This window comes from Ceratotherium simum, chromosome 15, assembly GCF_057802395.1.
Source record: "Ceratotherium simum simum isolate JZ-2026a chromosome 15, ASM5780239v1, whole genome shotgun sequence".
Taxonomy (NCBI): Eukaryota; Metazoa; Chordata; class Mammalia; order Perissodactyla; family Rhinocerotidae; genus Ceratotherium; species Ceratotherium simum.
In genome coordinates, this window is record NC_141914.1 from 37,011,129 (window position 1) to 37,148,152 (window position 137,024).

Consider the following 137,024-nt stretch of genomic DNA (forward strand, 5'->3'; position numbering starts at 1 on the left):
CCCATGCAAGATCCCTGACATCCTGTCCCGAAAATACCCATTCTAGCCCCTCTCAGTCATGTCTCCTCCCAGCACTAACATCCTACAGTTCAGCCGCACATGAGCAATTGCCAGTCCCTGGATGTGCCAGTTATTGCCAAGCCTCCATGTTTGTGAGAGCTGTCCCCTCTGCCTAGAAGGCTCTTCCCTTCTTGCTCCGCCCAGCAAAGTTCTAGTAAGTAATCATTCAAGGCATGGCCCATATGTCAACGTGCCTTCCTTGACCCTAACAGGAAGTACTCACTGCTCCTTCATTTGTACTCCCAGAACCCATTTACAGGCCTCTATTGTGACACCTGCAAACATTGTACAATAGCTACTTGTTCCTGTGCCTTTCACCCACCTGCCACCAGACTGGGAGCTCTTCTCAGACAAGCCCCAGACCGAGGACACCAGCCACTCAACAAATGTTTATGGAAGTGGAAATGAAGTTTACTGCTGTGTAAACTCTCGTGTGTCTTACCTTAATAAGGGCCTATTAAAAGTGATAGCCCATGAGGCCGGCCTGGTGGCGGAGTGGTTAAGTGCGCGCGCTCTGCCACAGCGGCCCAGGTTCGGATCCCGGGTTTGCACCGACGCACCGCTTGTCAAGCCATGCTGTGGCAAAGTCCCGTACAAAGTAGAGGAAGATGGGCACAGATGTTAGCCCAGGGTCAGTCTTCTTCAGCAAAAAGAGGAGGATTAGGGACAGATGTTAGCTCAGGGCTGACCTTCCTCACCAAAAAAAAAAAAAAAAAGTGATAGCCCAGCCTCATCTGACAGGAGGGAAAGGCCATCCATCTTCCATGACCCTTCATCTACTTGTTGCTGGGACTCTGGGGGGGAGGGGAAGGAGGCAGAAATATAGTGTAGTAAAATCCAATCTGTGTTTTTTTAAAAGCTATAATGCATATACTTAAGTATGATTGTCCAGACAATAAAAAAGATCTATAATGATACATGAGAAACTGTTAATAGTGCATGATTCTGGGGAATGGGTACAGGCTAGGAGGTGATGTGGGGGCTTTTATTTTCTATTCTATACCTTTCCGTGATGTTGAGATTTTTGTAACGGGTCTCTTTTCAAAGAAATAAGACACTAAAATGAATCCTGTGACTACATCTTAAATGAACCAATTCAAATTAGGTTGATGTTTACCAAAAGACAAATAAATACTAGAGTCTCACTACAATGTTCATAGCAGTGTCCTTAGTAACAGCAAAAACTGGAAACTGCCCAAATGTCCATTAACAGTAAAATAGATAAATCAGTGGTAAGATATCCATACAATGGGATACTATGCAGCAAAGAGAATGGACTAACACAACTAAACACTACAAAATGGATGACTCTTCCAGACATAATGCTGAAGAAAAGAAGCCAGGCACAAAAGAGTATAATACTGCATGATTCCATCCATACAAAGTACAAAAACAGGCAAAATTGATCTACGACGTTAGATGGTGTCTACCCTCGCAGGGAGGGGAAAGGGGGAGTTAGTGACTAGAAGGGAGCCTAAGGGGGTCTTTTGGGAGGGGTGAGCTGATAATGTTCTGTTTTGTAATCTGGGTGCCAGATGCACAGAGGTGTTGCTTTGCGAAAATTCATCAAGTGCCACACTCACGATTTGTGTACTTTCCTGTATGTGTGTTATACTTCAATAACAAGTAAACAAACACACAAAATAGGCCACCATTGAGATGCCTGAGCAGTCCTTGACATCAAGCTGATAATCCCTCTTAAGAGTCAGATGCTGACCTTCCAGACTTCAAGATATCCAGCGATGGGACAGCAGCTAAACCGGGGTCCCTGATAGTTTTCTGAGCACCTGTGTCCTGCCCCAGGGCAGAGCCTGAGTGCAGGGAGGAAGAGACAGAGGACCTGGGCACCCCCACGGTGCAGAGAAGTCAGAGCTTTCCTGGGATGGGAAGCTATACTTAGATTTTGCATTTTTAGCCAGGTAGCTTGGCTTTGTAATGGGAGAGAATGCAGAGACAGGAGAGGAATAGGGATGAGGAGAGGTTTCTATATGGGTTCTGGTTTAAGTGGTCGCTGCTTTACCCCCTGGAGATAAGGGGCAGGTGACAGACTATTAGCAAGAATCATGGTAGGGAGGGGCAGAAGAGGACATCTACTTGTTTTTAAACACTCTGTTTGGCTTCAAGTGGCATTGGGTGGGAAGACTGCCTCTGGTTGAAAGGGCAGCCTAGACACCCCAATTGAAGCCAAGGGATAGAATCCACTGATGGAGCATTTTACCTGGGGCTCTATTACCAGGTGGCCAAGGTTGATCTTCCCTTTGTCCAACTCAAAATCAGTACAGCCCCCTCCACAGGCCCGACAGAGCTAAAGCAGGGCAGGGGTGTGCGCTTACAAACCAAGCCAAGAGCTGAAAGAACCGCCCTCCTTACCACCCACTCTCCAGCTGCCACGTTGAAGCAGGCCCATGAGAGAATCACCTTCCAGCCCCGCAGCCCCGCAGCCTGCTCTTCCAGTGGGGCTGTGGGGCGATGCCAACGCAAGGCCTTTCGCAGCTCAAGGCAGGCAACTTTGAGTTACCCTGTTACTCAGACTTTGGGAGCTAAAGTCTGAGCATGTCATAGCAAGGGTTAACCCCTGGCCATATGAAACTTTCCACTAAGGGCATAAAAGGAAGCAAAAAGAGGACTCTGAGCGGTCAAAATAGATTTTGCCAAGTCTACACATTCAAGTTCATCTACTTCCTCATTGGAGGGGGCACTTTAGCTCTCACTCAGAACCCATGGACTCCTTCTTTATGCCCATTTCCAACGCAGCTGGTTTGCTGGTTTCCAAGCTCATGGTGGATCAAAGGCAGAAAATTACAGTGGACATGAGGAGCTGCTGGAGAAGCATATTTCTTAATGTATTGAGAAGTTCTGATTGACAATCTAACGTGGAGAAGGAACAAGAAAACTTTAAAGATCAGACACAAGATCCCCAAAAAGCCCAGCAGTCTGAGGCTTCTCCATGTGGGGACAGGCAGTCTTTCATGGGCCTCAGAGGTAGAGCGGGTGGCCGGCATGTGACTGGCTCCAGGAACAGGCAGCTCTGCCCTGTATGACCAGACTGAAGGGCCCAAGAGGCTCGGGAGAGACTGCAGGATCTCCAAGGCACAGTGAAGACCCTGCTGTGGAGCTGGGCTCCTTTCTGAAGGCAATGGGAAGCCATAGGAAGTTTCCAAAGATGTTCACCCTATTGTTTTTTTAAAGTTTTGGGCTTAAATAAGAAATATCTCAGCCATCAGAAATCAATGACATGTGCCTCCAGGTTTTCTTGATTGTGGATGTTTTATACAATCTAAGAATTGAGAGTAAGGAGAAGGAGGAGGAGAGACAATGTCCTCAAGCTCAGGAAAAGAGCCAGGAAAGGAATAAGTCCCACTAGGCCAGTGGGTCAAAGGATCAAGAACATGCCTGGCTTGCTCCTTGCTAGCTTTGAAACCTCAGACATGTTTTTAACCTCTCACTTTGACCCTCAGTTTTCACATCTGCAAATCGAGTATTATTACTACGTCCAAGAAGGATTGGGAGCATTAAATAAGACAATGTATGCGAAATATCTAGCACAGGGCATGGCATATAGGGGATGCTCAGTAAAGATAATTTCCTTTCTCTTTCTAAAGTGGCTTTAATAAAGACATATTCTAGCTGGCCCAGGCAATAATTCAGAAGTCTGGCTGGAGTTGCTGGAACCCAGGGAAGCACAGCAGCTCTCATGGGAGTGGCAAACAAGCAGCCAGAGCCCCAAAGGCAAGAGGAGGGAAATCGACAGAGTGCGAGACTACAGGAACCAAGACTGCATAGTAAAGTTATTCAGAGCAGGAATCTGATCAAGATCTGCGTTGGGCTCCTGACTCCAACTCTCACTCAGTCTGTGATCTTGGGCAAGTCACCTAACCCCTCTGTGCCTCAGTTTCCTCGTCTATAAAATAGGGGTAACAATGGTATCTACCTCACAGGGTTGTTAGGAGGATTAACTGGGTTAATATAAGCAAAGTCCCTAAACAGCCTGGTATGGTAAAGTGCTCTTTCAGTGTTGGCTGCTGTCATTAAGCACAGACACCTTCCCCCCTCAGCCCAGCAGAGGGGTCAATGGCCAGCTTCTGGAGGGGGCCCCTTGGGTACACTCTCCCTCCTACTGTGTGCTAGCTATGTGACCCGGAGCCATTTAGGTAACCTTCCTGTACCTAAACTTCCTCATCCATGAAAAGTGGAGGGGATCATAACAGTACCTCTCTCAGAGGGCTGCTGTTGGGACTTAATGTGCTGATACATGTGAGGTGTTTAGACAAGTGTCTGGCTCATATTAAGCACTCAGTAAATGTCAGCTATTATTATTCCCTGGCTATAAGGAACCCTGAAGACAATATGGGCCATATTTGTTTGAAGAGACATTAAATTGAAAAGATTTTCTTTTCTCTCCTCAGTTTTTTGGGGACTTATTTCTGAATTTTAGAAAGGAAGGTGTGCTAGCCGGATAGAATCTTTTATCCCTTAAAGACAAGAAAAACATTTCCTACATTTTTGACGCTGCCTCAAGTCTCTTCCTCCACACCAAACGAGATTGGGAAAGGAGCCCGGGTGCCACACCCCAGCCTCCAGAAAGGGCTGCATACACCATGGCATTTCTTTCTTTTTTTTTTTTTTTATAATTTTATTTATTTATTTTTTTCCCCCAAAGCCCCAGTAGATAGTTGTATGTCATAGTTGCACATCCTTCTAGTTGCTGTATGTGGGACGCAGCCTCAGCATGGCCGGAGAAGCGGTGTGTCGGTGCGCGCCCGGGATCTGAACCCGAGCCGCCAGCAGCAGAGCGCTGCGCACTTAACCGCTAAGCCACGGGGCCGGCCCTACCATGGCATTTCTAACAGAGGAACAGAAGGCATTTTCCCAGCGTGAGGGACCAAGATCACGGTGCTGCCACATTTCCCACTGCCATCTTGCTGATCAGCTCAACACAGGGTTGCCTGCCTTACACTTTAACTTGTTTTGAGGGAAAAACTTTAAAAGCGGTCCTCTAAAGGAAAATAGAAGCTTTCAGTCTTGGGACTTGTTTTTCTATCCTTCCACGTGTTCCTCTGAAGACGCACTGCAAATTGAAGAAAAACGGGCTAGTTATCCTACTGTGACTATGTGACTACGTGAGTTTTGCTACTGCCAGAGGACAAGGGCTAGATCGACACTCCATGAATGTTCCAGAGGGCTGGTCTCTCTTTTTGTTATCTTTTCCAGTCCTGTTTCTCTCCTAGAGGAGAGGGAACGGTACATTAGAACACATGCTGGATGAAACCTCCAATGTAAGTGATGTTCTCAGGAGGAACGATGCAATGTACTAGACAAAGATCTTCTCATTAATGCCCTTTAACTCTTACATAGGCAAAGACAACAACAGAAGATGGAGAGTGGGGTGGGGATGGAAGTGGGGGAGGTAAGTCACTAAGAAGGAGAAACAGAAGAAAAGACGGAAGAGGCATGGAGAGAAGTCATCATAAACATTTAACCATAAGAAACCAACTCAGGAGTCAGTCTGGCAAAGTAAGTCACCACGAGTTGCACCCTCACATTTCAAGGCAGAGCCAAGGTGCCTGGGCACAGGGTCTGAACTCCTTGTCCAACACAAGCTCCAAATTCTCAGAATTATAGACTCTTATAGCTGGAGCAATCCTCTGAGTTCATCTATCCCACCCAGCACAGTAGTCCCTCTGCATTATCCATAAATCTGTCTGTGTAAATGCCTCTTGTGATGGGAGACTCATGACCAGCAGCAGTATTCCTTCGTTGGCCCACTCCAAACATTCCAAAGTCCTGCCTAACACCACACTGAGCTAAAAATCTGCCTCCCTGTGACTTCAACCAGTTCTCTCCTCCACCATTCGAGGTTCAGATGATATTTCCTGGCAGTTTTCTGAACAACAGAGGCACATGCTAGGTGTCCCACATATGGGCTCTGGAGCCTGCCTGCCTTAGTGCTCATCGATGTTCAGCAACCTACAAGCTGTGTGACCGTTGGCAAGTTACTTAATCTATCTGTGCCTCAGTTTCTTGTTTATAAAATGCAGATATTCATAGTGGAGACTACTTCAGTACTATTATTATGAGGATTAAATGAGAAAATCTGCAGAGAATTGTACACGGCATGAACAGGTCATATATTAAGTGCTCAGAAAACTTCAGCTGCTAAATTGTGCAACAGATTGTGGGCTCCTCCAATATAGAAACTGGATTTTATTCATCTCTGTAACTTTTTTCCTAGCATGAGGTCTGGCTGAGTATTTGGTACAAAATAAATGTGTACTAAATGACTAAACAATTAATTGGCAAGAGCTCTATTCTGGTGTAAATCCCTACATATGATCTGGTGTCTGTGACAAACTTCTTATAAAAACTCATCCCCCAGGGGCTGGCCTGGAGGTGTAGTCATTAAGTTCTGTACTCTGCTTTGATGGCCCGGGTTCATGGGTTCGGATCCCAGGTGCGGACATACACCACTTATTAGCCATGCTGTGGTGACAACCCACATACAAAATAGAGGACGACTGGCCACAGATGTTCATTCAGGGCGAATTTTCCTCAGCAAAAAAAAAAAAAATCCCCATCCCCCAAATCCTCCCTTGCCCACAACTTAGCCACTATTTATTACTGCTTAATCCAGAAATACCCAACTTCTCTTCCCAAGGTGGGATGGAGGGCCTTGGCTTGAGGCGAAGGTCATGAGTCACACTCCAGGCATCAAGTCCAGCCCAGTGGAGGAAGTGGCTGTGAGGTGTCCTGCACTGTTTCCCTGTCGCCAGAGTTATGAAGTGTGATTGATGTGTTATGGCTTATACGGTAAGGACACATGGCCCCATAGGCTGCAGGACTTGTGGAGGGCTGGGGCCTGAGAGACAGATTTAAGTGAAGAGAAAGATGAAAGCTCCTCGGGAGAAATTAGATCAGAGAGGAGGATGAAATGGGGCAGGATGGGGGCAGACAAGCTGGGGAGGAAGAGGATGGGAGAGCTACCCCGGGCCTGGAGTCTAGCTGGGGAGATGGAGCCCTCGGGGATATCAGCAACATGCTGGCTAGGGTAAAAACCTGCAGCCACCAAACAGAAATGGTACTACTTAGGGGGTAACGAAAGGCACCAAGGGAAAGCATTACTGGAGCTGGGGTCAGTAGAAAAATGCTCCGCTAGGAAATACATAGAGCTTCTCATTAAAAGTTCGGAGGGCCAGCCCCAGTGGCCTGGTGGTTAAGTTCTGCATGGTCCACTTTGGGGGCTGCATTCAGTTCCCGGGTGCAGACCTACACCACTCGTCTGTCAGTGGCCATGCTGTGGCAGTGGCTCACATACAAAAAGAGGAAGATTGGCACAGATGTTAGCTCAGGGTGAATCTTCCTCAGCAAAAAAAAAAAAAAAAAAAAAAAGTTCAGAGCACTTTCCCACCCATCAACTCTGGCCCACCTCAGTCTCTCCCAAAGTCAATAGCTCATGCCAGGTCAGTGCTGGGCCCAGGACCCAATCAGGATACTCCAGTTTCCTTAGATGAACTCCAACATTTCTTAGGTTATAAACAACAGACCAAGCACCTGCTCTATTTAAGATATGCAGAAAAGAAGGTGGGCAAATTTTGACTTAAAGAAAATATTTTTTTTTCTAAAAATCCACACTGCATTTCTGGTGGGGGGGTGGGGGGCAGCTCCAGAGTTGGCTACCCTGGAGACCCCTTTACTAGGGGCTCTCTCCGAACATGTGGCTATTTCCTCCCCACCGCTGGCACACGGGGTGAATGGCAGGGCACACCAACAGAAGGAGAACAGAAAAGCTCCCTCACTAGCCCCAGCGTCCTGGGGGGTCGCAGAGAGCCGCCCCACGGCCTTCACAGGAGGGGGTAGAGGGGGCGGAGAGGGGAGAGGATTGCTTATTTATTTGTTTCCTAGAACACCCTGTTAAGAATCTCAGCAATTGCAGTTAGTGCCCGATCGTCTGGCAAGCAGAGCATCTTCTCTTCGCTCCCAGCTGCACGAGATCTAATTCGCAAATGCACCATCTTGGCATTCAACACTTAAATGGAAAACAAGCCGCCCCGGAGGCAGGCAGGCGGTCTAACTCTGCAAGCCCGTTTCGGAGCGATTTATGTTTCTAGGGCGGTTGACTGGTTGGTGCGGTCCCCAGAGAGGATTTCTTGGAGGGCCCATCCTCTCTCATATCGGGTCCAAAACCCACCCTGGAGGAGGTTATCAACTGCAATTAAACATGCGGAGAAGACGAGATTTGGCCGGGCCTTAGGCCTTGCGGGTATAAAATAGTTTCTGTTTGAAAGCTCAGATTTTAAAGGGAGATACTGCTTATTCTTCCCCACTGGAAACCTGGTTAAAGGAAATTAAGGCCTCTCTTAAAGGTAACTAAGATTAGAGGGCTCGGTTTCCGTTTTCTGTGTTTCTGTGGGCCGAACGCCCAGGTCGGTCAGCGAGTTTCTCTCTGGATGGAATGACGAATTCCTCTCGCATGAATTCTAAAATGATAACTTTGCTTCGTTCTGCAGCTGTGAACGTCTGGCGCCCAGCGGACCGATCCTGGAGGTGGTGTTGCTCCTGGAGGTGGTGTTGCTCGGGGGAGAAGTGGGGGTGAATGGGGAAGGGGGAAGAGCCGTACCTCGGTGAAAACTTGGGAAAGCTGCGAGGAGAGAAGTAACGGCGGCTCCTCGCGGCCTCGGCCCCTTTAAGTGCTTCACTGACTCAGCTAAGCTTCCCCCTCAGGTCGCGTTTTTTATGAATGAAAAACGTCCTTACATTCATTATATAAACAAGCCTGTGCTGATTGGCCAATGGCCCCCGGTGCATAAATTATGTAAAACAGACCCCTAAGGGGGGTGGGGAGGGACGCGCCGTTGACCAATGGAGGCCGGAGTTGATGGGGCGGCTTGGCTGGATTTGCCCGCAGACAGGGTAAACAAGAGGTGATGGACAGCCGCGGGAGCGACCTCGGGCCAATGGGAACGCGGCTGGGCTACGACTGCGGGCCAATGGCGGCGGGCGGAGCAGCAAGCCGCGGGGGGCCGGGCCACAGATCCAGCCTGGTTGGCAGCTGCGGCGCAGAGTCCAGCCGCTGGTGCGCGGAGCGGTTCAGCGTCCCTGTAGCGGTTCGGCCCAGCGATTCGCTTAGACGCCCAGGCCCGGTGCGCGCGTGCGTGAGCGCGCCTGCGCCCCGGGGCCGCTGCAAGGGGAGGAGAGCCGCCGCCTCAGGTGAGGGGGCGTCGAGGGGGCAGGGGGGCATCGGAGGGGGGATCCGGGAACGGGTCTGCAGGGCCCAGCTGGCGAAAGTTCACGGGCTGATTCAGAATCCTCAAAGTCGGGGTGCACTTTCTATCTGGGCTGAGCACCCCCGGGGCTGACTGCTCCCTCCTCCCGCGGCCCGGTCCGGTTCGGTTCCTGGGAGGCGTCAGGCGGGGGCGGCTAACGGTTCCGGAGCGCGCGGAGAGCGGGTTTCCGCACGTCGCGGGGGAGGCGCACGGGAGCGCGAGGTGTGGGGGCTCCAGGGTGGGGATGGGGGGCGCGGAGTTGCTGGGCTTTACAGTCTCTGGAGATCTGAGAGCCCTGAGGCGACTTGGAGGCTCGCGAGAAGAGACGCTCGGCGGAGCTTTGCAGTGGGGAGGAGGGGGCGGAAAGCAGCTTAGAGGGAATATTTGAGAGGTGATGGCCCCCCCCAGCACCCGGAGGGGTTAAGTGACATAGGCATGTGCAGCCTGCGGTGTTGGGGTCGGCCAGGAACTTATGCAGGCCTTGCAAGTTTCAGGTTGTGGAAAGTGGACACCCAATCCCCTCGCTCCCACCCCCAGCAGACTGAGGGCGTCAGGCTGCACGGCGATTCTCGAGAAATCGGGGAGCATCAGTACAGCGGCCTGAGGATGGTGGAAAAAAAAAAAAAAACGGGTGCGGAGGGGGGGATGGAGAGATGCTGGAGCCTCGCTCTGGATTAGGGATCTGACCGCATTTTCAGAGGGCAGGGGGCCTCTGGGGGGACCCGAACTCCTGGTTAAGGAGGAATGCCAAGGAGAAATGTTTGGAGGTTGTTTTTGGAGGAGGGAGGAATTGGGGGCGGTTGGTAGCGCCCAGAGCCGAAGCTCGTTTTTATGAATGTGGGTGACTTTATGAATGAAGTGGGTTTCTTTCGTTGGCTTGCTGCTCCCTGCGGCTTTTTTTCTTTCCATTTTTGTGAATGAAGCATTGAGCTTTCTTCCTAAAACGCTGGGGTGAGGGGCCTGCGTCGGAGGCTGGGCGTGCGCTGGGTGTGGGGGCGGGGGCGCATCTGAAGGAGTTTTCATGAATGGGGAAGGCTGGGAATTGGGTGGAAGTGTGTCTTGTTTTGTGAATGGGGCCCAGCGCGAGGGATCCAGTTACAGCCTTTACCTGATGTGGCGGCCGCCGCTCGCTCTCCCATTCATAAAGCCAGGCCCGCTGCGCGCCGCGGGGGAGGGGCCTCGATCGCGCCGCTGCGCCGTGTTAAAGTTTTCCTGGGGGCACCGGGAAGCGGGGGCCACAAAGGAAGTGGTTGAAACTCCTGGATGAACTCGAGCCTTCCCTTCAGGCTTAAAAAAAATTATACTTTGAACATGATTTTTCTAGCCCTGGAACTCTGAGGGCTGCTTTAAAGATCCTCGATCCTCTTTTGGGTTCGCTCATGGCAGTTTCTCTCTTTTATTTAATTTTTTAAGAGATATTTTTGCTCTTCGGGGTGAAGTATTTTGCAACGTGTTTCATCACAAGACTGAAAAATCCCCCCCTTCGATCTCCTACCCATTGTCCCCTTCGCCTAATAGACATTTACAGAATTTCTAAGGCCATGATTTAATCTGACAGATTTTTGAAGGCTACAGAGGACTCGTTTTCATGCCCCTCAACTCACTGCTGTTTCTCAGATTTTGTATACGAGTTGGTGACATTTGAGAAAGAGGCTTTATTCCGAACGTTATTTAGCGCTGTATGGAAGGCATGCAGGCAGGCTAGCGGGAGTGTTTTTCTAGAAAGTTATGAACTGTGTGCAGTTTTGCTCCTCTCGCTCTTTCTCTTTGACTTTGAAAATATCTGATTACTTGGGCCGAAGTGCTGAGACGAGGCTGGCCTTAAAGGGTTTCCTCGTATCCTGCTCACTTACGAAAATTTGATATGCTCCACGCAGTGTGAGAAACAAATTGGATGGAATTGCCCGCTGAGAAAAAAACTCCCTGTTTAAAATTTGTATGCAAGTTAAACAAAAGAATTATCCTTAAGCATTTTGCATTGCTTAGAGCTTGGGTGAGTGAAATTAATGTTTTCCCCATTTTGTTGACTTAACTGCATTTTTATTTGGAGAACAAAACAAAGTGTTCAGGAAGATGGTACCTTCCTAAAATTGTTACTTTATTCCTCCCAAATTAGAAAAAGCTCCCTCCTCTCCATTTTGACCCCCAACCTGTCTTCCCAGCCCCAAGGCTTGACAGTGTGGAAACAAGTTTAATTTTATTTTTTTCGGCATGTTTGGGAAAAATTTACTTCACTATAAGAAACAAACTGAATTTTGTTTCCATGGATCTTTTGCTTTTAATGCTTTTTTAAGATCTCTGGTACAGATACACTTAACATATGTGCAGTGGACTTTAGTTTCCTTTATCCATTACTTTTCATAGCTATTTTATTCTTTTGGAAGTTGGAGATATCACAGATATCTTTGTAAGTTGCCGTGGAGATATTTGTGACATTACAGACGCTACACCTGTTTGGACCAAAGGTTTAGGTTTTAATAAAGAGTTGTATGACAGTAAGTCTACCTCTGATCAGTATATTCCTGAAACTATGTATAGTGTTTTACCACTGACCTACAAAATACTTTTAGAAACGCTATGTATGTCAGGTTCTTAATTGCCAATAATTTGGAATGCTTAAACCCAGTTTCTCTACTTCCTGTCATTGTACTGTCAAAAATTAAATTATTTCTAAAAAAAACCCTAACACTACAAATGCCCTGGAGAATCTTCTGTTAGAGAGAATCTTGAAATCACCCTTTCATAATGAAAATAAGGTTTTTTGGAGTTTGTTTTTGTTTTTTGTTTTGTAGGGGACAGATAGTAGCAAACCTATAATCTTAATGATAAAAAGAGAGAGGAAGAAAAGGATGACTAGGTAAATGGATTTGGCACTGAATACACTATGAACCTTTGATGCCCTCAATCAAGCCCAAGGTTAGTCTGTAAAGCTTGCACCTTGAGTGGGCTTTAAGTACCTCAGAGAAAGGTAGTGATTTTGCACAGGCCCTAAAGAAAGAGCAGTATAAAATCACTTTATTTCTCTTTTTTTTTCCCCTCCTCAGTTAAAATCTCCCAAATTCATATTACAGGAGGACCCCTTTCCCCCCAGAAATTACTCAATGCTGAAACCTTTCAAAGTGATATTAGAGACGTTGGAAGCACCATGGATGGGTTTTATGATCAGCAAGTCCCTTTTATGGTCCCAGGGGTAAGTTTATGTGGCTTTTGGTTTGTTTTGTCCTCCCTTGTCGAATATGTGTCTTCTCCCTATTGGTTTAGTGGTACGACCCCCTTTGGACCCCTTTATTACACTTGAGTCTTCACTGTCTGGCCTCTTTCAGAAATCGCGATCAGAGGACTGTAGAGGGCGGCCTGTGATTGACAGAAAGAGGAAGTTTTTGGACACAGATCTGGCTCATGATTCGGAAGGTAGTGAAGCTTTCCCCTGTGTTTTGGCTTCCTCAAATGGCTCCTAATGAAAGCAGCCGTAGACTTTTCTCCCTAGCTGAGGAATTCTCCTCATTCTGGTATCTTCTGTTTTCAATTCCAGAGTTGTTTCAGGATCTCAGTCAACTTCAAGAGGCTTGGTTAGCTGAAGGCAAGTTTCTTGGCTGTCCTATTTTCCATATAAAACATTTTGCTATGCTTTTTAATAAAACTTAAAGGTCTAAAATAAAAATCTCTTTTCCAGCACAAGTTCCTGATGATGAACAGTTTGTCCCCGATTTTCAGTCTGATAACTGTAAGTACCTTTCTAGTGGTGGCCATTTGTTCTGAAATTGTTTGGTCTTGGATCATCCATGTCTAGAATACTCTTTTCAGCTGTAGCCAGCATATTTGGACAGTGGGATGTATTTTGTTTCTTTTAATAATTCAAAGTTAACCCCCAAAACTTGTGTTTCGTTCCTTATTGAAATTATTTCTAAAGTGCTTTTTATTCTATTGTGGGTAAGAGTCACTGAACATAATTTCATCCTAAATTTCTTTTTGGCTAAGAATATTTCAAGGCTTCAAGCTCAATTATCAATTAATTGACATTATAGATAAGATGTTGGACCAAACATCCATTAATCAGACATTATCTTACAATGTTTTTGTTTGTTTTATAAATTAAGTCCTTGATGCCAATTATGAGCCTGATATTTTTTTTTCTTTTAAAGGTGCAGAAAATAGTTAATGGAAGATTCCAGTTAATTGTGGTTTCACCCAACATGTTGTCAATTTTGTTTCTACCCCTAAGTTGACAAAGGGTAGTCAAAGAGTGACCACCTTTATTTTTTCATGTAGTTGTTGGGACTTTTAGCTATCACTGAAGAGTAAAAACTTTTTCTTAAAATGGTCATTAAGTGCTCATATCATTGAGATAACAAATGCAGTGGGGAACTCGAAAGATGGGTCTCAGTGCTGCCAGGGTCATGGTTAGCTTTGCACTGATCTTTCCAGGCTGTCGTCAACAGGTTTGGGAGCTTTTATGGTCCAGGCAGAGCTATCAAGGACAAAGCTGGCTGATGAAATTTGAGCGGCACAAGGCAGTTCTAGAGAGCATTAGTCACTGGCGAATGAGCAGGTTTAAGAGAGGCCCGGAGAAAATTCTGCGTCTCCTGAGAGTTGCATCATAGAGAAATTCATGTCTCTTAGTCATAGTTTATAATAGCAAGCACCTGAGCCAGGCAAGGATTCGATTTCGCATTTTGCACCAACAAATTCTTCCCAGCTTGTTTTTCTCTTGTGTGTATGTTTGTATAAAAATGCCACAGGAAGAGAGAGGGTATCTGTGGGTCTAAGTTAAAGCTGGGTGTTCTAAATCATTAAATGAAAGAACAGAGGTATCAGCTAAACATTCTTTAATGATAGGCCTCATATCCAAGTCGCAATGCCATCAAACTTTCAAAGGGAGTAAACTGTAACCCACAGATGCATGGTTACCTTAGCTTTGTCACAGCTTGCTGTGGATGTTTTCTATAGGAAAGTAAATGCATGTTAATTATTGCCCTTTGATTGCTTTAAAGTGATTGGGAAGCTTGCCACTGAAAGGCTAAATAAAGATAACCCAAATTGTGTGTGTGTGCGTTTGCAAGATAAAAGACAGGATTTGTAATCCCACTTTGTTCTGTGTTGACAATTTGGCCCAGCCTTTCCAGTTCTTGCTCAGAGCAGCATAAACTGCAGTCTGTCTGGGAGGTGGCTTTCTTGGCAGAGGTTCTTTGAAATGCTTTTGCGACACTTTTGTTTGTTTCTCTGTAACCCAAGAGTTAAAAGGAGGTGAGATGACTGCATTCAGATTGATTTCATGTACCGAAGCAAAGGTATGTTCTTTAGAGAAAGATATCAGCAGACAGGATTTATATTTGGAGAGATATTTATCTGCAGGAATAGGCTAACGTGAAGGAATCAATAAATGTGTTTTGGCTCCTGAGAAATAATTCCCGCTCAGCGAATAGAATGTGCGAAGTTCTTTAATTAAAATGCCATCCCTAAAATGGAGGTGCTTGGGGAGATGTTTCTGCTTACCAAGTGGGATGTGTTTTTTACTTTGTTTGCTTTTTGCTTTAACTTCTTAAGGTTGAGCTTTTCTGTCTTTTAAGGATAAAGCAGATGGTTGAGTAGCCTTGAAAAATCTTTTAATAATTCATTCCCCATCTCTGACTCTTATTTCTGGAGATGGAGCTTCAAGAAGGATAGATTCAAATAGATCACCTTACCTTAGAGCTTAGAGTAACACAAATGGGGGGAGGTTGTCCTTGAGCCATTCGTCTTTGCTGTTGTGTGTGACTGTTACGTGCAGTTGAGACTGACAGTGTAGACACGATTGCTGGCAGAGCCATTCCATTCCAGTCACTTTCTGGAAGAGCCCATGATTATTCCAGGGGAGGGGGAGAAACTCATTCAAATTTAATGAAGCCTTATTAGTTGGTTTGAGTCACTCAATCAATGAACTATAAACCAAACTTGCACTTACACGGTAAAGTAAAACCTTTTCCTTACATGTAGTAGCAGAAACATTTGGAACAAATATTCTTCTGTGGCCTGCCACTGGTAATAGTCTACCTTTCCTGTTAATGATTTGATTAATTTTCCATTGTGTGTGTGTGTGTGAGAGAGAAAGAGAAATACTAAGTAATGTGGGTAATAGTTTTTATTTTAGAATGTCAGTTTTAAAGATTATGGCTTGGTTTTTTTGGTAAACACTATAAGCTCAACTTCTAAAGAGATTATATTTGGTAAGTTATCCAGATTTGGGTTCCTACCCGTAGGCATCCATCCATAAGTGTGTTTTGAATAAATGAAACTGTTGTTCTTAGAAGTCTTATAGAAATGCCCAGCTTACTCCTAGCTATACAGATTTCACCTTACCTCACAAATACAGACACTAGTAAAAGTATCTCCCACCTGGAATCTTAAAGGTCAAATTCAAGGGAATAGAAAGTGCAACCTATAGACTAGAGGGGTTCTGCTGGTGCCCCACATTGTCCCTTGGTCCTGAGAAGTAACCCTGAAGATCCCAGATTGTTCAAGCTGGAAGTCCCTTGTAGAGATAGTCTTGCCCACCCCCTTCATTTTACAGAGGGGATAATAGAAGGTCGAGATAGTTGGAGAGACTAACTAGTGATTTGGGGGCAAATGGGAGGAGTAGGTCAGACGAGAAAAGAATTTATAAAATCACCTTAAAGAAGCTCTCACAAAGCTGCAGAGCCAGCGGGTACTGGCACATTCAGGTGTGCTCAAGGCTCTGCCGCATTATATCAGGTACCTAGAGGTGGCCCTCAGGAAAGCCTTAGGGAGGCTGCTGGCAGCCCAGTCCAACCCTGCAGTTCTCTTCATTCTGTGATCCTGAGAATCTTATTAAATATCTTGGTGCTTTGAGTTTTTCCATCTAGGATTTGGAAGAGAGAGACAAATTATAAAACTGACATGTTTCCTAGAAGACATATTAGTGTGTACAGTTAAAACTTTGTGTATATTATATATATATGTCATGTATATTATAAATAAGTGTGTGTATGTGTATATATTTATATAAATGTGTGTGTAGCTAAATATGTGTACTAACACATACAGCTACCAAACCAGGGAACCTGGGTCAGTGGATAGCTGTGTACACATCTTTACTACACATTTTCACAGAATTAACTACAAATCAAAACCATGGATAAGATTAGAACTCAAGTGCTTATATTTGGGGGGTGCTGACATTCATTTTTCTGAACTGACTGGGTACTTGAGGGTATTACTAGATTTTAGCGTATATAATAGTTTTTTAAAATGCAGATTTTAGTTCTGCTTTTTTTAAATATGATTTGTTTCCATTGTGATATTGTGCATGTTTACCTGTCAGCATCTTGAATGACTAAAATATTTTATGCTGGGGAGAAGGCATGATAAAATCTGATTGTAAAACCATGGCCTGCATAACCAAATATCATTTAGAGAATTGTTTTAAAATCCAAATGACCTTATTTTCCCCCTGAAGTGTTCGTTTTAGATCTGTGTTTCAAAAAGAATGGACTGACTGGAGGAAGTACAAGTAATTTCCTAAGGACTGGCTAATTAACTGATAAAATCAACTTTTCATAAATACATAGCAATAGATGGCTGGGGAAATAGGATTACTGTTCTGACAGCCCTTGAGCCTAAAACACGTTGATCTTAATCCTGTTTCGATATAAGCTTATTCAACTGGATTTTTTTTTTTAACTACAAATGAGCCTGATATAGTAAAGACCGAGCCTTCCTTTTGGAGAGGGCACATCACTTTGGACCCAGATGTGTTGTAGCAAAACTCTAGGTTTACTTACTCTGTGGTCTCAGGCCCTTTCTATTTGAAAGGATCATCCTAAAGTCTTTTTGTTATGGAAGGTAAGAAAGAAAACAGGAGGCATTTTAAAAATAAGAGGTTCAAGGGAGTCAAGGCTATCAGTTTACCCTTCCCAAGAGCCGGTAGTTCTGAAGGTAGGCAGAAGAGCGGGGAAGAAAGCAGGAGGTTGGTGTGGAGGGGAGAGGCTATATTATTCCAGGTTTACAATGCTCCTTTCAAAGTCTTTGTTAGCTAGCCCACTCCTCACACTGAGAAGGTGCTGAATGATTTGAAATCCTTCCTGTTTTGATAGCCTCCAAGATCCTTAGACCCAACACTCTTAAGGCCCCAAGACCTAGAGTTCCCATTTATCTCAAAGAGCCATATGTTTATACAAAATCTGTTTTCATCTAACTTTAATTCAATTAGGCTTATTAAAAACAATGGATTTTCTCTTCCTCTTCCATGTCTCTCTGGTCTTAGTCCTCTAATAAAACCCAGTAACCTTTCCAGTCCTTTGTGTTTGGCAAGAAAGACTTGGGATGGGGAATTACATCTATGTCTGCCACGCAGATCCCTTATGTAGATTCCAAAGGTAATAAAATCCTGGCATCACTCAAGAAATTACTGTCTTTCCCCTGTTTTGCAGCATTCCTCACTTTTACAAGATTAAGACATGGGTAGCATGAGAAAGCTGAGAATTTGTACTGTCTGTCATTCTACCATCTAGTAGTATCATTGTTTTAATTTCAGTCCCAGAAAAAAATGTTACTGGTGTGGAGTTGGGTGAGCTGTGTGATTCTCTCCGAAGAGACTGTTCCCTCCACATGTTTCTCAGGTTTTAATGGTGGTAAAGTACATCCAGGCTCCAAGGCTGACAGCCCCCTCTCGGGCACATGGCTGCCCTTGAGGCAGCTTGGGCCCCATCTGTGCCCTGGCACACAGTGCTTCTCCACTCAGAATCCAAGGAGCTCAGAGTCTTGTCATGTTGCAGCTTCCAGCTCTTGGACAAGTGCCAGGCATGCTGATGCCAGTACCGGATTAGGTTGCTTTTTTAAAAATTCATTTTGTGAACTCATCAAGCTCATTTAACAGAGGCTTTGGTCGTCAGTTTCTATCATTGTCCCATCCCTCTAAGAGGCTCAGCTTAAAGGAGGGGCAAAATACTAGGCCCTAGAGTGTATGTGGGTGGGCACGCACGCGCTCGTGTGTGTGTGTGTGTGTGTGTGTGTGTGTAACCATAATGGAAGTATACCCTTGAGCTTGGCAGGTAGATGACAGTAGACTAGCAACTGTTCTCAGGGAGAAGAGCCCCTCCATAAAAGGACCCTGCATAGCAATGAAAGGAGGCTCCTCTGCCTAGCAGGAGGAAGCAGCCAGGGGAAAGTTGCAGCAGAGGGTACAAGATTCCAGGGAGCAGGATAAGATCTAGCTATTAAAAGGCCAGGAGTTTCAGACCTATCTGCAGAGCAGCGATGGCATTGAATGGGGATCCTGTGGTCAGAAAGACTTCAGAGAAATGCCTTCCATGTCACCATCTGAGTTCACTGGGGGTGGGGGTGGGGGCAGGCAGTGAGAGGAGGTAAACATAAGACATTTGAAAATAGCCAAATATATTATGAAAAAGAGGAAACAACCCCAGAGCTAAAGTTTATCTCCTGGATTTGATTTTCAAAAAGTAGTATGCTTTTCCTTGAAATAAAGTCTGGTTGTCAGACTGGCTTCATCAGATCTCCCTCAGGGCGATTAGTGAAGGTTTGGAAAAAATCTCTAAGAAACCAAACCAGTTTTTAGCCTTGTACTTTGCATTGTCCTTGGAGTAGATTTCATCCTCCAACCCCAGATCTCCACGCTCTTCCCTTTTGATGTCTCATGGGCATTCAGGGGGGTATTATAAACCTTTCAGGCCGGATGCAAAGCCAGGAAAAGGAACTGTGAAACTGTTCATAATAGGTAGCTCGCCCCCTCCCCCCTGCGGCCAGAGAATCTAGTAGTGTCTCCAGAGACCGGCTCCCTTGGGGAGGAAGCCAGGTGGCTCCCGATGTAGCTCTTGGCAATGAATGGAAAACAAGGAATCTGGAAAGGCTGCCTTCCAGAGAGAGCTGTCCTCTAATGCAAACCAGCTCACCCTGGGGCAGGAGAAATACCATTGCTACAGTCAGATCTGAACAGGGCAGCACAAGATAGTTTTCTTTTGCCTTTCTCCTTTTGCCAGAGGGCACTTGCAGACCTCACTTGGAACTGACTTGCACACCCTTGCAGATTTCAGCCCAGGTCTTGGCCATCTGAATCTTACGGAGGGTGTAAAACAGGCAGGCGCCTGCAGTGTCTGAGTTTCTTACATAAACACAGCACACTGGGCGAGCAAGCGTCCCTGCGGCGACAGCTGGGCCCTGCTCCGTCTGCCCCAGTGAGCTGAGCTGCGGAGTCCCCCTCTTGCCTGAATGGAGCATTCCAAATTGGTTGTGAATGGAGGGCGGGGCTCCCTTGCAGACTTTTTCAATGAATAACCAGACCCCATTGTGCAGCCTGTGGAAAAACAACCAACTCAAACAACACTGGGACTGTTAGAAATATGCTTGTGATTGGCAGCTTGGAGAACCTCCAAAATTAGTTTCCTTTGGCTTCCCTGCTGCTCCTTGTTCTCCCACCCTGGGCTTAATGGGGTTTGAGTTTTCTTTTAAGTGCTGACTTTAACCCTCCAACTGCCAGGCTGGTGGTCTGGGCTTATGGGGAAGGGCTGCTACTGACCAATGAGTCTGCCCCCCCTTTCTTTGTCTCCCGTTTTAGACTGTAGCTGTCTAAAGGGAGTGATAATAGGAGAGGGTGGTGTAGCTTCCCTGGAGAGAGAGGTGTTGAGACTTGATCTGAGGATATTGCCCTTTTATCTCCTGCTTCCCATGGGGCTGTGGCTTTAGCTCCCAGTGAAGATTCCTGCCTGCTCTTCTGCTCCAAGCTCCAGGCCTGACTCCAGGCCTCAAGAACGGGTGTTTGCCTGCCGCAACGCAGGTATTTCTTGCGTAGGCTTACATTTTAACATGGGACACACGAGGCTGTAATTTCTCTACTCCTCGGCCCTTTCTCTCCTGTTTAATTTCCCACTGTGGTCGGATAGGTGTCATTTTAAAATGACACTTCCCAGACTGGTACGCAGCTATGGGGGACCTCACTATGGCTACAGGCCTTCCACTGGGCACTCATCAAATGCCTTGGCTCCTCAGTGAACATCCCAGAAAGAACCCAGCCTCTGAGCAACTCCAAAACCAGAATGGCCTCCTGACCCCAGAACGAGGCCAGGTTCTAGGGGCACACTTACCTAAGTAGTACCCACCCTAAACATCCTCCAGCGTCTTGGCTAACAGTTCGCAGACATACCCGAAGGGCTGTATGGGCTAGACCAGGGCTGTATGATAGGCATAAAAAGGACAATCAGTTAAAAAGCAATACGAAACTTAATAGTAACAATCCAGCGTAATTTCCTCAGGGTTTTAAAGAGCACTTCTTAGTTCCTACTCCTCATCCTCATGACCGAAATGAGGCTGTTTGGATTTGTGTTTGGCTGTAAGGATTCTTTTTCTGAAATATTTCCCTTGCTATAAGTTGGTCCTGTAAGAATGTTTTCTCTTCCCTATTAAAAAAAGAGCAGGCCTGGGCAGATTGTCCTTTTGTGAGAGAGTTTGAAACCTCTCAGGAGGTAACCCTAGATATCGGCTGTGTAAAAGGATGCTGATATTTGTGCTTTTCCAGAGGGGCTGAGGAGGACTTCAGCTTACATAAACACTTTTCAGCTGAGTGCCTGGAAATGCTTTGTAATTGCCTGAAAGGGCACTTAATGAGGGTCTTTTATACTTTTCCCATTGAAAAGGTAGAATAGAAGAAGGGGGATGTCTCTTCCACATGGCCGCCCACAGTAAAGACCAGATCCTGGAATGCCTACCGCAAGTTTCCTATAGAGAATAATTCAGTGGTGATAACTTCAGTGTGCTGAGGGATACCTTGAGTCAGAACATTTCTGCTTCTCCTCAACTCCCTTTTCGTAACTTTTCTTTGCCACCAGCCGTGGAATCTTATTTATTGAGGAATAAGGAGAAAGCAGCATAGGGCTTTAATGTATTCTGTATTTTGACAAATATTAAACTTAGTCCCTGCTTCCCAATTTCCATTCTTGTTGAAGCAGAAAACAATTTCTCTTAAGCTATAAGTGTCTCCAAAAGCAGAGAACCCCCGTCTTATGTTTCTTGATATCTGCCTCAGCTGTAGCACCCTGCTCTGCACACAGCCATTACTTGGTGAATGTGTTTTGCACACCACCGCATGCTCTATGTTCCCCTCCCACCCCATCTTTTGACAGCCCCCAAAACCAGCCTCTAGTTAGGGAAGTAACTCTGTAGAGGGTCTCGAAACCTGAGTTCTGAGAGTCATTGGAATGACCTTAGAAATAGAAAAAAAACTAGTTAGGGCTAGCTCTCGTTTTCTGATTCCTCACACACAGCCAAGTCTTCTTAGCTGCATTTAGACGCTGTGCAGCTAATGCTCTGTTTCCCAGTACAACTGCATGTACTGGAGAACAAGTCATGGTTGAGGCACCCTTGAGGCACTTGCTGAGTTTCTGCTTTTAGGAGAAGGAGGGCTATAGATAGAAGGAATGGTTCTCAGGGGAGAAGTCGATTTCTCGCAAGTTTGGATTTTCTCCTGTCAGATTTTAAAGATGAATTTTAAATTCGAACTCCAAGATAAAATTTTCCACAGTTCTTAAATCCTATTTCTAGTATTGTTAACGCTTTTCTTTAATGCCAGTTTAGATGAGAATTATAAATTGGGAATAAATTATAAAAGGGATGTTAAAGAAGGCTTAGTTTTACATTTCACTTTTTCCCCATTGAAGAAAAATGCCCTGTTTCTTCATTTCCTGATGGTGTGTTCCACTGTGAGCAGCACTTCTGGTAAAATCTACTGTGGTTGACGTAAGGCTCACAGTAGAGGAAGCCATCGTGTCATCTCTAACAAATCTCGAGTTGAGAGGACACGTTCTCTTTAGACCTCTTTCTGAACCATGAAAGTAAAACAAATAGTTGTCTATCATATTGGTAAAGGTTGAATATTAAAATTCTTTGAACAGCTGCCCCAGCAAAGGAGTTGGTACAAATAATACTCAAATCCTCCTTTTGGTGTAATCAGGCCAGTCAATCACCTTTTTATCCCACCGGTCTCTTAAACTTGAAAGTAACCAAAGACCCCAAGTGGAAGCCAGCTCCACAGGCTGTAAGTCTAAAAAGACCCAGCCCTTGGTAGTCAAGGGAGTGGTGCGTTCAAAGCCAGAGGAACCACTTATTTTTATCTTGACTCGCCTCCGAGTCAGCTCTATACACTCGGACAAGCCTTTTACTTGACTGTCAGAGGCTTTGGTTTCTTTGTGGCCCACAAGTGTTAGGATGGACACTCTTATACAATTGGAAATATTAATTCTGTACAAAATATTTTTATGGAAGAGCCCCATATCTATTAATACATAAGCCCTACCTCAGTCAGGGTTGGGCTAGTTCTTTTCCAAGCTCCTTCTCCTCCCTTTAATTTCTAACTCTTATATTCAAGGCCTCTGAATTTCCATTTTCAGAATTCTAAAGTAACAATTCTAAATTGTCAGGATAGATGAGGCTTTTGAAGAAAAGGAACTGCATAAATCCAAGCTGTTTCAAAAATAATACTGAAGTGTCGAGAGTGTGAACTTAAAGGAAGTAAATTTGAAACTGGTTCATCTGGGTCAAAAAAAACCTCTCTACTACCATTGGCATTAAATTATCTTCCTTATTTGATAACAGAGGTTTTCTATTTAGAAATGAGTATTTGAAAGATGTGCAATTTTGTACTGAGAACAAGATGCAGCTGTTCCGTGATAGACACTCATTCTTACCCATGGTTTCCCATCTGTGAGTCAGGACGTTCCTGTTTTAGTACGTACGTCCAAGGTGGGCTCCTCTTACTAACAGTACCACTTCTCTTGGGAGGAGGAGAGAAGGAGCATTAACACAAAGAATCTCTTTCCTTCTATTTTAGCCAGACTTAGAATAGAAACCTTTAACAGTCACCTGTGTCATTATTGTTAGTATTGATAGAGATGAAGAAAGGACAAGGCCAGTATCCCAGATTCCAGTTAGCAAGTAGTCCTCTTAGTTGATGACGAAGGACATGACCAGCCAACTTCTTTACCCTGGCAAACTTGCCACAGGATGATAGTCAGCCTTGAGGACTCTTTTGCTCCTAAGGCCTACAGCAGGCCAGTCTGTGCCTCCCTGTGCATAAGCTCATTATTACCCTGAGCTCTTCCCAGGGCCCTCTCAGCCTTTGGAGGGTGGGAGCAGCTTCCAGCACCTGTAGCGGAAGAGGCAAATAGCCTTGAGGACCACTTTTGCTCTTCCTAGCCAAAGCTATCCCCCTACTGTCTGCCGTTTAGGACCTGGGTGGCATCCTTGCTTTGGATCACATTTTCTCCTTTCTGGAGGAGGAGTAAAGAGGTAGGGGAAGCATTGAGCCCCCCCAGAGGCTAGGGTGCCCCCCACATTTTGAGTGGTCAGCCTGAATGGTACTATCCCACCTTTTGGGTTGTAGTTGTACTTATACAGTGACCTCCCAAACTGACTTTCATGGGCAAAATTTAGCTTTTCATCTTCTGACCAATAGTATTTCAGTTGGTGATTTGATTTTGAGATACCATGTACTGGTTCTGCTGGCCAGCTGCTACCATTGCTGGAAGAGGGGGGAGGGGAGAGAGGAAATTTTTTGTGGGATGTTGTAATCATTGAGCTGGGCCTAGCAGAAGCAAACCTCCAGATCACCCCCTCCCCTCCTCATTATATGAAGCATTCTAGTTCAAATAGTATGATCTCAACAGTGTAATAATGCCCCCAATAAAGCCCTTCCCCATAAAGTATAGCCCCCTTTTCAAGTCAATCCCCCTTTCCCACAGAGAAATCAAAATCTCTTTATAAGTGTAAAGCCACCATTTTCATCTTTTCCTGCTTTTACCCTAGCCAGAAAGGCTTTGTTTTGGGGTCTAAAGGAAGCTACAACCCTGGGGCCCCTTAAACTGGAACTGCCGATGTGCTTTGGCATATTGATAGCTGGATTTCTCCATTGTTGAATCTATCTTGTATCATATTTTCCACATTCCAGGGAGCAATAAGGGCATAAAATATCATAACACTGGCCCTATACAAACAAAATTTAGAAACACTTCACTCTCCAGACCCAATGTAGGCACTGCCGCATCTTGTCATCAAAGCACCAATCCTACATACAGCCAGCATTTCCCCAGAGAAAGCAACGTTATGCAAGCCCAATACGTTATCCGTGGCACAACCTAGACCCATGTTGCTGTTGTCAGCTTGAGACCGTAGCAGAGATTTAGGGTTATCCGAGGTAAACAGAAAATGGAAGAGAGGCTTACTGAGCATGGCCTCACGGTTTTAACTTCTTCATGGTATCAATTCTGTTGTCTCATTTAAAACCTAGGTGGGAGAAATTCTATCAATAACTCTAATTCCTGTATCCTGGGAGAAATTCCACTGCCTTCGCAGGTGGCCTTTAGAGATATTTCAGATACCACTCTCACTACTGCTATTTATACATTTTCAAAGTAAGGCCAGTTCTTTTCTAGGCTCCTTTTCCTCCCTTTAATTTCTAACTCTTGTATTCAAGGCCTCTGGGTTTCCATTTTCAGAATTCTGAAGGAATCTTCTGATGTCCCCGCTAACCCTGTTTTTCTGCCACCACATTTGTGAATTGAGAGTGGGCTCTCTGGAGACACAGTCTCCACGGAATCTCAAGTGAGCGCCTGTCATTTTCCATAGGCGCTCACCAACAGAAGATTTCTGGGCTTGCATCCCCAAAAAGGTTCCAGCTCTTGAATTTCCAGATACTTGGTATAACCTCATCCACTCTTATGGGCAAGAAAGGAGTCTTCTTCCCTCTCCTCTCTTCCCACTGTAGCAAGACCTGGCTCTAGTTTTGTTGGTTGTTGTTTGACTTGGGTATTCCCTAGCCATTTTCATGCAGGGTCATCAAGACTTGAATCTCACTTTTGGGTTGGTCCTGTACCTCTACCAATGTAACCCTAACCCTGTTTGTTGGATCTGACTGTCTTTTCCCATAGTCTGTGTCATGATAATAAGTTCAAGGGCTTTTTTCTTGAGCTGGTTATATCACTCCAAGTTTCTAGCTCTAAATCATGAAAAATAGAGTGGAGTTTTTTTCCACACACCAATTCCTGAAGCCTCTCTTCTGCTGACTGTAGGTTTTTCCCACTGCATAGGAGAAATCTGATTCCTGGAGCCAGATGTTCCAGGAACTAGCTTTATCAGTTCCTAATTTGGTTCTTGCGCTATTTATTGTACAGAAGATAATATTGGCAATATAGGAAGGGCTTCTATAATTGTTAATTGATGAATTCTGCTAACTCATGGTTGGTCTAATACCCTGGGGCCCTGAAATATGCCACTAGGATGATATTCAGTCCTTTGGTCCTTGCTGAGAAACAGCACAAGTAGGAAAAAATAACCTAGAGTAATCAATACTCTAACCCCACCACTACCACCACCAGGATTAATCATCAATTTAAAATCCTGAATGCTGCTGCTGTGCCAATCCTATACCTACTGATAACAAATTCTATCCCAGAGCAGAAGCCTTGCTTTTTTCATGTGGGACTTTGCCCAGGACAAATGCAGTTTGAGATTGCAGAATAAGCCTACCCTGAAATCTCAGCCCCTGTATGTAGTATGCTCACCTAGGTGTTGGCTGCCCCAAATATTTGTCATATTTGCCAGGAATTGTGTGGAGAGCCTTAATTCCACACCAAAGTCCTACTGTCATCCTTGATTCCCAAGATATAAATGCTCAGGGGATTCTCCAAGCCAACATACTTTCTTAAACACAATTTAGGTCTTCAGCTCCATATTCCTTTTGGATCACCTAGCCTGGTAAGCTAGGTTGGACCAGCTGGAGCCCCCAGAAACTCTAGTGCCTTTTTTCCCTAAGGATGAGAACACCAGAAGCCCAGGCCACCTATTTCAAGCTTCCTCTCCTGGCCCTGGCCCTGCTCAGCCTTTATGGGCAGAAGGAGCCAAACCAGCTGCTTGGGAGGGAAGAGAATGAAGGAGAACCTCAAGGAAGAGAACTTTAATTCTTTTTAATTTTGCCAGCCTACACAGATTGGTGATGGCTGCATTGTGCCCTCTTGAGGACTCTGGGGATGAAATCTAATGAGTCGTCTAGCTGTTCTGCTAATGTTCCAAACCTGTTGTGCATATATTCATTCTCCATTTTTTTCCAAGAATGCTTTGTGGTCTTTTGTTGGGTATATGTTTTAGGTCCTGTTATATGTGTATTAATATGTGTATGGAATTACTGATAGATTTTACTATTGTTAATATTTTATACTTACGTAATTGCTGTCTTTTTACCCAGGCAGTAGTAGAGGTGGCAATGGGCAATAGTCATGGTGACAGCAGTCGCAATTTTCATTTTGCCCTCTCTTGGGTGTTCCCTTCTCATTTCTAAGTGGGCCAGGGCCAAAAAAATATTTGAGAACCATTGGCTTAGACGATAGAGTATGACCAACATTTGTCCTTGTGTAATTTTAGATTCCCGGGGCTATATTATCCAAACATGGTCAAAGTTAAGGATAAACAGGACAGTATCCTTCCGATTTGGTAATAGGCCAGGGGTGGCTTTCATCATATGTGAATGCTTGGTTTTGAAGTTCTTAGCACATCTACTTTTGACTTTTTAGTCAACCATAAGATAAAGGGATTTTTTTCCTCCAAGTATCTCGGAGGAGATGGGATATAATGTGTTTTATTGATTCATTTTTTAAAAAGATTGCTATATTTGCTTCATTTTTCTGTGTATAGATATTTTTTTCTTTCTGAACCATTCCAAAACAAGTTGCAGACATTATCACAGTTCACCCCCAAATATTTTAGTGTGCATCTCCAAAGATAAAGGACTTTCTTCTACATAGCCTAAGAAAATTAACTTTTATTCAGTAATATTCAGAATTCCACAATTGTCCCCCAAGTGTCTTTTATAGCTGATATTGATACTGTTTTTGATCTAGGATTTAATTAAGAATCACACATGGCATTTATTGTTATGCTTCTTTTTTCTTCAATTTACAACAATCTGCCTACCTTTTTTTCTTTTTTTCATAACATTGACTTTTTTTGAAGAGTCCTGGCCAGTTGCTTTGTAGTTGTTGAGTTTTTTAGGGTACTTTTTTTGTGTGTGTGTGAGGAAGATCAGCCCTGTGCTAACATCTGCCAATCCTTCTCTTTTTTTCCTGAGGAAGACAGGCCCTGGGCTAACATCCGTGCCCATCTTCCTCCACTTTATATGGGATGCCACCACAGCATGGCTTGCCAAGCAGTGCGTCGGTGCGCGCCCGGGATCCGAACCGGCAAGCCCCAGGCCACCACAGCGGAGCGCACACACTTAACCACTTGCGGCACCAGGCCGGCCCCATTTAGGGTACATTTTTAAAGGATGTGCAGAAATGCAAACAACACACAGAAATGCTGGCCTTAGGCCTGGAAATCTCCTGTGTTGTCGAATCTCTCACCTCCGATGTCCATGATATTGTGTTGACCTTAAAACACTGGTAAAAGAATGAAGTGAGTCAGATGGAGACACTTGGGTTAGAGATATTTTGTGCATGTTCGAGGACAGGGCTTTTGAGGGACTCGTTAAAATTTTTTAGCACAGCTTACTAAATAGTTGATTTTACTATTAATGGATGATTTTTCACTATATTCAATTTTTGAATTTATGCTTACAAAGGTTAGCTGTGTCAATTATTAAAGAAAACACCACATTCCCCCATACCTCCTCCAATTCTGCTTTTAGAACTTGTACCCCCTAACTAAATTTGATAGCATTGCAAATTTTTATTTTTGGAAACTGTTGCCAGGCAGAATCAATGTTAACCATTCAAATGGGTTTGAGCATGTCTCTTACTTTGTTTGGAAATCCAAAAGGCATCTCCCTTTCCAGATCCTCTCTTTCAAGTGCCAGAACCTATCCACTTACTTCATCTCCCTTGAACCTCCTTGGTTCCCAGAACAGAGTATTATCTCTGGTCCTTGTCATTCACTGGTGCTGCTGTAACAATTAAAAAGAATATTGAGATATTAGGAATATATTTTATGCTTGAAATGAATTTCTAATCTACTCAGCCCTAAAATAAAGACAGATTTCTGACCTTTTCTGGTAATATGGTGGAATTTAAAAAACAAGGCTCATCCTATCTACCTCTTTTTTCTTACTAACTAGCTGTTTGAGCTTTGTCTCAAAATTTGTCCAAAAAAGGCCAGAGCTAAGGAAAGGCAGCACTATGTTGGAAAGCAGGCCTTTTGGCTTTGTTGTACTTTTCAAACCACAGAACGCAAGGAGCACTGCATCTGGTGACTTAAAGCCTTCTCTCTGGTCTTTGCCAAGGGGATACTCTGACAAGTGAAGGGTAAATCAGGGGAGAAGAGGCCACACCCACTCTTTCTAGTGGCTTCTTCAGTTCTGTTTTGCCAGTGTCTTTTTTTTTTTTTTTTTTTTTGGTGAGGAAGAGTGGCCCTGAGCTAACATCTGTTGCCAATCTTCCTCTATTTTGTATGTGGGACGCCACCACAGCATGGCTTGATGAGCAGTGTGTAGGTCCATGCCCAGGATTTGAACCACAAACCCCGGGCCGCCAAAGCGGAGTGCACGAACTTCACCACCACACCACTGGGCCAGCCCTGCCCGTGTCGTTTTTACATTCACATGTCCCTCTGCTTGATAGTCTTTCCCTCTGTCTTCTTTCCTCCTGTTCCACTCACCACCACAACCAAAGACCAATATGGGCAGCTGTCTTGGGCTCCATGGTAGTGGTCTAAGAGAGGAGCAGTAACCTAAAGCTGGTGGCAAAGAGAGTAGTGAGCTTAGGAATAGACTTTCACTTTAGGATGAGGGCTCCAGAATCCTGAGAAGTCTCTGACCATGACCATGTACATTCCACATCATATTTGTTGAGAGGTGCTGTGAGAGGCTCTAGAGACGTAGTCTGGCCACCTGAGACATAGCCTCATGGACATGCCATTTGGAGGCAGGTATTGGTGTTCTGGTCAGCGTCCATCATGAGCCACAACTTTCCATGTAAAGTAGGAAGATCGTGGCTGTTGATTGACCGAATAAGTTCCTCCCCCGAGGTCAGACCTGCACAGCTGATTTGGGAAAGATGAGTCTGCCCCAGATGAAGGTAATGAAACTGAAGAAGGGAGAAGGAAAACCCCAAAACAAAACCTCAACGACAACAACCAGTGGAAGACAGGCAAAGCCCGTGTGTGAAGCAGAAGAAATAAGGATGGGCTTCTTCTGTCTCCTGTTCAGGCCGCAATATAACTGGTTGGCAGTTTCTTTAACACTCAGCCACTACATAAATGTTGTATGTATTTACAACAAAGTCTGTGGCAAATTGAAACTTTGATGATTATGAAACACCAAAGGAAAGGCTTATTGGACAAGGTAGTTTTTGTCTTTCTAAAATAAAATAATTCCTTTTGAATCAAACTGTTGTTCATCATAACATTCAACAAAAGTGTTTTCTTTTGTTTTGATCCTCAGTGCTGTAATAGTGAAGTTCACTGCCAGCACTGGCATGGGGAGGCTGCCTTGGACAGAGTCCACAGGCCTGTACTTGTGGGCAGGAAACAGATTTTGTCAGCAGAGGGAATTATTATTTCTCTTCAATGGGCCAGTTTGTCTGTTTTTTCTGTGTTAAAACAATTGGGTTATTTCTTTGGGAGACTGCTTCTAAACCATCACAGAAGAAAGATTTTCTAAAATTTGAGAAATCTTTGTAAATGTTAACTCAGTGATGCTATTTGACCAGGACAGAGCTGTTTTTTTTTTAAAAAAAACACTTAATTGAAATAATGTATAGCAAGAATATAGCTTGATAAGTTTTCACAAACTGTACAAGCATTTAGATCAAGACCCAGAAGTTATCAGAATACAAGAAGACGACTTGTGCCCCTTGAACAGACAACACCCCCGACTCGAGTAACCTCCATCCCGACTTTAAACACCATAGATTAGTTTTGTCTTCTTTTGAACATTATACCAATGGACTCGTACAGTACATAACCTTTTGTGTCTGCCTTCTTTTGCTCAATATATTTATGAGATTCCGTGCTAAATGTAATTGTAATTTCTTCATTCTTATTTCTGTGTAGTGCTGAGATTTTGTTTGGGGTTACACTGTGTCTATAGATAAATTTGGGAAGAATTAATATTTTTACAGTATCAAGCTTTCCAACCCATGAACATGATGTATCCTTCCATTTATTGAGAGTTCTTGAATTTTCCTCAGTGTTTTGTAGTTTTTAGTTCAAGCATCTTACATGTCTTTTATTAGATATGTTCCTAGGTATTTGGTGTTATTTGTTGCTATTGTAAATGTATTTTTTAAATGTTACCTTGTTTTAGTAACCATATAGAGAAGTAGTTCTTTTTACGTATTGGCCTTATAGCCAGTGATCTTGGTAAATTAGAAAAATTAATATTTTCTATCTACCCAACCAGGCCATCTGTGAATAATGACAGTTACATTTTTTCCTTTCTAATCCTTTTGCCTTTTATTTATTTTTCTTGACTTATTGCATTGACTAGGATGAGGCCTGATTTTTGATCACTGTGTCGGATAGAAAAATCTTTCAGGGAGTTCTCTAGTAAGAACAGCAATCATGAAGTTAAGTTGGTTGATTTGTGAACATCATATCTAGATTTAAAATGGAGTTATGGTGGTCTGCAAAGCAATACATTGTACTTTGTAGTGCATACCCACAGATAGGGACTTAAATCTTGACAGCCAGCTACCCTTATCTTTCCTACCTCTGACAAGCAGAGACTCTCATATATATTTGTGCATGGATCCTTAACAGAGCTCTTGAAGTTAAATAGGGATTCAGACAGCTCACTCAAAGTATTCTTGCCTCAGAGGTGGCATTAAGAGGCAATTGTCAAGAAGCAATTTCAGGAGGGGCAGGGCATTTGGGGAAAGAGATGGTATCCATGGCAACAATGTGGTGTCTGGTTAGTCAGTAACTGGCTGTAGCAGATTTCAGGTCTTCCCAAGTGCCTGCAGCTGTCTAAAAGGGCAGAAGATTTGGGTCAGCTGGAATATAGAAGGGAGCATGAGATCTTTTAGATGGAACACTAGAACAGGGGGCAAGGATTATAAAAAGTAAAAGCTACTAGAGTCAAGAGATGTTAGTTGCCAGTAGGAGTGAGGGAGGGATCCTGGGCATTTTGGTGGCCTAGAAATAGGGGAAGATGTAAGTCCTTGAGTGGATTCATATGTGTGTGCCTCCAGCTGGAGAGTACAGAGTAAACATGAGGATACAGACCCTGAGAGCTGGCAAAAGTATTCTTCCACTCTCTTCTCTGGTGGTGTCTTTCTTCTCCACCTCTTTCCCTATTTCTTTCAATCTCTTTTTGATTTAGTCTTTTTCTCTCAGATTCTCTCTGGGAGGCAATGTGATGGAAAGACTAAGAACTGTTTAGATAGGAATCCTGACCACTTACAGCTATGAGACCGTGGCAGATTACTTACCTTTTTTGTGTGTGTGAGGAAGATCAGCCCTGAGCTAACATCCATTGCCAATCCTCCTCCTTTTTTTTTTCCCCAAAGCCCCCCAGTAGATAGTTGTACGTCATAGTTGCACATCCTTCTAGTTGCTCTATGTGGGACACGGCCTCAGGATGGCCAGAGAAGCAGTGCGTCAGTGGGCGCCCGGGATCCGAACCTGGGCCGCCAGTATCAGAGCTCGCGCACTTAACCGCCAAGCCACGGGGCCGGCCCCGGATTACTTACCTTTTTGAACCTTGGTTTTCTCATCTATAAAATGAGACAGTGGAAGTAGCTTTCTCGTTGGGGTGGAAGATCGAATAAAATAATGTATGTAAGAGCATCTTGGCACAAAGTAAATGCTAAGGGGTCTGTCTGGCTGCCTCTTTATTGGTCCATCTACCTTGTTCTTTTCCAGAGGTATATTAGTTTTTATCCATTTTTCCTTTGTCCTAGAGCACCTTCTCTCAACCAGGTATAACGTGGTATTTTTGTTGTTTTAGTTGAAAAAAAGGTTTATGTCGTCTGTTTTTAATGTACAAAGTGGGTGAGTAAAATATCTCCCATTTCTGTCAGTGTGGTAGATTACTGAACTGACAGTGGGGAGCTCTTGCCTCCTCTCCACTCTAATAGCAGCAGCCCCAAGACCTTGAGCAATTCCTTTAACTCCTCTGGGCTTCAGGGTCCTTATGTATAAATGTAAGGGCCTGAATTCAGTGGACTTTGAGGCCCTGGTCTTACTAATTGCATCTATGAGAAGATGCTAAAAGTCAGATCCCTCTCTAAATTGTGCATGTTGTGAAGAAAGGACCGTGTCTGCTTTACTTACCGTGATATCCCCAGCACCTCCAGGATGCCTGACCCATAGAAGATGCTCAGTGAATGGATGAATGAATGAATAAATGAATGAAATCTTTACAACAAGGAAGGTGGTCCATATTCCCCTGGAATTGTTATCAGGGCACCCTTGGCTTTATGGGCCGTCTTCCATAACTCTGAGCTTGAACTCAAAATTTCTAATTGTAGAAAATGTTGTTATCAACTCTGTCAACTTTTTTAGCATTTCTTTGAAAACTTCCTCAGGAGTTTGTGATCCTTTTACAATTCCAATTCATTGCCATGCTTTATAGTCCTAGGTCTCTGTCATTATTTAGTAAGTCGCCTATGTGAAGGTAAATATTCTATTTTTGAAAGCGCAGTGTATAATTACACAACATCATAGCACCATCTGCAAGGTGCTGTGCCATTTACTTTATTTCTCAAAGCAGCATCACATATCTCATTTTACAAAGGAGGGAACAGACTGAAAGCAAGGAACATTCCTTGGGCTTCTAAGTTCCTGCTTTAAATACACCACTATCTCTGACTAATGCATGCCATAATCGGGCTCCTTCACACCTCCTCTGGCCCAGCAGTCCCTTTGGAGAGCTGAGTCTTCTTTACCACTCACAGGGCCCCTAATGGATTTCCTGTCAGTGATCTGTAAAACTTTCCATTCTCGTTCTTGCCATGTTCTACCTTCTTCTCTCTCCTTTGAATGGTTGATTCCTGGGGAAAAGATATTTATGACTAACATTGTGCCTAGCCTTGTAGGGTAGATGTGGTCCCTGCCTTCAAAGTTAAGAGTTAATTGGAAATATCCATTCAATAACTCATTGTCTTAGTCCACTCAGGCTGCTATAACAGAATACCACAGACTGGGTAGCTTATAAACAACAGAAATTTATTTCTCATAGTTCTACAGACTGAGAGTCTGAGATCAGGGTGCCAGCATGGTCAGGTGAGGGCTGTCGTTCAGGTCACAGACTTGTTGTGTCCTCACTTGGCTCTGCCCTCATGACCTAATCACCTCCCAAAGGCCCTACCTCCTAATACCATCACACTGGGCATCAGGATTTCAACATATGAATTTTGTGGGGACATATATACATACTGTAGCACTCATCAGATATTTCTTGAGCTCCTTCTTTCCAGGTATAAGACAATTTGGGGGTAGTAGAAGATATCATATAATTTTAAGCCAAAACGGTGTGGTATACACTGAGAGTACACACTGTGTAGATTTAAAGAAATAAAGACATAAGGATTATCTGGCAGTTTAGAGTCTCTTTCAAAACGGGTATATGCTGTTTCTGAAGCCATTATAGAATTTTTTCTTTCTAAGCAACTTTGGTTTACCTCTGGTGTTAGTCTTGTTGGCAGAACTAGTAACTTTTATAGTATGAAAATGTCAAGACATTTCTATTTGGTGTGGGTGTGTGTGAGGAAGATTGGCCCTGAGCTAACATCTGTTGACAATCTTCCTCTTTTTCTTGAGGAAGATTGTCACTGAGCTAACATCTGTGCCAATCTTCCTCTTTTTTGTATGTGGGCTGCTGCCACAGCATGCCCTGACTAGCAGTGCATAGGTCGGCTCCCAGGCAGCGCCTGGGATCCGAACCTGTGAATCCTGGGCCGCCAAAGCAGAGCACACGATCTTAACCACTGTGCCACCCAGCCAGCCCCTCAAGACATTTCTAAAACCTGAAATGAGAAAATTGAATAACACCATAATTGTTTACTTTCTAAACTCAGGTAAAACAGTGATTATAAATGACTTTCTTTAGATAAAGGAAGAAAAGTAGACTTCGAGGACATATAACGTTTGTTTACATTGGGGTGTCATCACCTTTCCTCATTATTTTGCCAAAACTTTTATGGCAGAAGACTGATGAGAAGGGAGGCAATGACAAAGCGGCCGTACTGAGAACCACTAGAATATCCACTGCATTGGAGAAATGGTTTTTTGTGTCAAGTTTTCTGACTCTCCCTTCTCGTTTACTAACAACTTTCTAACAACAACAAGCTTTAGTCATTTTCTGTGTCTAAATGTCTGAAAACGTTTGATAACAATTGAGGGTTGGCTGCCATGATGTCACCGTCAAAAAATTACGAGAGAGGCTCTAATGACTTCTAAATATAATCTGCCAGTTCTGAACTTATTTCATGTACTCAAGAAAAGCAGTTGGCATTATATAGGAAAGGAATTATGAAAACCTGCCCTTTCCAGTCAGTCACTGGCAGGACTTTGCTTTATAAACTTGTCATCTGTGATAGAGTCGTCCATCTCATTTGTTCACTTCTGAGACCAGAATTCGGGGTTGGAGGAGGCACCTGAGAAACCAGTTGGCCAGAAGATTGTTCAGTCTTATCAGACAGAAAAGGGATGATCGTTGAACTAATTCTACTAATCACTAAGAATTAATCAAGCTCCTAAAAGTGTTTTAGGAATAAACATTGAGTCAAACAGAAAATTTCAGTGGGTCACCAGGACATTAACTGTGGTTAGCTATTTAATGAGACTTTTGATACAGTGGAAAGTGGCTGGCACAAAAGCTCAAGTCGCTGTCCTCCCCCAGCCTCCAAGATGGCTAGACAGAGAGTAGCAGTTCTGACCCATAACAAAGAAGACAGCCCTCATAGTGCAGTATCTTTAGAGTGTGTCCTTCTACTGTGGGTCCTTCTCTAAAATGAATTAGCTACTGGATAAGACAGAAAAGGCAAACTGGTTTGGTTTGGTTTAGTTTTGCCACTGTATGTGAGTCCCCTTGATTTGAAAAACTTATTACTTTGCCCTCTAGAATCACATACAGAATATGCAAGTGACTTCCAATCATAAAGCAACATCTCTGTGTACTGTTTCATGAATTTAGGAAAAGTAATTGGCACCACGCATGAAAGGATTGGCTGTGAAAACCTGCCCTTCCTGGTCAGTCGCTAGGAAAGGCACAGAGCAGACATAGCATGAAGGTTTCCAGGACTTTCTCTGTACACAGTTATCCTTTCCTAGGTTGTGGTTTGGTCCCTTGTTGTATTCCTTTGCTTTTAAAATTTGTGAAATGCCCTTAAGGTTGAGTGTTTCTTAGAGCTGATATTTAGAGTTGCTTGAGGAAGAACTTTTAAAAAGTCGTATGTCTGTGACGATTGGATTAAGAAAATGTGGTATATATATACAATGGAATACTACTCAGCCATAAAAAAAGACAAAATCGTCCCATTTGCAACAACATGGATGGGCCTGGAGCGTATTATGTTAAGTGAAATAAGCCAGAAAGAGAAAGACAAACACTGTATGATCTCACTCATATGTGGAATATAACCAACACATGGACAGAGAAAACTGGACTGTGGTTACCCGGGCAGTGGGGGTGGGGGGTGGGCACAAGGGGTGAAGGGAGTCATATATGGGGTGATGGACAAACAAAAATGTACAACCCAAAATTTCACAATGTTAGAAACCATTAAAACATCAATAAAAAAAAAATTAAAATTAGAAATACCATACCAAAAAAAAAAAAAAAGTCGTATGTCTGTGAATACGTCTCTGAATAAGAAATGTATTGGCCAGAGCAGTTTCAAGCCTTTGATAAGCTAATGTGTAATGTCTACCAATATATTTTTAGCTGTTTTGTCCTTTTCCGAAACAAAATTCTTCATGTCTGCAATCCTTGGTAATCTATCACACCTGCGTTTTTCTTGAAGCACCATCACCTGTAGAAGTTTTAAGGGTTTCAGAGCCTCTGGGAAGCAGACCCAACACCAAAGAAATTTGGAAAAAAGACTTGGCTAATTAAAAGTGTCAGATGATGATTTCTGACTTTAAAGAACTTTTCATTGGTTTTAGATGGAAGGCTCTGTGTTTGGCTTTCTCTGGCATGTGATTTGACATGAGTTCCAAGAACAATCAGCTAGTTACAGGGCTTGCAGAAGGAAGCATTGTGCTCCCTGTTAATGGCTGTCCTCTCTCTGTTCCTGCCTCATCCCTCTTCTGATTTCAGTGGTGCTTCATGCCCCACCTCCAACCAAGATCAAACGGGAGCTGCACAGCCCCTCCTCTGAGCTGTCGTCCTGTAGCCATGAGCAGGCTCTCGGTGCTAACTACGGAGAAAAGTGCCTCTACAACTATTGGTAAGTGGAGCAGAGAAAGGCTGGCCAGAAAGGAGCCGTCAAGCTGACTGTTTCAAGTGTCCTTCAGCAGACACTCAGGGTAGCACACCCCGTCTTTCGTGTCAATGTAATCCTCTAGGTGAGGGCCAATGCAAATGGGGCCTTTGTGCTGCACAGGAAACGCAAAACTGTTAAACCGGCTCTGCGTGGGGCCTGAGTTCACAGGGTTCTGAGCCCTCCTGAGGAAAAGAACCTTGAATACTGGGATATTTGATCTGTGGCTTCGAGGGAAGAAATATATACTTCTTCATGTCTATCATATGTTAATGTGAACTTTAAGCACCAAAGAAGTAATCTTCAAATCAGAATATATGAAAAAGTCCCCCTGCCTGTGCCCTTTACTTAAGAATATCCAGGCCCCAGGAATGAAGCTTTAATTTTAAATCATTCTTTGCTCTAAAAGACAAACATAGATCTGCCTGAAAGGGGGAGGAGGAGTTGTTAATTCAAGTGATGTTACAGCAGAAATTTATCTTCAACAAAGATTCTGGCTAATTTCTGGGAACCCTGGAATACTTGGGAGAGAGGGGCCAGAAAACCACCGCCCAGGCCGTAAATTCTCCCCTCTTCCATCCATCCCTACACACGCATGTGTGGAGAATTCTTTTAGAAGGGGGGAAAAAGGAAACCGGAAGCGGAGGCTAAAATTATCTTTGAGAAGAATCACTAGAAGTGTTAAACAAGTCCCTGTGACGCAGTGTGTTTGTCACTTTTTAGAGGTACAAATATTCCCTCGGGGCTGCCAGCAATTTAACTATGTTAATGCTGTCATTTCCTGGCAACCGTGGGCTGCAACCTAGTGTTCTGCTGGACCTAGTGACCACACTAATGGCTTCATTGCAGCTTAATGGTTCCTTCTCTTTTTCTGTTTACAGTGCCTATGATAGGAAGCCTCCCTCTGGGTTCAAGCCATTAACCCCTCCTACCACCCCCCTGTCACCCACCCATCAGAATTCCCTATTTCCCCCACCTCAGGCAACTCTGCCCACCTCGGCACACACCCCTGCAGCTGGCCCAGTACAAGGTGTGGGCCCCACCCCCACCCCTCATTCACTTCCAGAACCTGGACCACAGCAGCAAACCTTTGCGGTCCCCCGGCCACCACATCAGCCCCTGCAGATGCCAAAGATGATGCCTGAAAACCAGTATCCATCAGACCAGAGGTGGGTGCTGATCTGGGCTTCCTTCACTGCCTCCTTAACCTCCCCAGGAGAGGGGAAGCAGTTAGTCATATTTACCAGGTACCTATAAAGTTCTCATTCCATTGAGGCATCTTGTGAGGTAAGACTAATAATCATATAAATATGACCTGTTTATGTATCACCCTGTTCCTGAGGTACTCCAAATGCTTTATAGGTATTACAACACTCTTATGAAGTAGGAAAGGGAGAGATAATTAGTACTATCTCCCCAGTGTAGTCGTAGAAGAAGAGCAACTTGTCCAGGATACACAGTGTGTTGACCCTCGCTGAGGGCACGTGTCCCGGCTCCTCGTTGGATACTGCCTGCTAGAACTGAACCTCGGTTTATGCTACCCATAAACACGTTATTCCCATTTTACTTACGTGTTAGGGAAGATTGCTGAGTTACAGGAGGTATTATTATTCATCTGATTTTAACACATCTTCACAGTAAGGGATTAGCTAAGAACCGTATTTAGAATTATCTACTTTTGAGATAGAAATCCCCTGGTTTCACTCCAGGTAGTTCTATGTTCCTCATGAGGAAATGGAGGCGTCAGGAGTAACTTGTCCAGAGTCGTTCATTCATCAGACAAACTAAGGGTAAAGGGAACCCACTCTGCGAACACCAAACTTAGCTTCTCAGGTCCCAGCCTTCCAAGTCCATTATCTGCAATATTTAAGAATTTTGGATGCTTGTGGCCTTCCTTTATACTGGGTGTTCTGGGAGCCTGTCTTTTTTGTTTCAAGTCTCTGGGATGAGGAGATGACGTAGGCAGGTAGTTGTCAGTGATGTTACCCAGGGCTGCAAGATGGCGACCTTTAGAAGTCCTTTCCGTCTGTCTTGCTCTGCATGGGGTGGGTGTGGGGGTGAAGGGCAGGAGAGGAGGATGCCTGAGTGTACCTTCCCCAGGCCTGGTCCAACCCAGATGCCTCCCGGCATTTAACTGGAGGTTACTTTCTTTATGTCTAGGTAAAATGCAGAAAAAAGTAAGCGCTCTTGCTTGGTTCCGATTGCCTCTCCCCTTGCTGTGAAAGTCACCATAAAGAGCTGCATAATTTGGCTGGTTCGTGTTCATTCCTCTGGTGAGGCCAAGGGCTCCAAACACCAGTGACACGCGGGGCCCACGGAGCGCACGTTGACTGGGGCTGGCGCAGCAGGGGCCTTGGTTTTGACAGGGGGCTCATTGAAGGAGACAGCTGCCACCAAGCTTTTGCCAATTAATACCTTGTATTAACAGCCTTGCACTTTTTCAAGAGAATTTGGAATGGGTTTTTATGTAAAAAATTCCAGGTTTTGTTGGGTTTTTTTTTTTTTTCAAGTTGGCAACTAATTCAAATTAAAAACAACAATAACACTTTACAGACAAAACAAAACCTCTCTGTGGGCAAAACCACTCTGCAAGCCTGCTGGTTTGTGCACTCAGGCCTGGATACCACTTTTATTTCAATAGTTTTCTTGGTTTCCTGATTTTAAACAGTATCTTCCTGATTTTCTGCAGGGATTATTAATTGGGGAGGAGGGGTGGGGTGAGGCATATGTTTGGTATTTGAAATACTTTGCAAACTTTATATTTGTTATACCATGTGTAAAGGAAAATTACTTCATGTTAAATCTCTTTTATTCATATTTCCCCCTCAATCCCTGTTTCTTATCCAGGGGGCTGGTGTAAACAGATTGTGTCAACAGTTAACTGAACTGGGGGAGAAATACCCTCATTCTGCTGGTGGTTATTGTCCTCCTGCAGCCCCTGCTGACAGGGAGCCTTAGTCTCAGATAAACCTGAAGTAGGTTTATCTCCAGGTTACCCGCCTCCTCCCAAAAGGAGGAGGTTTGGTCCCCGAGATTTATGAGTGTCTGCCCTCAGGTGTCCAAAGGGAGAGAGGCAGGAATCAGAAAGCAAGGATGTCTTTTCTGGGATGATTCCTCCCTGAAATCTGCCTGTCCATCTTGGACTCACTTCCCCTTACACTCTGCCTTTGGAAGACGAGTCTGAAATAAAAAGACCTCACACACACTGGGGTGACACAGAGATCCTTGAGAGAATTGGAGTGAAGGGCAAAGTATTCTGTAGGCGCCTGAATGGATAAAATGAAAAGAAGAAGCTCCTAAGCTTCTACACGCGAGCTCTGGAGTCTCAAAATTGAGAGTGCACAGGAGTCCCCAGGAGGTTATTAAAAATGCAGATTTCTTGCTCCACCCCAGAGACTGAGTTGGTGGGTCTAGGGCAGGACCTGGATGTATTCTTGTCACACTTTGAGAAGTCATGATCCAGCTCTCTCTTCTATCCTCATCCCAATTCCAACCCACCTTTGTTTTTTAAGCATCAGGTACACAGTACTCTGAATTTTGTTCTCATTGCCCTTGTCTATTATTAGTGAGATAATGTGATATCTGTGTGATGCAAAATACACCAAAAACATGACAAATGATTTTACTAGATACTGGATAGCATACAGAAAATAAGACGAACTAAAATCCCTGGTCTGATTTTATAAAAGTAATAGTGATTGTAGTCATGTATGGTAGTAAGATTAATGATCACACATTTAATAATTTTTAGGCCTGCCCAAAAGTAGGGCAGATTACTTTTGTTAGTAACTGTAGTTTGTTCTTTGCTAATTTGTTATTTAAATCAGAGGGTCTATTACTTCAAAATTAACCTCCTAACAAAAATATATGGTATTTTGCAGGATAGAAGGAAATAGTCTTATTTGAACCTTTTAACAGCTCTGTCACCAAGGCAGAGTAAAAAACCCTGTTTTGTAGATAAGAAAATCAGGTCTCAGAGCAGCTAAAGGACTTCCTAAATACAGGACTTTCAAACACAGGGTCCTCCGTTTAGAAACCAAAACATTAACTTATAACCACACCATTGGTTTTGGTTATGATTTTGGGGGGCATTGCTAACATTCATTAATGTCTACTAAAAGCTAAGTGACCTTGAGAAATCCATTTCGACCTTGAACTTTATCCATCTCTTTCTCTCTTAAACTACCAGAACTTTATCCATCTCTTAAACTACAAAATCCTACTAAATTCTTGCATCACTTAATCTAAACCCATGTTGTAACACATCTTTTTTGTTTTGCTTACAGTGTGCCTTATCTCTTCAGTTGAATAAACTCTGAGATTTAAAAACCATGATTTAGACCCCGTTCTGTAGACCATATTTAGCCCAATATCTTACTTGTCTTCAATATACGTTTAGTGATAGTGATAGTACTATAGTTGGTTAGATTATACTTTAAACAACTAAAATATAATCTAGTCAAAAGTACATTCTTAATGTTTTATACAATCTCAGTATATAATTCTTCACAACTCAACATTTATTTTTAGAAGATAAATACTGTTTGAAAGCCGTGATTTATATTTGTGATTTCCTCCCCCCAAGGAGGGAAAAAAACATGTAATTTGGCATGTTCAGACATGTTCCATTTATCCTTAAAGACCAGCTGCTCCTTGAAGAGGAGGAGTCCTTTTCATTCAGCTATCCCAATCTCTCAAGCTTTTTTATCCTGCTATTTACGATGTTTACATGTGCTGGGTGGAGGAACTCAGAAAATATTCCTGTGTTATTATGCCCACAGCACTGCCCAGATAATGCTTTTGTCTTTGCCTATACCATTTCTCATTACAGCTTGAGTTGAGGATCCACTAAGAAATTTATAATCTAAGAATTTTAGAATATACTGCTCTCTCACTCGACATCAAGAAGCAAAAACTCAAGAAAGAACAAAATTTAAGAGAATATTCCTAAGGGTGGAAAAATCCTTTGCTTCTTGATTTTCCCTAAAGGCATCAGTATTGTAATAGGCTATCATGCTGAAATTGATAGTCAGAACAGAGTGCCCTGGAGTCATCAAGAAAGGGTCAGATATGTGTGGCCTGTTCTAAAAGAGCAAATGTTCTAACCTGTTTGAGAAAGTTCTCTCCCTCAGTGGTTGTGATCAAAACTTCAAAGCTTAAAAGGATGAGCTTAAGTTTTCTGGAATTGTGATTTAATAGAAAATTACTCGTTCCCTAAAGATGCAAGATAAAGAGATTTATTCCAGTACTCAAGTTTTTCTTTTGTTTCTGCTTCCTCTCTTAAAGTCCATTTTAATAAACTGCTGTTCATTTTTGTTCTTCAGATTTTGTAGTTTTTAGAGAAGGAAGAATTTGTGAGTCACATTTGTAGCCTGGAGTGGAATGAAGTGAGTGTGTCTGATGCATCTCCTCTCCATGCACTCCTGTTAATAGCATGTTATGTATGGCTGCACAAATTCACTTTGGGATCTGAAACTGAGTTTCACAAATGCTTAATGGAACCTTCTTTGACAGACTGAATAATGTACTTCTAATGGTTAGAGTGTGGGGTGTTTTTTAGTTCTGAATCTTCAGATGGCTTGTTTTCAGCATTTCATCATGTTTAGGGTAGGTTTTGTATTACCTTTTATCAAGCTAGAGGAAATTTCCTTCTATCCCTAATTTACTGAGAGTTTTAATATGAATGGATGTTGAATTTTATCAGATACTTTTTCTGCCTCTATTGAGATGATCAAATGAATTTTCTTCTTTAATTTCTTACTGTGGTGAGCTACATTGATTTATATGAAACCAACCTTGTATTCTTGTGACAAATCCAACTTGTTATCTATTATATTTTGTATGTTGCTGCACTTGGTTTTCCAATGTATATATTTAGGACTTCTGCATCTGTATTTATGATTGGGAATAATGTATAATTTTTCTTTCTTATATTGTCCTTGTTAGGTTTTAGCATTGAGGTTATACTAATCAAATGAGTAGAGGGTGTTCTCCTGTTTTTTGGGGTTTTTTTGTGAGGAAGATCAGCCCTGAGCTAACATCCAATGCCAATCCTCCTCTTTTTTGCTGAGGAAGACTGGCGCTGGGCTAACATCCGTGTCCATCTTCCTCTACTTTATATGGGACGCCCCTGTGGCCTGACAAGTGGTGCGTAGGTGCGCACCCGGAATCTGAACCTGCGAACCCCAGGCTGCCGAAGAGGAGCGCACTCACTCAATCGCTGTACCACCGGGCCAGCCCCTGTTCTCCTTTTTATATATTCTGGAATAGTTCATGTGCAATTGGAATTCTTTATTCTTTGAATTTGGGGAAGAATTTACCAGCAAAACCATCTGGGACTGATATTTTCTTTGTGGGAGGGTTTTTAATTACTCGTTGAGTGTCTTCATCTTTTTTTTTTTTTAAAGATTTTATTTATTTATTTTTTTCCCCCCAAAGCCCCAGTAGATAGTTGTATGTCATAGCTGCACATCCTTCTAGTTGTTGTATGTGGGACGCAGCCTCAGCATGGCCGGAGAAGCAGTGCGTCGGTGCGCGCCCAGGATCCGAACCCTGGCCGCCAGCAGCGGAGCGCGCTCTTAACCGCTAAGCCACGGGGCTGGCCCGAGTGTCTTCATCTTTTATAGTCTTGCACTAGATTTTCATTTAGTTAAGTGAATTTAATTATTTTTTCTAGGAATTTTTTTGTTTTGTGTGAATTTTAAAATTAATTGGCATAAAGTTGTTCATAAAGTCCTTTTTAAAACCTCTGCAGCGTCTATTGTAGTTATCCCTTTTTCATGTTTGATATTATTGATCTAGACTTTTTTTTCTTTCTTAGCCTTGGCAGACAATATCCTTTGTCTTTACAACAATTCAACTTTGGCTTTACCCCTCTGCTCAATTGGATGTTTTCTCATGTTCTGGGGACATCTCATATTTACATCACCTTCCTTCTTCCATATTTGATCTTGAGAAATTAGACAAACATCCAGACCTTTGAAGGACATATTTTGTTCCCCATCTCTCAATGTTTTATCACAGTTTAGATGGGCCAGTTTGAGTCTGAGCAGTGCTGACAGGCCTCACAGAGCCCTGAGAGCTGTTTCTTTGGTTTGTCTTTTAGAGACAGTGTTTGGGTTTTGTTTCAACAGTGTCTGGCTCTTGGTGTATGGCAGGAAAATAAACATTAATGTGAAGTTGGGTGGCACATTGACACCTGGAATAAAAATCAGCAATCTCTTGCTGAGAAAGGAGACTGAACGTTGGGTAGGCAACTAGTGGACTCCTGTGTTTTGTGTGTGTCATAGTTTTCTTCCAATTCCTTGAGATCTTCCCTTACTTTTGCGTGACTTCTGAGTGTAGCTTGTTGTGGGGTCAGGGAGGAGGTGGGGCGGTTGACGTTGATGGTTGAAGGTAGCGTATATCAAGAACCTAGCGGTGTGCTGGGCCCTGTTTAATGCCTTATCTTATGTAATCTTTACAACAGACTTTTGGGACAGGTATCCCAGTTGTCCATAGTTTACTGATGAGGAAACTGAGGCCCAGAGCAGTTACATAACTCACCCAAAATCACACAGCTAGTAAGTGGTAAGTATTGGATTTCAGCCCAGGATGTTCTGACTTCACAGCCAGAGCCTCTTACCTAGCTAGCTGCTTCTCTATTTTCTATCCTGTCTTAGCCTTAACGGAAATATTAAGTAGAGGGTGTTGGTTTCTTGGCCAATTTTGTGTATCATCTCTCAGCTGGCCTCTGAACATCACTACTTCACCTGGCACCCACTAGCCACTGTGGAGCCTTCGTTGAATCCACACGTTTCTCCTTTTTCCTCTAAGCATTGTGTTTACTCTGCGTGTTGGCAGCAGAAACCGAAAAGGAAATGCAGAAAAAGCATCTAACGGTTTTCATAACGTAAACCAAATGTTGGTAGCGTGGGTGAGCTCTTGGGAGGAAAGGCGCTATATAAATCTAACAAATAAATAAATAACTGGTTCTTTAAATAAACTGGGACTGTAAAAGCCTTAATCTGTAACCTATTGAATTTAGGCTCACTGGATAGTCAGAAGTCTCCTTTTGCTCACCAACTGAGAGTTCACTACTGCCTGAGCGCTGCTGGGATAATGGGTGGGGGTGGAAGCGGGGGTTAGCTGGAGAAGAAGAGGTTTGTTAGGAACCAAGCCCATCCTCCATTGAAAATGACTGCCTGCCTCAGTAAACAAGAGGCATCTTTGTCATAGCTGTATTATGTATACAACACATTCTTAGATACTTCAAAAGGATTGCGGAAAGGGGAATGGGGTTCAAATGAAGGTCAGTGAGTAAAGTTCACGGGATGTATTTTGAGGACAGAAACTGAATTACTTTACTAATCTCTGCAAATAAAAGCCATTATTGGCAGCAAGCTCTGAGAGAATCTTTCTTCCAAACATGTTGGTTTTGTGACCTACCCTTAAGATCCCCTTTGCACTCCCCCTCCCTCAAAACAAACCAAGACTGAACAATCACAATTATAGAAGCTGTTCTGCAGATCCCAGGCCCCTAAGCTTCAGGCAGTCCTAAAGTTATGCTGGGGGAGGGGATAGGGGTTGCTGGCTGGTGCCCATATTGAAGCACCTTTTCCTGAAGGGGCCACACCAGGCCAGCTCTAGAGTTTCATTCTGGAAGGTGAGAGACTGAGCATTAAGCGGAAGTGGAGTGATTGGGCCTGTCAGCTGCCGAGGCTCCAGTTTCAGAACTGAGTGGTTCCGTGCCATCGCGGAGCCATCAAAGGAAGTGATTTGTGGAGGTAACCTTTGAAGGTGCTAAGATGGTGACAGAAGGGAAAAGAGAGAGAACACGCGAGATGAGTGCCCTTGTTACTGTTAGTTCCTGCTAGCATAACATTTGGGTGCTTTATAAAACTAAGGCCTTAAGAATGTCTTCATCTTTCTTTTCTGCCCACTTCTTCAGAATTTTCTTCAAAAATTCAAGTTTGCAGCATGCCGCTGGTACCTGTATTCTAAATGTCAAGCCTAAACCAGAGTTTCAAATTTGCACTTCTTCAAAGACCATGGAAGGGTTTCCTTAAATAACAGCAACCTTGAAAATCGCATTCCTGATGAGTTGCACTGTAACGCATTCAGTGCCCCAATGAGAGGCTCTCAACCCACCCAGCCTTATAAAGTTTATAAAATATGTTTAATCCATTGACCCAGGCAGATTCTGATGCTTTTGGTGTCTGAGATAAAAGGATAAGTATATGTAAAATTGTTCAGTGATCTTCATGTTATAAAATGATCTTAAGGTGCTGCTCTGAGTAGGGTAGTAAAGACTTACACAGAGTAAGCACCGTGCCTGGTCTAAACTGTTTTATCTGCACCCAAATCGCTTCGGTGTAAGATTTTAAATCTTGATGTTCTAGAATCTGTTGGCCACCTGTTGCCACAGATTGATTCAAATCAAATTCAAAGTATTTGATTAAAACTATTAATAGGATTCAATCTAAAAATAGAGAGTAAGACCTTACAAATACAGGATTATATTGTTGATTTTAAAGAACTCATTGAAATTAGTTGTTCTTTATCTTTTATTTTTACCTGAACCCTGGCTACTACTTTCTACCTGAGGGTAGAGAATCACAAATGCTTTTCTTTATACACATAGATCAGTGCCTTATGTATATTTCATGGGTTGAGGCCTCACATTGAGGGTTACCATCTCTAACTTCTACACCCACCCTCCTGAAGTCTACCCTAGTCTGCCACTGATTACAGCTGTGGCAGAAACCATGCTTTTAGACATGATTTTATTTCATCATTCTAGTAGCATTTTGATGGATAATACATCCCCATGTTACAGATGAGAAAACTGAAGCCAAGAAAGTTTGCCCTCTGTCATTGCAGGACCTCAGGCTTCGCCTTTTACTACACTGCCTTCCCAGTGGGGAAAGGGCATATGGCACACCTCTGGATTTCTCTGATAGCTAAAGGATGTTGATGATGCTCATTGATTAATAACAATAACAAAAGGCTTTTATTGTTCTGTCATAAAATAATGCATAGTTGTTATTTAACCATAGATGAGCAAAAAAAGAAAATGAACTAAAATCATAACCACCCAAAGATAAGCAGTGTAAACACTTATGTGCAAATCTTTCCAGGATTTTATATGACACCATAAATATGTTTTTTATTTTTGCAAAAATTTGATGCTCTTTGTACTGTTTCACAACCTGCCTTAATATATCAAAAATACCTTTCCAGGTTCCACGTCCTTACATATTTGCGTATTATATCATAGTTGATGGATGCTTTCAACTAAATGGCTATATCACCATGTACTTAGTTCCCTTGGTAGACATTGGCATTGGTGACCATCTTTATAGCTATGTCTAATCATATCTGCGATTTCAGTGCTATCTTTGTGCTAGGCACAGATTTGCTAGCTGTCTGCTCATCCTCCAAGTCATCAGGAAAAACTGTTTCTCTCTTTACTTAGTACTTTTTTGATTACTCAGGAAGTTGAACTTTTTGTTTGCCTATGACCATTAGTATTTCTTCTTTAGTGATTTTCCTATTTATGTCCTTTACCCATTTTTTCTATTGGGATGTTCATCTTTTATTGATTTTTAAAAGCTCTTTATGTAAACAATATTAACATTGCTCTGTTAGAGATTTTTCCCCAGGTTTTATTTTTGGTTTTATTTCTGATGTTTTCTGTTACAGATTTTTTCCCCCGGTTTGTTATTTTTCTTTTGGTTTTATGCATGGTATTTTTGACATAGAAATTTATACATTGAAGTATATCCATATTTATCTTGATGATTTCTCCTGTTGGTATGAGGCATAGAAAGGTTTTCCCTCCAAGATTATGTAAGTTTCATATATATTTACTTTACTATTATGGTTTCACATTGAAATCTTTAATCCATATGAAATTTATTTTGGCGTGTAGTATAAAACAGGGGTCTAACTTTTCCCCCACTAATTTGAAATGCTAACCTTAACGGGTAGTAAGTGTTAGAATATACTTGACAGTTTTTGACTTCCCAATCAATTCCTTTGATATACCTAGCTTTCATTCCTTGTATTACTGTTTTAATTATTGTGGTTTTATAATATGTGTCAATATCTAATTGATCATTATTTCTTTTCAAAAATTACTTAATCTTTTAAATAAAGTTTAGGATCATTTGTCAAGTTGATTGGGAAGGCATTGCTTTTACAGAATAATTTTCAATGAATCAATAGCCTCCAAGTCCTAAATGTTTTCTCTTTAATTAAATCTTTTTTCTTTTCCTCAGAAAACAGTTTTAAGGTTTTACTCTTATGTGACCTACACATTTCCCGATTATTCCTAGAGATTTTATGTTTTTGATTGCTATTATATATGGGATTTTTTTTTTACTATGTTTTCTAATTGGTTAATTTGTACTCTTTGGTCTTTAAAAATTAGTTCTATCTACAAGTGAGAGGATGAATGAACTAGTGAAAAAACATACATGTGTATGTTAGTGCTATTTGCAAATAATTGGTTTTATATAGTCAGATACGTAATCTGGCCAACCTGTACGGACAGACTGTGCATGAAATAACCATGAATGGAAGATAAAAGGCTATACCATGTCATTGCTTTGATTGGTTTTTTGCCAGTCCCTGACTTACTCAAGAGGTTTGAAATGTGTGATATAATTTTGAGAAGAGGTTAAAATGTCAGAAATAAGCATTAAGTACTTTGCAAATAATTCCATTAATCTGAACTTCTAATCCTCAGTGCTAAATCATAGGAGATATTCATAATGTTCTTAGTTAAACAATATAACTACTTTCTTCTTACAGATTTCAGAGACAACTGTCTGAGCCCTGCCACCCCTTCCCTCCTCAGTCAGGAGTTCCTGGAGATAATCGCCCCAATTACCACCGGCAAATGTCAGAACCTATTGTCCCTGCAGCTCCCCCACCGCCTCAGGGATTCAAACAAGAATACCATGACCCACTCTATGAACATGGGGTCCCAGGCCTGCCGGGCCCCCCAGCACATGGGTTCCAGTCACCAATGGGAATCAAGCAGGAGCCCCGGGATTACTGCGTTGATTCAGGTTAGCATAAAATCATGCCATTCCTTTCTTCATTCTCTCATTCATCTGTCTGGTCGTTATTGAGTGTCTTCTATGTGCAGGTCTTTGGGAAATAGTTTTATAAAAATTGCCCTCAAAGAATTTATGAGCTAGGAAAGCAGACATGTTTATGCATAACTGAATATAAAACAAAACAGAAAAGCCCATGCAAATGGTAGGAACGGTAGCACGCATTCAAAAGTGATGCAGAGGACACCTCTGAGTCCAAGCCTGAAGATTGCTGGGGTCCAATCCTGGTGATTCCCTTTTTTTTTTATGTTGTTTATTTAACTTATTGAAAATATGGTAAATGTTCCTAAAAGAAAACTAGAAAAATACAGGAAAGTAGAATGGAAAAATCGCCCCAAATCCTACCACTCAGCAATAACAACTGTTAACATTTTAGTGCACATACATTTAAGTGTTTATTTAAGCAGTAATCCATAATGACACTAAAAATGGAGTCTGGTGATTCCCTTTTTAAGACCTATGCTCTTAAGGTTGCTGGACACAGGGAATATCATTTCTGCATTTTAGTCCTGCCCTCAGTTTTATGGTTTTCTTTTTGAATACAACAGACTCATAAACTCCCAATGTAAGTATAACGAAGAGAGTTCATATGTAGGATGGGATTCTATTCTTGAAATGGGTGGTGTTCTGAGAAAGCGTCTAGTATGTCAGCTGTATGGGGCTCTGGGTAGGCCATGGAAAAGGCTGTCCTGTTGGTTGCTTTGTGGGATTCGCTGCTCTCTTGCAACACTTTCATCTGGGAAAGTTCCCTTGTCCTTCAGCAGCTGCTGGTGTACACAGGGAGAGGTACAACATGTTAGGGCACCTATTTTTGTTATGGGGTACCTCTTGTCTAGAAACCTAAGCATATCCAGAAATTTAAGCTGTGCTCGGGGGCCTTCGCCCCCCTGCCTCACACACACACGAACACTCATTCACTGACTACACATCTTAGAGGCCAGCACATTACAGGAGACAGGGAAAGGAGAGTTAGCATTTTGCAGCTTTCACATTTAGAAACTGTTTCCTCCTCCTCTTTTCCCTTTCCTTCAGAAATGACAAACTTTTTCACTCTTTTTTTGCAGTTGGTGCTAAAGGCACGTGAGGGTGGTGGGTAGAGTTTCAACCTTTCCCTCGTGTGCTTTGCTTAAAGACCCTGGGGAGAGGGGGCCAGTGTGTACTCAAATGGCTTTTGCAAATAAAATAAGATATAAAATTTGCTCTTGGCCTTCTGTGAGATAATATATAGGTTGCTCAATTCAGGCAGAAATTAGTTATGGGAAAGGCTGGGGAGGTAGGCAGAAGGGAGACATCTGTTGCTTTATGATAGAAAAATCAGCAAGTGTCAGGTATTGATAGCTTGTAAAATTTCCACTGGCCTTCTCCCTGAAGGCTCTGTTGTATTTTTCTCAGGAGCAGGCATGACCGGCAACATTTTTCCTTTGGGATTGACATTGTAATCTGTCCTGACAGGTTTTTTACCCCTCTCCCTTAAAACAAGACACTCAGCTGGTGTGACGATATCTGTAATTCTTTGATCTGAGTGGTGTTCCCCGGGTTGAAGGCTTGTCCCACGTGGACACAGCTGTCTTTCCTCCTGACGGACACCTTGATAACATGATGCCTGAAGAAGAGGTCACTTGAGCGTGGGTTTCACTCTGACATTGCCAGCATGGCGAAAATGTGCTGGCCAAACTGCAGTCCCCCACTCCTGCCAGTTCTTGTCCTAGCTTCATAACTTCAAATCCCCTAATCTCTTTGGCCTAAAAATACCCTAACCTCTCAGAGCAGAATTGGATGTGACCATCAGCAGCAAAGGAGTGCAAATTGGGAAAGATCTCAAGTGAACCTCCTCTCCTTCCTAACCCCAAAGCCCCTGCGTCAGTATAGGCAGAAGGCCAAGCTGGGCCTTTTGAAAGCCAATTTCTTTTTTTACCCTTAACTCTTTCCCCAGATTTGGTGTTAACTGATTTCTCAAATGAGCTAGTTAGGATAGGGAGGCATCATTTTTCCTTCCCAGTTCTCTTGATTAGGAGTCAAGCACCCTACTTTCAGATGGTGGGTTACAGTGTTTCCCATGTTGCTTATGGGGGTGGTACCTCTTTCCCAGGACAAGACCAAAAAGACATGACCTCGGAGCAAGAGAAGATTTAGGGGCTTTATTGCAGAGCTGCAGTTCAACTGATGTGCTGATTCAACACAGAAACTATTGACGGGAGTGTGTGTGTCTGTGTTTCTCTTTCAGAAGTGCCTAACTGCCAGTCATCCTACATGAGAGGGGGGTATTTCTCCAGCAGCCATGAAAGTAAGTAGCTTTTTTTTTTTTGAATAATACTCAAGGAAGCTTAAAATTGCTCAGTTTTCAGGCTAAGATTTGAGATCACAGGTTAAACCTCCCTTAGCTCATGAATATGAGAGTTAATTGATCATAATCTTCAATTATTTTGCACCCAGGGTTGAAGGCATGCTCCTGAGCACTGGGAGGGCTGCCATCACTTTCAGTAGTAATGACCATAACTTTTAAGAGTTCACGGGATATTATGAGGGAAAAATGAACCAACCTGGTTTCCGCATTTCCATACAAGGAGGTTATATAGTTGTATGTAACACTATCAGCCTAAATGGAACTTAAGAACTATGTCACAACTTGAGATGGTAGGTTCAGGACTTCTCTTCTGAACATTGAAACGGAGGAGGGTTTTTTTTCTTAGAACAGTTTTCCTAGAAGTGTGTCTTGTTGTCTCTCATAGACATCTCTCCATAAATATCTAGAACAGAGTGATTCCCCAAATCCAGGGCACCAGCTTCGCCTGGGACTTGTTAGAAATGCAAATTCTCAGGACCCACCCCAGATCTACTGAATCAGAGACTCTAGGTGGGGCCCAGCAGTCTGTGCTCTAACAAGCCCTGCAGGTAATGCTGTGCACACTCAAGTTTGAGAACTGCTCTAGAGTAGTGACGCTCAGCTTGGGATGCCCATTAGAGTCACTTGGGGAGCTTTTAAAACTTTTGGTATTCAGGCTTCACCCAGAGCAATCAAATCAGGAATTCTGGGGTGGGACCCAGGCGTTAATAGTTTTTCAAGCTCCCTAGGCAATTTTAATGTGTGTCCAAGGCTGACAACCACTGTCCTCTAGAGTTTTGGAGGAAGGTTGAAAGAGCTGATATGACAGCACTGTGATGCAGCGGCTGGATTTTGTGATTGGTTCACAAGAGTGGTTTCTCTGGGTAGCTGCTTCCCACTGACTTGGTCAGAGGGGACACCAAGTGTGGTTGCACTGGGTCCCCGGGGATATTCTGAGTGAGTGTCCAGCTCTGGGAAGGCAGGGCTGTCTCCTGGACCTCTGACTGTGACCAGCACAGCTGTGTGGGGCTCTCTTCCAGGTTCCCGAATGTTTCTACAGCAGCAGTTGCTGTCTGCAGCAGGCAAACCAGGAGGGACTGGGGAACAAGAGGGAGGAAAACATTTTGCATAATTACAACATTTAGAAAGGAGCATGCTCTTAAAGGAAATATTTTTAGGAAGGCATTGAGCTGCTTACTACACACAGAATATCTGGAGAGTTTATGTGTTTCCCCCTCCCCCACTCTTTCCCATTCCTTTCCCTGACCCCACACACATTGAAGAAGTTAGTTACAAAGAGACCTGCATTCTTAATTGCTCTAAATTACCCTGACATGGTTTTTCTCTCCTTCTCATAGAGGCTTGACCACAGATGCCCCTGAAACAGTTAGTGAAACAAGTGTTTCTGATTGGCATCTGTGATTACTAAGATAGCCATCCTGCCTTAGTGTTCACCTGGAATCTTTGCATACTGTTGTGAATCTTTCGTTTCCACTTTGCTCCCCAAACAGGTTCTTCCTTCCTGCCACCTTTATCTGAGTGATTAGATAGTTGTGACCACAACTGATGTAAGTGCTGGTGCAAATTCAACTGACTCAAATTTCACTTAAACCAACAGCATCTTCCAGCTGTTAGAGAACCGCATGTGGTGATGACTAGAAACCACAGAATACACCAAAATGATACTCCTGGGCAGGGCTTCATCTGATTAGTTTTGAAAACCAAACCTAGAATTTAATCTAGATTTACATTTTTTTCCCCCAAAGTACTGTGAATGTATTATCCTTACCTTAGAGGAAGAAGAGCTCTAAAAATAACGTGGCAAGTTTGACAGGTGTGTAAACTTTGAAGTAGTTCACTTATAATGACTTTATAACAAGGCTATTAAAATACCACTGGGGTATCAAAATCCATATGGAAAGTCAGGAAATATATAGCTTCCTAGCAGCCAAGGCAAAAAGCACAAAGCATGATGGATTATGTAATTCTTGTTGATAATATAAAGTATAACAATTTGTCACAAAAGTCAAACAGTTTCCCAGTACCAAATTGGAAAATAAATTTATCACAAGAGTGATAAATCTTATGAATTTATCTGAATCTCTGACTTCAAAGTTAGCATTGGGGCCGGCCCGGTGGCACAGTGGTTAAGTGCATGTGCTCTGCTTTGGCAGCCCAGGGTTCGCAGGTTCGGATCCAGGCATGCACCTACGCACCGCTTGTTGAGCCATGCTGTGGCAGCATCCCATATAAAGTAGAGGAAGATGGGCATGGATGTTAGCACAGGGCCAATCTTCCTCAGCAAAAAGAGGAGGATTGGCAACAGATGTTAGCTCAGGGCTGGTCTTCCTCACACACACAAAAAAAAGTTAGCATTGTAGGGGCTGGCCCAGTGGTGTAGTGGTTAAGTTGGTGCACTCTGCTTCAGCAGCCCGAGTTTTGTGGGTTTGCATCCCAGGAACGGACCTACACACCACTCATCAAGCCATGCTGTGGTGGCATCCTGTATACAAAATAGAGGAAGATTGGCACAGATGTTAGGTCAGGGCTAATCTTCCTCAAGCAAAAAGAGGAAGGTTGGCAACAGATGTTAGCTCAGGGCCAGTCTTCCTCACCAAAAAAAAAAAAAGTTAGCATTGTATTCTTAAATGTTTTTTTTAAGGAGACTGTAGACTCTATCATATTTATTCAAATATTGATTGGCCACTTATAAAGTGCGAGGTGCTATGAGGATACTAAGATATTCATATTCAGTACATGGTCCTTATCCTGAAGCAGTTTAGAATCCATGACAGAGAATATAATATAAAGCTCTCACGTTATCCAATTAATTTCTTAATAGTACTTATCACAATGTGCAATTACTATCTTCATTTTGTTTAACTATCGTTTATTGCACACTTATGTACTAGGAGCTATTCTTGGCACTCTGGTGTAAAGATAAATAGATTAATGGAACAGAATATATATTAAGTCATTAAATTCTCACAACGACGTTATAAAGTAGGAATTTTCTTCCCCAGTCTTCAGATGAGGCAACAGGAGCACAGAGAGATTAATTAACTTGTTCAAGGTAACACAGCTAGTCCAGGTCCATCAGTCGGGCTCCAGGGTCCACACTCTTCATTGTTCCACACTATACCGTGTCTCATGTATTTTTTTTCCTACTTTATTGTTTGTCTCCACCAGTTGGGATGCAAGCTCCATGGGAGCAAGCATCGAGTCTGTATCTTCTCATTATCTACCCCCTTCTAGCACAGTGCTTGGCATAAATATTTATTGGATTAAATAATAAATAAATGCCAATAAAATATACTTCCTTTGATGTAATTAAGCAAACAGAGAAATAGTGGTTGGGGCTGAGGAAACAAAAATGAATAACACAAACCTCAAAACAATCTTAGTTTCCTTCAAGTTGGACGGTATTTTTCCTCCAGTCCCAGGCCTCTTAAACCTGGTGCTGTTCCTGCCCAGAAGAACTTGATCTGGGCTGATTGTGAAGAAGGAAAGAACAGCAGATTATTTCTTGGCGCCTTTACCCATGGATTTTTCAAGTCATAGCAAATCCCTCTCAAAATCTAATGATAGCCCTTCACTGCAGAGCAGCTTCCCCTGCCTGCCCCCACTGCATCCCCCACACGCACAGACCTGTACTACATGGCCAGGTGTACTGACCAGAGAACCGAGCCCAGGGAACATCATTTACCAGGTGTGCTGGTAGAGGAGAGGACCCTGGAGTGCTCACACCCCTGAAACAGGCTGGACCACAGGGAAGGATGTGGCCCCCACAAGCCTGTGTATTATCTGGCTTTGATTTGAACCACTGATCTTGTCAGGGTGCCTGGTGACCTGGTGGCATATTAAAGGTTTATGGATTGAGAATGCCAGGCCATCCTTCCTTCTCCTTGACCTCTTTCACTTCTTGCCCTACCTTCCTTTCATTTCCACTTATGTGTATTGTTGAACCAGTCAGTTTCCGTCTCTGGACCTCTGTTTTGTTACCTATACAATGAATAAGTCTTATTGCGAGAAAGTCTCTTCAGATTCCTTCCTCTGAGTCTGGTGATAATACCTCCAGCTTGCTTTTAAACTTACTCTTTGACGCAATCCTCCGCAGGCCCAAGTCTTTACTCGTTTTGGCAGCGTTCTCTATCCTCCAAGCTCTTACATAATTGAATGGGGTATGTGGGCAGCCTGGACAAATTATAGGAAAGGTTAAAATTAATATTCGCTAAAAGGAAAATGGCGAGACTGTACAGATCAACCAAATCCACCCAGCTAGGCCAACTGAAATAGATGAGATGTCTTTTCAGATATAAAGGCTTAGTCACAGTGACACTGATCCATGCAGACCTCATAAGCAAGATGTGAAGCAAAACTGGTGACTCACTCAGTGTTTCCCTGCAGTCTTAACTCCAAGAGCAGGAATTGATGCCGCTCTGACTGAGGCTCGGGTGGTTACATCAGAACACGAATGCCTAAGTCCTTTTGAAGTCCCCTCAAATTCCGTCTGGCATAGATAGAGCAGTTAATGGGGCTTAGGACTTGAGATGGTAGAATCCCATTTTAGTCCTTAAATCCAGAGTTTTAGTAGAACACAGAATTTGTTAAGCAACATGGTCTTTCTTTTTAAATTCTTCAGGTTTTTCATATGAGAAAGATCCTCGGTTGTACTTTGACGACACTTGTGTTGTTCCTGAGAGACTGGAAGGTAAGTAGCCTTGTCCAGTTTGGTGCTAAGCTGGAGGGTTGGAGATGTCAGAGCAACTCAGCCAGTCTTGTTAATGCCAAATTGGCATTAACAAGTCCTTTTTGCCCAAATCACCTGAGAAACTTAAGACCGAAGTATTGCGTATGCATCTTTGTCCCAAACAGGCAAAGTCAAACAAGAGCCCACCATGTATCGGGAGGGGCCCCCTTACCAGAGGCGAGGTTCCCTTCAGCTATGGCAGTTCCTGGTCACTCTTCTTGATGACCCAGCCAATGCCCACTTCATTGCCTGGACAGGCCGAGGCATGGAGTTCAAGCTGATAGAACCTGAGGAGGTAAGCACTGGATGCTGGACTTGGATGATTTTTGATTTGTTGATCATGATGATAATGATGGTGTTTGTTCTTGTTTAGTTCTCCTTTGAGGATTTTTACTGTGTTAAATATGCTCTTCCTTCTCATTCAGATTCTGGCCTGGCCACTGGGCATAGCAGTGCCCTTCCTCTTAATAAGACGATTTACAATTCATGGCCAAGCAGAGCTCTCCACTGTAGAATACATAAAAAGTATTAGTAATACTTCTGCAAAATCTGGGGAGCGAAACCATGAAGACTTACATCCAAATAGGGACTCTTTTCCCTCTTGGAAAGTCTTTTTCAAGTGTTATTTCAGTGGTACCGACTTGTTTTGGTGTTGGCCCTTGTATGTCATAGCCTATCTCTACATCTACATCATATGTCTACATCTACGACATATCTATGTCATCGCCTATATCTACGTATGTGATCTATGGCTGTGTGAACATATTGTATGACATCTTGGTAATATAGTACAGAATGCAACTACACTATTGTGTGTTTCAAATGGCTCTAACCTAGCGAAATAAAATTATCAGAGATGGGTCAATCTTATGAGCTTAGATTTTGTTAAAGTGTATGGTGTGGCATCATAATAGTTGAAAGATGACACAACCTTCATTGTTTTGTTAATAGAAAAAGAAATATTGTCACTGTCTGTTTGCCCAGAGCTATTGACAGAAAGACCTACAGACAGAGCCAGTACCATTTCTTCTGTGGAGAAGATATACCATAGAACCCCTTGCCTGAATATCACATAACTAAGTAAATTAAATCAGTCTCTCAGCTTGGCATATTCCAAAGGGGTTGATTTTTAATTTCTATTTTATTTAGAATCTAGAAATATTATAAATGGAAAAGAAATAACTGCCCTTAAAATCTGACAAGTGCTTCTTTTGGTAGCATGCACTTAGGTGTTATATATTAAGCCAGCAGAGCAAAAGGTATCTTTGAGTTGAATGTAATTGAAATGGGAACAATATCCTTGGAAGGCATTTGAGCAAGAACTGCAGTTTTAGATGTTGTTCGATTAACTCGAGGGCTCACCTTAACACACCAAGGGGGTAAGTTGGCATGGGGGTCAGGAACAGGAAGTAACAACCTGGCACTTGGTTTGGAAGAAGAAAATGGTCTGAAAGTTGAGATGAGAAAAGGAGAAAATGTGGACTGGAAACTTCTGAAGAATCCTGACTGGTAGGAGAATAAAGAAGCCTTCATTAAAGGCAGTTAGAAAAGAAGATAGACATATGGTGTTCCCTCTCTTGTATCATTCACAAAAATGGAAATGTGTCAACATCTCATATTGTAAACAGTTGCTAAGACTCAGTCTACCATGAAAGCCACAGTTTGGTACTGCTGTGTTTTTCTAAGGGTTTCTTTTTGGCTAAGTCGTATAGAAATGGAGCCATATTTTAGGCTTCTAGCCATACTGGAGAGCCATTCACTTCATGTTCTTTTCCTCATAACGTGGCCTGGTTTATGTGAGGCTTGAGGAAGGCGTGTCACCTAGACTCACTGAGGCTTTTTGAAAGTAAATCTGTCATGCGGGCAGCCCTTATTGATTTATCTCGTTTCACAACCAGGAGCTTTTATGACTTGATTGCCACTGCCTCGGGCCTAAGCACAGGCTGTCCAGCTGCAGGTGAACCTGGTTATGACCCTTTGTAAAGCTGTTATTGAATCTTCTACTCTCCTACCAGTGGTAAAGAAAATGATGAGCAGATGGCAGAGGGCCCCTGCTCTCTGACTTAATAAAGAAACTAATATTAATCCAGAATGCTCATAAATGCCAAGCAGCCAAGCCACGTGAGAGGCCTATGGTGGCCTTGAGCCTCCTTCGGCTGATTGGACAGCTTTGTTTCTTCTGGAAGTACTTCTTTCCGCTGCACCTTGACAGCCCCAAGCATTCCATGAACTCTGAATGTTCCATTCTCTTAACCCAGGACTGATTCTGTTCCATGTGTGCACTTTGGCCTCAGGACACACAGCATTTGTGGTGTTTTTTCCCACTCTACTCCTTCTATAACTTTGCAGGCCCTCCTCTTGTTAATGTCAGGAAGATACCAACTCCTCGAAAAGCTGTAAGAAGTTGTCAGGGGGGAGCTTGAAGGGCGAAGCGGAGGAGGAAGCTGTTTGGGACGTAATTGTAGGCAGCTGTGTGGCTGAGTAGTGCACTCTGGGTAATTATCCATAATATCCATTACACTGTGCATGGAAATTGTGGTTTTAGAACTGCGTTTTGGCAGGCCCCTAATCAAATGTCTTTTGATAGTCATCCAGCTTAGCACCCTCTCAATTATGACTGACTCGGCTTTAATCTGGAGCCATTTTAACTGTGAATCTGCATTAATGAATATTTTGGGGGGTAGGGTTGTTTGTTGAACATGTGGCAGATAACTGATGCCTTGGGGAGGTTTAAAAGGATAGGCTGCTAGGAAGAGCCCCTCCCTGTGCTGTGGCTGCTCTCTCTTGAAAAGGGAGGAACAGATATATGAATTTTTTAACTCCATCGGCCTCCATCATCAAGATGCCTGCTATCAAAGTAACAAATGGGAAAGATGAAAGAAAGAGCTGGTGACAAGCTATTGCCTGCTCCCCTCACCCCAGAAACGGGGCAGCCCTAATTTCCAGCTACTCTGCAGTTGTGCCGCATCATGCATTGCTGTAGGAGGAGCAGCCCTCATGAGGGCTACTGAATCATAGGGCCCTGGCCCAAGAGGATGAGTCAGTAACTATGGCTACCAGGCTGCTTTGAAGTCTGTGCATATACAAAACCTCTCTCTCCAGTAAGCTATTGCATATGCAAGTGACAGCAAAGAGAGGTCACGGCTGAAGCTGAAAAATATTCAAGAATTGTTTTCCACCACTGAATATAGTAAAATGATGAGGCTGGGCTTCTTTTAATGTTCCCTACAGCACTTCAAGGATAGTTTCATAGTGTCATTTCTTATGAACAGGATAGAAGGACATATAGTGGTTTAGCAGGTTTCCCTTCTTACCACTATTTCTATTGGTTTAAAATGTTTATCTTCTCTAAGCAGAAGACGTATTTTTGGTTAATTTTGCCTTTTTGGCTATTTTAAAGATAGTGTTGAATGGGTGCACTAGGGAGCAGGGAGGAGAGCCAGGACATCGTGTGTGCCTAGGGGCATAAAGCAAATGGATAGAAATTGAAGTTTCACGCGGTTTCTTGCAAGGCAGAGTGGAATCATGGCTATTGAATTATTCTAATGTAATTAGGACAGATGCATTCTTCCTTACTTATCAGATCATTTCTGATATTTATTAAAGGGCATTTTAGAATCCTGAATTCAGGAGATGTTGCTTTCATTCTGCCCAAATACTTTAAGGAAATACTGTTTTATGATCCACTTTTCCACTGGCAGTCTCTCTACTTCCCATTCTGTGTTTCACATTTGGTTTTTTAAAGATCAAAGGAATATAGTTATTTTGTTTTTTCAAAAAGCTTCCAAAACTGACCTAAAATGTTCAAAACATGATCTCTGGATTACATACATTGGAAGAACTCTGAGAACACTCACATTTCGAGGGTTATTCTTCTACCTTGATAGTCATGCTTCTAAGTAGGATTTTGGATGTTGAGATACTTGAGAACAGAAATTGCTTGGCTGTCCTGGTAACTGGGTAAACTCTACTAGGAAGTTTTCTTGCTATAAGGCTTCTTGGCCCCAAGCTCCAATTATATCTCCTCATCACTGCACCTCAGGTGGACTGGGTTGGATATAATGCACTTCAGAACTGTTTGGGAAGCCCTGTTAATTTTTCATTAAGTGGATAATGGTGCTACATGTTTTAATGTCCATTCTGCAAGTCTGCTGGGAGCATGGGATTGGATGGCAGTGGGCTGAAATGATCTGATTCCCCCTTACTCCATGAGCTGCAATAAGTAAACATCTCCCAGCCCCTCTCCAATCTTATTAGAATTGAACTTTTGCTCTGCTGGCCCATTAGCAACTCACTAGTGTGTTTCTAATGTTTCAGGAATGACCATTCTAATTATTCCTTATTGACTGCTACAGAAACCATAGCACTTAATGGCAACATGTTAATGGTCTATGGGTATTGGTCAATAATTCATATGTGGAGAAACAGTAGAGAGCCTGCTTCCTCTGGGACATTAGCCAAGCCCTCTGCAATCTTGAAGTGCTAGGATTCTTCCACCTCTAGTTCTCACCTCTTAGCGGTTGTGACTGAATCATCACCTTTGTTGAATGTTTGGTCTTGAGGGAATTAAATGCTTTTGCTTCCAGGTCAGGAAAATGGATCATTGACCAAAGCAGTCAGGTTACAGAACCGGCTCTCCTGGGATTGGGAGAAAAACACGAGGCCCTGGGAATGAGTTTCCATTGCTCTCTGCTTTCCTGTCTCTTTAGGTTGCTCGGCGTTGGGGCATCCAGAAGAACCGGCCAGCCATGAACTACGACAAGCTCAGCCGCTCTCTACGCTATTACTATGAGAAGGGCATCATGCAGAAGGTGAGCAATGACGAGAGACACTAGACCATTCCAACCGCTTTCAAAGAAAATGTCAAGGGCTTCTGTGATAAGACTGTTTATAACGGCCGGGAGAAAACATTAGCCTCATAAGTGATTCTATGGTATGAAAAAATCTTGGAAAAACAAACTTAAGACAAGAGTCAAATGAGATATAAAGAGTCCCTTTAATGCTCTTGGGTACACAAAAACCAAAGGTTGCGTGTAGAACACACAATAGGAAAGTTGGGCTCCTCTGCTTTACTTAAACTGCCTCTAATTACAGAAATGTCCAGAAACTTAGGCCAACTGTTGTATCCATGAAGGAACACGTGTGAGGGAATCAACTTGAAGGTCTGTACTCCCACTAGAGCTCAGTCAAGGTCTTTAGTTGTTAAGACGTCTACACCTGCAAATCTGTCAGTTTAATACTCTCAAAAATGTTAGAGGAGTAAGAAAATCTTATTTCTCTTTCAGAACCTGTAGAAACTGGAACTCAGGTTACAAACCTAAGGTTTGTAAAATGGCAGCAGAATCACCTGGCAGCAGGTTGCAGAATAAAGGATGTAGCGTATTTTGAGGCAGCCAGTACAAAATCTTTACTGGATAGGTAGGGAAAGGACCACAGCCTCAAAATCCCACGGATAGGCAGAAGACGGGAATGGCAAATCTTTGGCTGGTCTTTCCTAGCCATGCTGTACTGTTACCCAGATTCCAGCATTTACACATTTAGGCACTCTACCTGGTGGTAGCTGACAAGATGCACTTGGCAGAAGCATAGGGTCATTGCTGCTGGGAACTTGTCTACACTGAAGCCAAGTTTATCTTTCTCATAGGCAGGTGATAATGTGACCCCATATTCCTCTCACCACCTTAAAATATTAAACAGGTTTTCATGGTCTTGTGGATAAAATCCAAACTTTTTAGTGCTTCATACAGGCTCTAAGGCTGTTCCCAGTCTGGGCATCATCTGACTCTCATTTCCTCACTCGAACTTGACTGCTTTCACTAGTGTGGCATCTTTCTCTTAATTAATGTAGTATTTATTTACCAAAGAATACGTATCACATTCATATAAGTTATCAAGCATACTATAAAATGAAAAAACACCTATTAGACTACCATCCTACTTACGAACTAGAAAATTCCTAATGCCTTCATTACCTGGCCAGCCCCTACTTGTTTTCTGTCTCAATAATCACCTTTTCACTCCAAGAATCTGAAGTCCTCAGGCTGAGTTACATAGTCCCCTTTTTTGCTTCTAACACCTACACTTATCTCTATCCTGGCCCTTCTTTGTTGTGAGTCACTCTGTTACTTGTTGGTATCCACCACAGGAATGGAAGCTCCTTTGGGGCAGAATTGAGGGTTTGACTTCAGTGCTTGGCACAGAGTTAATGGATACTCTAGGATGGGTGGACACCCTACCCTACCTCCTCTTTTGTAAAAAAGTGCAATTCAGTGGTTTTTAATGTATTCACAGAGTTGTGCAACCATCGCCACAATCAATTTTAGAACATTTTATCACCCCAAAAAGAAACCCTGAATCCATTAGCAGTCACTTCCCATTTTCCCCCCAAACCTCACACACACACACACACACACTCCCCTTTTAGTGTTAATATTATCATATGGAATCCTAAATTCGGGAAGGAGAGCCATTATTCCTTTGCTATTCTCAACTCCAGATCCAATCTGAGGGAATGTAACCAGGCCACTAACTTGAACTAATAGCAACAAGTTGTCCCTAGGACTAGTTCCTAGGTTTTCTAAGGAAGTGGAAGAGAGCTTTATTTCTGAGAATAAAACAGGCAAAGAGTACAGGAAGGTGCAGGAATGAGGCTTGGGGGTTCAGATCCTAACACTACCATTTATTTGCTGTATGCTTTGAGAAAAGTCTCTTAACCTCCCAAAGCCTCTACATAAAAATATAGATAATAATCCCTGCTCTAATCTCACAGCATAATGTGTGTGAAAATGTTTCAGAAAAAAATGTACTATCCAATGTAAGGGATTATTGTTATATTTATTATATGACCCATGAGTAAATGAGGACTAAATAAAAGGTGAATGATAGCATGCCGGTGTGGGGAGGAACTTAGAAAAGCTGTTATCCTGTACTTTCAGTTTTTGAAAGGGGAAATTGAGGTTCTTAGAGGTTAAGACTTGTTTTGACTGAACTAGCACTGGAAGCCATCTACTCCTGGCTTCTGATCTAGTATTATTTCCACTGTACCCTCCTGCCTCACTCTTCCACATACATGAGCTGACTTTTGAGATGGGGAACCAGAGATTTAATGTAAAACTGTGGCTTAAAAAAATTAAATAGCAATGGTTGATTGTATGCATCTTCCACCCTTAAGACTTGTTTGGAGAAGATGCTAATCATCCAGTTTCATACACACAGCTCCTGATTCCGAGGGTTTGAGTTCCGAGGAATACTGGTGCAGACACTCATGTTCTGGTGACTGGACATAGAAGTGTCACCATAAAATAAGCTGTAAGGGGGCCGCCCAGTGGCACAAGCGGTTAAGTGCACACGCTCCACTTTGGCGGCCCAGGGTTCACAGGTTCGGATCCTGGGTGCACACCAACGCACCGCTTGTCAGGCCCATGCTATGGCAGCGTCCCATATAAAGTGGAAGAAGATGGGCACGGATGTTAGCCCAGGGCCAATCTTCCTCAGCAAAAAAAGAGGAGGATTGGCATCAGATGTTAGCTCAGGGCTGATCTTCCTCACAAAAAAAATAAATACATAAATAAGCTTTAAGACCTATTGAGATAATTGTACCGTTACCTCTACAACCTACCACTGTAGCAACAGAGTTCTTAAACCCAAGATTTGGAAGCAAAGCCATATTTCTGCAATTAAAAAGAGATTTTAGAATCACAACAGAATGACTGAAGGGCAGGATTGAACTCAACATTTTGAATTTTTGAGTCTAAAATGTTTATTTTGTCAGTAATTTTAGCCGCTTTCCCTTGCCCCTCTGCATTACCTGAGTGCAGTTGATCATCAGGCGTGATTTTCAGTGGTATGCGTCCTCTTGTACTAATACTAAACAACCAGCAGAGAATGGGTTCCCATTGACCTAGATTATTGTCAGCTACATCATGAGGCTTTTGAATAAACAAGACCTTTTGGTTCCAATATTATTATAATGCATACAATCCATATGAAGGTAGCTGTCAGTTCCTTCAGTGTAGCGGAACCATGAATGAGTAATCTAAAACTGCAGGTAAGCCAAAAATCGATTCTATTTGGCTTTGGAACAAACTTAAAATTTCCACATAGGCTCTCTGATCCAATTCTTAGTCCTTCAAAATAACAAAGCCATACTGTGAACACTGTCTGAAATCATGGTCTGACTTCTACATTGTACCTTTCAATCCTTATACCTTCTTGTAATGCCAAACACCAGCATAACTGTTCTTTCTAAGCTATAAATATAAGACCGTGAGGATTTCTTTCAAAAAAGCCTATCTAGTATGAATTTGAAATTCAAATATCTTTTTCAACTGCTGAGCTGTGGTGTCAACAAAACACCTGGCAGGTAACAGGTCCCCAAGATTCATCAAAATAAATCTAAATGACTTGGATAACCAGCCACTAATGAGCCTGCTTTGGTCCCTGGCTCCCTGAGAGCTTGGTGATTTACAAATACCTCCTTGTGCTTCCCTTGGTTGCCGCAACGCCCTGTTCCAGCTGGGCCTTATAAGGTGTGTTTTCTCCCTCAGGTGGCTGGGGAGCGATACGTCTACAAATTTGTCTGTGACCCAGATGCCCTTTTCTCCATGGCCTTCCCTGACAACCAGCGTCCGTTCCTGAAAGCAGAGTCCGAGTGCCACCTCAACGAGGAGGATACACTGCCCCTGACCCACTTTGAGGACAACCCTGCTTACCTCCTGGACATGGATCGCTGCAGCAGCCTCCCCTATGCTGAAGGCTTTGCTTACTAGGTTTCTGAGTGGCTGAGCGGCCAAACCCTAGAGCTAGCAGTTCCCATTCAGGCAAATGAGGGCAGTGGTTTTGTTTGTGTTTTTGGCTGTTCCTAAAGCTTGCCCTTTGAGTATTATCTGGAGAACCCAAGCTGTCTCTGGATTGGCACCCTTAAAGACAGATACCTTGGCTGGGGAGTGGGAACAGGGAGGGGCAGAAAACCACCAAGAGGCTGGTGCCTCAGCTCTGATCCTGACAAGGTTTCTGGGAAGAGATTGAAATGGAGCCTCCTTCCCATGGACAATATATGCAAAGCAATACCTTGTTCAGGTTAGTACCCACAGACTGGACAGAGTGTGTGACAATCTGCATCGATCATGGACTCCTAAATGCCTTTACACAGAAGGGCTCTGATTTGCACAATTTATTGAAAAGGAAATCACAAACCCATAGAACAGTAGGTAGGCTAAGTTGGGAGGCTTAAACCATGAAGAGTTAAAAATATATCTTAAAATTCAGAGAGCTCTTCCAGCTCAATCTGAAATGTTTCCCCTTGGTCTAGAAAGAAGAGGGGAATGTCAGAACAGCTGTCACCCACTCCATGGTTCTCAAATAATAAACCATTGCTACTCTTGGGAACCTTCTCGCCATGTGGTCACCAAGTAGAACAAGCCCCCTTTCTCTTCCCAGTCACATGGCTGTGTGTGGATGGCTTTAATTTTAGGAGAAGGGTGATTAACACTTTTGACAGTATTTTGTTTTTCTTTGATTCGGGGGATTGTTTTGTTTTGGTGGTTGTTTTGGAAAAACAGTTTATAAACTGATTTTTGTAGTTTTGGTATTTAAAGCAAAAAAAAAACAAACCTTTTGGTAACTGTGCACTGCGTCCTTCAGACAGGGCGGTGCCGACTTATGAAGACGCTGCAGCTTGAAAGGGGCTGTGCTGGGGCCCTCCTCTTGGCCATGTACAAGCCCACTTTACTGCCTGCTTTGTGCTTTCTGCACCAGACAGCCTGATGGAACATTTGCACCTGAGTTGTACATTTTTGAGGTGTGCGGGGTGACCTGGACACACCACTTAGATTCTATGTGTATAGTTCCCATGTTCTCTAACATGCCCTCTCTGGAAAGCATATGTACATAATACATGTCATGTCCATTCGAAACCTGGTCACCTGGTGGGAACCCTAGGGATTCTTCCCTGGGCATGACTGATGACAATTCCCATTTCATCAGTTTGTTTTGTTTTCCTTTTTCTTTAATTCTTGGACTTGAAACCCTGCATATGATTCAATAGGGTTTGAGATTTACGTGTGACACTGACAGGTAAAACAGTGCTAGCATTTTGATTTCCTGCCACCTTTAAAAAAATAAAGTTTATTCTGATTGCTGTATTATATTGGAAGAGTTTTAAACAACCCAGCTAAACCTATGTGAAAGTTGAGCTCAAAGTAAAGGAGAAGTTATTAGAAAGTGGTAGTACTTTGCTGCCTGCTCTGTTGATAGAATTCTGTGCTCCGCATGACACCTAGCACATTAAGAATGACTATGCTGGTCTTCATATGCAAAGGACAGTGCTGACTCGGTGAGGGTAGAATTGTTTTCCTATTGATGGAGCAGTAGTCTCAAACAGTCCCCCTTCCGACCAGCAGCACATTGGTGAAGAGCTTCACAGGGATAAGGGGTGCATGTTATAGCTGTGGAAACATAAGGTTTTATTGGAGCTAATTAGTCCACAAAGGTATTGAACCTATAGCTTGGGCTTTAATTAGCATTGTACTCTAATCAAAGGACTCTTTCCAAACCGTATTTATAGCTTTCTAACCTACACATAGTCTATACATAGATGCATATTTTACTCCCAGCTGGCTAGAGATTTATTTGTTGTAAATGCTGTATAGGATTTGTTTTTCCTTTCTTTACTTATCCTGGTTTGGGTTTTTGGGGTTTTTTTGACGGATTTATGCTGTCTTAGCAAGTGTGAAAACAATCCTGTGTAGCCCGAGCTGCCCCTACCCCGCGGTACTTTTGTGGCCTGTGCTGTCACAGGACATAGGATGGCGGCATCACTGTTGCATTCCCATTGGACTCATGCACCTCCCGAATGGTTTTGGGTTTTTTGTTTGTTTGTTTTTTGTTTTGTTTTTGCTTCTTTTCCAGAGTGTGGAAAGTCTACAGTGCAGAAAGGCTTTAACCTGCCAGTTGATTTGAAACACTTTCCCCTGCGCAGGGCCGTTTGCATCCTGCCAAGCTGCGTCATATTCTGTACTGTGTACAATAAAGAAGTTTGCTTTCAGATTGCCAAGTGCCTCAAACCCGCCTCTTTCTTGCCCTCAGCGGTCTAATTGTAAAGCGAGCAGAAGCCACTTGGCTTCCCCTCTCTCTTTCTCTCCCTCTCTCCATCTTTCTCTCTCTCTCTCTCAACTATTTAGCCTTACCGATGGACTATGGAGCTGAGAACAGTCTGGGGAACTGTTACCTGGAAATAGAATGCACCGCTGCTCTTTGGCCTCACCTCTAAAACGCTGGCTAAAAAATTGATCCAAAGGAGTAGGAGGTAGAGATGTCCTTTCCCAGCCAATGGCAAACCGAGACCACCCCATCTCCTTGACCCCACCTACTTGCCAACTCTTAGTAAGTAATTTTTAAAGCATAGTTCTCGTTTGGGCCCTGGGTTGTGTGAAGAGATTGCTAACCAGGCTAGGACTCGGAGTTCCAGAACGATTCTAGCTCAGCCCCTTAGGTGGATACTTGGAAAACCAGTGAGAACTTCAGAAGACCATCCATTTCCTAATTTTGCCCCAACAGGTTTTGATCTTAACAAGTAAAAATTTTACTAATAGTGGGTCCCTCAAAAACAACAACAAAAACTTAGGAAGGTCTCGCCTGTTTTTTCTAGCCATGCGGCAGTACAAATCTTTCTTCCAAATTGTCTCTTTCTCATGGGCAAACATCCCTTGGGAAAAATGTAGAAGAAAATTAAGTTTGCAGGGGCTGTGTCCAGTATTAGACCTTTTAGTGTTCGTATTTCACTCTTTTTCCGCACCTTAATTTGGGCTTTTCAAGACTCCTATTACAGTAGAGAAATAAATGGAGGCTTTGCTCAAGCCTATAACAAAAGGCTTTCTGTAGACTTATCTACTATCTTTCTTTCACTGTTTTACAAGCCCTTAAGTGTAGAAACATCTGAGACTGAATCGGTGCGCAGCCGCTTGAACCAGAGCTTGTGAGGCATGAATGTCTGCCACGTAAACCCATTAGCTTCGACAGATTAAGAAAAGATGCTTGGGGAGAAGGCAGGGGAGCCAGGACAAAGCCAGCTCTGCCTCTCAGCTTCACCACGATAAGGCTTTGACAATCAGCTCCCCATTATTCACAGGCTCATTATTCAGCCTGGGCCCGGACCCAGATCGTTAACCTAATTCAAGAGGTCGCCAAACACTGGGCCACCCTTCTAGTGTTGGGCGCTGGGATAAGGAAGCTCAGAAAATGGGAAGTTTACTCTTCATCAAGGTCCCCTTTCATGAGCCCAGCCAGGGAAACAATGCTTATTCAGTTGTTAGATGACAAAGAGGTAGTGTGAGCGCAAAAGAATGTGGTTTTGAGAGCCAGCGTATGTGCAGAATCCAAATTCTAATGCAGCTGGGACAAATGTAAACTAATGTGGAAGAAAAACACTCATGTACCCAGGCGGTTGGAAACCTTGGAGAGACAGTCCGTTGCCCAGTGGTGCAGGTGGCTGGAGCTCAGTGTGTGGCCTCTGAAACACAAGCAAAAGGAGAAAAGGCCAGAAAATCACCAGTTTTAACACAAATATATAATGTAAGCATTGATTTTATTCAGCATAAGTGTACTGTATTTAAAATAGGGGATGGGGGTGAAAGTACCACACAGACAAGCCACTGTGTCCTCGTGATCCCAGCAAATACACTGGTGTCCCCTTTGGAAGGTGCCCCTTGAATGACCAGCCTTTCCTTAGCTCCTCCAATTTAAGAGCTGCCTCTACACCCAGGCCTGGGTTTGTTGACCTTGGCAGTGAACCTCAGATAGCTAACCTTTGGATAGCACTTTACAGTTTACAGAGCACTTTTTCATCCCCATTATCTTTTTGGCAGACTTTCTTAAATGGTAACACTTGGTTGAAATTGAATCTGAAAATACTCAGGGCTGTTAGCCTCCAAAATTACTTTCTTGGACTGTTCACAGTGGCTACTGCGGAAAGAGGGCTAGACACTGGGAGGCAGGACATTGGAGGTTCTGGTCCCAGCTTCAGGATTGACTGGATTTAACTAGATGATAATCTCAGAGGGCCATCCCAGACCAACCTCCTACATCAGTGAAGGCATTGATGAACTAACTGCTACTTCCCAGATCTCTTCAGAGGTAAGGGAGAAAGGAATTCCTCGGGAAGTCAAGATGTGTGTGTATAGGCAGGTTGAACAGTTAAAAACATCTTTCTCGCCTTTAAGCAAGCTCTGCAGATTGCTCAGTCCCACCATTAAAGGCATATGTTTGTTCATTTCCCAAGCATCTACCGAGCACCTACTAGATGCCGAGCACTGCTGGATGCTGAAAATGAGTGATATAAAATGGCATTCTCAAATAAAGCCCTGTTCATGACCTCTTAAATGTTTAATTTCTCTACTCACCAGCTCATCCCAGCTCATACTTAAACACTACTGACACCGCCGTGTTCTAACCACATTGACCAGAGGCTAAGGAGACCAGGGCATTTATCCACCAACTCCTGCCCCTACTGGTTGAGGGCTATCCCTGGGCATGTTAACTCTTCAATGTACTTCCTACCCGGAAGAGAAGAAGAGGGTAGGTCCAGGTATCAGTGTGCTGGGAACTGTTGGCAGATACCGTAACTCAGGTGGGCTGAGGGGACCTGGAACAGGCATCATGGTGTTTGCTATACCCGCCTTTAACATCAGCAGGGCTCTCCTGGATGACCTTGTTTTCTTGTCTCCATACTTAAAGTGGGTGATTCTTTGCTTCCATCATTCTGTTAACAAACATACCCAGCATCTATTGCGTGTAAGACACCGCGACAGACACTTTGGGCCAGGGCGGGGGGCGTGGATCACACAGTGAAACCCACCCTCCTCTTAAACAGCTCACAGGCTAGTGCGGGAAACATCTGCCTACGTGAAACTAGAATACAAGTTATACCATACCGAGTATTACTCATCCAATAAATAGTGCCTATTTTATGTCAGGTACTGCTCAAGGATTCGTGGAGGGAAAAAAAATAGATACGAATCTCTGCTCACAAGAATCTTACATCTGGGGAAGGGGACAAAAAACAAATTAAACAAATGATAGCGTTTGTTAGATGGTATTGAGGACTATGGAGAGAAATAAAGCACAGAAGGATATAGTGAGTAGCGGGGTGCAGGGGTTGCAATTTTAAATAGGGAGGTCAAGGAAGACCTCACAGTTGAGCAAAGACTTGAAAAAAATAAAGTAGCCAGATGGGTATCTGAAGGAAAAGCATGTGGGCAGAGGGAAGAGCAAGAGCAAGGCCCTGAAACTTTGAACATGCTTGGAATATCCATGGAATAGCAAGGCCTGTGACCCAGATCAGAGGCAGTAAGACGGGGCGCGGTAAGAGATAAAGTCAGAAAAGTAACTGGGGTGGTATCATCTAAGGCCCCATAGGCTTTTTAAGGACAGGCTTTTACTCTGTTAATGTTGACCTGTTAGGTTCTGAGCTGAGAAGTGACATAATCTGATTTATATTTGAAGGGATCACTCTGCCTGCTGAGTTGAAAGTAGATTGTAGCGGAGCAAGGAAGGAAGCAAGACCAAGTAGCAGGCTATGGCAGTAATCTAGGTGAGGTGAGATGGTGGCTTGGGTCAGGGCACAAGGAGGTCACAATCTGGACATATTTTAAGGTGGAGCCAATAGGTTTTGGATGTGTAGAGTGAGAGAAAGCAAGGAGTCAGTTATGGCACCAAGGTTTTTGGCCTGAGCACAACAAGTGAAAAGTTGCCATTTACTGAGACAGATTGAGGAGGGAAAATCGAGGTTGGGGGGAAGAATAGGCATTCTGTTTTGGACATATTAACTTTGAGATGCCTATTAGACATCTAAATGGGAAGGTTGATTTAGATCTACAAGTCTAGAGTTCAGGGAAGAGATCCAGGCTGGAGATAGAAATCAGGAGTCATCTGTGTGTAAGAGAGTATTTAAAGCTGAGACTGGATGAGATCACTGAAGGAGGACGTCTAGATAGAAAAAAGAAAAGTTCCAAGACTGAGCCCTGAGGCACTTCAAGATTAAGAGGTTGCGATGATGAAGAAGAATCATCAGAGGAGACTGAAAAAGAGTGGCTAGTGAAGTAGGGATAATCAGGAGGGTATTTCCAGGAGAAAGGAGAGATCATCTATGGCAGATGCTTCTGACATGTCAAGTACAGTGAAGACTGGGACTGAGTTAGAACATGGAGGTCATGGATTACTTGCACAAGCCATTTCCATGGAGTGGGAGAGATAAACAGAATTGGTCCATCCTATTGGAATCCAAAGGACGTCTGAGTTGACTTGCAGTTGCGGGCAGGAATCAGAGAGGCCCCATGGATTCCAAAATCATGGGGTTGAGTTCAGCTCAGCCTCTCTCACTAGCCCTTCCATCTGAAATCTGACAGAAGCCTAGGAATCCCTGCCAGGTATCCTGGCCGGAAGGTATGGGATGAGCCATTGGAGGATAAAGGAGGAGAGATTAACATGCTGTTACCACCACCTTTCCCTTCCCTATGGGACTCTATTCTTGTTTTGTGCTCTTAAATTTCTTTTTTTGAAATGTTAAGTGTTTTTTAAATAACTTTTTTTCATATTACACAATTAGCATATGTTCTGTGTAGAAAAGCAGAAAAACCATAGCCCGAATTTAAAACTATTCTGAAAACTCAACCTAGAGATCAATTAACACTTCACTGTACATCTTTCCAGATGGCTTTTCTCTATACTGTTATTTAAATATAAAAAGTAGTCATGCTACACATTGTATATAGTTTTGTAACTTATTTTTTTAAACAATATATTTTAAACATCTTTCCATATCAAGAAATATTCTCCTACAATGCCATTTTTAATGACTACATGGTATTTCACAGTACATATGTAATATAATATATTTAAGCAGTCCCCTTTGCTGGAGATTAAGGCACCACAAATATATATTCAAAACCAAGCCCCCAAATCTCCATCCCCCAAAATCAAACAAACAAAAAATAATAATTTTTCTAGTGTTCTCAGTTAGCAACCAGATCCTATTCAGTTTACTTTCTAAATATCTCTCAATCCATCTCCACCATCGCTACTGTAACCAATCCACCACCATCTCTTATCTGGACTGTTGCAATCACCGCCTAACAGGCCTCACCACCTCCACTTTTACCTCACTCCAACCTTTCTCCATATTAGACTCAGAATGATTTTTCTTAAGTCCAAGTCATTCCCTCCCTTGAAACTTTTCAGTGATACGCACTGGAACACCTAAAATTAAAGAAGATTAATGACACCAAGTGTTGGCAAGGATACAATGCTGGGGGAGTATAAAATGGTACAAACACTTTAGAAAACTGTTGGGCAGTTTCTTATAAGGTAAACATACATCTACGCTACGATCCAGCAATTCCAATCTTAAGGATTTACCCAAGACAGATATAAACATGTGTTCACAAAAAGACCTCTGCAAGAACATTTATAGAAGCTTTATTCACAGTAGCCACCAAAAGCAACCCAAACATCCACCAAGAGGAGATGGAGGGGCCGGCCCCGTGGCGTAGCGGTTAAGTGCACACGCTCCGCTGCTGGCGGCCCGGGTTCGGATCCCGGTCACACACCGATGCACCGCTTGTCAGGCCATGCTGTCGTGGCGTCCCATATAAAGTGGAGGAAGATGGGCACAGATGTTAGCCCAGGGCCAGTCTTCCTCAGCAAAAAGAGGAGGATTGGCATGGATGTTAGCTCAGGGCTGATCTTCCTCGCACAAAAAAAAAAAAAGAGGAGATGGAATAAACAAGCCATGGTATCCATACAACAGAATACTAGTCAGCAATAAAAAAAGGAATGACCTATGGTGATGTATAGAAATCAAAAAGTGATAACAGGGGATGGATGGGCAGTAATTGGTTGGAAAGGGGTAGCAGGATGTTCTGTGCTAGAAACGTCCTTGGTTTGGGTGGTTGGTACACGTATGTTTGTCAATACTCGTTGAACTAAACACCTGAAGTCTTTTTTTTAATGTTAATTGTTCTTCCAAAAAATATTTATAGTCATTTCTTGGGATAAAACCAAAATCCTTAACTTGGCCTTACAAGGTGAGTCCTCTCCTCTCTCTTCAGTGTCATCTTGCACCATTCTCTCCCTTATTTTATATGTTCCAGTGCTCCTGGCCTTCTTCTGGTGTCTCAACTGTACCTAGGTCTCTCCTGCTCCAGCCTTGACACAAACTGTTCCCTGGACCTGAAACGTTAAGCTGCCTCCAAACCCATCCCTAACCTCCAACCAGCTTAACCTCCACACATGATTTCATCTCAACTCATAGGTCACCCCACAGGAAGACAATCAACTAATCTTGCAAATAAGTGAATAATTTCAATTTCCTGGCCTTCCTAGATTTGCTCTGTCTCCCATTATATACTTTTCCAGCACTCACTATCTTTTTTTCATAGCACGTCTCACAAGTCTCAATTGTTCGTTTATTTGCAGGATTTGTTGATTGTCTTCCATAATAAATTGTAAATTCCGTGAAGGCAGGATTGTATCTATTTTACTAACTGCTTTATCTCCAGTACAGAGTAGGTGATTAAGAAATATCTATTGAACAAATAAATACAGTTATGAGCATCTTTGTTCATTTATAACTTTCAAGATAAATTCCTAGAAGATGGATTGTTTGGGCAAAGGGTAGGCCCATTTCAAGATTATTTGTATGAACTGCAAAAGGCCCACCAAAAAGATTGCAATTCATACCTGGTTCTTACACCCTTTGTCTACACTGAGCATTATTTATATTTACACCTCAATTTGCCATTCCTTCTTTCTTTTCTTTAATTTATTTATTCAAACATTATTTATTGAGCACCTATTACATACCATGCACCAAGCCAGATGTTCAGGTTTCAATGATGAATCAACAGTTTTCACATTTTTTGCTTACATACCCTCTATAAGAATTTTGAAAAGCTGGTACCGTGTAGCACAATTTTACGTTGACATTTAATACTTTCTATCATATTATAAAAAGTTAAAAAGGATATAATTTCCAATTTACTGTAAATTATGACATTTTAAAATATAATTATTCAAATTTAATAATGGATTCTATATACTAGCAATTTAATTACCACCATCCATTAGTTATCACTAAAATACACAATCTCTTCTTTTTGCTGAGGAAGACTGGCTCTGAGCTAACATCTATTGCCAATCCTCCTTTTTTTTCCCCCAAAGCGTCAGTAGATAGTTGTATGTCATACATAGTTGCACATCCTTCTAGTTGCTGTATGTGGGACGCAGCCTCAGCATGGCCGGAGAAGCGGTGCGTCGGTGCATGCCCGGGATCTGAACCCGGGCCACCAGTAGCAGAGCGCGCGCATTTAACTGCTAAGCCACCGGGCCGGCCCCACAATCTCTTCTTTAACAGACTTTTATGTCACTCTTTTTTATTCTTGAATCCATATTTCCACGTACTCTCCCCAAAAGAATTTTATCCTGATACGATATATTTTCATGCTTGGAAGTCTTTACCGTGCTTTTTAATCTTATTCTATCCTACTTGTATACAACAAATTATTTTAAATAATTTCCTTTGATGATAAGGCTTTATATGTTAAAAATTATTCTGCATTAAGTGGTTATTACAATTCTTAGTTCACAACTGATCAAAACAGCATAAATATATAACCAAATCTGATATATAACTATTAAACATAAAAAGTAAAAATTTGTCAGAAATGAATCTCTCAATGATGTCATTGTGATGGGAGTGTTATTGACTTTTCTTCTAGTTCACTGCAAGAATGAGATAGGGTTTAGCATCAGTTGTATTCCTAGTTTTCAATTTTAAGTAAGTGCTAAGATATATCATGTGACAAAGAGTGCTAGCTGTCCACCAAAATCATACTGAATCAGAAACTCTGGGGATGGGACCAGCAGTCTATGTTTTACCAACAAGTCCTCCAGGTGATTCTGATGCATGTTCAAGTTTGAGAATCACTGCTGTACGTTATACCTGTGATTCTTTCACCTGGACTTGTATTTAATCTGATTGTTTCCAAAAGCATTCAAATATTGAAATGTTAATTTCAACATATCTTTGCCACTTAGTGTTGGTTATCTATTACTGCATAACAATATTACCACAAACTTAGTGGCTTAAAACAAAACACATTTATTTTCTTTTTATTTCTGTGGGTCAGGAGTCCAGGCATGACTTAGCTGGGTCCTCTACTTCAGGGTTTCATAGGGCTGCGATCAAGATGTCGGCTGGAAGAGCAGTCTCATCTGAGACACAGCTGGGACAGGATCCACTTCTAAATTCACGTGGTTGTTGGCAGCATTCAGTTCTTTGGTTTCTGCCAGCTAGGGGCCACCCTCCGCTCCTTGCCACGTTGAGGTCTTCCCAACATGGTGACTTGCTTCTTCAAAGCCAACAAGAAAAAGAGTCTCACCTGACAAAATTGATGTTATAATCTTATGTAACATAATCACATACGTCCCGTCATCTTTGCCATATTCTCTTTGTTAAAAGCAAGTTCTGGGAGCCGGCCCAGTGGTGTAGTGGTTGAGTTTGGGCACCCTGCTTCAGCAGCCTGGGGTTCACAGGTTTGGATCCCTGGAGCGGGATCATCAAGCCACGTGGCTCATCAAGCCACGCTGTGGCAGGCGCCCCACACATAGAGTAGAGGAAGCTGGGCATGGATGTTAGCCCAGAGACAATCTTCCTCAGCAAGAAGAGGAGAATTGGCAACAGATGTTAGCTCAGAGCTAATCTTCCTCATCCAAAAAAAAAAAAATAGCAAGTTCTAGGTCCCACCCACACTCAAAGGGAGGGGATTACACAAAGGCACAAACACCAGGAAGCAGGGGTCATCAAGGCCACCTGAGACTCTGTCTGCCACATCACTCAGTATTTTTTGTTTAAATGCCTTTGTTTTATCACGTGCTTTAACTCTAGTCTATCAAAACTTCAGAGGTTCCATTTAGATCATTCAATAATAAACACTCTGAAAAATGCTTACTAGAACATTTTTGGCTAAGCTGAGCCTCTTGGTCAAACCAATCAGCCAAACCAGACTATGACTTACTTTCTGTCAGAAAAAGTCTGATGTCATTTTCAATTCAAATAAATGTGCTGACACAAATTTTAAGGAATAATATTAAAAACTTGGAATAATACATTTTGTAGCACAACAAAGATTACTAAAAGCAGCTGAGTCAAGATCAAACTGATGCAAATCTAATAGAATTGATCACATCCAAGTTACCAAAAAAGATGATAATAGTTGTATTCATTACTTTATAATTGTCCAGTGTGATGTGTGACTAAAGTTATCAATTATTATTAATGTGACAAGAATTACTGAAGGCAAAGTACTCTTTCAGCAAATGTGTGTCCCTATGGTTATTGAACTCTGATAGACGGCTTTTGGGGATAATGCAATAAAATAATGCATTAAAAAGGCCAAAATAGCTCCATCAATTTCATTAGACATTATGATTAAATCTCCTATGTATTTAATGAAAAAGAAAGATATTTACTGCTAAAACTAATTGGTGCAGCAGCTAGCATATAATTTTATTTTTTGTTAATAGGAACTGGAAAAACTTATTATAAGCTGAAATAAGATGCGTATTGACTATAATTGTAATGCACATTTTATAATATGATTTGACGAAACAAGTTTGAACTATTTTATTGAACAATGCACATCAAATTTGAAAACACTTGAGATTTCTATATAGTATATATTTTGTGCGCTTGGATGAAAGATACTTTATTTTGTTTGCAAATTTGTTTTTTTAATTTCAAATCTATGAAAAGCTGAAAGAATAATATAATGAACACATATAAATGTTTCACTTAAATTCATCTATCCTCTCACCTGTCTATATATGTTTTAAGGAAAAGTGTATAAAGTGCAAGCTCCTAAGTTCAGGGGCATTCTCTGAGGCTGTTGTCCAGTAGGATGTCTCACAAGCTGGATTTGTCTGATATTTTCTCAAGATTGGATTCAGGTTAAACAATCTTGGCAGGAATACTACTTAAGTGTTATTGTGTACTTCCTATCACATCACTTCAAGAAGCACATGGTGTCAGTTTGCCCCAATATTACTGATACTGAGTTTGATCACTGAAGCTCAAGGTGGTAAGGCCAGCTCTTTCAATTAGCAAAGTACTTTTTCCGCTATGTAATTAACATGTAGCCCACTCCTCCACTAAATTTCACCCATTGCTTTTACCATCCTCTGATGATCTTGCCTGAATAAATAAATACACACATTGGTGGTTGTCCAATGTTGATTTTCTGGTATATCTCAAAAGGTGAGTAGATCCAGAAAACTTCACAGATAAATTTCAAAGAATAGACATCCTTAACCTGTGTTGCTTCAGTTGTTAGAGAGGCTACTCCTTCCAGTTAGTGACGGCTCCTAGGGATGAGTGTTGAGCATAGCTGAAAAGAATTCCTTCTCTCCTAGGAAGCAGAGCCTGACATTGGGATTCTGCTCAAGTGATTCATTGGGAAGTGTTCTCGAGAGAGAAGTAAAGGCTGTAGGGAAGGGCAAGGAGGACAAGTTAAGCAAGAAGGCTCTAGAACACAGTTAGTGCCACTTTGAGACAAGAGGATTGGCCTTTTTTACCCCATGCCAGTCAGTAATTGGCAGAGTCTGGGGGTGGCTGGGGGTATAGACTCCCTGGTGGGAAGTGTCCTGTTCGGCCAAGAGCAATTTTCTGAAGAAGGGGTAGCTAAGAACTGTCACAAGCCAGCATTCACAGCAACATTAAAATTCAAAACATTTTTAAACAATGAGCTAACTGTAAAAAGACATCTGAGAACCAAGTTCCTCTAGTTTATGACCCTCGGAATAGATAAATAGGTCAATGAAACAGATTAGAGGGATAAATTCATATCAGAATTTTACATATGACAAAAACATTATTTCAAATCAGTGGATTTTTTCTTTCATTTAGGGGTCTTTTGATAGCAAGTGAAAACCTCAACTCTGTGTGTGTGTGTGTCTATAAATAATTAGCTCACATCACTGAAAAGTCCGGAAGTAAGACATGGTTGGATCCAGAGGCTGTGATAATTTCACCAGTACCTAGTCTCTTTCCATCACACAAGGCTCTGGTTTTCATTGTGTTGGTTTCATTCTTGGGCTCACATGGTGCCTGGAAACCCAGACATACACTTTTACAGCTTCAAGTCCAACAGAAAAAGCTTAGGTCATACCCACCCCTGAACAAATGACTATGGCCAGGGAGATGATACCAAGGTTGATTTACATAGCCACTGCTGGAGGAGGAGCTAGTGTCAGTTCCAAACAAACGATATGGACTGAGAGGTGGTTCCCCAAGGGAAATAGAGGGCCTCTTATGAAAAGAAGAGGCAAAGGATGTTGGGCAGGAGGCAAAAACAACAGATATCTCCTATGGCTGATTATTCAATAAAGATGTTTAGACATCTGATAAGCCATCTGAAAAGACCAAGGTTGGGAAGAGGGGAGTGAATCTAGGCACCTACTCACTCTTTACATCAAAATAAATTCCAGATGATTTAAAAAAATTTTATGTAAAAAACAAAACCACAAAAGTACTGGAAGAAAGCGTGACAATAATTTTAAAAGCTGGGAAGTAGAGATAGCCTCTTTCATCATGACACAAAACACAGAAACCATAAAGGATAATATTGATAAAATTTGACCACATAAAACATTAAAAGCTTTTGTACATCAAAAATAACATACCAGGGCCGGCCCCATGGCTTGGTGGTTAAGTGCGTGCGCTCCGATGCTGGCGGCCCGGGTTCGGATCCTGGGCGCGCACCGAGGCACCACTTCTCCGTCCATCCTGAGGCTGAGTCCCACATACAGCAACTAGAAGGATGTGCAGCTATGACATACGACTATATACTGGGGCTTTGGGGGAAAAAATAAATAAATAAAATCTTTAAAAAAAAAAATAAATAAATAACATACTGAATGAGGTAAGGAAGATCTACAATGAAGATATAATAGTTATGAAAATCTATACACCAAGTAATATAACAACGATAATCACATAGCATAAATTATAAAAGATACAAGAAGAAATAGACACAAACACATTAGTAAAAGACTTATTCACCTCTCTCAGTTCTTGACAGGTCAAGTGGATGAACGAGTATGGATATATATATAATTATTAGTAAAGAAGTTCTGATAGATAAAATTTCAACTCTGCACCCTGAAAATAAAGAATAGATTTCCCCTCCCCTCAAGGGACCAGGAAACATTCATGATACTTGACCAAGTATTAGGTGATAAGAAAGAATTCTCAGATCAATGTACAATAAAACCAGTAATAATAAAACCAGAAAACAAAAAGACCCTCCAACATTCAGAAAATAAAAAGAATGTTAAAATTATGCCTTAAACATTTCTTGGGTTTAAGGGAAAATAACAACTAAAGTTGTAGTCTATCTAGAAGCAATAATAATGAAAACAACGTATCAAAACCTATGGTCTAGAGTTAAAACAGTGTTCAGAGGAAATTCTACATCTTTTTTTATACTGATAAAGAAGATAGAAGAAAAACAAATTAATTAAGTATCTGACTCCAAAATTAGAAAAAGAACAACAAAATAAACTATAGGAAAGTAAAAAGAAAGACAAAGAATAAATCAATGTGTTAGTAAACAAGAAAATAGAAATAAGAATAAATCAAGACATAATAAAGGGAAAAAAATAATAAGATAGATTAAAATTTACCAATCTTAAGGGAAAAAATGGCTATAGCAGGCAGAATAATGGCCCCCCAAAGATGTCCACACTCTAATCCCTAGGACCTATGACTATGTTACCTTACATGGATGGCAAAAGGGACGTTGCAAATGTGATTAAGGTGAAGGAACTTGAGATGAGGAGAGTATCCTGGATCATCCAGGTGGGCTCAACCTAATCATAGAGTCCTTAAAATCAGAGAACCTTTCCTGGTTGCAGTCAGAGAGAGATGTAACAATGAGTGAAGAGTCAGAGAGGTGTATGCGAGAATTAGGCCTGCCATTGCTGACTTGACAATGGAAAGAGGAGACCATAAGCCAAGGAATGCAGGAAGCCTCTAGAAACTGGGAAAGGCAGGGAAAGAGCTTCTCTCCTAGAGCCTCCAGAAAGGAATGCAGCCCTGTCAACATCTTGATTTTAGCCTGGTGATACCCAAGTCAGACTTCTGACCTACTGAAATGTAAGATAATAAGTCACTAAATTTGTGGTAATTTGTTACAGCAGCAAAAGAATAACACAAGGAGAAAGTTCAACTTCATAAAATAAGAAATAACAAGGGAGAAATCAATCTACAATTAGAGGAAATTAAAAAATCATGAGATTAATTCACTAACTCTATGAAAATGGCTTTGAAAATGTGAATAAAATGGATAAATTTCTAGGAAAATACAATTCCCTTAAAATCAATCCCAGAACAGGTAGAAAATAAAAATAGACCAATTTCCATAAAAGGAGGTGAGAAATTTATCAAAGAGCTACTTCCTCAAAAAGCAGCAAACTCAGAGAATTTCACAGGGAATTTTTACTAGACTTTGAGAGTTGATAATGCCAATGATATTTAAACTGTTCCACAGCTTATAAAAAAAGGAAACCTTGTAAATGCTTTTTGCAATGAGAATATAACATTGATTCAGATAAATAACAAAAATTGCATACACAAAATCTATAAATCAATCTATTTATAAATATGAATGCAAAAATCCTAAATAAAATGTTAACAAAAAGACTCCAGCAGCATTTAAAAAATAAACAAATAAGTAAAGCCTACGTGAGGTTTACTCTAAGAATGCATAGATGGTTCAATACTAGCAAATCTGTTAGTATAATTCATATTATAGATTTAAGAGGGAAAATAATATGATCTTTCCACAGATACTGAAAAGACATTTAGCAAAATTAAAAGAGCATGCATTTGAATCATTAATAAATGTAGAAGGAATGAAGGCATTAGAAAATCATCATTCAACAACCGTTATAATATAATTGATTCAAGCTAAGAATCATCAATGGATGCTAAAATTAGCAGGCGAAAAATTTGAGGACTAACAGAATATTTGCGTAGTCTCAGAGTATCTCCCTAAAGATACTTATTAACTGCAATGGAAAAAATAGTAACTTTACAGTCGAAAAACCTGGTTAACACCACCAAGTGATGAAAGCCAATATCACTGGTAATAGGACAAATCAACACCGTGTGCCTCTCAATATGACGCTCTGAGATAACACAGCATCACTTCTGTGGTGGTCCTGCCAAAGAAGTATGACCTTATTCTAATCATGAGGAAACATCAGAAAACTTAAACTGAGGAAGTTTGTACCAAAGAAACTGGCCTCTACTCTTTAAAAATGTCAGTGTCATGAAACACAAAGGAAAAACTGGGAAAACCTTTCAAACAAAAAACAGCTAAAGAAACATGACGAATGAATGCAAAACATGATCTAGAACTCTCTGCCATAAAGGACATTATTGAGACAATGGGTAAATTTGAATAAAGCCTATAAATTAGAAAATATTATATTAATATTAATTTCCTGATTTTGATAATTGTACTTATAGGAAATACACACTGAAGTATTTAGGGGTAAAGGAGCATCTTCTGTGCAACACTCAGGAAAATATATATGTAAGAATAAATCAATGTGTTAGAAAACAGAAAAATAGTAGAAATAAGAATAAATCAGGACATGAATAAATTAAGAGAAAAAATAAAATACATAAATATAAACATATATTTACATGTTTATGTTAAATTAGACAGAGAGAAAGCAAATGTGGTAGAATGTAAACATTTCAGAAATCTGAGTGAAAAGTATGTGGGGATTCTTTGTACTATTTTTGTAATTTCTTAAACAGCTTTGATATTGATGAGGAAGGAGAGCTAAGTTGGTCAAAGGTTTTGGGATTTTTGGTTTTTTTAATGAGAGAAACTTGAGCATACTGAAATATCAATGGAAAGATGCCAGGAGAGCAGAGAGGGTGAAGAATGGGGAGAGAAAGAGTGCCCAAGAATGAGAAAGAGAGCAAGAATAAAAGTGAGAGAATAAAAAGAATGAGGAGATGCTCGTGACTGTGAAAAACAATATATGTTCAAGGTAGGAAATCTGGTAAATACGGAAAGGTATATATAAGAGAATACAAATCACCCATCATATCAAGACCTAACACGAAGGTCCATTGGTAGAGGCATTTCAGGGGGAGGTAGGCCAGAGAGGGAGGCCTGGAGTACAGAGACATATAAGAGACCTCACAGGGCCTCTGGACTTGCTCCCTCGTTTCATAGATGGGGAAAGTAAGGCTTAGAGACAGAAATTACTTTCTTTAGATTATAGAGTTAGTTAAGGGCAAACATCATTTTCTAACTCCCCATCCAATGCTCTTTCCACTTTATAGGAAAGTCTCCAGTAGTTGTCAACCAGGGGAGGTACTGTTCCCTGGTAGCAGTGGCAGATGTGCGGGAGCCTTTTTGATCATCACAAGACAAGGGGCTGCTACTGCCATTTAGTAGATGGGGAGCAGAGATGTTAAACTTGCTACAGTGATCCAGAAGTCCTGCACAATGAAGATCGTACTATCCGACACATCAACTGCATCTCTATCGGGAAATCTCACAGGAGCTGTGCCTAGAAATCAGGCTTCTGGGGTCAAGGTCCAGCCGACCATTGCTGAGCCACGTGACTGGGCAAGGCACCAATCCTTCTCATTCGTCTTGAAAATGAGCATTTTACACCAGATGGGAACTCACATCCTTCAGCCTTTGACTTGCCCAGATTCTGTCATCACATTTGGTTGGCCCCTCAGAGGAGGCCAACTGGTCATGAGCTGAGGCTGCCAATCACACACAGGTGCAGGCAGAGGAAATCCTAACGCCTTTCACTTTGTAAGCTCCTTGGGCTGTGCTGGTTCACAGACTTATTAAGCTTGGCATCCAGCATCTTAGATGATAACTATGCTCTCGTTTGTAAAACTCTTTATAGTTACAAAGCATTTTCACCTGCGTTATTTTATTCAATCCTCCCATTAGCCTTGTGAAGTAGTTATTACAATTCTAATTTTATAAATGAGAGAAACTAGATTCTGAGTACAAATGACTTGCCCCAGATAACTGGGTCAGTAAACGAAAGATGGAGCTGAGATGAAGCTCTGTCTTTTAAGGCCAAATCCAGAGCTCTTTTCATCCCTCCCCACTGCCATTGCCCTAGGAGTAAATGCCAGTCTTGATCTGCTCCCTTTGGTCCAGGCTGGGCAATGATCTCCTATCTTCCCCAGTCTCCTTCTCTCAGGCCATTCTTTGCACTCGGATCAGAATTAATTAAAGAGCAAGCCCAAGAGGACTACAAGCTTGCTCTCAGCTTCCTTACAAAACTGCTTGCTAACACCAACAATAGATGGCCAACTGGTTTGAAAGGTAGTGAGTTCTCTGTCACTAGGGGTGTTCAAGAAGACTTTGGATGACTATCTCACAAAAATGTGGTAGACGAGATTCTTAATTTACAAACTAAAAAGATCTCTGAGGTCCCTTCCAAATTTAAGAGCAGAGGACTCTGCTTAGGGAGACAGCACAGTTCGGAAGCTGACTGGGCAGAGGCCCAGGCTGTGGAACAGAGACAAGTCTGGAGAAGGAAAGAAAGAAAAAAAATCTGAAAGTGATTGTGAAGACTAAAGCAGATTCTTCTCTTCCAAGAAAGAGACTGGAGCCCCAACAAGGGTGGGGAGATAAACTGATGCCTAAAGAGGAAGTGAGGGGAAATGTCAGTGTTTCTCAAATAGCCTTGCCCAGAAAATGTGACAACAAACACCCAGCCAACTTCACTGACTACAACTCAGGCAATACAGACGAGAAAGAGGAGCAGTCTCTTGAGAGAAAAGCACTTGAATTGAGTTAAAAATATATTAAATTCACAATCGAAAATGCTAAAGGCCCAGAGAATATCTTTGGACTAGACTTCTCCCATTCCCCTGAAAAAAGGTGGTGCAAGATTCTTTTAAAAACACTATCTGAGTCAACATTTGGGGGTGGAGGGTGGGAAGGACTGGCCTTGAAGTAGGAAATCTAAATTTCTTCCTTTAGCCAGAGCAGCGTCTTGAATGCAATTCCAGAGGGACTTCTGGAGACTGCTGCTTTTCTTACAATGGGAACCAGGTCCAGAATGTATCTTTGCAGTCTGGCAGCCTGAAGTAATAAACGGTTTCAGGTGAAAATAGAATTCACACTTACAGTATCCTACAGAATGCCTTTTTTTCCAAAATCCTTTAGAAATCTCGTTCGATTCCTCTTTTCAATCAAGGGTACATAGATTTTAATAAGTTTAGAAGAAATGTTTTAAAATAACTCCTTTTCTTACACATGTAAAACATTGAGAAAATACAGATGCACCAAAAGAAGGAAGTAAACATTACATGTTTCTCCACCACTCAAAAATAAACATTTTGGTATGTCTACTTTTCTTAAATTTTTTAAAATTTAATTTTAGTTTTTTGAATGGTTCAAAATCAAAGTGATATTACAAAGATATTCCTTAAGAAGTGTTGTCCCTACCCCATCCCCATCTCTCATGTTTCCCACCCACTCTTCCCTCTTAGGTGAACTCTTTTTGGTTGTCTGTGTATCCTTCCAGTGTTTCTTAACGCAAATATAAGTACAAATATAAATTCTTATTTTACACCTTTCTTACCACAAAAGGCAGCATCCTATATATACTGCATCTAGCTTTTGCACTTGACAATATATCCTAGTTCAGATTTTTTCATGTGTTTATGCAAACATTTTAGGTTTTTACTAAAATGGGATCACACTTTTGTAATTCACTTTTTTTACTGAAGAATTTTTTATGGACATGTTTGCATATCATCAAATATTCTACAGTATGATTTTTAAAGGCTATAATGTCAGGAAAAAGCCCTGGGATACTAACGTGGCTGTTTTTTGCCTCCCCCGGGATAATCTCTGGAATAGGAAAGAAGACTCCTCTGGTCCCTGGAGTCCAGAGGCCTGTGGATGAGTTCCAGCTCAGCCGGTTACCAGCTGTGTGCATGTAGGCCGGACCAAGGCTGTGAGTGTCAGTCTCCATATTTACACCTTCTCACCCACAATAACGCCAGCCTGGCCTCCAACCCAGGACTATAGTGAGGATTAAACGAGACAGTGGTCAGGAAAAGACCATTCAATGTGAGGCAACAAGGTGTTAAAATATTAATATAGCTACACCATATACACAAGCATACACCCATGTGCACACACACAGTCATGCACAAGTATTTGCATTTTAATAGACAACTCTTTTTGGTTACTGTTTTATGGCTTTTCAATAAACATTTTTTCTCAACATTTGAGTCTTCTAAAAAACATTTTTCTTGTTACAAATTTAATGTATATGCATTATAGAGAAATTTAGGAAGAGTGAATAAACAACAGGAGAAAATTGAAATAATCTATAACTTATTTGCAAAAATCCTTCCAAAATTTTCCTATGTATACATATATGTGTATATGTGTGTGTGCATATGTGTACACATATATAATTTACAAAACTGAGTTCATATTATATTTTTTGCTTTCGTATTATCCTATTCCCACTCAACAATATATTATAAATATTATTCCATATTCATAAAGATAGTATTTATTGTTATTAATAGCTATACAGAATTCTATTGTATTAACAAATATATACCATACATTGTCTAACCAAACCACTTTTGTTGGAAACTTAAGTTCTTTTGAGATTTTTATTGTTATATATAATGCTATACTGGACATCTTCGTAGCCCAAATACCCACATACATTGAAGAAGTCAATTTAAAATGAGTGTTGCACATTTTCTTTTATTCACTCAACAACTGCTCTTGAGCACATACTATTCACCATGAACTGTCTAGGTGCAAGAGTTACAAAGACAAATCTGGCACAGGAACTGTTAATCTAAGAAAGGATCCTGAAAGAATCATAATTACATTTTGGGCTCACTGAACTCCCTAGGCTTCCTGGTGTGCCTGGCAGGCACTTTCACAACCCTAAGTCTTACTCATGCAGCAACCCTACTCCCTAATCTGAAATGACCCTTTCTCTGCTTGGCAAACTTCTACTCATCTGTCAAGACCCAATCCATATATCCCTTGCTCTGTGGAGCCTTCCCCAAACCCTCAAGAGAGGAAGTCTCTCCTGGAGAATTTTATGGCCCCAGAGCACATCACATTCCATTTGTAATTATCCATAAACCCTCCTATCATCTCTTTCTCTGCATTGTTGTTTCCTTGGAGCGGGAGATTGTTTTACTTATTATCTCCAGCTATGTCCAGCAAGATGCCTAACACGCAGAATATGTTCTCGTTGAACATTTATTGAATGAATCACTAGTCCCGTGTGCTCAGTAAAATAATAAATACAATAACTGAAGTTATATTATTGGCAAAGAAGGGCTCTTAGCAAAGGCCCGTGGTCAACAACCAATTTAAGGGAAGGTTCAGCTGTCCTGGCCCATGGGCTGAGCCAGCTTTTTCCCATGTCTGTATTTTGTCATTTTCTCTCCTCACCTTGACTATTGAAGACCTAAACTTCATTCCTAAGTGTCTTGGCTCCCTTAGCAGCCAAGGGGCACCAGGGGCTTACCAAGGACTAAAACTTTGATAACTAGGGGGACTTTTTAAAAGAAAAATATACAAAATCATGAATATATTATTAGGCATAAGAATAATATTTATTTCAACCAAAAAAAGAAATCACAACAAATTACAAATTTTACAAGTTGACCAACACCACACAATCCCTAACTGCCTGACACACTTCTCTAATACTTTTTAAATTTTTCAATTATTCTGAGAAAAATATATGTTAATCTGAAATTAAGGAGTACACAAGAACAATTCAAATACGTTTTTAAGTGACTACAATCTGGAGCAGGATATATGCATGATGAGCCTGTTGTGGTGCCAGAAAGGAAGGAAGTGCTAAAAAAAACTAATGGTCGTATGATAGAGGGACACAGGAGCTAACTGAAAGAGTGCCCAATGGTCAAAGCTGGAACAACTTGAGCAACAAAATAGATAAAGTATTGGATTATAACCCAAAGTATAAAATAAATATCCAGAGTCCATACTGATATAAATAAATGATTGAATAAATAGAAAGAAGAAAGAAAGAAAGAGAGAGAGAGAGAGGGAGGAAGGGAGGGCGGGCGGAAGGAAGAAGGAAGGAAGGAAGGAATCTCCCAAGTAGAAGAATTCCAAATAATTTTTGCAGATACTGCCACCTCAAGCAGGGTTACATAACTCCCCCTCCCTTAAGTGTGGGCTGCACAGAAGGATTTCTTTCCAAACAACACAGTAGGGAAAGGGCAGGGATGGGAAGAGCAACTGTACAGTGGAGAAACCTGACAAACACCACCTCAGCCAGGTGACTAAGGTCAACATCAACAGTGATAAGTCATGTTGAGAGTATGTACCAGGCCGGCCCCGTGGTTTAGCGGTTAAGTGCGCGCGCTCCGCTACTGGCGGCCCAGGTTCGGATCCCGGGTGCGCACCAACGCACTGCTTCTCTGGCCACGCTGAGGCCGCGTCCCACATACAGCAACTAGAAGGATGTGCAACTATGACATATAACTATCTACTGGGGCTTTGGGGAAAAAAAAGGAGGAGTGTTGGCAATAGATGTTAGCTCAGAGCCGGTCTTCCTCAGCAAAAAGGGGAGGATTAGCATGGATGTTAGCCTCAGGGTTGATCTTCCTCACAAAAAAAAAAAAAAAAAAAGAGAGAGAGTACGTACCCTCGACATGATGTGATGAGAATGTCGCTTGACCTCTGTGGCCTTCCCCCACCAAAAACCTATAACCCCAATCTCACCATGATAGAAACAGACAAATCCCAACAGAGGGGTGTTCTACAAAACCTGACCAGTACTCTTCAAAACTGGTCAACGTCTTCAAAAAATGGAAAAGTTGAGAAACTGTCACAACCAAGAAGAGCATAAGGATACATGACAACTAAATGTAATGTTGTCTCCTGGATGGGATCCTGAAACAGAAGAAGGACGTTAGGTAAAAACTAAGGAAATCTGAATAAAGTATGAACTTCAGTTAATGTATCAATATTCATTCATTAATTGTAACAAATGTACCTTACTAATGTAAGATATTAATAGTAGGAGAAAACTGGGTACGAGTATATGGGAACTCTCTACTGTCCTCACAACCTTTCTATAAAGCTAAAACTGTTCCCAAAAAAATAAAGTCTATTAGGAAAAATGGCTATAATGTATTGAACTCCATTAATGTGTAATTAAATTATTCTTAAACTACAAAACTTAACTTGTTAATGAATACATGTTGGAATTTCATTATGAGAACACTCATTCTTAGGCTGTTTTGCTGCATCAGGAGAAATTTTCCCTGTTCTTTTGTCTAAAACAACCAGATTTTATGAGTAAATGACGGGTTTCCATGTCTTACCTGGAAGTAGATATAAAAAAAGGAGCAGGGGCTGGCCCAGTGGTGCAAGCAGTTGGGTGCGCGCGCTCCGCTGCGGCGGCCCTGGGTTCGCCAGTTTGCATCCCGGGCGGGCACCGACGCACTGCTTGGCAAGCCATGCTTTGGCGGCGTCCCATATAAAGTAGAGGAAGATAGGCATGTATGTTAGCCCAGGGACAGTCTTCCTCAGCAAAAAAAAGAGGAGGATTGGCAGATGTTAGCACAGGGCTAATCGCCTCACAAAAAAAAAAAGCAGGGCTGGCCCAGTGGCGCAAGCAGTTAAGTGTGCGTGCTCCACTTCGGTGGCCCGGAGTTCGCTGGTTCGGATCCCAGGCCTGCACCAACACACTGCTTGTAAAAGCCATGCTGTGGCAGCGTCCCATATAAAGTGGAGGAAGATGGGCACAGATGTTAGCTCAGGGCCAACCTTCTTCAGCAAAAAAAAAAAAAAAAAAAGAGGAGGATTGGCATTGGATGTTAGTTTAGGGCTGACCTTCCTCACAAAAAAAAAAAATTAACAAAAAAAAATTTTTTTTAATGAGCAGATAAAAGTAAGCGCTCCGGTTGAAGTCAGGACGAGGGTCTGGAGCCCCGTTCATTGGCCCTCCTCTTCCCCACCCTCCAATGCCATCCAAAAAGACTGCCCAGGGCTCTGAGGAGTAAGCATGATCATTCATTCAACAAATATTTGTGTTGCTAGGGGATACAATGGTAAACAAGAGAGACAAGTTCCCTGCCTTCAGGAAGAGGTGGTCTGAAAACCCTGGGCTGGTTCTGAACCCTGGCTGGCCTTTAGAGTTACCTGGGGTGCTTTTTGGAAAATACCAACGCCTAGGCTTCTCCCTAGAATTTCTGAGGGTGGGACCCAGGAAGCTGTATGCTTTAGAAGCTCCCCAAGAGATTTTAAAGTGTAGCCAGGATTGAGAAACATTGACTAAATGATCTGAGAACAACCTGCTCTAAAATGGGTGTCCTGTGATCTTTGTCATCATAGAAAAAGAGGAGAAAAGGGCTGAAGTCCAGACCCTGGGGAGTGCCTCTCCCCCGAGGGAGTCTGGGGAGGAAGGAGCAGAGGTGGCAGAGGTTCCTGAGCTGAAGGCAGGGCTGGCGTTGGCAGAAGTGGGGGCGAGGGGCGGGTGCTGAGGAGCAATGGTGCAGAGCAACCCACGCATTTGCTAGTTTTAGAACAAATCAGCTCTTCTCAGACATATGTACTGAAGAAGCCTCCTCCTGGAATTTTCCAGACAGAGCTGAGGACTCCTCCCAACACAAAAGCATCAAGCCTAGATTCTGCTTAGTTTGATACAAAGAATCCCAAGACTGGAAGGTCCTTCAGAGGTCGCCAACCTCTCTCTCTCTCTCTCTCTCTCCCTCCCCTTGCTCTCTCTCACACACATGCACGCACACACACACACACACACACACAAGCACACCCACATGCACATGCCTCAATATTGTCAGTGCCACTAGCTGCATATTTCAGAGCAAGTTTTTGTGGTGCATCTGACCATACCATGCAGATACTTATCTGCCTTTTGCCATTTTTACAACCACAACCAAGAACTCTGTTTAAGAAAAAGCCTAGAAAACGTGGCTGAGGGATAAAGAAGGGAGGAACAGATGACCTGGTGGCGTAGAGTTGAACAACTTCCCACCCCTTATAACCTTACAGGGAAGGGATGATTCTCCCCACTTTACAGAGGAGGCAACTGTGCCTTAAAGAGCCAAATGTTTTCTCCAGGGTCCTTTAGCTAGCACGGGACAGAGCGAGGATTACTTCCTCTTCACAACAACTCTGTGAGGTAGGTATTATCACCCCTGTTTTCAGATGAGGAAACTGAGGCAGGAGGATGGTGGGGAGCAGAGTTAGGCTTTAACCTTGATCTCCTACTCCAGGGTCAACATTCTCTTGGAAGGATCACAGCTGCCTGTTGATCTGGGAGGCACAGTCTGCTACCCTCACCCGTGCACACCAGGAAAGGCTCTGGAGAACTCTCTGCACTATCTTTGCAACTTTTCTGTACATGTAAAATTATTCCAAAATAAGTTTATTTAAAAATGATGAATATTCAATATCATTGCTCTCAAACTCTTTACCTATAATAAATACACAGATAAAATTATATTTTAAATGTTAGTTTTTTCACCTTTACACATTTTTCAATTACTATTTCTGTGTATGTTTTATAATGTGCACAATACACTAGTACAGAAGCACAGATACACGTGGTGTTAGTTTCTGAGGGATGCTGTAACAAAGTACTACCAATGGCCTGGCATAAAACCACAGAAATTTACTGTGTTGTAGTTCTGAAGGCTAGAAGTCTGAAGTTAAGATGTGGGCAGGGCCATGATCCCTCTCTAAGGGCTCTAGCAGGCGATCCGTTCCATGCCTTTCTCTTTGCCTCTGGTGTTACCAGCAGTCCTTCGTGTTCCTTGGCTTCTGGACTCATCACTCCAATCTATGCCTCCTTTGTCACATGGTCTTTTCCCCTGTGTGTCTCTGAGTAACTTCTCTTGTTATAAAGACACCAGTCGTATTGGATTATGGGCCCACCCTACTCCAATATGACCTAATCTTAACTTACATCTTAACTATGTCTACAATGACCTTATTTCCAAATAAGGTCAAATTCTGAGGAAGGACATGAATTTTGGGGGGACACTAGCCAACCCAGTATAGTCTACCCTTTGCTCCCCCACAATTCATATCCATCCCGTGTACAAAATATATTCACTGGATCCTAACATCCCCAAAAGTTTTAAGACATTCCAGACTCAACTTTAAGTCCAAAATCTCATCTAAATATCATCAACTCAAAAAGTCCCATATTTCATCACCTAAATCATTTACGGTGAGACAGGATACGTACATCCTGGAGCAAAATTCCTCTCCATCTGTGGACCTGTGAAACCAGAAAACAAGTTATCTGCTTCCAAAATACAACGGTGGGACAGGCATGGGATAGATATTTCCAGTCCAAAAGGGAGAAAGAAGAAGGAAAAAAAGGGGTCACAGGTCCCACGCAAGCCTGGAAGCCAGTGCGCAAGTCTGGTGATAGTCTAGGTTTACTAGTCTAGTCTTGCTATTTTTGTATTTGTTTAAAATTTTCTAAAGTGAAAGAAAATTTAAAGAAAAGGAAAATAGCTCCTTTTTTCCTAATATAAAAAGTGCAGGCTTATGGCAGGAAAAATACAAACAAACATTAAATAAATATCATTCCTAATTCCACGACCCAGAAGTAACCCACTGTTCACATGTGGTACATTTCCACATCTATATCAAATTTATTTTTCATATTTTATCACCTTTCTACATTATACCTGTACTACACATGTGAAAAAACAAAAACTATATATATATTATATATAGAATTCTATTTAGTTAGTCCAAGCAGTTTATGTCCCCTGCCACATATTTCCCAGCTGTTGTTACAAACAGCCTTGTTGGAAAAGGCAGTTACAATTTCAAATGATAGCCAGCCACTAGCCACCAGCTACCAATCACCACTAACGAGATCTATTGGGATAGGGAAGATTTCTAAGAATAGAGTGAAAAGTTACCTTTTTCGTATGAAAGTCCTGGATTTCTTAGGTTCTCAGTACAGTGACTTGCATTCTCTCTTTTCTTCTTTGGCTGACTATAATGGAGGCTGTAAAGAAATTAAACTCTGAAATGTATTATCACAGTAGATTGTGAAAAAAGATGATCACAGACATAACTCTTTGAGCTAAGGTATCCACAGCTGTCAGAATCTGTGGAGTTGTTTATTTTTGTTTTTAAGTATTGACTAAAATTCTAGAACTGTGCATCAATTCTGGGAGGGATATGACTCCAACAAATAAATGTGAATTAAAAAGAAACATCCCTACTTATGACTTTAATCCAATCCAAGCTAGGATTGGATTAAACTGGTTGATAATACAATGTTGAAAATTATTCAAGATAAAATTCCGTTTACTTATTTATATCTCCAAAAACTTGCTCAATAAACTCACTTTTTTGAGTTAGGGTTTGGTAATAATGTTTAAGTTTAGCTATTTAATAAAATGTTTTATTTTTATTTAAACATAAATAAAATCACAGTTAAATGCAGCAATCCCAGTAACCTAGCATCAATCAGCCCCCCTTCCATCAGACCAGGCATCCTTCGCCCACGACTGTTTTTATTAACTGGGACACCGTCCATCTCTGTGTAACTTTATGAAATGTGTCTTGGCTTGGAGCACAGAAAATCCATTTAGACATTAATAGTCTAGTTGCGAGTTATGTTATTCATTCACAAGAGTAACAACAGAGTGCTGTGATTTTTTTTCCAGCATTTTTCCCTTAATTTTATTGGCTAATAAAATCCAAACACTGGAACCTTTTGCCCAGAAAGTGGCGCCAAAGGGAAGCAGCTGCCCACCCAGACCCCCAGGGGTTCTCCAAGTGGGACCTGAGTGAGGCCCCAAGGGAGAGAGGAAGACCTGCTCTCCAACCGTGAAGCCTCCCCACAGGGTCAGCCAGAGGTTCTCCTTATGTCTTCCTGACGGAAGGAAGAAAACTCGGGTCTCTCCCTAGTTCTGGAAATTCAAAATGGTAGTACCACTGCCAGGCATTCACTCATTTAGTTCTTTCACTCAAACGTTCTTTTTCTTGCAAACCTCAACAAGAAATTTTGAGAAAATATTATGTACCAGATTCTATGTGAGGTGTTATACATATAGAAAGGAACTCACTGTTCAGCAGGAGAGAGAGACATGTAAACCAATCATTGCAGCACAACCTGGTAAGTACCATAACGAGATAGGAGCGAAGTGCATGGAAGCCCAGGGTCAATTTGACACAAACTCAATTAAACTAAGATTTAAAAAGGGAAACAACTGACCTGTATAACTATTTGTAAAAGTAATTATCTTTTTTTTTTTTTATAATTTTTTTTTATTTATTTATTTTTCCCCCAAAGCCCCAGTAGATAGTTGTATGTCATAGCTGCACATCCTTCTAGTTGCTGTGTGTGGGACGCGGCCTCAGCATGGCCGGAGAAGCAGTGCGTTGGTGCACGCCCGGGATCTGAACCCAGGCCGCCAGCAGCGGAGCGCGCACACTTAACCGCTAAGCCACAGGGCCAACCCAAAAGTAATTATCAAAGAGCTATTATTTATACTATATAAAAGTAGGTAAAATATATATAAGAACATCACTTCAGGCCGGCCTGGTGGCTTAGTGGTTAAGTTCATGCGCTTGCTGGTAGTTTGCAAGTTTGGATCCCAGGCGCAGACATGCACACTGCTCATCAAGCCATGTTGTGGGGTCATCCTGTATACAAAATAGAGGAAGATTGGCACAGATGTTAGCTCAGGGACAATCTTCCTCAAGCAAAAAAAAAAAAAAAGAGGAAGATTGGGCCAATCTTCCTCAGCCAAAAAAAAAAAAAAAGAACATCAACTCAACCCCATTAGACAAATGGTGGGAGACATAAGTAGGCAATTAACACAAGAAAAATAATTAACATGCAGTTTTAAGAGATTCTCTATTTTATAAGTCTTCAAAAACAAAAATTAAAACAATAAAAACAAAATTTATAAAATCCAATTCTTGGAAGTCTACAGAAAAATCGAAACTCCACTTAATCTAGTAGCAAAGTCAATTATACAAACCTCGAGGAAGACAATTGAGCAACACAACACAAGTCAAAATAATAATCATTTTTTTAAACCCAAGACTCCCAATTCCACGGAATTTATCCTAAGGAAATAATTGTAATGAAGAAAAAAACTACATGTATAAAGATGTTTGTCACTGTTATTTATATTATTATATATTATTATCACTGTTATTTGTATTAGTGATAAACTGCATATAACGTATGTATGCCTAATACAGGGGGAATGTTTCAGTAGATTACAAAAAATAATTATTAAGGCTCTGTAGCAACATAAAAAATGGTTTACTTCTTAACATAAAATTTCAAAAACACAAAACTGTACATAATAATAAATGTAACTCTAACCTCCAGATCTAGTTGGGATGCCAGCATCAAAAACTCTCACCTAGAACAAGTTTCAAAGTGATTTAGGAAACTCTTGGCTAGATAATTCCATCGTCAGAGTTAATCAGCCTTCCTTTGGATGCTTTCTTCTTCCTAGCCACCTCCCACTCTTGTCATCCTCTGCTTTATTTATTCCATTTTAAGATTCTTCTTTACCTCTCCATCTCTTCCTCCTTTGAGGGTAGAAACTATATCCTACTCATTTTTGTAACTACCTACCCCTTCGCCAGCCGCTAACAAATTCAATAAAGTCATGATTATTTAAATTACCTAAAAATATACAAATATGTGTGAGAGGGAATGCAGAGAAATGACAATAAATGTTGTTAGGCTGGTGGAACTGTGAGAGCATTTTTTAAAATTTTCTTTTATGTTTTACTTTACAATGTTTTTTTAAGGTAGAACCAATTGCCTGAACAGGATTTCACTGCGGTATCTGAAATCAGGCTCTGGGCATTTATGTCCCATATGAGTAAGCAAGTTTATCTGGAAAAATAAATCTATAAACTTGGAAAGCAAGCCAAGACATTTTTGAAAAAGAGTAAGAAAGGGGGCCTTATTCTATAGACAGTATAGCTTCTTTTAAAGATACACTGATCGTGTGAGAAAGAAGCCAACAATCTAGACACTTTGAGTGTGACTGTGTTGTTTTATTATTACTGGAATAGGTCTGACTTTAAGACACACACAGACCAAGTACATCCAAGTGTTCAACAGTGTCGGACACCCACACATTGTTCATTGTGAGCCATGATGGGTCTGAAGGGCTACACTTGGCAGAGTAGCATAGGACCAACCTTGGACGTGACTCAAATTCATAACGAGGCATCATTTATTTCCTTTTTCCTCTTGTCAGAAATTCTCCAAAATGCTCCAGTTTTATGATACGGCTTTTAAAGGAATTAAACTTGAATAGCACAAAATTGTATAATTATGTTACAATTCAATTGCAATTATTACCAGATCCCAGGCTGCTACATCAGTATTAGGTAATAATGATGATGATAATAATAATGATAGCTAACATCCATAGTCTGTTTGCCATGCACCAGATACAGTGCTAAACAATTGGGAAGATGATTAGGCCTGCCAGCCTGCTAATTCATGTGTGCTAGTTACTTAGTATGAAAAAAAAATTCTAAGAATTTCAGGTGAGCCACAGTCTGGAGACAGATGAGTCACATTTAGCTCCCAGAATACATACTGGATGCACAGGCCCTAGAGCAGTGCCCACATCCCCTCATGGCAATAATGGGCAGGAGCTAAATTTCTGGGGTTCCCTTTAGACAAGGCATACACTTCCTAGTCCACCACAGTGCCGCAGCTCCATATGGGGCTTACACCCAGCCTTCTTTCATGTACATAGCTTGCTTGCCTGTCTCCTACACATTTGAGTTTTCAACCCTCCACCTAGACCATGACTGCAAGTCAGGCATCTGCCACTGAATGGTACAATGTCAAAGGTAGACACAAAGCTAAAAGGGACATTGGGAATCATATAGCCTGAGAGTTTTTCCAAACTTTTTACAGCAGTGAAGTATTTCTTCTAATAAAATCTTACACAAAAGCCTGATCTCTAAATACAAAAGAGGAGCTATTCTGGCTGAGAGTGGGGAAAACTCCAGGAAGTGCCCAAAGCATGGCTCCTTCTACCTCCATCCTTCTCCCTCACACCCGCCATGGGAGCCTTGACACTTTAGGGATTCTGGCAACACAGTCCAGTCTCCTCATTACAAAGCAGAGAGCGCAAACAAGTCACCTGTCCTCAGTCACACAGCGAGTTAGTGGTGGAGCACCGAAGTCTCTGATAAATAATTCAGCGTTCAGCAATTCATTCCATTAAAAAGTTGTTGAATTTGTAGAAAGTAGAAAAAAATGCATAAATTATAAGAATAATGATTATCCATCTGCTTCTTTTTTCAAGGCCTCTTGTTATTCCATGTCATATACCAGCAGGTACCTTTATTGGAAATATTTTGCACTAAATAGTCAAACATAGAATTATGAAAGCACATAGTCTTAGAGCTGAAAGGAACATTGAATGTTTTTTCCTCCCAACCCCTCAGACCAGGAAAATGAGGAAGTGCTTGAAACCAGTTCCCGCTCCAAGTTACTGTCCTGTTCAATATATCAATATATCTGTTCCATCTTCACTTGATGGTCAGAAGCCAGAACTTTCTCTCTTTTTTTTTTTTTTTTTGTGAGGAAGATCAGCCCTGAGCTAACATCCATGCTAATCCTCCTCTTTTTGCTGAGGAAGACTGGCTCTGAGCTAACATCTATTGCCAATCCTCCTCCTTTTTTTTTCCCCCAAAGCCCCAGTAGATAGTTGTATGTCATAGTTGCACATCTTTCTAGTTTCTGTATGTGGGACGCAGCCACAGCATGGCGGGAGAAGCGGTGCGTCGGTGCGCGCCCGGATCCTAACCCGGGCCGCCAGTAGCGGACTGTGCGCAGTTAACCGCTAAGCCACGGGGCCGGCCCCCAGAACTTTCCATTTTAACCAGTTTCTCTACAAAACTCACAATCAGTGAAGATGCAAATTAAAACTGTGATTTCTTTTTCTTTGTGATTTTCTTCGATCTTTGAAACACACACTCCCAACTGGGCAAACATCTCTTTACTCCAGAAAGCGCATTTACAAAATTAAGGGAAGATTGTTATTTCCAAGAGAATTCAAGTCAAACTATCTGTGATCAAAGAGCTTTTATTTTAAAATTTCCAAGTCATGGCATTGTAGACCAATAATTTGTAAAATACAATAAAATCAAATCACTAGAAAAATGAAATTTTTTAAAAACTTGCAAAATGCAAAATCTTTTTTTACTGTTAGATTCTAAAGATAAAATTACTCTACCAAATTGCTATAACAATTTCTGAATGCCTACTTTCCGTTTCTATACTCATCATGAACCAGCGACACACACTGCATGGACCAACCCTGAAGCTACTCTGAGTAACTCTAGGGTAGAGCATTATCCAGGTAGTTGGTCTGGATACAGGGCATGTCAGCAAGGCTGCTCACGCGAACCAGGTAATGCTCCCCATATTTTAATCCCAGCCACAGTCAGCCATTTTGGAAATGTGGTTGTGGTCCTCAAAGGCATGGGGCATAGTCTCCTTATGGCTCACAGGGAAACAGAAGTACACCATCTCCTAATTGCACCACTTGGAAAAGAGCAGGACATGGTTCAGATCACGGAGGGCTTGCAAAATGGACTAACAAATTTTGGGACTTCGTGCTAAAAGTAATGGGAAGTTGTTAAAACACTTGAGTCATATTTGGGTTTAAGAAAGATAGGTCTGCCTGCGATGTGGAGGATGGTTTAGAGAGAAACAAGACCCATTAGGAGACTTCTGCAAGTTTCAGAAAGAGATGATATGGTCTGAACTCAGGTAGTAGCAATAGACTTTCAAGAGCAATTTAGGGGACTTGGTTATTGATTGGATGTAAGTGATGAAGGGAAGGGAGGAGTCAACAATGACCCCCAGGTTTTGGTTTGAATGACTAGATGGCTGGTGGTGCTATTCACTGAGATAGGGACCCCAGTGGGAAGAGGGTGCTGAAAACAATGAGTTCAGTTCCTGACAACCTGTGTTTGAGTTTTCCTGACCCTGTGCTACGGCTCATGGTGGTTTCCAAACTGGAATGTCCTACCCTTATATTCACTCATCAAGTCTCAACCATAAAAAAGCTTTGCAATCATAAAAGAGCTTATTAAAAACATTGAAGCAACATGGGGAAACATTTATTAAGTAATGTTAGGTAAAGTAATAAAAATGCAAATTAAAACAAGATAAAGTTCTTCCCCTGCTAAATTGGCAAAAAAAATTTTTTAATTAAAATGCCCAAAACTGCCAACGATGTGGGAAAACTGGCACTCTCACACGTTGCGGGTGGCAATGTAAATTGGTACAAACCTTTTGGAGGAAATTTGGCAAAACGCATCAAGAACCATAAAAGCGTTTGTATCCTGTGACCCTGTAATTAAACTTCTGGAAATCTATTCTAAGGAAATATCTCAAAATGTAGGAGAAAGCACTTCACGCACAAAGATGTTTATCACAGCAGAAACTGGAAACAACCAAAATGTCCAAGAATAAGAGATTGGTTAAATAAGTTATGGTAAATTTATTTACTGGCCTCGTGTGCATAACAAAAATTATATCTACGAAAACTGTTCAGTAATGAAGAAGAATGTTTGTCCTATAATGTTAAGTATATATGTATAACATATATCTGCTATTACACTAATTATGCAAATAATTTCCGTAGGAAAAAGAGTAGAAGGAAATGACCATAATAATTGAGTTTAGAGTGGTGGATCCATTGATAACTTCTAAAATTTTTTTAATGAATTTCCCCGAAGTTATTGTAAATAGTTAAAATGCTTATGTATTAGAAACCATAGTTTACTATGAAGAAAACTGTTAAATGAAAAAAGTAAAATAGAAAATTGTATCTGTGTTAACTACAAATTAATTTGTAAGTTTGCTCATGGACCGAGACTGGAAAAGACCATAGATAAAAGGAAACAGTTGATTTGTTTGGGTGGAAGGATTTTTAAAATTTTTCTATTTTAACTACAATATTATGCATGAATTTATGTCTATTTCAAGCAAGCCACTCAATCTTCAAAACCCATCTCAAAAACCTCTTCTTTTCTTAAGGCTTTCCTCATCTTCTGATCAAACATTATTGCTCCTTCTTTTAACCACTATGACATTTGGTTTTGGTTCTTTTACAACTGTAGCCCAATAGTTCTCAAATTTTAGTGTGCATCAGAACACCTGGTGGTCATTGCTGGGCCTCACCCCCAGAGTTTCTGATTCAGGAGATCTGAGGTGGAGTCCAAGAATTTGCATTTCTGACAATTTCCCCAGCCATGCAGATACGAACCACACTTTGAAAACCATTGCAGTAGTAGGTACAGATCCAATAGGATACCCACCCACAGGAGCAATGTCTATTCTCCTTCAACTCCTGCCCAAGGCTGATTAATCCAAGATTAGAGACAACTAACCCAAGCTATGCCATTCAGAACATATCATGCCCCTGGGCACATAATTGGTCCAAAGGGCAGGCCAATTGTTCGTGCCAGACGAAACAGAACCCTTCTCCATGATTCTTCAAACACAGAACCATTAAGATGTATGTGTGGAGCCTCCCTACAGTGGAATAAAGCCAGCATTAGAGAGAAACCCAGATGATACCGAGTCCTGAAGGTGTGTGCTCGAGTCTGTACCAATTTGGATGCTTTTAGGTGAAAGTAGTATACATTGAACTCAAATCATGAACAAAATGAAAACAAAAATTTTTTAAATTAATTGTCTCACATAACCTGAGATAAGGTGGGCCCTAGAGATGACTGATACAGCAGCTGAACAGTGTCACCAAAGACCTGGGTTTTTTCCCGTCACTCTGCTCTTTCTACTTGGATGTCACAATTGGCTTAGTCTAATCATTGGGGTAGAACATTAAAGGATATAAGGTAAAGAAGGACTTACAGGCAAAGGCATTGAGTATAACCAGCACAACCTTAAGTTATGTCATGGAGTCATTCACAAAGATCTCCTCAGAATCTAGGAGCAACCCTTCTAGAAAATCTGTTGTTCAACTCTTCATTTGATCCTGTGACCCCTACCCCAGTATACTTCCAATTATTGTTATTATTATTTTTTGCTTTACTTGCTTTGGGCTGCTGCTCACTGCAATCAGAGCCCTAACTATTATCTTAGTCTACCTTGGAGTATCTCATTTTTTGTCACCAGTTTCCATTCACCCTTCAGGTAACCACAACCCTATTCCCCTTCCCAAGCTTCAGCCTATGGCTTCAGCTGTGGTCTTACCCTTGGTTCAAAGACGGAGCGTGTAACCTAGACCTAAACCCATCAGTGCATCTTCTCCTCTCCCCTATTGACAATGATTGGCTGAGAAATGGGCATGTGACCTGTTTACAAGCCAGTAGTGCATTATGAGACTTTTGCTAACAATCCCAGGAAAGAAACTTTTCTCTATTTCCCATTAGACATGAGCCAGATAGGTAACTCCAGTAGCTGCCAGGAACCATCTTGCAACCACATGGGTAAAGCCTGTCTGAGAATGGAGTCAACCCAGAAAGAGAAAACTGGACCCTGAGCCCCTGGCCCCTGGCCCCTGGCCCCCATTGTGCCTATCTCTTTCTTTCCTAAGGCAGATGGCAGCAGCATTTTCATCACTTATAAAAAAAAGGCTCCTAAACTATATGTCCTATTCTCCACTCCTCCTGCTGTAGTTCGATAGTATGAAAGCAAAGAAATTCTTATCTGCAGTTGTGTCCCTAGCAGCCATATTAGTGCCTGGTACACAGTAGGTATCAAAGCAGTTTCTTGGATGGGCTTGAGGTTGCCTTCACAAAACATTTCTAATAGGGTCCTAGGGCTCTGGCTAGCTAGGAGAGCCTTTGTCCCTTCCCTGGACAGTTTCTAACGCAAGGCCAGGACCCTTCCTGGGTCACCAGCAGAGATGCCTAGGTCACGAGGGAAGCTGCAGTGTGGGTTATGACTGAGTGGCAACGTGGAGGTCCCATTTGGAACTACAGAGGCCAGGTTCACCTGTCTCATTGCCCACTCTCACCCAAAAGAGATCCTGAAATGCAGCACTTTACACGAGAGCTGTTTATTTTGCAACTAAGCAGGAGGCCCTGCTTACATATTATGCGGGGGCCGAATATTAAACCTGAGGTCAAGGACCCCGGGACTGCCGTGCACCTAAACAAAGTAGCTTCTTCCATTTAGTCAGACTCCCGCTGTTTCCCAGAACCTGTCAGGATTCCCACTTTCTAACAGACCCACATTCTGGCAGAGTCTGGAGCTAAGAGCAGAGAGAGAATTATTGGAACAAGCTTGATCTCTCTTGGACGCTGATGAACAATCTCACAGCCCTCTCCTTTGGGCTCTGACCTAAGACTCCTCCAGCCTGTTTGCAGAAGGCTGGGGCCTCTCAGTTTCCAACATGTCCCTGGCCCATCTAAAACGCCCAGCACCTGGAGAACTTAGCCTTCTAAAGACACACTAGCCTAGAAGGAGCTCAGGCTCCTCTTTCAGGGGAGGGATGTTTAAGTGATTGTTTTCCAGAGAGGTGCATACTTTGTCCTTAGCACCTTAGCACTGTGGGCTCTGGGTTGCTCTAATCCCCGCCTCTGCTGCTAGGAGATGAGTCAGCTTGGGCATACCAGTGTGGGAACTGAGAAGACGAAAGCACAAGTGATGAACCTGCTGCAGTTTTGCTAGTTGATATTAGAGCAGACTGAGTTCTGCAGACCCCATTGTTAGTAGGAGATCATCAGAATATACAAGTCTCACCATTTAGACCCTCCAGGACCCAGATCCTTGCCCCTCTTCAGCTCCATCTCTCACCATGACCCACCTCTTAACTAATACCCCAATGATAACCTTCTTGGCATTGATCACTTAAAGCAGGCTGCAAAACTCCTCCGTGTCTTTGCTCATGCTGTTCCTCTGCCCTCTAGGTGTCCTCTAGCCTCTATCCTATTCTGATCTCTATCCATCCAAAACTCTCTCATCTTTCAAAGTCCAACTCAAATGCCGTTATCTTCTCTACTGATATCTCTATCTTTCTTCATTTCACCCCCTTCCCCACCCGACCAATAATCTTCCAGTCCTGAATGGTCATGGTAGCTTGAGGCTGTGTTGGTTAGACTCACTGTCTTTGCCTGCCTAACTCCTGTACAACCTTTAATGTTCAGTTCCAGTATCACCTCATCCAAGAAGCCCACCCTGATGCTCCCAGGCCGGACTGAGGGACTGAGTGCCCCATCAAGCTTCGTGCCTTATCTTGAAATTATGTGTGTGTTTCTCCCCCACTAAGCTGTGAGGACCCCATGGCAGGGACAGAGTCACAGTCATGTGCATGTCCCCAGAGTCCAACACAGGGTCTGCCACATAATGGGGATGACTTTCGGGAGCTTAACTGGGCTGAAGTGCCTGTCAGTTGGGGCACTGTCTCTTAGACAGACACATTCTCAGGGAGCAGTTACCCGTGGCAAACAAGGAGGCATTTACCCAGTACACTGCACTTCTCTGGAGATTAGGGAAGGCAGAATCAGTGAGCCTGACACAGCCAAAAACTCAGTCTACTGCTCTGGCTCCTTCCTGGCATCATGGGATTTTGTCCCATCCACTTTCAAAAATTCAAATAAAGTAACATATGCTGAACAAGGCACTAGGTGGGGGTAGGGGAGGCATTAATAAGGCTTAGTCTTGTCCCCAAGGTCACCTGGTGGCACACACGAACTAGTGCAGTACACAGTCCCATGGAGCAGAAATGGGGCGGCACAAGCTTTGCCTGGAGGAATTGAGAAAGGCTTCGCAGAAGGAGCCATGTTTGAGCCATGGGTCCTCAAGGAGGAGAGGAATCCACCAGGCAAAGATGGGATCTAGGGGAGAGCAATCCAGGCAGATGGACCAGCTGGGCAAAGGCGCGCAGGCTGGAATGTACTGACGTGTCCGTGAGACAGCACACATCTACCTGGCTGGTGTTAGAGGCTTTGTGGAGGGTGAGGGATGAGATGAGGACAGAAGGTAGTTAGGGGCCTGCCTGTGGGGCCTTGAGCACTGTGCTAAAAGGTGAGGCTTTTATCTGATAAGCACCGGGGAGGCTTGAATGTTTTGCAGCAGAGGAATAAAAACCGGCAGCAGTGTTTAGGATGAACAAGAGAGACAAGGAGGCGAATGAGAAAGTGTCACTGCTGTTGGTGAGGATGATGAGGGCCAGGACAAGGGGCTGTGCTAGAGAAGGACAGGAAGAGATGGCTTGAGAGATGTTGTGGGGGTGGAATCACAAGCTGCCAAGCCTGTTCAGCCTCCTGAATCCTTCCAAATCCTTTTTACACACCTACCCCCACGGCCCCCCACTCCCCAGCTCCCCAGCATATCCTTCTTCCCTCCTTGGCTGTTAAATTCTAAGTCAAGGAGATTCCAAATGCTGACTACATCTTCCTTGGCCCATCTCAGCTTTTGGCAAATAAATTGGTGCCGTTCCCCAGAAATCTTTTCTTGAACTTCATCAAGTTAGCAAAGAGGAGAAGTGTTAACAGTATGATCTGTTGAGTCTCAAATTCTAATCCCAGCCCTAACACTAACCCAGCTTTTTCACTCCCTGAAGTTCTGCCAAAATCAAGAGAGAAGGTCTGTGCCAGACACAAGTAATTTCAGCTGAACAAGCACTCCGAGGGTCATAGAGCGCTGCTGTGCTCGCAAAATGTTCTGCTGCTTCGGAACAGGCTTCGGGCGGCTGGTGGCAGCGCATGTGGCTGACACAGTCGAAAGGAGCATGGAAAGTATTTTTCCTTGGTAAATAAATGTTCCACTGTTGATGCTGAATTAAATCAGAAGCTCCAAGAAGACAGGTGCCGTTCATTTATTAAAAGAATAGAGAAAGAGAGAAGGCACAATTCTGGCCTGCCTTCCTCTAGTGAGAGACAAACATGATTTATCCCCGGCAGCTGGAGAAAAGTCAAGGTTTTGGACACATGCAATGCATATTCTTGAATGTCTATTATGTGTCTAATGCTTTAAAAACACTATTACAGGGGCTAGCCTATTGGCATAGTGGTAAAGTTTGCATATTCCGCTTCGGCAGCCCAGGGTTTGCAGGTTTGGATCCCAGGCGCAGACCTCTGCACCGCTTATCAAGCCGTGCTGTGGCAGGCATCCCACATATAAAGTAGAGGAAGATGGGCATGGGTGTTAGCCCAGGGCCAATCTTCCTCGGCAAAAAGAGGAGGATTGGCAATAGATGGTAGCTCAGGGCTAATCTTCCTTCTTCCTTACCAAAATAAATAAATAAATAATAAAAACACTATGACATTTAATCCCCACCATCGCCCTATAAAGTAGATGGTATTATGTCCATTTCACAGATGAGGGAGCTGAGGTTTAGAAACATGAAGTGTGTGCCCAAGGGAATATGTAAGCTAACTTTGTCATAGCGAAGTACAGACTGTATAGAAATATTCTTACTTTGGGTAACGAGGCAAAAATGATGTTGATTCCCTTACATTTGTATAGAACTCCAGAGGTTGAAAAGCACACGCACATATATTATTCTCATGTCACACTCAGAGAGGCCCAGTGAGGAGGACAGGAATATGCCCATTGTAGAGATGGGGAACAGAGAGTCAAGGAGAAGGGATTTGACAGTGGGGAACTGGGACTTGAACATAGACCTGAGTCCAGACCCAGCTCCTTTTCCATAGAGGGAGGCTCTGTAAAGACATAGGATTTGATAAGAAAGAGCAGAGCATTCTCAGGGGAGAGAGGGCCGGGAGAAAAGTCCTCAGGGAGAATTTCGGGTGTGTGGTAGGGAATCTAAGGTCCACACGGCCAGGTTAGACTGATGTGCAATGGTGTTGTGGTCATATGCGTCAGGCCTGGAGCCACACCACCAGGATCTGAACCCAGATTCTGCCATTTAGCCCACCCGTGCCTCAGTTTCCTCATCTGTAAGTGGTAACAGTTATAGTACCTCCTGCATAGAGAATGCTGTGAAAAGTGAACATAGGAGAAACACTTAAAAGAAGGCCTGGGACATAGATAATCTTAATAAAGTTTTGCTATTATTACTTCGTTATTATTACTGCTACTACTTCTGCCACCAGAGAGTCCTGGGGCTGAGGCTGGGCAAAGAGAGGGGGCTTGGAATCTCAGGTTGCAAAGAGTGAACCTTGTCTTAGTTTATTCTGGCTGCTATAACAAAGCACCATGGACTGGGAGGCTTATAAACAACAGAAATTTATTTCTCACTGTGCTGGAGGCTGGAAGTCCGAGATCACAGTGCCAGCAAGGTCGGGTTCTGGCGAGGGCCCTCTTCTGGGTTGCAGACTGCTGTCTTCTTGTTGTGTCCTCATACGGCAGAAAGAGGGCAAGGGAGCTCTCTGGGGCTCTTTTATAAGGGCACTAATCCCATTCCTGAGGGCTCCACCCTCATGACCTCTTCACCTCCCAGAGGCCCCACCTCCTAATAACATCATATTGGGGGTTAGGATTTCACATATGAATTTTGGGGGAACACATTCAATCCATTGCAAACCTGAAGAAGCAAAAGTAATAGGAGGCCAATTTTGGTTCAAGGAGGATAAAAGTGTTATTTTAAGATGGTGAGTCTGGCAGGAGTGTGCAGGCCTCCCCTAACCTTTCCCAGCTGGACCAGGACCCCACCCAAAGGCTTCCCTAAAGCCTATGCCTCTTGCATTACCACATTCACCCCAAGGCACTGTAATTGCCTGATAATTACCTGCCTCCCCCTGGGCCATGTCTGTCTTACTCACTGCTGCATCTGGTGTCTAATACACTGGCAGTTAGCAGGTGCTCAATAAATATTCTTCTGATGAATAAATGAATAAATGGATGGAGTGGAATGATAGTTTGGTGAGGAAAGGGTCTACAGGGAGACTAGCCAAAAGACAGATGCAAGCCTCTGGGCTAAGATGGGGGCAGAGGGAGTGAGGAAAATGTAAGAAATGTAAGAGATATTTGGAAGAAAGGACAGATAGGCCTTTGTGAATGACAGACTATGGGAGTTCATGGGAAAGGAGGGTCGACGTTGATTCCAACCCTGGGCTCCTGGACACTGGCAATGACCCTGTTAAACATGGAAAGGAAGAAAGGAGAAGTTGGTTTGCAAGAGAAGATTTGGCTGTGCCTTTGCCCTTGTTGAGCTTCATAGAAGTGGCTGTGACAAAAATGGAGTAATACAGGGCAGCGTGGGTGAGAGGTACCGGCTAGAGATGGGGATTTGGGAAGAACCAATTCAGTAACCTTCAAAGAGTGCTTCTTCTTCTGGGAGAGGGGCAAGCACCAGGAAGGGAGGGGGACTGACCAGTCAGAAAAGACTTAAGGCTCCTTGGTGCCCTGGGGGGAGCCTTAGAGCAGAGGGGAAATAAGAGGATGGCAAGAAGGGGACTGAGATGTAACAACAGGGCCATCATCACCAGCCTGTCAGATTTGCCTGAGGCAGCCCAATCCATCTGGTGGAGCTGGCTTTAAAGCCAACCCTTGGCCCTGCCCAGACATCCTCTTTCCCTCTACCTCCTCACCCTGCCCTTCCCTGTTCTTCCCTTCCCTTCAGTGGTGGCCCCATCTTTTCCCTGCTTCACAAAGAAAAACATAAAATAAAATAAAGCAAGAGGAAGGCCCATTCACCAGGTGTCCTAAAAGAAGAAAGGCAGCTGTTAACTCTCAGGACCACTTGCTCCCCTCTTCCTTTCTTCCTCAATCCACACTTTGCCCAAGACCTGCCAATGGGAGAATGGAATCAGAAAGGAAAGCCATTTTGTATCAGAAAGCCAATTAGCTTAAAGTGAAGCACAAACAGAAGAACAAGCCACTCAATTTTGTTTTGTTTTGCTTTCTTGAAACATTTATTACAATCATGGCTACTGTGAACCACAACTTCTCATTTCTTGATTTCTGCAGGAAAACTGCAGCTGCTGAGGTTCTCAGGAGAGAGAAAGCACAGAGCTGTTTCTGCACATTTCTGCTCCCCTCCTCCGTGGTAGGTGGAAAATCGGAGAGAAGAAAACTAAAGTTCATCCACACTATGGGACAAAGGGAAAAAAATCGACTTTGGAGTCAAATAATCTTAGATGGGTTCTGCAACTAATGGGCTGACTCGTTACCTTTCAGAGCTGGTTCCCTCGCTGATCAAACACAGCTGATAATGGCTCTCACCTCCGGAGACGGTATGATGATGAGATAACGTAGTCAAGTATTTCACAGAATGCGGGCGCTCCCTGAAGACCCGCTCCCAGGGGTCTTTGCTGTTTCTTGCACAAACCTCCCAGCCTCTGCTATCTGCAGGCCTTTAGGGGAGCCACAGAGGAGGGACGAGCTAGGGCCCCACCCGCAAGGGAGCTCTCAGCCCCTTGGTTTCCAAGAATTTTCTCTTTATTACACAATTTTTCAGGTTTCAGTCTGGTTTGACTAAAATGTAAAGAAACCCCACATATTTGGAGTGGCCAGAGCAGCATGCCTTCCTAAGCTGATTACACTCTGCAGGCCCAAGTTTAACTGACCCCATCCCCACACAAAATGTCTATTTCTGGCCAAAAGAAGGCCCCAGAAAGACTGAACTGTCTACCTCATCAAGTAGAGCACTTGCTTGGAAGGGATCCAAGCGTGTTGGAGTCCTGGCCAGCCAAAGGCACCCAAGCCACTTTTGGAGACAGCAGGCGGAAGTGAGGGCTCTGATTTTCATGTTAAATCCCCATTTGGCCTCAGAAATGTTAAAAATAAACTTTCACCTGCATCTGATTTTCCTCTTTGTTATTGCAGCCATTGTCTGTTTGAACAAAGAGGTAGCAAGAGCCTGTTTGAGCAGTTCGCAGAGTTCAAGCCAGAGCCCAAATTGGAGGGACACAGATGTTAATGAACAAGGGGACCAAGCAAGAGCGCCACTGGGAATCGAGAAACTTCCCCAGGATTGTCAGGCCCCACTCTGCTCTGCCAGCAGCCCCACCTGGCTCTCAGGAGAAAGACCTGGGAGCTGCCTGTGCATTTGCCCCTCTGCGACCTGATATGAGTGAGATCTTGATGATTCAGCGCCCCCCTCTGACACTCCATTCCTCTCTTTCCTCCCACTTGCTTGCATTTTGGAGGTGTGCATCAGATTGGGGGAGGGTGGGGTTGGTTATGATAGGACGAGAAATCACAAATTAGGCACTACAGAAGTTATTGGTCACGTTGGAAGCAGTATATTGGTATAGAAAGAGACTGGGCTTGGAAGCTGAATAAACCTGAGTTCAAATTCATCCTTTTCAGTTGTGTGACCTTGGGCAAATTACTTGACCTCTCTAAGCCTCAGTTTGCTTCTCTATAAAATGGGCATAAAAACACCATATTGGTTAAAGCAATGCTAGCTGCTGTAATAAACACATACACAAAAGTTAATTGGCTCTAACATTATGGAAGTTTATATCTGATTTGCATAAAGTCTAAAACAGGTGTTCCTAACCTGTGGGCTGCTCTCCTCCAAGAGGTGATGTAGGTGCCTGGGCTCCTTTCTTTGTCTGGCTTCACCATTTTCTAAACACGGCTTTCAAGGTCATCAGGCTTGTAGAAATCAATCTAAAGGTAGGAGGAATGTGATGGAGGACTGTGGTACGTGGAATAGTTTCATGCTAGGCCTAGAAATGTCACACATCACTTCTACTCACACACTCGTATCTATATCACAATTACATGGCTGCAATGAATTGCAAAGAGCACTTAGGAATGAGGTCCAGCTGTGTGCCCAGGACGCTGTGGAGACAGGTTCAGTAAACATCTAGTCTTTGCCATGTACACCAACTTTCCAGGGAGATAATAAGGCTTACATGAAACAATGACTGTGAAACGCTACAGCTTTCAACAAATGCTGGTTCCTTTCTTCTTTCTGTTCCCCCATGGCTAAACATTTACTAGAAGCAATGAGGAAATGCTTCATTTGCAGTGACATACATAGGAGCAGCCGCTGCTGAGGAGCTCCTCAACCCCACAGTCCTCGCCAACATTCTCCCCATTGCCAAAGCAGGGGAACCTGGAGCCTTGTTCTTGCTCCTTCCCCTCATGATCAAGCCCTCTACCCACAGTCCTTACAGCCTCACCAGGTCCCTACCCTTCCACAAAATCACAAGTTTCAGCTGTTAAACCCTGGGGCCAGAAAACCATCATTTTAGGAACAGCTGAAGCAAGGTGTATTTGGTTGTCACTGTGTTTCTGTTAAAATTTATTTTTAATGCCCGTAGGTGGGTCATGCATGCAGTCTCTCGTTGCCATAGTCCTCACCATTCCCTACTGGGTTACATCTGGCCTGCTTCATGCCTGGCTCTTGGAAACATTTGGATTTGATACCCCCAAGACCTCTTGGGGGCTCCCTGGGTTTCCATGCAGGGCTTCCAGACTCAACCCCACCACCCCTATCTTGGATGTATTCCCTCCTAGTCGACCATTCAGACCTCATGGCTTCTGCCGGTACCCTGAGGCACACCTTGGCTCTGTGTTCTCTTTTTGCACCCATACACGGCTTTTGGGATACCCCCCTCACGACTTCCCCAAGCACTGGCTTCTCCTTGCCCCAATGTTAGTTTCATTATTCTCTTGGGTGTGCATCTGGGAGAAAGGGTTAGCAAGAAACATCTTATTGAAAGTTGTGGTTTCACCTCATATGAGCCGATGTGGTTTCAGCAGCTTTTAGAGAGTTGATCTTTATACAGTGTTGCAGGTTAGCATTTCTATAGTGTTTCTAAAAGAAAATATGTCCCAAATTCCAAACAACTGAATGCTGAATGAATTTGATGATGCAGTCCTTTCATAAATTGAGAATTGCATTGATCAGAGTTCTGACGTAGTGGAAAGTTCACGGACTTTAGAGACATACAGACTTGAATTTAAATCCTGGCTCTGTGTGACTTTGGGCAAATTACCTACACTCTCCGAATACGTTTCTTTACCTGTAAAATGAGGAGATAATCTTGCTTAGAGTGTTGGTACAAAGATGTAGTGAAAGTATGTATATACGGCTGCTAGCACCGTGGCTGGTACATAGTAAATACTCATAAATAACAATTATTGTATTTGCCATAAGGAAGAATTAGAACAATCTGTGATATGCATTAAATTTTTTTTTTTTTTGTGAGGAAGATCAGCCCTGAGCTAACATCCGTGCTAATCCTCCTCTTTTTGCTGAGGAAGACCGGCCCTGAGCTAACATCTATTGCCAATCCGCCTCCTTTTTTTCCCCAAAGCCCCAGTAGATAGTTGTATGTCATAGTTGCACATCCTTCTAGTTGCTGTATGTGAGACGTGGCCTCAGCATGGCCGGAGAAGCGGTGCGTCGGTGCGTGCCCAGGATCCGAACCTGGGCTGCCAGTAGTGGAGTGCGCACACTTAACCACTAAGCCACGGGGCTGGCCCTGCATTAAATTTTTAAAATAACTTTTTTACATAAAATTTCAACATAAAAGTTACTTATTTTTATTATGGAAAACTGAGGGAGAGGGGAAATTTAAAAGGAGAAAATAAAAATTAATCAAAATCTCACTATTCAATGAAAACTACTATTAACATTTTGGTGTTTTCCCTTCCAATATTTTACTATATACATGTATAGTTTACACCGTTGGGGTTAACCTAGATATAATGTTATTTTATAGCCAACATTTTCACTCAAAATATAATAAGCTCTTTTTCTTCAGTAAAAATTCTTTACAAGTGCTAGTTTTTTTGTTTTTTTTTTTAAGATTTTATTTATTTATTTTTCCCCCCAAAGCCCCAGTAGATAGTTGTATGTCATAGCTGCACATCCTTCCAGTTGCTGTATGTGGGAAGCGGCCCCAGCCTGGCCGGAGAAGCGGTGGGCGCCGGGGATCCGAACCCGGGCTGCCAGCAGCGGAGCGCATGCACTTAACCGCTAAGCCATGGGGCCGGCCCACAAGTGCTAGTTTTAAACAACTTAAAATTTAAGGGAATTTTAAAACTATTCAATAACTTAATTATCCATTCCTTTAATGCTGAACAGTTACCTTATTTCCATTTTTTCACTCTCATGAACAACACTTCCATATAAAATCCTGTAAATTTTATTTTGATTTATATTTGTGTTTATTTACTTAAAATAGCTTCCTAGAAGTAGTACTGCCAAGTCAAATGGTGTGCACATTTTTAATCCTCTTGCCACAGTCAGCTGAGGAGCCCTTTAGAAATGCTGTAACAACTCATACTCTGGGGTGTTTTCAAACTCATGCTATTATGGCCTTCCTGTTCACCTCTGTGAGGAGGCCAGGAATTGACTCCCCTGCCGGAGAACAGCAACTCTGGAGAGTGCACAGTGTTTGTTTGGGGCCGCCAGCATGCACTTCATTTTCCTAACAGAGCCCCGAATTCCTTTTGGGGAATTGTCTCTGCCCCTTGTGCAGTTGTGGTGGGACTTCAGAGTTGGAAGGGTCCCCAGGTGGGAGAGAGGATGACGGTGGAGAAGTCAGCTGCAGGGGCGCCCACACCCACGCCAGGCCCCCTTCCTACCCGGCTGGAGAGCAGAGCTTGTACTCCTGGGGCAGGGGCCCAGGGGCCTACATAAAAGGCTCACCCTCCGCCTTAGGTAGGTGGGTCAGGCCAGTGCTGGAGCCTTTAGATAATACCGTGGCTCTTCCTTTCCTTTCCTTAATCCCAAATTAGGCACAGAGAAGGCACTTAATCCCACAGTGCCACACTCAGGGTAGGTGCCCAGCATATGTCTGTTGAAAAGACCATGGAGGGTGACTGAGAGAGCCTGAAAGAGAGACACTGCAGGGCTGTAATATGCCCCCATATAACTGTCTCCTGGAGCCTTGTTCCCAAAGAAAACCGCTGGAGAAATCCACTTGGGACGAGGTTTGGAGCAACCCTTTCTCACGCTAGAATCATCCTGCCACCTAGTGGCGAGTGAAGGGAGATGGGCAGGGACGAGCCCCTGGCAAAGGGCCATCAGTGTGATGGCAGTCCCACCCGCAGTCCCACCAGTGGGTGGGTAGGTCAGGGGGAGACCAAGAGCAGCCTGTGGGCACCTCAGAATGCGAGGTGCTGTATGAAGGAGCCAGGACGGGAATTACTCTCAATAATAATTTCAGCTACTCTTTATCGAACACTTACTATCTGCCAAAGACTGTCCAAAGTGCTTTTCACACTTTCCATCTTTTAGGCCACCCAGCAGCCCCTTATGAGGATGGAGAAACTGAAGCCCAGAGAAGTCAAGTGAGTTGCCCAAGTTTACACAAGTAGTCAGTGGCAGAGGCAGGAATCAAATCCAGCATTATCTGACTTCATAGCTTGGGTTTCTAGGAACATTTCTAGAATCATGGAGAGATATCTCCTTCTGTTCCACCATTTCTGTTCCATCACCCCCACCCCCACCCAACCAATTCCCAAGACAGCAGAGGGTGGTTTTATTAGCTGTGGGGTGCCCAGCCCCATTTCCACCTTCTGGGCCTCTCTCGACTCTGAGCAACTCCAAAGGGAAGATTTCTCTCCCACAGCTTGGAGATGGTTGGGGGCAGAGGAGAAGGTGGTGGTGGGGTCCTTTGTCCACTGTCAACAAATAATGAAGTGTTATAGACTAACTTTCACAGTTCTTTCCCCTTATTGGTTGTGTGAGATGGAGATGCAAACTAGGCCCCTAAAAGGCACAGTCTCATTTCAGATCGGCCACTGTAAAATTTGCCTCTAAACCCAGAGAGAGTTTCTCATGCTTTCAGCAGCAATGGTGGGGCAGGCCCAGAGCTACCCCAGCCTTGCCCCAAGGGCTGAAAGAACCAACCTGCCACCCCACTGAGCACGCAAGGGGGCCAGAGGACCCGCTGGCCCACAGACACTCTCCATTTCGGGGATGCTGAGGTTTATTTAGGAAACAGCAGCCATTCTTCCTGCCTGGCCCACTCAGATGAGTAATAAACCTCTTATTCTTAGTTTAGGGTTTTGTTTTTCCTTTCCCTTTTTAGAATTTATCCTGACCCGTTTCCCAGGTTGAGAGCTTGAGCTGCATCGAGTTGATCACTCGAGGGATAAGGAGGAGGCACTTTGAAAAGGAGAGTGGTTCTCAAACGCCCTTTGACTGTGATTTCTCCAAGAATCAAAATTTGTCTGCCATAACTTCAACACCATTCATTCAATAAATACTTACCACTTGATGTCTTAAGAGATCAAAAAGGCTGATGCTTGGCATTGCCAAGGCTGCTTCTCCTCTGAGGCAGATCCTAGGCCACTCTGTCCGCTCACACAGGCACCACCATCCTGTCCTTCCTCAGCTGCTGCCAGCACCACATGCTGCCTGCCTCAGAGCAGTGGGGGCTCACCTCCTGTCCAAGCAGTGGACAACCTCTCGCCCTTTAAGTATCAGTTACTGGTTCTTAGAATTCAACATATGCACCTGTTTATTTCCCTTTTCTTGTAATGATATGATCAATTAACTTTATTCACTCATTTAATCAATCAACATTTATTGATCACCTATCATGTGCCAGGCACCAGGATACAGAGGAGTGCAAGTCTCTCACAGCTAAGACGAAGACCAGTAAATAAGACAATTACAACACGGTGTACAAAATGCTAAGCCAGAGATAGACAAAGGTACTATGGGGGTCCTTCCGTCACCTCCTCTTTCCACTTCTCTACCTATCCCCAGCCCTTGCCTCAAGCGTCTGGCCTTCACCCACGGCAGATCCTCTGAGTTTCACTTGTAGCTAAATGGTTAGATGGCCCCTCTTGCCCTGGCATGACAGAGACGCAACTATAAACGGAAGAGGAGCCATGGCAGCCTTTGGAGAGTGGACCACCCAACTGAGAAAACACAGGAGGGGAGAGAAGTCCGCAAATGCATTCTCGGTGCTGGTACTGAAAATAAAGTGTGTGGAATGGATAAATGATGGATAGATGAGTAATTGAAGGATGATCCAATAGACGATTTAATGAATGAATCAGAGAATGAACTTCCAGTCTTGAAGCAAAACTGAATTTCAGAGTTTCTAACACTTGTGCTTCTTCATTGAACACCATCTTCCCCAGAAAGTCTTCTCCAAAAATTTTTATTTTAAGAAATTAAAATTACATACAAGTTCATTGAGAATGTGACAATGCACTTAAGATAACTGAAGCTGCCTAGGGGAGTTTCAGAGCCAGGGCTCAAGATCCCTTATACAGCTGAGTGGCCCCTATCTGTGTTAGGGAGGAAGCTCCAGGTTCCTCAGGCCAGAGCTTTTGGAGGCAGCTTGGCTGCTGGGGAAAGAGAGCTACAAGAGGTGACAGGTGTGGGACTTCTCACTTAACAAACAGGTGTGCCACCCTCATCCCTAGCTGGAAAGTTATATATGTGTCACGTCACCACTGCAGTGCTTCCTACTGAAGAGAGAATTGCCGGGAAGCATTTGGGGCTGCAAACAATTGCATTCTGACATAACTGTTCTGTAAATGTAGAGGCTGTGCTGTAAAGAGGATAGGATCAGAGAGGAAAGAGGTTATGTGGTCAGGGCCTGTTTGAACAGCTTAAAGGCCATTGAAGGCCCCCTGGTTCTCTGAGATAAACTGGCTGAAGCTTTTCACCTTGGGGTTTAGTCGGTGGGTGAGCTGGACATCACGGTCTGGCCTTGTCTGATAGAAACGACACATGTTGGCAATTTCCCTCGCTACAGGAATTCCCAGCTTCTCGTAAGCTTCCGGGGTGATCTTTTAAGAACAACTAAAAAGACAGGAAATGTTATAGGTCTCACTCAAAATAGTTTGAAAAGGAATTATTCATCTTAATAATGATACAGGTCCACAATTCTTTAGCCTATCTCCAAAACCTAAGAAATTCGGATGTCTTTTTTCATAAGCAATTTGGCAGCAAACTGACTTTTCTGAACTAATTTGGTAGCAAAACCTGATCTGAACTTATGTGAAGCTAGTTATGGTCTTTAATTACCTCAGCTAGTGGAAATAGTCATACGTTTTTCTGCAGAGGTATTGATGTGTTTGATTACAGGTTCCTGCCCCAGCCCCTGCTGGTGATGTTACATAAAACATGTAGACCATAACCTAGCTAAAAGCTGAAAGACCCTGAAAGCTGGATTGTTTCTGACCCCAAGCCTTGTGGATAAAGTACTGTGGATCTGTACCCCCTTCATCAGACCAGCTTTTATATACATTTCCTCATGAGACTCCTCCCTCTGAGACATTCTGCCCATCCGACCCTTCATGCAGTGCCAAGGCTCCCTCACTCCAGCACTGGGCTCTCTCACCTTCCCTCCTGGCTGACGTCCCTTCCATTGCCACTCTCGTCCTTGATTAGAAATGAGCATCTTGACTTCAGCCATCCCAGCCTCTGCCAGGGCCAGACCCAAACAAATGCTACCCATCACATACCTACTGAGCCACCTTGCAGCACCTTCCACAAAATCCACCCTTTGAGTCTCTCTGACACTAAATAGATCAATAGTTCCACCACCTGAATTAGCAAAGACAGTTTCTAACTATCAGATCCAATGTAATCTGTCTTTAGTCCCCAGAGATAAACTCTAACCTCCCTTTTCCACTTGGCCTTAGAAAAATGTGACAGACACAAACAACTTATATAAAACAATGGTTGTCATACACCATTTATAATAATAAAAAGTCAAGAACAACCTACATGTCCAAAAACAGAGGAATAGTAACTTAAATTGTGGTATACCTACTCTAAAATATTATGCAATTATTAAAATCAATGTTTTTGAAGAAATTTAACAAAATAGAAAATGCTCATAATAAATGTTAAGTGAAAAAGCCAGATACAAAATGCTACATATAGTGTTATTTTAATTTTATTTAATATTATATTATATATATAATACATATATATTATATGTATGTGTGTATATATATTATATACATATATAATACATATATTATATGTATGTGTGTATATATATATTATATATATATGCTGGAAAAAGATGAGAAGAAAATGTGCCAAATCTTAACAGTTGCTGTCTCTGATAGGTTGAACTATGTGATTTTTATTTTCTTTTTTTATAATTTTCTAAGTTTTCTACAATAAGCTTTTGTTATTTTTGAAATCAGAAAAAACAATTAAAAATTTTATTGAGTTTGGAAATAGAAGACCATACGAGAAGCATGGAAGATGACTTCTAAAATGTCTGTCTCCTTGAATCACTCTCTCATCCTGTAATTTGGATAACTAATATCCCTCAGTAAAATAAGGGATTCTTTTCTGCGGATTTTTGAAGGAAAGAGATTGGTTCCTTGTGTATCACTTTCTGAGAGAACCATGTTCCTTTTGGGGTTAGACAGACAGTTTCAGCCAGACCAGAGTTCCTGGTGGGAGTTTGTTCTGGAGCATGCATGCACTGAAGTAATTAAGCAAACAGCCTCCTTCTGACCAGACTTGGGGGAAAGTCAGACTGTCGAGGCTGGAGCGCCACCTTGTGGCCATATGCATCCTTCCCCAGAGTAGCACAGTGCTTAAGCATTTTCCCACTCTAGACCAGTGGGCAGACTAGTTACCAAGATCAGCATTAACCACTCTCTAGAACTTCCAGCCTCTGATGCCCTAGAACTTTTGATGCCAGAGAAGTTTTTGCTGCATTGTGAAACAACTTGATGTACTAAGAATAGTCAGGGACCGGGTATGTGACCGAGAGATGCTTGGAAGGTTCTGAGCCATTCAAAACAATGTCTACCTGGTCCTCTGAGAATGAACAGACACACACACCATATGCCCACACTCCTTCGCCTTTCTCCCCGTTTTCCTTACAGAGTTCAAACCCCATATGCAAAATGAATATGAGACCCAAATGCAAATACCCTGGGAGAGGGGTCAGTCACTGAGAAATAAATTTGCACCTAGGTACAAGTGACTTTGCAGAGATTTACTGGAACACAGCCACCTGTGTCCATGTTTTGAGTAGGTGGCTGCCTTCTTGGGTTTAGGAGTGACTTATTTTCTCCGTGAAATTTTCTGTGGTTTTTCAGTGAGATCCCCAGATGTGGCTTTGTGGCTGGATTGACACCTACAATGGTTTTCCAAAAAAGAGATCTCTTAGCCTCCTCACAGATCCAGTACCTGAGGCTAAATTGGGAATCTAGGTACCACTTCAAGACTCACTGGACCAAGAGTTGCAGATAAAAACAAAAACCAACCTTCTATCCCTAACTCTAGGAAACATTCTAGAGCAGGGGTTGACAAACTTTTTCTTAAAGGGCTAGATACAAATATTTTAGGCTTTGCAGGCCATATAGTGGTCTCTGTCACAACTACTCAACTCCATCATTGTATCATGAAAACAGCCACAGACAATACATAAACAATGGTGTGGCTGTGTTCCAATAAATCTTTATTTATAAAAGCAGACTTGAACTCTATAAGGAAGAAGGGACCCCTACTCTAGAGAGATGTTAGTGCTGGGTCTGACCTTAGAAGTCATCCAAATAACACTCTCCCTTCACAAATGGGAGAACTGCAGACAAGAGAGGCAGAGATGTATTAGTTAATGCCTGCCAGCTGGAGAGAAGGTATGGGTCCTCCTTCCAGCTCTGTCTCTGTGAGGTACACACAAATACTTCCTTCTCAGAAACCCTGTTCTCTTTCTCCTTCCTCTTATCAACACTTGTTTGGAGAAATAGCTGGTAGTGTTCAATATCATCAATTCCTTTGACTTTTCTGTAAAAGGTCTGTCTTAGCCACACTCAAGTCCAGGCCATTCCAACCTGATCAGTTATTGAGGGCTTACTATGTGCCAAACCCAGTACGAGGAAACTCCCATATGTATCTCATTTCATCCTCACAATAATCCTATGAGAGGTATAATAACCTTTTTTAACATATGAATAAACTGAGGCTGGAGAGGTTGGATAACTCGCCAAGATTCCACAGATAGATGAGGGCAGGGCCAGGATTTGCTTACTGAAGCAGACTGCCTCTGATTCATTCATGTTGATTCTAGAATTCAGCCAGGCCAGCCCTATGATTCCCTCCACCCACACACAGTCTTGCCCACCCCCAAGGACTACCTCAAGGCCACTTCTTCCAGGAAGCCTTCTCCTGCCCTTCTCTGGTCATCTATAGCACAGATAGTGTAGACAACACAATTAAGCCCTGTGACTTCATGTGCATTAACATTTCGCCCCGACTCTGCTGTAAACTCCTCAAATACAGCATCAGGTATGTAATAGATACCTGATATATACTTACCACGTGCCAAACACTATGCTAAGGCCCTTAAATATATTCTCTCTAATTTTCACAGGAACACCCCAACGTAGATGCTCTCGTCCCACTTGACAAGAGAAGAAGCTGAGGCTCAGAGCGGGTAAGTGCCTTGCCCCACCCCAGGGAGCTCTGGCCAGCTGGCGTGATCAGCAATGAGTGCTTGGGAGAGGAGAGTTGGGATGGTGTATATGAAAAAGTTGTACCTCGGTCTTCAGATTCTAAGTTCTTTCCACCCCAAAGTAGTTTTACTTTAACAAGCTGATTAACCTGAAGCCAAAGAGATAAAGCCATAAAGGTGGGATTCAGATGCACCAACAGGTGAAGACAGATTTGTAGAAATGGAATCCTCTTCAATTTCTTCTGTGCCTAAACTCAACCCTGCCTAAATCTGTCAAAAGTCTATCAGAATTTGTAAATTAGTGGGATGTGACACAGGGTGGCCTCTTGTGATCACATTTATGTCTCCTAAGAACTCACCTTTGCATCTCGGATATCTTTCCCCAAAACCTTGGACAAAACATCAGCATATTGCTGTGGTGTTAGCGCTTCTGCACTGAGACCCACGGCCTTGCCTGAAAACTCCTCTGGAGAATTAAAAATGCTAGAGACGACTGCTCCAACATCAGCAACAGAGATACCATCCATCGGTATGTCCCCCATAGGCAGTGCTAGTTAAAAAAAAAAAAAAAAAGATAAAAATAGCTAATTACATCACATTCTTGGTAGGTCCCACCAACTTGAATTAATAAACTACTTAAACAAAAAGGATGGGAACACAGTGTAACAATGAGCGGCCACAATCTTTGCACAGTTATAAGATTTTGTTTAAGAAAATACTATAATACCTGGCTATTGATTTACAAAAAAAAATAAAGTAGCCATTTACTAAGCATCTCTGTGTGCGAAGAATGATTAATTCTATCTCCAACCCAGACATCTCCACTGAATTCCAGACTCATATGTCCAACTTCCTACTCAACATTCTTGCTTGACTGTTCAATAGACATTTTAAACTCAATGTGCCCCAAAATGAATTCCTACACCACCCCAACCTGTTCTCCCTACAGACTTTCCCATCTCAGTTAATGGCAACTCTACCATTCCAGTTTCTCAAGTCAAAAATCTTGGAGGCAGTCTTGACACTTCTCTCATCCCCCCACAATCTATTTATTTGGAAGTCCTATTCATAGTATGTCCAGAAGCTGACCACTTCTCACCGTCTTCACTGCTATGACTCTGGTCTAAGCCACCATCATCTTTTCCTCTGCCAAAGGGCAGAGGAATGCTGGCCAGTGGACTGGCAGCATTGGAATTACTAGGACTCCTTGTTAAAACTATAGTCTTCCTCCCAGACCTATGCAGTCACTCTGCAGGCAAGGCTGGGAACCTGTCCCTAGGGAGTCAGGGTCCCTCTAGGGATTCTGACCATGGGACCCAGGTCAAGAGGAGAATTTTTTCCTGTTGCCACAGAAGGTCAGATGGATGAGCTAGAAGTAGAAGTCATCTTGTCCAACCTTCCCATTAGACATAAGCAAACTGAGGCTTGAGGTCACATAGCTAACAAGTACCTACTGTACGTACATAAGGAGCATCAGTATGTTAACACTGGAAGTATAATCCTTTGTGTTTCCAGTCCAAGATCCAGTTCTCTGTTAGGTCTAGGACAGTTTGGTACCCCTGTCAGCACTCGGCACAGAGCTAAGCACATAGTAGGCACTCAAATGATATGTGTCCACTGAAGAGACAAAGGGAGGGAAAGAGCAAGGAGGAGAAGGCAGAACAGCAGGTACCTGGTTAACTCCCACGGCAACCTTCCACTTACTCAAGGTGTAGTAATCTCCATCAGAGGCTTTCACGGGCTTCCACGCAGTGAAAAAGTTTTCAAAGTAAGCTGCCACGCGGACACTGGTCATGGGAACGCCAATGGACCAGAAATACTCCTCCACCTCTCCCTTCGCGTCAAAATGTGGCACTTCCAACTTCCCGCCGCTCAGGCGCTTGACGTTCTCCAGGCCACTGAACACCACGTGCTTCAGACCCAGGCGCTTGGCAGTATCCGCCACCAGCTTTCCCTAAGGGACAGAAGTAAATTCTTTATATGGTTGGCTGAATTTGCATATAGACTAGAGGGCAGGTGCTAGGTCCTCTCCACATCCTTCTTTTCTTATTGTCCTCCTTGGAGAGGAAGCTCTTCCAGCATCAAAATATATTCGCTGTCCTGGGAGAGGCCACCAGTATTAGCGAGCAGAGGCTGCGCTATGTCAAAATGCTGAACCCCATCAGAAGCTGAGAGGCAGCCTGGTGGGAACAGTCAGGAACATTTGGCCCCTTCCTCTAGGCTGTCAGAATCTTTGTGACCAACTGCCGCATTTATGTATATATGAGGCTCAGTGATACCTGAGAAAACAATATATAAGAACGTTTTCTGACGATGGATTATATCTGCACAGCATTTGGATATTGAGGGCAGTATATATACACATATGTTCTTTTGTGTGTTTTTAGTTCCAAATTTCCCAAAGCACCTTCATCTTTCTCTCTCTTTTTTTCCTTCTGCTTTCTTTTCACTGTTTCCCTGTTTTTTTTTCCTTACAAATCCTCATGTAGCAGGCAGAGAAGCCATAATTAACCTGGTTTAGTAGACACAGAAAGTGACGCAGAGAAGTGACTTGTACCCTTAGGTTTCTTAGTGAGTGAAAATCGGAATTAGAACCCAGAGTTCCTAAAATAAGCCCTTCCAAAGTTTAGCACTAAAAGACAAGCTGTAAGTGGTATAATTAATTTAACAGACATTCCTGAAATGGTTCAATCCTGCTCTTAATTTTTTGAATTGTGCCATTTCTGCTAGAGGCTGATCCCATCCATTACATTTTTTAAATTTAATCTTCATATTTTTGTAATTTATACATATATATAATTTTCAAATAGTACTGTCATGGAGGAAAAAAGTCAGTCTTATAATGACATAGAAGTTCCCTGCGCCCCCATGCTGATAACTGCTCTCCAGAAGTAACCACTTTCATCTCTTTTAGCCGCTTCTCTGTTTCTAAATAACACGTTTACACTGCTAATTCTTGATTTTTTCAGTTTAAGATATCATCTACTAAATTCCTACTATGAAGGATGAGCTCTCACCTTTAGTGCTCTCAATTTCTCTCCCTCTCTCTGACTCTCTCACACACACAGAGCCCACCACCACCGTCACCATCACACATGTACACAATTCTCTTTTTCCTGTCTTCCCAGTATCATAATTTTGGGCTGGATCAACAATTAGTGCTTACACACAGCTGAAGCTGAGCCATGTGATATTCTATGGTTACATTTACTCTTTCTACAAACTTTCGTTTTGCCTAGAGTTAATCATTGTGGGTTTATTTGCTTGTTTGTTTAGTTCTTTTTCTAGGTACCCATTACTAATTCATCCCAAAATTCTCTGCTAGAATGTAAATATACTCGTTACATTTTTGTTCTTCCCATTTCTCTCTCAGAGCAATCTTAATTTGTGGAGTATCCTTGCTGCCACCTCTCATATGCCATCTATAAACAAATGGTGAGAATTAGGGAATCTAATGACTGGTTCCATCACAGTCACTCTCAAATATTCAGGGTCTTGAGATTGCGACAAGTGTCACATAACACTGACTTCACAATCAAAGACACCTCTAACAAGTACCCGAAGTCCACATATTTCATAAAAACTGGAGTGATGTTGTGGAGGGAGGCTTATATTTTTGCCCAGACTGAAGGCCTACCCGCTTCCAAGAAGCACAGAGCAGCCAGGGACAGTAAGAGGAAAGGGCTTAAAGGTGGTTCCCACCTGATTCAATTCCTTCTCTTTGCTGAAATGGTCCCAGAAGTTGGTCACCAGGAAGGCCCCATAGGCACCTTTCAAGGCGGCTTCCACTGATGCTTTATCATTTAGGTCGCCTTTGACCACCTCGATGCCAAGGTCCCGGAGCGCCTGTGTGCTTTTGGTTTAGTCACATCCCTGGTCAGTGCTCTCACAGAGAACTTTTTGCTCTTCAAAATGGCCCTGGCCACAGAGCCACCCTGAGCTCCTGCAGGATTGCAGAAGAAGAAATACAGGAAGGATCAGGAACAATGTTCACTAAAAGAAGTTGGTTGGGAAGTCCCGTTATTCAGAGCAGCGCTGCTGTAGTAATTACTTCAGGAGATATCCCCCTGGTTTGCAACAGTGGTTTTCAAAGTAGGTTTCTCATAGCCTCTTCAGAGGTACCTTTGCAGAATCCATGGGGGAGAGGAACAATGGGAGAGGCTGAAGGCAACAAGGATGCCAAGTGAGCAGGGTGCCAAACCCTCCACCCCAGATTCAACTGGGCAATTCTACTTTTATTTTGTTACAGATTTTATTTTGAGCTTCTTCACACAATTTTATTTTCAAAAGAGGTTCATATGCTATAGTTTTAAAAAAGGTCGAAAACTTGCAGAAATTTCTTTCTATGGCATTCAAAGCCATTCATGATATGATCATTACTTGCCCAATTTATCCACTCTATAAATATTTTCTGAATGTCCTGTGATATATGCCAGGTATTGTGCTGGGTTACTGACATTTGGAATCCTCCATCAGACTGATGGATACCTGTCCTAAATATTTTTTTCTGTGCCTCCAGATCCACCTTCACCTTCTCCATCCTGCTGAGTGCCCTGGGAGGCTGACCTGTACAGACTCCATCAATGGACTTTCTTGCCCTTAGGTTGGGTTTGGCCAAAGGGAGTCATCAGCAGGAGACCTGAGGGCAGGAGGAGAGGTGACCCTCTCCACATTGCTATTCTCCCCAGATTGTGCTCATCTCTCTTGCCCTTTGCTCCTTCCTCCTGTTGCTTATTTATTTTTTATTGCTCTCTTCTCTGTCCATCTTTATTAAATTTCCTCAACTTATCTGAAAGAGTGTGGCACTTGTTTCTTGTGGTACCCAACCGATATACCATTGATACCCCTATCCGTCTGCTGTTCAATGAGCTCTGCCTTTGCATGTGAAGCTTTAGCCAAAGTTTAGTGCTCTAGTAGCAAATATGCACAGATAGCCAAAGTTCATCAGGGGTTTGAGGAAAGCCTCCAACAGGAAAGGCAAAACCAAAATAAACAGTGATAAAAGGAAACAGAAACAATGCAGGGATCAGAAGGAAAATTTAAAAGAATTAATATCCTCTGAGATTGGAGAAGATTTTGCACTCAGAACACTACATCTACATCCCGTACCAATAAAAGGGGAGGAGGCAGGAGAAAAAGACAAGAAGAAGCTCTTGAAATTTAAATTATTGTAGCAGAAATAAATTTTCAACAGAAAAAGTTGGAGAAATCTCCCAGTATTTGAAGAAAAAAACAAAGAAATAGAAAATAGGAGAGAGAAAATGTTAGGATCAAGCCTGGGGAATTCCAGGTTGAGAGAAAAGAGAAAATAGAGGCACGGAAATTATCAAAGAAGATAATAATTTCACAGAGTCCAAGGATATTGACTGAGCTTCCATATTGAGGGGCCACTGAATGCCTAGCACAATGACTAAATAAAGTCCCACATCATGTACATCATTGTGAAATTTCAGAACACTGGGGATAAAAATATCTTAAAAACTTCTAGGGGGGTGGGGATGGTCAATTCAAAGGTAGGGGATAAAAATAGCACCAGATTTCTTTATAACATTGGAAGCAATAGAGTAATGCCATTTAAGGGGGAAATTAATTTCTATCTAGAATTTTAAATCTAGCCAAATGATCAATTAATTCTAACAATTTTATGTAAAGACATTTTCAGACACGCAGGGTCTCAAAAATTTAACTCCTGTGCACTCTTTCTCTGTAAACTACTGGAGGATGCATTCCAGCAAAATGAGAAAGTAAAGCAAGCAAGAGGAACCCACGAAATAGAAACCAAACCCAGGAGAAAAGATAATTATTAGAATAATGGGGAAGAGAAGTCCTAGGAGGATTGAAATAGAAAAAGCTAGCACTCCAGGAGAGAAGTCTCCATGGGGGGAGAAAAACAGAACCAAAAGATTAATTGACATGTTTGCTCATTTTGAGAGAAATCATTCAGCTTTATTGGAGAGATTAGAGAAAAATGAGTGATAGGTACAAAGAAAACTAAGCAAATACAAAATAAAAGAAATTATTAATTTCAGGGAAAACAAGAAATTATGTAAGAAAAGAAAGTGCAAGCTCAAGTATGGCTCAAGTATGAATATAATTACATAGTGATAATAAGACCTCAAATTTGTCCATTGTCCATATGAAAAACAAAATTGTTATAAACTGTATGGGGAGGATGAGGAAAAGGAAGTATGTCCTTGGGGCTGGGGATGTAGGAAGCTAAAGACAATGGATAACATCTAAAATCGAAAAACTAAAAAATAGCATATTATCACATTATTTAGAAATATGGAGACAAATACCAGTAGAAACAGAAGAGTTAAATGTGGAAAGGGGTAGGGTGAGGTCTGCTGGGTTTTTTTATAAACCTTGTAGGACTACTAGACTTTTAAAACTATTATCTGCACTTCTGTAACAACAAAAATTCAATAAAAAAAAATTTGTTGGGGCTGGCCCGGTGGCATAGTGGTTGAGTTTGCACGCTCCACTTCGGTGGCCCGGGGTTCACAGGTTTGGATCCTGGGCGTGGACCTATGCACCGCTTATCAAGCCATGCTGTGGCAGGCGTCCCACATATAAAGTAGAGGAAGATGGGCATAGGTGTTGGCCCAGGGCCAATCTTCCTCAGCAAAGGGAGGAGGATTGGCAGAGGATGTTAGCTCAGGGCTAATCTTCCTCACCAAAAAAAAAACTTCTTGACTGTATTAGTTTGCTAAGGCTACTATAACAAAATATCACAGATTAGTGGCTTAAACAATCAAAATATATTTTCTCACAGTTCTGGAGGCTAGACATCCAGGATCAAGGTGTTGGCAGGTTTGGTTTCTCCTGAAGCCTCTCTCCTTGCACTGCAGATGGAAAGCCTTCTCACTATGTCCTCACATAGTCCTTTCTCTGTGCATGCTAGCCCCTCCTGTCCCTCGCTATGTCAAAATTTCCTCTTCTTATAAGGACACCAGTGAGATTGGATTAGGGCCCACTCTCATGGCCTCACTTTAACTTAATCACCTCTTTAAAGGCCTTATCTGCAAATACTGTCACATTCAGAGGTATTAAGGATTAGGGCTTCAACATATGAATTAGAGGAGGGACACAATTCAGCCCACAACATTGACTACTATAATTATTTCCTTATAACCTTATTACTAACCGGAGATCTCCCTGAGAACAGAAATTGTTTACTCTTTACCCCTGTTTGCCAACCACGTTCTGAGACTAGTGCCTGGCATATTGTCAGTATCTATTTGTTGAATGAATAAATGAATGAAGCTTTCAGTATCTATTTATTGAATAAACATATGAGTGAAATGGAAAGAATGAAACCTCTCAATTCTTAGCTTTGGAGGTAGACAGTCCTGCCTGGACCACTGTGAGACAGAGAAGCAAATGACATGGATTAGTATGAAAAAATGAGAGGAGCTGGACCAAAACCAGGACTGGCTCTCCTAACCACTCCCACTTTCATGTTTCACTAAGACTCAAACCAGGAGAGGAATTCCTCATTCTTGGCCCTATTCCTCTAGACTAGCAGGACACACAGTAAACCTATCAGCTCAGAAAAGCAGCCCCCAAAGCACTCATTCTTGTCATACTCAGTTGTCCCAGACCCTTTTCACTTGTTCTGGATCATGCCCTCTTGGACCCAGTTCCCTTCCAGGTGGTTCCACGTTGAAAGTAGCATTTGAATGGCAGGCACTGGAGATGCTGCTCAGCATCTGACATGCAAACACATATACAGGTAAGGGTTAACAGGTGTCCCTGTTAAATTTAACTAAGTATCTTGTATTTTTATCTGCTAAATTTGGCAACCCTCCCTCAAACACCCAAACACACCCAGCACCTCGAGCTTACCAAAGTTCAAGAACTGTGAAATAAAGTAATTAGCCCATCCCTTTAGCTAACTAGGAATCAACTTTCTTCAACTTGGACACATCTAACCTGACTCCTTTAGGAACCACTCCCAAGGCTCATATCCAACTGCCTAACCTAGATACCTAGGCAGCAACTCAAATTTAACGAGAGTAAATGGAGCTTCCGACCTTCCTTGAACTGCTTGACCACAGTCTTCCCCATTTCAGTGAATCACAACTTTATTCTTTCAGTTGCTCGAGCCAGAAGACTTTGAAGTCATTCTTTACTCCTCTCTTCTCACCTCTGATATCTGGTCCATCGGTGAACCCTGTCAACTCTCTTTAAAAACATACCTGGAAATCTGACCTCCCCACCACCTCACTGCTACCACCCTGGTCTGAGCCGCTATCATCTTGCCTTGTTTATGGAACAGCTTCCTAAATGGTCTCCTTGCTTCAACCCCTGTCCCCTACAGTCTTTTCACAAAACAGAAGCTAAAATGAACCTCTTAACACCAAAGTCTTATGTCACAATTCTGCTCAAAATCCTTCCGTGGCTTCTCATCTCTTTCAGGTAAAACCAGCATCCTCACCATCACTCTAATGCCTTATACAATCATCGCATTACATTTTTTTTCCCTTCTAAAGTCAATATCATGCCTGGCTGTTGGTTTTTGAGAATTTACTTCTCTCTTCTCTCTGCTTTAGCCCTTGCCTCCCTTCAGACAAAATCCCTGTCCTCGTAGAGGTTGTATTCCAGTGTGGAGAGACAGACAGTAATGGAAGAAATCAAGCAAGGAGGGCAGCCAGACAGTGGCAGGGTGGAGCAGAGTTGCCTTTCCAGACCTCCCTAAGTATGGAGGTCTGGAAAGTGCTCATGGAGAGGGCAACATCTAAGCAGAGGCTTGGATGACGTGAGGGAGAAAGCAGTGTGGGTAACTGGAGGAAGATTATTCTAGGTTGAAGGAGCAACCACTGCAAAAGCCTTGAGGTAAGAGTGTGTTTGAGGAACACGCAGAGTAAGCGAGGGAGACTGGTAGAAGACGAAGTCCAAGAAAAATCTCGCAGGCCATTAGCTGGACTTTGCATTTTACTTGGAGTGAGTTGGGGGGCGTTGGAGAGTTTTGAGCAGAGGCGTGACATGATCTGAGAGTTTCAAATGGGTCATCAGGAGGCTGAAATGAGAATAGATTGAAGAGGAGTGAGCTGATTTGATCAACATTTTGCAAAGATGGCTCCGGCTGTTGGACAACGGATCATAAGGGAGGCAAAGTGGAAGTGGGGATGGCCGTTAAAAGGCTCAGGCAGCTGTCCAGGTGAGAGAAGTCCCTCAGCACATTCTACTAAGCCCCACCCTCTCCATCTTTTCAGAATCGCTGGAGTACTGGTCAGACATGTGGATACCCCCTACATACCCACGGGCCTCACACTTGCTCCTTTTGCTTGTCAGGAAGTGAGTGGAGAGAAGTCTCCAGAGTATAGCTTATGTTGAAACGAAACTACACCAGCAAGTCAGCACATGATCAAGAAAGAGAGAATATGTCAGTTGTCCTTGTCCCGCTGAGATCATTTCTGACGAATCAAGTCAAATCACCCTGCCCCTTTACCACATCAGAAACTCAAGCAAAAGGATACTTTTCCTCATTTCCTCCAAAGGGCTCTTTGTTCAGCCCATGCTTACAGGCTCTGAAATTAAAAGCAGGAAGACAGGAAAGTAAACACAGACAGCATGCACTTTAAAAGTAAAGAGTTTGTTACCTGTTGCTCCAAATACTGTGATTACTTGCTTGCTGGTCATGTTACTGGACAAAGAAAGAGTTAATGGAGTAGCAGAACCTCCCTCAGAGCAGCAACAGTAGCTGAAATGCAGTTTCTCTTCGAGCGTGAGAATTATAAACCATGTCTTATTACCACAGCCCTTATTTTGCCCCTCCCTTATAAAGTTTTCTTTGTTATAACCAGATATCTTACTCACTGTGACACAGCAATTTTCTAAGCCAGGATTCATTCATTCACTCACTCATGTGTTCAGCAAATATGTATTAAATGCCTTTGGTATACTAGGCATCGAATTACAAGCCCTGGTGATCCAGAAATTGTAAAGGAGATAAACTAGTAAATAAAAGTACAGTAGAGAGGAATGGCAGAGGAGACATAGGTCATGGAGGAAAGAAAAAAAATCCAGACTGGAGGTGTTAGGGAAGATTTTTCAGAGGAGATGATGCTGGAGCTGGCCTGCAGCCCCCATAAGTTATTCAATCAAGGAGAGCAGGAAGAGAGCCCACCTCAGGCAGGAGGAACCACATGTAGCCAAGTTCAAAGGCAGGCAATCATAACACAGGACTCATGATGGCTGCAACAATACTACGTGGGTGGCAGGAAGTAAAACTCGGAAGGGTGGCAGAGGCCAGAACACAAAGGGCCTGGTGGGCATGGCAAGGACCTTGGATTTATCCTGACAGCCACAGCAGGTTTTATGTGTTCCTCTGGCAGCAGAGTGGAGGCTGGGTTGAAACAAGACAATGCTGGAAGCAGGGACACTCCTAAAGAGACTAAAGAAATGATACAGGTGAGAAATAACAAAAGCTTGAACGGAGGCCGTGTTATGAGTTGCATTGTCTCCCTCTAAAATTCAGATGTTGTAGCCCTAACCCCCAGTACCTCAGAATGTGACCTTATTTGGAGACAGGGTCTTTACAGAGGTAATCAAGTTAAAGTGAGATCATTAGAGTGGGCCTAATCCAATAAGATTGGTGTCCTTATAAAAAGGGGAAATTTAAACACACATAACATACAAAAAGAAGACAATGTGAAGATACAGGGAGAATGACATGTGAAGAGGAAGATGGCCATCTATAAGTCAAAGAGAGTGATGTGGAACAGATCCTTCCCTCACAGCCCTCAGAAGGAACCAGTCCTGCCAACATCTTGATTTTGGACTTCCGGCCTCCAGAACTGTGCGATAATAGATTTCTGTTGTTTAATCAACCCACTTTGTGGTACTTTGTTATGGCAGCCCTAGCAAACCAATACAGGCAGTGACAATGGAAGTGAAAGATATTTAGGGGGTAAACTGAGAAGGTCTTCATGATTGATTCGATATAGGGAAAGAGAAAGCAAGGAAGAGAAAGGATTAAAAAATGACTCTGCCAACTGGGTAGGCAATGGTGGAGCAGGAGCAGGGCTCAGGAGGAAATACATTCAGAATTGGACCTCTTGGGTTTGAGACTGCAGCTTGTTGAGTGATTGGGAGGTGAGGAAGTGAAGAAAGCAGGTGTAGATGTCTCCTTTAAGGAGCCTTGCTATAAAGGAAGTGAGAGCGAGCTGTGTCTGTAAGATGAAATGGAATTTTATTTCAATAGGAAAGATGTGAACATGTTTGTGGGGTAAAGGTTGCTTTCTCCATGCCTCATACTCTGATTTATTTTTCTTTATAACACTTACGGCTTAACATGTTACAGGTATGTTTATTTGTTCATATGTTTATTTCTGTCCCTCCAACTAGACTGTGTGCTCCATGAGGGCAGCGACTTTGTTTTACTCACTTGTGTATATCTCCCAGTGCCTACAGCTATATCTGGCACATAGTAGGTGCACAGTAAATATTTGTTGAATAAATATATAAATAATTGGTGGAGTTAGGTTCTTGAGGAAGCTGGAGTGTGTGGACTCTGCAGCACAGAAGAAGGGGTGCTGAAAATAACAGCCATTGCAAGGATAACTGGCACTCTCTGCCAAACAGGTATGAAGACATGCAAAACGGGGGAGGTCATGGGTCTGCAGCCCATCTGACCCTTGCCCTTCCCTCCACTCTCCCACTATCACCCACTTCTTCCTAATTATCCTTGCAAAAGGAAGCAGTTCTCCTAACTGCCCCTTTCTACAGGGTAACCCGTAATGAAACTGAGAGGTAAACTCAGGAGTTGTTACAGACTGGAAGATTGGTCATGCACATCTGTCTATTTCTTGAGGGCAAAGGTCCAGAGGCTAAGCTGGACAAGCTAAGTCCAGAGGGTCCAGTAAGTAGGAAACTGTATGTTCTCATTTCTAAGATAAAGATACTAATGGAATAAAGTCAGGTATGTCACAAGAAAGATAAACTGTGCCTCTGCTACCCTAAACTACACACAATCCTACACTAGCCTTATGGAGAATTCTCAGTACCATTCCAAGCAGACATGCAAAGGAAACAAAAAGATTTATATTCAAGGCAGTTTATCCATAGCATTACCTGTATTGAAAAAAAACTGGAGGGGCCGGCCCCGTGGCTTAGCGGTTAAGTGCCTGCGCTCCGCTGCTGGCGGCCTGGGTTCGGATCCCAGGCATGCACCGATGCACCGCTTCTCCGGCCATGCTGAGGCCGTGTCCCACATGCAGCAACTAGAAGGATGTGCAACTACGACATACAACTATCTACTGGGGCTTTGGGGAAAAAGAAAGAAATAAATAAAATTATAAAAAAAAAAAAAAAAGAAAAAATACTGGAGACAATCTACATATCCGCCACTTGGGGATTAGTTAAATAAATTATGGAATAGCCATAAGACAGAATGGTATATTAAAATATTAAAAATTACATTTTCTAAGAATTTCCATAATATAGGAAAATGCTCACAATATAAAGTTAAATGAAATCAGCAGAACAGAGAACTGCATATATAGTGTGATTCCGGGTTGTAAAGAAAAACAAATGTATACACACACACATATGTAGCCTAAGAGTAGTTGAATGATTTTCTGTGGTATGTTGGTGGTAGAGACAGAGGACTGGGCATGACATGACATTATTGCTCTCACACTTTGATTACAGCATAGTACTATGACATGCACATTCTGAGTTGACTGAGAAAAAAACACATACTTACAGAGATTAGATTGGTGGTTACCAGAGGGGAAGGGAGGAGGGAGAAGAGTGAAAGGGGTGATAGGGCAGATGTATATGGTGATAGATGGTAATTATTCTTTGTGTGGTGAACATAATGTAGTCTACACAGAAACTGAGATATAATGACGTACACCCGAAATTTACGTAATGTTATAAACCAATGTTACCTCAATAAAAACAAAAAAGTCTATGAGTACATAGCAGCACTGTTTATGATAGCCAAAAGTTGGAAACAACCCAAATGTCCATCAAGAGTAGAATGGAAAAGTGTGGCATATTCATACAATGACATACTGTACAGCAACAAGAATGAATGAACTATTGCAACATGCAACAACCTAGAAAAAATCTCACAAATAAAATGTTGAGCAAAAGAGTAAAGAAATACCTAGCATATGATTCAATTTCTATAAAATTCAAAAGCAGGAAAAACTAATCTATGGTGTTAAACATCAGAATAGTGGTTACTTTTGATGGTAGTGATTGGAAGGAGCTTAAGTGGGGCTTCAGCTGGGCTGGTAATGTTCTGTTTCTTGATCTGGGTGTTGATCACATGCATGAGTTCACATTGTGAAAATTTATAAAACTGTACAGTTAAGATCTGTGCAATTTTCTATATGTATCTTATACTTCATTAGAAAGTTTACTTTAAAAATAATCTTTAAGAAAAAATAATAAGTTTAAGTGACCAAATAGGAAAAGCTAAAATGGGCAGGTACCAGCCTGTAAACATTTACAATGGGTGGAAACAAAAGGTGTGGCTTTTTAACTAGGCAAATTAACTTGCCTTTCCTACCACGGCAAGTAGCGACCCATTCAGAAGACTATGTGCTCATGGGGAATAGTCAATGATGCTTTGTAGTTTGAGGGCGTCTCGAGCTGATGTCAAAGTTTATTTAGGGTCCTCTTGATGAAAGGAGTCTGCTTTTTTGGTCCCCCCAGAGAACAGAACGGGCAGGATTCTCTTCTAATGCTCAGCTGTGCACTCTCTTGCCAATGCTTGCCTCTCACTTCCAAGTGTAATGAACTCCACCCAGTCAACTCTCAACCAGAAAGCTGTATAACATAATGATTAAAGCTGTGGACTATGACTGTCCTGCATTTAACACTCAATTCTATCCCTTGCTAGCTGTGTGACCTTAGACAAGTTTTAAAAGTCCCCTCAGCTTCAATTTCCTCATCTGTACTGCAGGGGGTAATGATAGTATCTACTTCATACAGGTGTAGTGATGACTAAATTAAATTAAACCACTTAATCTACATGATACATTCAAGAGAAATGAATTGTTGTTATTTCTCAACACATTTTTCCCTATCAGGCTAGTTTCCTCCGCCAACCAGCCTCTCTTTCCACATCACAATTCATCTTCTCCCACTGCACTAAACTGACATGTACTCAAATAATGGCAATTAGCTTATAAAAAAGAGAAATGTGAAAATAAATCTGCCTGGGGGGTGGGTGGAGACATGAAGCACATGGCAGTCCAAATGGAAGGGATTTAGTGGTTAGCCCAGCTTGAGGGCTCACGTACTCCCACTCTCCACTACAGTTTCCCTTGCAAGATGAACAGCACCTTGACTCGACCCTTTCCTCAAGTCTCAATAACACCATCCAGGGAAACAGAGAAGCTTAGGGATCTGGAGAGGCTGTCTTGACAGGCCAGGACTGGGGTGAGGCGAGTGAGGCACTCACCTCAGTGCAAAATTTAAGAGATTGCCAAAAAACTCCATGATCAAGATAAATATGTTAATGCAATATTTTTAAAAATCAAAATTAATCCCAAAAAATCCATGATGAAAAAACATATCAAAATTTTAAAGACAGGATCCAACAAGGCCAGGATTAGGGTGAAGCCAGGGAGGCTGAGTCCAGCAAGTGCGGGACTCCTGAGCATCTTCAATTCTTAGATTTTACCCAAGAGAGCTGCTGCTCTCTCTGGTAAAAAATACATTTGTTTAATTTTCTTTTAAACTAGATAACACCCTTTCTGCAGGAGCCTGGCCCAGGAATCCTTCATTCTGCTGGTTCCTTTTGAAGCAGTCTGGGCCTTGGTGGACTTGCGTTTCCCAGATGTGTGTGTGTATGTGTGAGTGTGTGCGTGCACACACGTGCATGTGTGTTCTCTCCTCTGAGAAAGGGGACAAATTCTCAGGGGAGAGAATTTGATTGGCCTAACTTGGGTGAAGTATCCACCCCTGGTCCACTCAGCTGAGACTGAGGACTTCTTTATTCAAAGCTGTCACAGATTGCGTGCCTACCTGTCCAAGTCACTATGTTAGGTGCTTAACAAAATATCTACTCCTTGCAATAACCCTGAAATTTAGGTATTACTACCTTCATTTTTCAGATAAGGAAACCAAGAGATTACATGGATTTATCTAAATCCACACAAGCAGTAAATGGCAGAGCCAGGATTAGAATTCAGTTCTTCTTTTTATCTAGCTGCAAAGCCCCTGCTCTTTTCAATAAGTACACTGCCTCCCTTTTTACATAAGAGGACCATGGTAGCTGTTTGATAACTTCTCAATATTATTATAGTAAATTTAAGCTAAATTATTGATGTTCTGAAAAGGGAAAAATCACTTATCACTTGGGGAGAAGCTGCGTAAAGGAACAAAATCAAGGGAAGTGCTGATGAAAGGCATGGCATTCCAGCTTAGATAAAAATTAGGATTGTACAGCTGGGTACAAAAGATATTCCTAGTAAAGAAAAAAGCTTTACAAGGCCATGACTGCTCTAAGCATAAAAAAGTTTAGATGATGCTCTTTGTTTTGTTTTTGTTTCTCATATGTTAATTGATTTTTCTTGTTTATCAAATAACGCATTTCCATGAAGAAAGTTTGGAAAATTCTGGTACATGTAAATTAGGAACATTTTTTCATAATATCACTACTCTGAGGGAACCACGCTTAGTATATTTGCTCCCAATTTTTTTATGCATTTTTTCTTTCCGTTAGTTGAGATCATTCTTTATGCACAATTTGGTATTTATTGAGGAGTAAAATAATGATGAACAAAAATAAAGGTGAATAAAACATAATAAAAACATGTTAGCATATTCAAGATTTTATTAGTCAGGATTTTTATTTGCAAACAATGGACTCTGATTATGGAAATTATTCAAACGGTATCGGTCAATTTTAGAATCTTCAGAAATGCTGAGAACAAATCTCAAAGGCTGAGCAGCCAGGACATACCTCAAAATGATACCATAGGACTGGTCTGGCAAAGAGCTGAGCACTTTGCCACTGAGCACAGCCACCACAGCTTATAACCACCAACACTACTGACCCTGTATACTGAATCCTGCAACTGCTACACTGCTGTCTGTGGTAACTGCATGTAGCTGCTGTGATTGCTACTATTTCCAGAATGTATTCTGTACAATCTTGCTAACTTCTGATTCCAAGACTGGGGTGCTACCTAGCTGCAGGGAAACCTGGAAAAGCCATAGCTTCTGTATTAGGAGGCAGACCCTGCTACATGTGGCGATTCCTCCAAAAATAGGGAAGGAATTCAAATGCTAAGTGACCACAAAGAGAGACAAATTTCCACCACAGTCTACCCCTTTTGCTCCCCAAAATCAACATATATGTTTCTTCCCACATTTACACTTCTTTTAAAACAATAACATCTGACATACTGCAACTACCTCTTATATGTTTAACCCCTCCTATAAGTGGTTAAACCAAAAATCTCAATTATTGCACCCAGGATCTTGGGATGATGTTCATCTCTTTTTTAATTCTCTTAGAATCCATCTTGAAAATTTGTCCACTATTCTTTAAATTATAAAATTAACAGGCATCTTTTTCTATATAAAATATTGAGGGAAAGGGAGAACAAAGATAAAAATTAGTCTAAAATACATAAATATGTACACGAAAATGCCAGTAGATGTTAAAAGTCCTCATTTTTGCAACTGAATCCAAGGCCAAAGTTGGTATTTACAATTTGCCTTCTTGACTACCCATTGTCATCTTTTTCTGTAGCCAGCAGTACCTCAGCTGATCAAACCTGTTTTCCTCAGCGACTTGAAATCTTAATGGAATTAAATTGCATCTTAGAATTACATCTGCCTATATAAGGTTACTGTAGTTTTCCATGAATTTTTACCACTAGACATGGCAGCACTGGTCAACAACCCACCAAGAATTACGCCTCTTTCTTAGTAATGCAAGATGAGTCCTTCCACTTGGAAAGAAACGGACTGGTCCCCAGAAACTTCATTGAGATGACATGCCATTGTAATTTCATGGGATTTTTCTCCCACCCTCTGGCATATTTGTTTTTTACAAAAGTATCTAGGGTAACTGCTTCCAGTTCTATAGGTCATTGCAGCCTAATGTCATCAATGTAGTGGACTGGGTTGCAACAGTCTGTGGATTGAAGAAACAATCAAGGTTCCTGTAGCACAGAGTCAGAGAGTTGACCTAAGCTTGATGGGAGATAATGAAGGTATATTACCATCCCTTCTAGGTTAAAGATATCCTCAGTTTATTGGAATCAAGAATAAATATAATTTGCTAGATCAATAGTTTTATATCGGTTATCAGGACTTATGTTGATTTTCCCCAAACAGAAGCTCCTATCTGAAATAGCAAATGCAATTGGGATCATGACCTGATTAAGTTTAAGATAATCCACTGTAATTCTCTAAGACTCATCTGCCTTTTTCACTGTCAAACTGGTGAGTTAAATGAGTCTAACATAGGAATTGCCATCTTTGTGTCTCAGAAACATTTGATGTTAGCACTAATGTCTGTGATTCTACAAGTTTTCACGGTTTTGATAGGAAGAGAGAGTTCCAGAGGCTTTCACTTGGCTCCTCCTACCATAATAACTCCTAGTCTATAAATCAGAAAGCCAATACAGGGATTATGCCACTTGCTAAATATGGTAAAATTCTGATGGTAAAACTGCAACAAAACACAATAAGTGGAGTTCATAATATCAGTTGCCAAAAATGGAGGAACATGTTATTGAGAAGCTAATAAAATGATTGGGGTGAGCTGAACTAGTGTAAATCCAGAGATCCAGGTCCGGTGCTTTCCATGCATATCCGTTTTGGTTGAGCTTTGGCACCACCTGGTGGAAATGATCTATTCTGGCTCAAATGTTGTTGGGGTGATTCTGAGTCCTGCGGATGGCCAGGACTTCCAGAACAACTACAATAATTCCAGGAATATCTTGACTAGTTGGCATTTGTTTTATTGGTCCGAATTAGGAATACTGGGTCATCCTCTACCTCATATTATCCACAGATGCTTTCTACTGACAAAGAATAGTCACTATAGCTCAATTTTTAAAAGTCAATACTCATTTCATGAAAGTATTTCTCAGTGCTTTAGCGAAAGAAGTACCTTCTGGGTTCTTCCAGGACATAGTTAGAGGGTAGGTGAATAGATTGCAAAAGAGAAATCCACTACAAGGTTCCCATTTCTTTAAATCTTTAGATTCCTCCTTCTATCATATACCAAGTAATGACAAGAAATAAAAGGTGTAAAAATTGGAAAGGAAGAGATAACACTATCATTATTGGTAAATGAATGTATCATTTACCTAGAAACAGCAATAGAATCTGGATACAAACTATTAGAACTAATAAGAATGTTCAGTAAGTTCTCTACATACAAAATCAACCTACAAAAACCAATAGCATTTCTCACACCATCAATAACCAACTAGAAAGTATAATTAAAAATAAAATACTGGGGCGAGCCCCGTGGCTTAGCGGTTAAGTGCACGCGCTCCACTGCTGGCGGCCCGGGTTCGGATCCCGGGCACGCACTGATGCACCGCTTGTCCAGCCATGCTGGACACATACAGCAACTGGAAGGATGTGGAACTGTGACATACGGCTATCTACGGGGGCTTTCGGGGAAAAAAAAAGGAGGAGGATCGGCAACAGATGTTAGCTCAGAGCCGGTCTTCCTCAGCAAAAAAAAAGAGGAGGATTTGCATGGATGTTAGCTCAGGGCTGATCTTCC

General features: G+C 42.3%; 2 protein-coding genes across 3 annotated transcripts; one reads left to right on the forward strand and one right to left on the reverse strand.

The window, feature by feature from the left end:
* The first annotated feature begins 9,105 nt into the window (after positions 1–9,105).
* On the forward strand, positions 9,106–66,960 carry ETV5 (ETS variant transcription factor 5). 2 transcript variants are annotated; one of them, XM_087439894.1, is made up of 14 exons: positions 9,149–9,264; positions 12,113–12,236; positions 12,392–12,510; positions 12,644–12,731; positions 12,853–12,900; positions 12,994–13,044; positions 36,568–36,697; positions 37,612–37,899; positions 48,527–48,786; positions 51,059–51,118; positions 55,800–55,868; positions 56,033–56,202; positions 60,617–60,718; positions 64,454–66,960. In XM_087439894.1, exons 3-14 carry the CDS (start codon positions 12,466–12,468, stop codon positions 64,673–64,675), a joined length of 1,533 nt encoding a protein of 510 aa, XP_087296020.1. In that variant the 5' UTR covers positions 9,149–9,264; positions 12,113–12,236; positions 12,392–12,465; the 3' UTR covers positions 64,676–66,960. The 2 variants fall into 2 exon arrangements, with proteins under 2 accessions (XP_004424671.1, XP_087296020.1); XM_004424614.3 differs by lacking the exon at positions 12,113–12,236 and having other exon boundaries at positions 9,106–9,264.
* A 47,259-nt stretch (positions 66,961–114,219) lies between these two features.
* LOC101408372 (nmrA-like family domain-containing protein 1) lies at positions 114,220–127,945 on the reverse strand. The gene is given in 6 exon segments (XM_014783106.2): positions 114,220–114,659; positions 118,660–118,850; positions 120,005–120,254; positions 122,003–122,149; positions 122,152–122,243; positions 127,906–127,945. Coding segments are annotated over 6 exon segments (900 nt in total). The 3' UTR covers positions 114,220–114,479.
* Positions 127,946–137,024: the final 9,079 nt, after the last annotated feature.

Bases quoted from the DNA above. Each gene is read 5' to 3' on its own strand.
- ETV5 (XM_004424614.3), top strand. From the start codon at position 12,466: ATGGATGGGTTTTATGATCAGCAAGTCCCTTTTATGGTCCCAGGG. The intron at 12,901-12,993 runs GCAAGTTTCTTG...TCTCTTTTCCAG, and splicing joins AGAGGCTTGGTTAGCTGAAG to CACAAGTTCCTGATGATGAA. The intron at 36,698-37,611 runs GTAAGTGGAGCA...TTCTGTTTACAG, and splicing joins AAGTGCCTCTACAACTATTG to TGCCTATGATAGGAAGCCTC.